Consider the following 144,179-nt stretch of genomic DNA (forward strand, 5'->3'; position numbering starts at 1 on the left):
AATTTGCAAGCGATCATAACCAATTATTTGACTTTGACATATTAAAAACAATCTTCTCTCTTTTATCAGTGACTTGGCAAGGACACTCCGGATTCACATGTGGTGTATAAATAGTTGACCCCTTGCTGACGCGTTTCTCTTTGAACCTGGAGCTTTTTCAAGACAGGGGTACTCAGTTCCAGAGTCTCCTTATAAAGGGAATCTATTGATTAATTAGCCACAGTGGTTTCAGATAAGTACATTACTATTCACATTTGTAGGGATTATGTTGCAGAGACATATGTGTGATCATGTTGCAGAAGCATATAGACAGTTACATTATGTTAGTTAATATGCTGCTCTGCATGACAATCCTACCCCCAGATTTCAGATACAGTTGAAACATCTGTTAGCCACAGTGGTTTCAGATATTTAATCACATTACTATTCACCATTGTGTGTTCCTTTTCACTTGTGAATCCCTAGTAATAAAAGTTACCATAGAGAAGCCTTGTTTGTAACAGTATTATAACTCAAAATGTTTTATACAGAAATAAAACAAATCTATATTAGTTCTAAAAGGAATTCAAGGTGTTATTTTGTTTCATATGTTATATCTATAAAAAGGAATAATATTTCAATATACTCTTTCTATGCCACACATTTTGTATTATATACTTCTGTATCCCCAATATATACTATTGGAATATTACTTTAAGCAATAGTAAATATCAGTCCTGAACAAATAATTTGTCATATCTGGACTGAAATTACACATCCATAAATATATAGATCACATATGCATTAAATAGATTATTCTCATATTAGACATATAGAAAAATATATATAAAGAAGAGAGCGCTGAAACAGCTGATTAAATTTTAATATGAATTTAATAAATCCCCTTTGATTAAATATAATTAAAAAATTTCCAGAAACCAGATAAAATTGGCAATGTTATAACCAATTAAGCAAAGACTTTAAGCAGTAAAATATATACCAGATGAAAAAAATATAAATTAAAACATGAAAACAACAACATTAATCAGACTTGGATAACATAAAACAATTGATGCACATAATAAAAGCATATAATATTGTCCGTAAATGTTACATTTATCAAAAGACTCAGCAGATTCTGTGTTTATGGATACAAATGTAGCAATTAAGTACTTCCAATCCAGATTGATGAACAATCTTTCTCTTCAACTGATGGAATTTATCTGGTTTATGGAAATGTTTTAATTATATTTAATCAAAGGGGATTTATTATTAAATTCATATTAAAATTTAATCAGCTGTTTCAGCGCTCTCTTCTTTATATATATTTTTCTATGTGTCAGATTAGGAGATTGTGAGTAGATCTCCCTCATAGAGAGCTGCAGTTTCAGCATAATTGTTTAATTAAGAAGATCAGCGCCAGGTGCATTTTCCTTTTTTGCATTCTCATATTAGACATTGTTATTTTTATTATTAGATTCTTTGTAAAGGATCTCCTTAAGTTGCATCTTAATAACCACATGGTGTTTATCTAAATCACAGAAAACAAAACTTTGAAAACAACGATCTTAATATTGGTAACAAATCTGAAAAAGAATAATTGGATTAGATTGCAACCTTCCCTCTTAATCCCTAGTCAGTCCCCCATCCTCCAAATGACCAGACTTTATAATGCTTAGCTTCCCAGAATGACCGGAAGCAGAGCTTACTAGTACTTTGGAGCTTTTGTCTGAAACCAGCATCTTGTTTGAGTCAGATAGTATCCCAATCGCTCTGAAAACCTAATCTGAAATTGGGGAATGTTCTCACCCTCCATAGGATATGAACTAGCGGTGCCCAATGACATCTATAAACAAAATAGTGCATGTGGGAACCCATGTTGCCTGCAGCGATGGACATCTACTTGCTAGCACCAGAACTCTGCACCCACTGCTCAGTATTTTAGTCCAGATCTCTAATCTAGGCAGGTAAAATCTAAGGCTATATTGAGACCTTTAGGATGCAATGTGTCCAACTTAAAAATCCAGGATGATTCATCCAGTCAAAGATGTTTGAATCTGTCCCCCCTATTAGTGCTTACAATTTGGTCAACAATTGTTCATTTTAAGTCTGCGGGGTTACCACTGTGGAACTGGGAAAAGGTCTCAATATAGCCTTAGAGTTTACCTGCCTAGATTAGAGATCTGGACTAATGGTGCCCATACACGGCTCAATGCTGTCACCGCTGGCAATCGTGCGGTCCCCGCTGACCACAAGATATGCCGGCTACCCCCTCCTCCATCTGAATGGGTTCGTACATCGCATCCCAGATCAGATGAACCTGCGGGAAGATCTGGGGATGCGATATACGATCCCGCAGCACGATATCAGGTACGATATCATGCCCATACACGACATGGTTTAGCACCTACTGTATATTGTGCCAAACCATCAGATCGGCACGTATATCATGCTGTGTATGGCCAGCATAAGATGCTGAGCAGTGGGTGCGGAGTTCTGGTGCTTGCAAGTAGATGTCAGTCGCTGCAGGCGACATGGGTTCCCACATGCACTATTTTGTTTATAGATGTCATCGGGCACAGCTAGTTCATATCCGATGGAGGGTGAGAACATTCCCCAATTTCAGATTAGGTTTTCAGAGCGATTGGGATACTATCTGACTCAACCAAGATATTGGTTTTAGACAAAAACTCCAAAGTACTAGTAAGCTCTGCTTCCGGTCATTCTGGGAAGCTAAGCATTATAAAGTCCGGTCATTTAGAGAATGGGAGACTGACTAGGGATTAAGAGGGAAGGTTACAAATCTAATCCAATTATTATTTTTCAGATTTGTTACCAATATTAAGATAGTTTTTTTCAAAGTTTTTTGTTTTCTGTGATTTAGATAAACACCATGTGGTTATTAAGATGTAACTTAAGGAGATCCTTTACAAATAATCTAATAAAAATAACAATGTCTAATATGAGAATAATGTTCTATTTAATGCATATGTGATCTATATATTTATGGATGTGTATTTTTAGTCCAGATATGACAATTTATTTGCACAGGACTGATATTTACTATTGCTTAAAGTAATATTCCATTAGTATATATTATTGGGGATACAGAAACATAATACAAAATGTGTGGCATAGAGTCTATTGAAATATTATTCCTTTCTATATATCTAACATATGAAATAGAACAACACCTTGTATTCCTTTTAGAACTAATATATATTTTTTATTTCTGTATAAAACATTTTAGATATAATATATTGTTGCAAACAAGGCTTCTCTAGGGTAATTTTTATTACTAGAAATTCAGAAGTGAAAAGGAACACACAAATGTGAATAGTAATGTGATTAATTATCTGAAATCACTGTGGCTAATTAAGCAATAAAGATTCCCTTTGTAATGAAACATTAGAACTGACCACCCCTTTCTTGCAAAAGCTCCAGGTAAGGAGCGAAATGCGTTGATGAATCCAAGGTTTACTTTCAAAGTCAGAAGTTTGTTTTTAATACAAGGACACTCAATGCCTGTGCAGGGAAAGTTCTAATGGAGAGGTGGACCCGGTAACCAAGCTTTTATTCACATTGCAACAGTTCTGATTACACTGATGCCTCAGTTTCCTACACTGCCGGTGGACCTGTACCAGGCGGAGGACCTTTACCAGGCATGAGTAGGGAGTGTGTGCTAACAGATCAGCTCGGGTCACCAAGTGCAGTATGCACCTGGCTGAATAGTGTATTAGTGTGATATGTGTTAATATTAAACATTTATTATATTTATATAATTTCACACCAGTAGCGCAGTCCACTACATATAGTATATTTGTAAGCTTTTTTCTGTTTTGGAGTCAGCTGGTACTGACCCATTGGTCTTGCAGCAACACAGGTGGTCAAACCAAGCACAAGGAAAGTAGTAGTTAGGTACTAACATACTATACTTAGGTTCAAATGGTTAACACAAATGGTCGACACAAAAATTGTCGACTTTTTGTCAACATTTCTAAGGTTAGGGGTTAGGTTTAGGCACATGGGAGAGAGTTAGGGTAAGGCTGCCAGAGGGGATTGTTAGGATTATTCAACAACAGCTGGAGAATCACAGATATCTGACACCTGATCTAAGAATAATTGGAAAAGTAAAACAAATATTTATTCTCCAGTTAGATGATGTGGATATGCTGCACCATCCTCGTCCTGTTCCTGTTTCTGGAGAGGGGTCACCAAGCTGAGAACATGGTGCCAGAAAACATTACAAGTAAGTGATGTTATACTAACTGCGCACTGTGGTAACCCTGACTTTGTCACTGGGCACCATGGTCACCCTGACTTGGGCACCCTGGTCACCCTGACTTGGTCACTGGTCACCCTGACTTGGTCACTGGTCACCCTGACTTGGTCACTGGTCACCCTGGTCGAATTATTATGAAATAATTGTTGGGCACTGCAGAGTGTTGCTAATCAGAAGCAGCTGTTTAAATAGTAGATAGTCAAGCTCCTAAATAGGACAATATATACCAATGGATAACAACACTAATAAGTCAGAGTATAGAATGTAATATTAAAAATCAAATTCAATAAAATTGAACCATAAAAACCATACAAATTGGTAATGACAATCATAAAAGTCTTATTGGACCCACGACTTTACCCCAATGATAAAACACTACCTTGCGACCAGAAGTAGACTGAAAACAAGGCTTGGAATACAAATACAGACATATACCCATCTCCACCTGCAGTATAGTGAATTAAAACTGCCAGTCACGTGTTATAGATACATCCAATGGTGTACTTGGGAGTCAGAAACATGGAAGTATACATGTGATAAATAAACTACATACAGTAAGTGTTTCTTCTACAAGACCCTATATTTTATATGCTGTTTGCCTCCTTAATGTAATGATATGAAAATGTATATTAATTTGATGTAATATTGATTGTAATTAATAAATGAATGTTAGTTAGTTGTGAGTAATTATTATCTAATGAACAACCATATATAAAGGACCTTTTAGATCATGCCAGACACTTTTGAAAAAGCTGCTTGATAGCAACGAAACGCGTCAGTGATTGGACCCAGACCCCCTCAACTTTTCTAAGGACAAAGCCTCTGTACATGACTATCCAAGCATCCATATTTGGTGACTACCAGCATAGGACTTTTCTGGACTGTGAACTAGGATCCCATTTACTTGCACTGGACTTTGCTGTGGACCACAGCTAATTTGAAGGATCTCTTTTCAACTGTTCTACAGAGCCGGTAAACAAGCAATTGTGGCTGGATTACAGTCCCATAAGGACATGTATATGTCACTGATGGCCTTGGATAGAGATAGACAGACAGATAGATTTACACATGGGGTAAAGTCGTGGGTCCAATAAGACTTTTATGATTGTCATTACCAATTTATATGTTATATATGGTTTTTATGGTTCAATTTTATTTTATTAAGTTTGATTTTTAATATTACATTATACATATATACTCTTACTTATTAGCGCTGTTATCCATTGGAATGCCCTAGTAACACTGACTGTCACTGGGCACCCTGGTAACACTGACTTTGTCACTAGGGATCCCAGGTCACACTGACTGTGATTTATTTACTAAGCCCTGGATGGAGATAAAGTGGACAGAAGTACCAACCAGCTCCTAATTATCATTTTTCAAACACAGCCTGTGACATGGCAGTTAGGAGCTGATTGGCTGGTCGTTTATCTCCATTCACTGTATCTCCATCCTAGGCTTAGAAAATAAACCCCTTTGTCACTGGTCATCCTGGTAACACTGACTTTGTGACTGGGAACACTGGTGAACTGGGGATACTAACTTTGTTACTGGACACCTGGGTAACACTGACTAAGTTCCAAATTAAAATAAAAGGGGAAAGAAACACTGCACTAGCTGTTATTACATTAATTGACCCCAATTCTATATACACAAACAGAAATGTTATTATTGAATGGGGTTGCTGCTGAGGACAATACACATATATGTATACATGGTCCTAAAGGAGAAGGAGGAGAAGAAAAGTCCTATGGTGGTACATAAGAAGAAAACATCAACCATAAAATATAACTTATTATTTTTCTTATTAAAACCTTGTTTAGTGATATATTTAAAAAAAATGCATACATTTGAGAATAGTGAAAAAATAAAGTGGGAAAAGTGGTGTAATAAAATTACACTGACTCACTATATACTGCTATCTTGTAATAAATTATATATAATTTTACAAGTATTGGTAATTATCATTCATTATACCATGTGTGCGATTTTAATAAACCGAATGGGAGTATATAATTATATAGGAGAAGGAAGAGGAAAAAAAAGACTTTGTTGGAGGCACTCTTAAAGTAGTATAGATAAAAACTTAACTTTTATTTTATAAGATTTTAGAATATAAGTGGGGAAAAGGTTATTTTTCATCCTCCAATAATATTTAAATACAGCCAATAATTAAGAGCAAATATAGAAATCAATATAGTTCACTGCCAATTTTTGTTAATATAGGCAAAAGGCGATTATTTTAAATGGTTAGATTCAACACATTATATTTATCTATTATTGACAATTCAAAAAATATCCCTTGTTATTGACAAAAAAACATACCAAAGAAACCATCCTTCTAATTTTGAAAATAATATTAGATAAACATATCTACATAGATTCTAGTATACTTGATGGAGTATTTTGTCAGATGGTTTATCCTGCATATATCTTGTTGTAGGAGATATCATTGTATCCATTTTGTACCAATATACTGTAACATGTTGCAGTGCAGTTGCTATCAGAGAGACAATTCGTGTCAATGGGGCAGATGTACGAAGCTCTGGAAAGTGATAAAGTGCAGAGTGATAAACGACCAGCCAATCAACTCTCAACTCTCATTTTTTAAACACAGTCTGTAACATGACAGTTGGGAGATGATTGGCTGGTCGTTTATCACTCTGCACTTTATCACTTTCCAGAGCTTCATACATCTGCCCCAATATGTTGCAATGCAGCAGCTTAAGAGCTGGCAGAGAGACAATTGTTATTAATGTAGCCAAAAAAACAAATCCCTTTTTTTTCACTCAGTGGATAGAACACAGTCCAGCTGAAAAAAATATATAGCATGAAATTAATCAGCAGTAGAGATATATTTTAGTCTCCAAAACTGGTAATGCAGAGTGCATTGTAGTAACCACATTTATTAGGTATATACTAATTGCTCATGGTGGAGCCTCGCCCTGCTGAGTGAGCAGGAGGGTCAATATTTTTTACTCTTAATAAATGCGCTGTAGAGAATACACATTAAGCATAATTGACACAGATTTGGGTTAACAGAGATTTTTCTCACTGCATGGAACACACCATTTAAACCTTCAGTAGGTTGACAGAATCATCGTTTCACCTAGAGGGCTTGTTCACATCATGACAAATGAAGTATTGCCAGCCAGAGCTCCTCCTTTATAGGGGGGTCAATTTCAGTAGTTAATTCAATTAATTAGATTTCATGTGCCATCGTTAGCCTCGTTTATGGCTAGTCTGGAGAAAGTTTTTCAAACACACTTTATCTGGGACATGAAAAAAACATTAAAGAGCTGGCATATTGTATATTATAGTCACTAAGCGCTATCCAAACATTTAATATCTCACATGTATGTATCAGAGAGGTAGTTCCAATTTTTAGATCAGTGTCTCACAGTATTAACCCAGTGTAAGCCATTTCTACCATCATCCCAAAGAGCTATGTGCATTTATTGAGTGGCTTAAATCAGAGTACATGGAGAACTCAAACAGTTGCAATTAGCATCTCTGTTTGCTTAATGTCTGCTAAGTGCATGTAGGCTTAATGCAAGCTATTTCTACTGTCAGCACAAAAAGCTATGTGCATTAATTAAGTGGCTTGAATCAAGATGCATGAAGAACTCAAATAGTTGCAAGTAGCATCTCAGTTTGCTTTATATCGGCTAAGTGCATGTCGGCTAAGTGCATGTCAGCTAGATATACAGTATAATTATAGCAAGGTAGATAGGCAGAAATTTGTTTAGCCCAGTATTAGGTAAAAATTAGTGTTACATAGAAATACACTGTATTACTATGGTGCTGTCAGAATATTCACCCTAGAGGTGCCCTGAGAAAAAATAAATACATATAGTGGTGTGTTTTATATCAATATATTAATCATTCATATACCAAGCGTCCACTTCAACACCAGATGCTGACCCGGCTCCGGTGTGAACGGCGCCGTCTCGGGAATATCCTGGGTTGGTACCGGCTAAATTCCAGGTCTGATCCGGATTGGGACCCTGTTCCAACTCTGGGTCAGACCCGGAATTTAGGTGTAAAAGTGGTAATACTGTCATAAGGAATTATCCTTTCCAAGGCTCATTACTACACGCTTCATGCAGCTCAGGGCTTATCATATACCTTAGAGCTCCCATTAATAGTAAATCGAATAGCAGTATTGCAATTAATGCACAAGTATCAGCAATTCTGTTGTCTTAAGATCCTCAGAGTAAGTGTTAACACTGGTCATGTCTCTTGGGATTAGGTGTTGTATGCGTCCGTCCGCATGTAGCTCCTATGTATATCTGAAAATGTATTACTTACTTCTGATAAGGAACAAAGGATAGAATTGTACTCATATATGCCTGTTTGTCAACATGGATCCCTGAAATATATTGATAGTCACCATACACTTATCATAGGTATATAAATATTGTTGATACCCTAATTCAAAGGCATTATCACCGGTTCATAAGATCTTGCACATATGACTTAAATACTGGAAGTTCTAATATCAGGTATGAGGTACAATCATTCCTTAATCACACAGAGCCCGTAACTGAGCTTAGCTTGTGGGGTCCCCACACACTGTAATTACTTCCACAGCGTTCAGAGTATTTAGTTCAGAGGCTCTGGGGCCCATTTATCATTGATCGCTTTTGCAATGCGATCAGAGCATGCCAGTAACGCCCCTGACTGCATTGCAGAAAGTGATCTCGTCGGCCGGATTTATCATCCAGGACATGCAGGGACACACACTCCGATAGGAACCAGTCCCTGCGATGTCTCCGGAGAATGGCCAGCCACTACAGGGGGTGGTGCACATACGCAGTCCTGTGGACTGCACATGTATATCTGCCATAGCCAGGGAGGGTTCTGACAGATCCCTCCGCCAGCTAATTATGCGTGGTGTAGCCCATAGGCTACAGTGGCTAACACCATGTTCAGATGGCGGAGGCTGCCGGGGCCAATATCTGGAATGCATCACATTCCAGATATTGGTACATTTGGCAGCATCACTTCTCCCATAGAAACCTATGGGGGAGGTGGCCGTGGCAATGGAGGGATCCTTATGCAGTCCCTCCTTAATACATCCAGGGGTTACGTAGTATTTGAGGCAAACCCCCCCAAAACATTTGTTTTCGGGGATTTTACCTCAAATATATTTTGATAAATGGACCCCTCTGTCTCTTGTGTAGTCCAGCACCTATGCATGGGGACTAACTAAATGACAGAGTGTATCTGAAGTGTGCTGTAGCCGCATCTTAAGTAAGTAATTGCTTCTGCTGTTCACATTGATATCACAATCACATAACACATATGTACATTAGAGCAGTAGTAGTGGTCAGAGTGTTATTCAGTGAACGTATGCGTCACACTTCATTTTTTCAAGGCTAACCAGAGTGTGTCGTCCATCTAGTTTAAATGTATTTTTGATATCCAATCATCGCAGTATTCTCAGAGAGGTGGTGTAACCTACCAATAGGAATTCATCCACTATTAAGAGTAATATTTCTGACGTGAAAAACATGATAATAACATACATCCTTTTAATAAAAAATAATTATATAATACACATCAAATTGTGAATAATTGATAGTAATAATATTAATAAGACAGTGCTATTACTGTGCATAAAATATATAAGAATGACTATAATCAGTCCTATGGATATAAAATAATATCATGGTGGTAAACAAAATTAATAAATACAAGATCTCAATGGATCATAACTATATGTGATAATTAAACGTGACTCCAGTCCATAATGATACTATTGAAATCTCAACTCACTCAGCCATAGGAATCCCAAAACACATAATCAAATAGCTTATGTGTAGGAAAATTATCAATTCCTGGCCTTACCTATAACCATTTACCTAAATGATTATCCTAATAGTGTATCTATCAGGAATTAGATTCATACAATTTTCATGTCTGAATCTATTACTAAGCTAAATAGATTCAACAGAAAAAAAAATCAAAAATGAGATAAATGTGGTATTATCTATATCTTTAATTGTTCACTTCCCAAGTGAAAATTGTACCGGATGGACTTGGATCAGTACTAAAATGTATATATTACTCAATCTCTAAACTTCAACAACTTAATATTCCCTTCCACTGCTACTTCATGCCTTGTGCTGTTATTGTCATATTGCAAACAATAATTTGTATTAAGTTCCCTATGACTATAGTTGGAAAAAGTCATCACAAACTAAAACCATTAAACTTAAGTCTTACGTCATAAAGACAGTAAAGAGCATGAAAGTAGGATTTGACCACATTCATGAGGAAACTGTTATTCATATAAATATATATATATGTATATATATATATATATATATATATATATATATACATATATACACAGTATAAATGGAGGGACGTGTGATGGGAAATCCTAATTTATAAAAAAAGAGGTGAGTAACTGTTGTTCTCATTCAGCCCCTTTGGGGATAAGCAGTTCATAAGAAAAAACATCCTTGTCTCTGCCTTTAACAGTTCTTTGTCTGCATAACCACCTCAAATTCCCATTTGGATATGTTGCATTCCAAAAGTTTTCAATCCTGTGGGGCATCCCTCAGGATAATGTAAAAAGTGACTCGCCACAGGTGTCAAGATCTTAAATCTTGCTACATATTTTCTAGCATTCCAGATACTATTCACATGTTGCAGTATCCTCACTTTCATGGGTCTGATTGTTTTGCCCACATATATCTTGCCACATGGGCATTCCAATTGATATATTACACCCATGTTAGTACAACAGATGTAGCTGATAATGGATTGCTTCTTACCAAACTTTTCAGGAAAGTGTTCTCTCGGAACCATATACTTGCACGCTTTACAGTGTCCGCAACTCAATAATCCTTTTTTCATAAATCTTGTTTTTTTCAGTGTGTCAAGAGGACTTTTGTCCAAAATATCATTTGAATTTCTGGCTTTTCTCCAACTAGATATTTCTCAGGTCTGTATCTGTTTGGAGGAGTCCCCAATGTTTCTGTAGGATATTATTGATTTGTTGCCAGTTCCAATTAATTGTGCCAACAAATCTGACTGGTTCCTTAATTTTTTGTTGCTGTTTCTTCTTTGGAATTAGTTATGAATCTCTTGGGTATGTCTTCACGTTATTTACTGCAGATTTTATCATGTTTCTACTATATCCTCTCTTTATTAAACATTCACACAATTGCCATTCCCGTACCATGTAAGTGTCCCTATATTAGCAGTTTTATAATTTATATAATAATTACCCTTTAGGGATCCCTTTTGATAGTTGCTGGCAGGTGGGAACTTGTGGAGTGTGGAATACTGTTGGTGACAGTCTTCTTCCAGAAAATATTAAGTTGTGATTCATCCATTATCCACAATAATAACAGTTAGATCCAAGACGTTGATTTGTTGTTTGCTCATTTCACCTGTGAGCCTCAAGTTGAGATAATTGTTGTTTAAAATGGATATGAATTAATCCATGAATTATATGTCTCCTTCCCAAAGGATAGGGACGTCATCTATATATTTAAGGAATAGTAGAATGTGTACAGTATATATTTCATGGTCTTCACTAAATACACATTCTCACTCCCACCAGCCCATGTATAAATTGGTGTAGGTGGGGGCACTGGCTGTTCCGGTCACCTTGCCTCTCACCTGGAGATAGAACTGGTCTTCACAAATAAAATAATTCTTATTGAGTACGAATTGAAATTAGAAATTCATTTAATTCTCTATGTGTTTCCATATTCAGGAAGTATTTTACCGCCAAAATGCCTTTCTCATGGTTGATGCTCGTGTATAGACTTTCAACATCATACGTCACTAGCCAAGTATCATGATTTACTGTCAAATCCTGCAGTTTAGTAAGCACATTCATGGAGTCTCTGGTGCAGGAAGGTAATGATGATACATGATGACGTAAGTATTGGTCAACAAAAATATTGGCTTTTTCGGACAAACTTCCCACACCAGAGACCATTGGTCTGTCTGGTGGAATGGCCTCTTCCTTATGAATTTTTGTTAACAGATACAGCATTGCTTTCTTGGGCTTATTAATTTTAAGATAAGCAAAGTCTTGTTTCTTTATGACACCATTAGTGTATGCTTTAGTAATCATTCTATTATAAAATATGAGGAAGTTATTGGTGGAATTTAATATTAAGGGTTTAGAACACTTCGGTCATTGAGTCGTTTCCGGAGTTCTTATACGTACATAAATATTGGCCACAGAATGACATTGCACCCCTTGTCTGATGGTTTAGTCTCACACCTCTGGTCAGGTTATCCAAATGGAATTGTTTTCTTTTGCTTTCTTGATGGAACAAATTATCTAGATCCCTTGAAACCTAATCAAATAATACTTTCACTGGGGGAGAGATCTTGAAATCCAGAAAGAAGGAAGATTTGTTTCTAATTTTAGAGGGATCATGTGGATCAGGAAGATCTTGTCCTTCCGCTCCTGATTCTAATTATTTCAATATATTCAAGGCCAATTGATCCCCTACATCAAGGGATATGGAAGTGGTGGTAGTGTTGATTCCTTGTATATTATCACATATTAATTCTTGATTACAAAAATAATTTTTTTAAAGTATTTTACATGAGAATAATTGCAAGTCTTTCTCACATTCAATTTTTTCTGATGGATATTGAGATGAGAACGAGAGTCCTTTACTTAATAAAGAAATTTCATCTTCAGTGAGGTTTTTATCCATTATATTAATGATTCTCAATGTGTCATCTATTATCTCCTGTTCCTTCTCTTTTCTCTCAGTTCTTCTCTCCACTCACTGATATCTGATTTTCTTCATCCCCCCTTTTCCCCCTCCTGATCTTAAATCTTCCATGTTGGTGTGGTATCTGACCCCTTTTAGAGTTTGTCCTAAAAAATCTCTGTGGCGGTCTCTTCCATTGTTAAGGGCATCTTCACCCTCTGTGGAATCTATTTCTGATGTAGAATAATTTAGATTGTTGGTATGTCTCATACTTTGCAGATAAGTACGCTATCTGTATATGTTATTTTGTGCAAAGTCATTGTTATCTCTCTGAATTTTTTTTCTATTTCCTTTTTTATGATTCCTTAATTTATTTTTGTATATATTGTACATCTGTTGAAATTTGTCTATAGATTAAAATTTCTTGAGTTTCTTCCCAAGTGAGGCAATTTCCCTTGTGTAATGATTCAATAGGATTCCATTGTGCTTCATCAGGACTTTAATAAGGTCCTTCAAACATTGTGTCAAAATTGTATCTTATTCTTTCTTAAGGTCTCCATTTGCTAACTCAAACGTTGATAAAACTTTTGGCTTAAGGCATCTCAGTGTTATATTATTCTTGATATAATTATCAAACATTGATCTGTTCCACCATGTTTTACTCTGTTTCATCATAATTTGTTTAAGTAGAAAGAGGTCATCTGACCAGTCCCTAGTTAGTGTTACAGATCCCCCCAATTCCCCTAAAAATGCTGCATAAAAGCTATTTTTTAGTCTTTCACATCTATCATTTAGATCTTTGGTTAGATTGAATGTTATCATGCTGGTATTACAACACACTCAAGATATATTTGAATATATATATATATATATATATATATATATATATATTATGTATTACATATATGCTCCCAATATCTATATTTTGACTATGCCAGTGGATATAAAAGTTGAAAGAGTATCAGCACACCAGTGAATTAGAAGGAAATCACTACACTAGCTATTAATAAATTAATTGACCTCAATTCTATATACTCAAACAGAAATTTTATTACTGAGTGGAGGTGCTGCCAAGGAATATACACAGATAAGTATACACGGTCCCAAAGGAAAAGAAGAAAAATCCTATGATGGTGCATGAGAAGACACACATTCCTGCTCCCACCAGCCCATGTATAAATTGGTGTAGGTGGGGGCACAGACTGTTCCCATCACCGTGCCCCTCACCTGGAGATAGAACTGGTCTTCACAAATAAAATTATTCTTTGTGAGTACGAATTCCAAGAGTGAAATTAGAAAATTCATTAAATTCTCTGCATGTTTCCATATTCAAGAAGTATTTTACCACCATGATGCCTTTTTCATGGTTGATGCTCGTGTATAAGCTTTCAATGTCATACGTCGCTAGCCAAGTATCATGATTTATTGTCAAATCCTGCAGTTTAGAAAGCATATACATGGTGTCTCTGGTGTAGGAATGTTTCAACTTGTCTCTGTAAATAGAAACTATGAATCTGAATAACTGTTACTCACACATCCTAAGATGGGTATAAGGAGAACAGTAAGCAATCCATTCAATATGGACTATTTCTGTAACTCAACAAATAATGACCGATGGTTACAATTAATCCAGAGGAAAATCATGCATTATTTGGGATGTGTTTGCAGCACCGATTTGGTATATAAATGATTAATATATTGATATAAAACACACCCCTATATATGTATTTAGTTTTTCCATGGGCACCTCTAGGGTAAATATGCTGACAGCACTTTAGTAATACAGTGTATTTCTATGCAACACCAATTTTTACATGATACTGGGTTAAATAAATATCTACCTATTTATCTTGCTATAGTTTTTACTAAAATTATATGGAGGCCAGTTGCATAGGACTAGATAATAAATACTTATAATAGCATAAGTCCCCTGTATATACTATTAGGTCAAAATATTTTGGGTGCTACAACTAACACATAAAATATAAGTGTCAACTGTGGTGCACTAATAGTTAAAATATAACTTTTATTAACAACATTTTAATATGTATATGTAAATAAAAAAGTGAAAATTAAAGTAAAATTTAGAAAGTGAAAGAAAGAAATATTAGATAAATTAAAATATGCTGTGTGATGCCTTTACTCAATGTCTATATAAATATGATTAAACGATCTTCAGAAAAAGTATACAGTATATATGTTATCTCGTGTCTTTCAATATTAACCCTTGTTCAATCTAAATCACATGCATTACTATATATACTGTAAAAAGATGCAGATATAATGGTGGAAATATTCATTAGTACTATATTTAAATTTACATAGTGTGGGGGTCTCCAACCTTTAAGGCAGTGTGGGCAACATTAAAATTTGATGAAACCGAGGGCCACTAAGCTATACTGCGGTATTTAGACTATGCCCCCTCCTCACACAATTATGACCCAAAAGTGCCCCCTTCTACAATTTTAATTATGTTCAATAACTGCCCCCCTCTGCAGTGCCCTCAGTAGTACCCCTTATTCAGTGCTCCCAGTAGTGGTCCCCTTATGCAGGTCCCCAGTAGGGATCCCCTAATGCAGTGCCTCTTATACAGTGCCCCCAGTTGTGGTCCCCCTATGCACTGCCCCCAGTAGTGGTCCCACCCAGTAGTGGTCCCTCCTCATGCAAGTGCCCCCAGTAATGCTTCCCCCCAGTACTGCCCCCAGTAGTAATCCCCCCTATGCAGTGCCCCAAGTAGTGGTCCCCTGATGCAGTGCCACCAGTAGTAATCCACCCCTCCAGTAGTGGTCCCCTGATGCAGTGCCCCCAGTAGTGGTCCTCCCCTGTAGTGCCCCAAGTAGTAGTCCCCCCCAATTCAGTGGCCCCAGCAGTGCAGACACAGACAAGACAAATACATTAAACAAATAAAATAAAACACTTACCTGAATTCCCACTCTGGCTCCTGCTCCAGCCACCATCCGCTCCTCTGTCCTCCCGAGTCAGCCCACTCTGCATTATTGGAAAGACATCAAGATGTCTCTCCCATCACCCACTGCAGGAGCCTGAAGATGGAGCTCATGAGTGAGCTCCAGCCCGGCTCCTGCAGTGGGCGCAGCTGCCAGTGAGAGTCTGTCTGACTCTCATTGGCTGGCTGCCAAAGACAACACACTGCCAGCGGTGGTGGTGTGCTTATTTCTGTGTGTATTGCAGTCTGCACTTACTGTGGTCTGCACTACAGTAACCATTGGCAGGCCACAGGGAACGACTCTGTGGGCCATGGATTGAAGACCCTTGTTATAGTGCAGTGTTGGCTAACCTTGACACTCCAGCTGTTATGGAACTACATAACCCAGCATGCACTGCTACAGATTTGCTATTAGGGCATGCTGAAACTGTGGCAGGGCATGCTGGGATATATAGTTCCACAACAGCTGGAGTGTCAAGGTTAGCCAACACTGTTATAGTGTAATCCCACAAGTAAGATGCCTGTTAGTCATAGTCACATGACACGGTGTTTTCTTCAGTTAAACAGCAATATCTCTTAATATTGAAATAATAATGGTATAATTCTACATATAAGGTGCTTATTACTCAAGATTTACATTATATAGTCTGTTCTTAATTTTAGATCCAATCCAGGTGAGAGACATGTACTGGCCAAATGTTAATGGATTTGTTGTATATCCAAAATAATATAATTATTTAGGAGGTTGGTATTAATTAATTAATTTCAGATGTGCTTAAGCTATAAGAAAATTTTACTGGATGTTCACGAGCAATGATAGTATCAATGATCTCAATTAGCTCACTCTTATTACTACCTGTCCAAAGAAGAAATAAATCATCTATGTACCCGATATATAGCATTAAATTCCTGGAGATGCTGGAATCCAAAAAGAAAAACTGGTGTTCCTTTTCAAACATAAAAACGTTAGTGTACAATGGGGCCACATTGGGCCCCATCGCACATCCGGTACACTGTAGAAAACATTGGTTATTTTGTAGAAAACATTTTTTGTTAAAGTAAATTCCAACAAGTTCAGGAACAAAGCTACATCCTGGTCACATAAATCGTTACTCTGCAAAAACCTACGCATAGAATTTAAACCCATGTCATGAGGAATGATGGTGTATACATTTTTTACATCAAGAGTGCAGAGGATGGTACCCAAAGGAATTTTCCCTCTTTGGGGACAGCGCTGCGGGGAGGGGATTGCAGATTTTCACAAATGACTGGGAGCGCCACCTTGTTCTTTGAAAAGGGAACTTTGGATTATTTATATATAATATATATATATATATATATATATATATATATATACATACATACAATAGCATCAGGTCTGGCTCTCCCTATGTGTACTATAAACAATGCTGGGTGCCCGCATGGCAAATACCACAAGAGTATATGCCATATATATATATATTTAATCACAACAACAACAACATGTTGTATTATTTAAACCTACTCTATTATGGTCACTTAAGATAGGATGAAAAAAATGATATATATTTTAAAGTCTGCATACACCTACCACTTGTATGGTTATTTCTACAATATAGTCCAATTGTTTAGTGGGGTGAATGGGGGATAAAAAGGATTGTCTGGAAAGCTGTATGGTATTATGAGACTTAAGGCATATTAGTAAAGCTTTCCCCAAGGGACATTTGAACTAAATGTCAAAGTCTCTATCAGATCGGAAAAGAAAACAGAATTCTGGAGGGGGGGCATGGTGTTTAATGGGCTACACCTCAAAAGATATTGGAGGTACCGAGCTGAAACTTTGCATTGATGGGTATATCTGTTGCTTGTTGCTGCATGCCAAATTTCAGGATTTATACTGACACGGAAGTAACTTTAAGTTACTTTGGTGGTTCTCACCATTAATGTTAATGGTGAGAACCGCTCAGTGGCTGAGAGGCGGAAGGCTCACCTCTCTCAGCCAATGAGAACTTAGCACCAGGATTTCTATAGTGAAATCCCATGGCTGAGCTGTGATTCTGGTAGTACTGTCCTTAGGGGACAGTGCTAATGTTCATGTGTCTGCATACTTAATTTTTTTTTGCAAAGCCTGGGGATGCCTACAAGGAATGAAGAGAACCTGATCCACGCATTGGAGGAGGTGAGTATGGATTTTTTTATTACTGGTACCCTATGGAGTATCTACTTGGACAAGTGAATGTGATTGGCTTCAGGGATACTAGGTGAGTATGTGAGATAAGGTGTACATGATCGTTTGCATGCATGTGTTAATAAATTTGTACTTTCACAGTGTGTGTGTAATGTCTTTTTTTATATTTAATTTGCAGTGGAACTACAGATATTAGTGCACCTTAAATGCCCTGTATCCAGCATAGGTTCGCCAAGTACCAGCATGCGGGGGATTCTTGCTGAGACCTGTATAAAATGCATCCACTGGCCATGAGTGCTGGGGATAGCCCTGGGCTAGCAACCTAGTCCTGGGTTGCCCTGGAGAGGGGGTCCCCTTTTATTGGGGGGCCCAAATCCCCAGGGATCCCTGGGATTGGCAGACTAGAGGTCAGGGTTGATGTTTCGGTTGGGGGACCAGGCTGGATGTGGCATTAGCACCCCCACTAGAAAAAGTCCAGTGCTTGATCTAGATAATGCAGGGAGACCCTACACTTGGCCCATATATTTCCAAAACCAGGACTGGCTCAGCTGAGCCCAGAGCTGGTTGCACTAAATACAAGTACTCCTATGTCTTTTGTCCACTGTATTTTGGCAACTAGGCCTGGCTCTAAACTGCCTTGTGCTGACCCTACACTTGGCCTATGTGTTTTCACAACCAGGATTGGCTGTGCAAATCCCGGGGCTGTTTGTTATTTAGGGAGGAGGGGGGGGACACAACATATAAAAAAATGTCACTTGTTTTAATTTTTTTTAACACAGATGCATGGAAGTATCTCACTGACCCATCCATGCATCTGTGTCTAATTTATTTTTTTTCTCAACTGCAAGCCACACGTATTGTACTGATCCATGCATGCATTTCTGAATCATTTATTTTACACAGATGCCTGCATCATGGATCTCACTGATCCCTGCAAGCAGTCAGCTATCTTTAGAACTTGCACGATAGTTCTTATATCAAAATGTGCTGTTTAAGCACCATATTGTGTCCTGGAGTGAAGAGAAATCATTTAGGATATTGCATAATGAGCACACCATTCTGCATGTAGGAGCCTTAAGAAGTAGTTCAGGGCTGGGACCATTGGTGCCAGTGATCCCCTCTGGCCCCTGGTGCTGCCCTTGTGCAATGCCCTGCTGTTGCTACTGCTCCACACCACCGCTACTGTGCACTGCCCCACTGCCCTTCAAGCCTGCGGCCTGCCACCATGGCTATCATCTCTCCCTCTGCACCCACAAAACACCTTGTGTGTGCTTTCCCCTCCACCACCAATGCTAGTGCACCATTTTGTTGCACTTCTTCTCTGCTGGTGGCCTGGTTTGCTGCTCTCATCCCTGATGGTTAATAAATTTTAAAAAAAACAATGAAATTCTATAGACATGTCCCATTAAGACTTCTTAGACATGATCTGAAATTTCACAAAACCTTCTGAATTTCTGCCACTCAAACTTAAAAAATCAATGAAATTCTGATCATTAAAGCTGACGCCTTAATGGATGTGTTCCTTATGCATTACAGATACGGTATGCCATCACACCCTGTGGTTAACTGCAGATTCATAACTTCCATATATATTTACAACCCCTTTCACAGTTGCCACAACTCCTGGATGGCAAATGGATGCAACCTGTATTTGGTGATTGGCGTGACCTATTTCTGAGGCGTGGAGTCTAATGTACTGGCGGTGTTCACCAGGGACCCTCGCAAGAGGGTTTGGGCTTGGCTGTGTCTGACACACAGGTCACGGCCCTCAGAATAGGTTCCCTTATACAGGTGCTGGTGAATTCTGGATGGAGTGGAGAAGACTTTCAGCGTAGTGAACAGACCTGGTCAGAACCAAACGGACAACAAGGTACCAGGGAGCAGATGTGTGCAGATCGTAGAGGATAGCCAAGGTCAAACCAGATTACCAAATGCAGCACCAGGGATTAGACAGAAGCAGGTCAGGAACAAAACTTGCAGGAATCCTCTAATCCGTGCAGCTGGTGATTGCACTGAGCTGGATAACAGGCTGAAACTTATGTTTGCTGAGTAAGTTCACAGGAACAGCTCGTGATTTCTGAACTGGAATACAGCAACACACAGATCAGTACACAGGAACTGTAGATAATGAGCCAGATAGCAGTGTTGGTTTTCTGCACAAAGAAGCCAAAGGTTAGAAGGAAGCAACTCTTTGCTCTGACACCAGTGGGAGTTCTCACAGGGGATATGAATCTACTGCCAGTCTCTGATAGGCTGCTGAGGCAGGAGCACTCCCACTGGAAGAATGCTAGCAGCTGACATAGTGCATGATGGTGATGTCAGTGCTTGGTTCTCGAACAAGGTCAGACAGAAATCCTGACCTGCAGCAAATGGTGATATAAGTCACACAATTTGAGTAGAGTGTGCTTCCATATCTAATTGCATCCCCTTTCACAGTCCTCACATAACCTCACACATTGTCTTTCTTTCACATCCTCCTGACATTTGGCCGACATTCCTGTGTGACTGGACCATGCAGCCCACCAAGAAACTCTGCATTCTGGCTGGACATAAATTGCAATATATATCACCTATCCTTGTGTATCAATGCCTATTTCCCTATAGATTGTAAGCTTGCAAGCAGGGCCTTCCTACCTATATATCTGTCTGTTTATTACCCAGTTTTGTTCTATTAATGTTTCTAATTGTAAAGTGCAACAGAATATGCTGCACTATATAAAAAACTGTTAATAAATAAATAAAAAAAATATTTAGCACTCTCACAGAGTGAGATTGCTGTCACTCACAATATGGTGGAGTTGCAAATTCACAGCATTGTGTGCTCATTGGAATACACACCTGCAGTCTATTCAACTGAAGTCTGGGCAGAAGAGGGCTCAAGAAGTGATCTAGTGCCCTAAACAAGGGCTAGGTTGTTTGTCAATTTCTATATTCTGATTTCCATGCTGGAAGTAAAGCACCATTTTCATTTAATTTACTGGAATGACATGTGTGGACTCTAATTCAGCACCTTATGACTGCACCACTGACACCAATCTATTGAGCTAATTACCCCAAGTTATCACAATATACAGTGATATATATATATATATATATATATATATATATATTAGACACCCCCCATAAAAATCCTGTGTTTGCCCCTGTGTAGCCAATTAGTTTTTCCTGCCTTTGATGTTGCTCCCAGATGTCATTGTGAGTAGGGTAGGTGGCAAGAAGCTACCTAGGTTTTGGGCTCTTTTAAAGATAACCCTAGTTCCTGTTTCCATTTAATTCTTCAGGGTATATATGGGACACTACTAATTTTTTGCAAATGTTACTGTCCATTAAGTGGCAAACCAGGTATTTAATGATTACTTTCGATGTGCAAGCTTTATATACTAATATCCCCCATAATTTAGGAATTGAGGTGGTACATCATTATCTTCAATTAAATTATACAATAACTGAAGGCCTCAAGAAGTTTATAATAGATAGCATAAGCTTTATACTATCCCATATTTAATTCTTATTTAACTGCCAATTTTATATATAAATCAGAGGCACAATGATGGGGACCAGGTTTGCCCTGAGCTTCACAAACCTCTATTTGGGTCTCTTGGAGGAGAGGCTCATTTGGGGTGGCAAATTTGGGTAGAACCTGGTCCTCTATGGTAAGTTTATCAATGACCTAGTTTTCATATGGGATAGTGGTGAGGAGTGAGTAAACAATTTTGTAAAGTACATTAATAAAAACCTATTTCAACTTATTTTCACCAGTAATTGTAGCAGGTCGCATGTGGATTTTATGGATATTACAGTCTCAATTAAAGAGGATTGTATTTTCACTTGCATGTATCAAAAATACACTGATACAGTACTTACAATTTCATCCCATTTAGAAGAAACCACCACAAAAAGTGGTTGCAGAATATCCCATCAGGTCAACTATGTCAAATTCATAAAAATTAATCTGATTATAATGAACTTAAGGATCATTCAAACTATTAGAAGCTTTTTGAAAAAGAAAGTATCCAGAATCATTATAGCAGGACTCCTATAATAAAATATCAGGGATGGAGAAAAAAAAAAAACTTCTCAACTGGGCCATCCATAAAGGAAAAACAACAGTCACAATCTATGGGGGCTACCAAATTTATAACTAAATATAACTCAGAAGCAGAGAATATTAGGAAAATAATTAATATCAATCAAAAAATATTATACACAGATCAGATCCTGAAGAATTAAATGGGAACAGGAACTAGGGTTATCTTTAAAAGAGCCCAAAACCTAGGTAGCTTGTTGCCACCTACCCTACTCACAATGACATCTGGGAGCAAACATCAAAGGCAGGAAAAACTAATTGGCTACCCACAGTAGTTATAGGTTGTTACAAGTGTGGTTCCACAAAATGTATTATGGATTCAATACAACTCAAAACTTTGTCTTTTACTTTCTTTATCCTATATCAACTGTAAATATATGCTATATACCTTACTAATATATGCTATATACCTTATTAACTGCTCCTAAGGGATCTAGTATATAGGCCATACCACCCACCGAATCAGGGACAGGTTTTTGGAATATTGTAGAAATGTTCTGAGAAAATCAACAGAACATCCAGGCATTTTATAGAAGAACATCAAGGAGATTATAAATGTATGAAAATCGTAGGGATAGAAACCATCACCCCCACAGCCCGAGGGGGGATAGATATTTCAGGTTGTGCCTAGGAGAAACATATTGGGTTCATAAAATGTGCACTTTGCAGCCTGATGGTCTGAATGGGTATACATATACAGACTTTGACATTTTGTTAATTTTAGCACCAGAGGTCCCATGGGCGAATCTTTACTAATATACCTTAAGTCTCATAATACCATCTAGTAATCAGATATCCCTTTATCTATACACCAGCTATGAGGAATATGTATTCCATTCCATCATTTTTATCCCTCATTCACCCCACTATACAGTTGGACTATATCATACTAAATATACATACAAGTTGCAGGTGTATGCAGAATTAAAAAATATATATATATATATATATATATCTGTGGCCGGAAGCCGGCCCCATGTGTATAGCGGTGGCCTCGGCACTGAAGGGGTTAACCCCCATGCTGCAGTGCCATTTTTAAAAGGACAGGTGCCCATTGTAAATGTTATTTGTTTCCACTCAGGCATTTTCAGGAGTCACCATGAAAACCCAAAATCCATCAAAAGCTTTCTTTTAGGCAAAATAAACTGTCATAGATCTTCTCTGCAACAAACGATGATGTCCCTTAGGTTATATCCTCACCGGGGAATATCAGAAGATATGTGAATGAAGAATAGAAAACAATAGTGCAGAGATCTCCAAACAGACAAAATGAAGTTTATTTTCATAAGTTACACTCACATTTTAAAAAGATATAACAAGCATATAGGCAGTGATCTGCTAGTGTAGTATATATCTTCCGACTAAAGCTGAGATGGATAACAGCCAGAATGAAGCCCAGTTGCGGATACTTAGCTCATCCAAAAGGGGAGAAATACAGTCACCACCAGGTCTGCTGTAGCAGGTTTACAGCCACCGCTTCACGCGTTTCGGAACCAAGTCCTTTTTCAAAAGCGGATATGGCTGCATTGCAATGTGGGGCCTTATATACCCCTCCCAATCTACACATAACACAAAATCATTGCAGGTGATTGTCCTAATTTAGACAAGGAAAAAACAATATATGTGATTAGAGTTCTGGTTTGCGTTCCATACGGCGGATCCAAGATTGCCGCCGCTATATTGCGTTCCATGTAGCGGATCCAAGATGGCCACCATTGTTTGCGTTCCACATGGCGGATCCAAGATGGCCGCTGCTATATTGCGTTCCATGCGGCGGATTGAGCAATAAACATCTTGCCTTCAGTTCGAGTACATCTGTACTCTGCGACCAACAGAATTGTGCCAAATGCTATTCCGTTCTCCTACTGTTCTGGGTTGAGTCTCCGAAACTCAAGCCCTCTGCCCGCTACCGTGCAGACCTGTTCCATTGCAAGGGATCAGGTGGGAACAGCCGACACCAAAGAGGAGGTGTGTCCGCAGCCAGTCGATGCATACGCAGCAGAGTGGTTCCAGGCGCCGGCGGCAGGAGCATGAGTGTACCTAAGGAGCGGTTCCAAATGCCAATGGTAGAATTTGGTGGTGGCAACATCATTACGCCCACGGCGCAGTGGGCAGAGTCAGTGACAGTTGGTCACTGATGGTAAGCTGGAATCGATGATACCCCAAGGTCAAGTGGGGATCAAGACCCCAATCTGTGATCAGGAGTCTGGGCTGGAAGCCATCTGGTCACATATATATATGATCATGTGAAACAATGTCCAAACACTGTAATTTTCACTTGTTGAAAGTATATACAATTTGTTTTTGCTGTGATTTCTCCATGTCCTCTCTGTAAAATCTGATCCAACTTTTGTAACTGTCACATATAAAAGTGTCTCAAATAGTGTATAAGCTTTGGGAATGTGTAGAAGATTAAGATCTGTGACTTAGGTGAATTCCTTAAAATTCACTAATCGAAATATAAATTTGCAATAACTATATTTATCAAAAGAACAATATAATATAAATGTGATAATTAAACAATGTTTGCAGCATTATATATAATATACTTTGTGGGAGTGATTTATTCATGCCAAATATATAATGAATTTTAGATGATATCATATACAATGTGATATATATGTTTTGCTTATGTGGGTCTTTTATATATGTCCTTTTCTTTTATACTTTAGGTTTAGGGTACAGTAAGGGGGTTTAGGGTTAGGCTGTAGGGAAGAGGTTACGGTTAGGCACCACTAAGGGATGGTTAGGGTGGGGGACAGGGTTTAGGGATATGGTAATTACCTGCCCTGGCGGGATCTTCTTCCTTTGGACTGCCGGTGTTGGGATATGAACTGGTGGCTGTTCATATGGGTCTCCATACCCATTCCGGATATAATTACTCCTGAAAGTAATCTATATCAAATTGGATATACTCTCTGTGACTTTTAAGATTGTTATATGTATATTTTTTTAGTTGTGGGATTGTGACAATAAATGTGTTTATTTTTTACAGTGACTTATTTTATTGGTATTTAATAGAATTGAACATCCAGTTTTAATAATTTATGTTCTTGAAAATACTACACGCTTTCACTGGCAGTTGCAACCAATTAAACCATATACACAGGTTGCAAGATGACCGCCAATGTTTTTAACAAACCTGCTAAAATCAGTAGCATGAAGCATGTTTATTATTTGTGTTCAATTTTGTGTTCAAATTCAATTCAAATATTAGCAAATCAGGGGATCCTGTGTTGGTCTATGTAACTGATGTTTAGACAATATTTGATATTGAAGGGGATTTAGTTTTACATTCGATTTCATTTTCGATTTTGACTCTAGTAAATCTCTGATGCTCAAAATCAAATGCATATTGAAAGCAAAATCACCTAAAATCCCAAATCAACCAAAATTGAACTTTTGTAAATATAACCCTAGGAGCCTTTTTAAAGGTGCATAAAAGTAAATTTGCGCCAAGCAATACACAACTTTGCGTGCCTGAGGGCTTTACGGATTTGCACTCATATGTGTTATATCCCCACTTGCAGCTAAAATGGTGTGACTAAGCGGTAACTGGGCATCTGCACTCAGGCTAAGTGTTCCGCTGATGTGCCGTGGGCATGTAGACAGAATTTTGTTCCATGATCCGCTAAAGGACCCAACTTATAATATCCTGTCGTTTATTGTTGGTGTACTGTATATTTTACACTTAACTCTTCGCTTATCTTCTAGTTCATATTGTTCAGTGCTCAGGAATCAATCACCCAATTGACTGCTCAGATCTGTTTGCCAGGGGTTGGAGAGCAGATGGCGTGTACATGATATACCCAGGTGGATGGTACACCCCTGCCATACCTGTGTACTGTGACATGACCAGTGATATTAGACCATGGACGGTAAGTGAAAGCAGTGAACCCAAAAGTGGAAGGAGAATGCTGGTCTAGACTCACATCCAAGTTCATTCCCTTCATAGTTCCTCGTACTATATGCTGGGTATAACGTTACACACAGCCACTCCACACAGTCGAATGGTGTAAACTTATATTGTATGTTACAGTAATAATTTCCATTTTGATAAATGTAACAGATGGTTTCCCCCAATCACTGAAAACTCAGGTTTATGTCATATTTGCCAACTCTCCCTGATTGTCAGAGGGACTCCCTGAAATAGTAGCAATCTCCCTGTCTCCCTGAAGACTCCAGCAATCTCCCTGATTGTACCTTACCCCCCATTATGAAACTATATTATATATACAAAAACAACAGATATATACATTCAAATATGATCATTAGTAAAATCTCCCTGCATTGGGTACAAGGCATAATGATCCCTATGGCTACATGCATTTCTGATAAGAATCAGTGTGTATTCATCAGCTGTCCATTCATTTATTGTAATTAACACATGTAAATATAAACCGTTAAGCCGTTAAGCTAGCTTAATACTAATAAAACATTACAAAGACACCACTGCAATGGTTTAAAGATCAACGGTATTTATTTAATTAATTTTATTTAATAATAATAAGGGTGGCAAAGAAGGATGCTACCACACACCAGCTCTAGCCAATTGACTACCTTAAAAAATTGGGGGACGACTAAAATGACCCCCCTCTATAACAGCATAACCTGCATTGTGCAGGACTCACCACCCCTTACTATGGCACAGTGTGGATGCTCCGTAAGGAAACACCTGCTGTCCTTGAGCAGGGGTAGGACATAGCCGCCATCTTTCAAAAGGGTAAGTGCCCCACAATGACCACTTATGCCACGTGTGGCTGCTGGCTAGTAGCACCTTCCTGCCATGGCTAGGTTCTGAAAAAACCGCAGCCCGCCACCCTAAGCTAACATAAACCCTAAATGGACCTAGTCCCTAATCAATGAAGAAATGAAAAAATATCTTGAAGCAATACTTCTAAACCAGTGTCAGAAAGATGCACCCCATCCGACCTGAAGTATTGTGGACTCTGTAAAGTGAACAACTGATGTCTAACCACTACTCCACCAGAAGCAGACACATACTTAAAAATAGCAGCATTGACCTTTATTCTACACTTGTCTATGGCCACCAGATCCCTGGAACCTCTCCAAACAAATCTAGGTATCATTTCTGACCACACTACAGTACGTGAGCCTTCACTTTCAAAATCAGGTCAATACCTTTTACCTGCTCTATGTCATTGCCTCTGAGGTGCACTACCAACCATCCTGATCTCCCCCAAAGACGTTCTTTCTTAAAAATTAAATCCAAAAACACTGCCTACCTTAAACCATGTCTTCATAGCTAATGGATGCCTTTCGGACCAAAATATGTAGGAGTGACCTACAATCCACACTTGCTCCATTGATGTATGGGATGCTGTAAAAGAAGAATCCCTAAATGACAGTATCCTTATCCAGAAACTAAGTAACTGAAACGATTAATACAAAAACTGAGTTATTAACGAACTATAAAAAACCCAAGTGAAGGAGAGAAATAAAAACGTCCCGTGGACCTTGATGTTCAGCCAATTGTAATTTAGGCCCCCTCGGAGGAAAATTAAAAATCCATTCACACCCCCATTTTTTGAATGCTAGCCATTCAAAAACTGACGGGTAAGCAACATTTTTGGGTTAGCGTAACCGTTGCAACTTCAAACCATATCAAAACGAACATAAGACTTAAAAGCTGAAGACTTCCAGTGGCCCATCTCCTGGATGGCTGAGGCTGGCAAACCTACTTCTGTGTCTACTTCTATTCCCAGATATGAAAGGCAACATGTAGGGCCCTCCGTCTTGTCGTGTGCAATCGGAACCCCCATGACCTGGAACAATGCGCGGACTGAAAACAAAAGATCCTGAGAAACGTTACTGTCTCTTGGGCCTATAAAAAGAAAATCATCCAAGTATTTTTATTTATTTATTTTATTTATTAACAGTTTCTTATATAGCGCAGCATATTCCGTTGCGCTTTACAATTGGAAAAATTGATAGAACAAAACAGGGTAATAACAGACAGACATAGAGGTAAGAGGGCCCTGCTTGCAAGCTTACAATCTATAGGGAAATAGGCATTGATACACAAGGATAGGTGCTATATATATTGCAATTTGGTCTGGCCTGAATGCAGAGTTTCTTGGTGGGCTGCATGATCCAGTCACACAGAATGTTGGCAAAATGTCAGGAGTATGTGAAAGAAAGACAATATGTGAGGTTATGTGTGGACTGTGAGAGGGGATGTAATAAGACATGGAAGCTATGAAGGTTATGTGGTCAGTTCTGGAATCTGATAAGCTTGTCTGAAGAGATGAGTTTTCAGGGAACGCCTGAAGGATTGAAGAGTAGAGGTAAGTCTTATTGTGTGTGGTAAGGCATTCCATAGAGTGGGTGCAGCCCGAAGAAAGTCCAGTAACCGTAAATGGGAGCAAGTAATGCGCGGGCATGAGAGACGCAGATCTTGTGCTGAGCGGAGAGGTCGGGTTGGGAGATATTTTGAGATGAGTGAAGAGATGTATGTTGGTATAATTTGGTTAATGGCCTTATGTGTAAATAACAGTATTTTGTATTGAATACGGTAGAAAACCGGCAACCAATGGAGGGACTGACAGAGCGGGGCAGCAGACGATGAACGTTTGGCAAGGAAGATAAGCCTTGCAGCTGCATTCATAATGGATTGTAATGGCGATAGCCTGTTTTTGGGAAGACCAGTAAGGAGACTATTGCAATAGTCAATGCGGGAAATAATGAGTGCATGGATTAGAGTTTTTGCAGTGTCTTGTGTGAGATATGGTCGAATTTTGTATATGTTTTTTAGATGTATGTAACCTGATTTTGAGACAGATTGAATGTGGGGAACAAAGGACAGTTCAGAATCAAGGATGACACCAAGGCAGCGAGCTTGTGGGGTGGGGTGGATTGTTGAGTTATCAACAGTGATAAAGAGATCAGATTGGTAACTGTTATTGGCCAGTGGAAATATAATTAATTCTGTTTTAGAAATATTAAGTTTCAGGTAGCGAGATGACATCCAAGATGAAATGGCAGAAATACATTCAGTGACACGGACCAATACAGATGGTGAGAAATCTGGAGAGGATAGGTAGATTTGAGTTTCATCCGCATACAGATGGTACTGAAATCCAAAAGAGCGGATTAGTTTGCCAAGAGAGGTGCTATAGATTGAGAATAGCAAAGGACCTAAGACAGAGCCTTGCGGTACTCCAACTGATAGAGGTAGCAAAGAGGAGGCAGAATCAGAAAAACAAACAGAAAAAGAGCGATCAGATAGGTAGGAAGAGAACCAAGAAAGAGCTGTGTCCTTAAGACCTAGGGATTGTAATGTTTGTACGAGAAGAGAGTGGTCAACAGTGTCAAAAGCAGCAGAGAGATCTAGAAGAATTATAAGTGAGTAATGGCCTTTAGCCTTGGCAGTGACCAAATCATTTACTACCTTAGTCAGTGCTGTCTCTGTGGAGTGCTGGGAACGGAAGCCAGACTGAAGTGGGTCCAATAAGTTGTGGGTGTTAAGAAAGTGTGTGAGGTGGGTGTAGAGAAGTCTCTCCAATAGCTTAGAGGGGCATGGGAGCTGGGAGATTGGACGGTAATTAGAGAGAGTGTTAGGGTCAGAATTTTGTTTTTTCAGAATGGGAGTAATCACTGCATGCTTGAACAGTGATGGAAAGATGCCAGTAGAAAGAGAGAGATTACAGATTTTAGTTAGGGTTGGGATGAGCACAGGAGACAGAGCTTCACTAATTTGTGTCGGTATAGGATCTAGAGGAGAGGTAATAGAGTAGGAGGATGAGAAGAGTGTAGATACTTCATCTTCATTTGTGGGGTCAAATGAAGAGAATGCGCCAGAGGGTTCAGGTAGGGAATTGAGTAGGTCACTAGCTGAGGAAGAGAATAACATTTCATTTTGGATTTTATCAATCTTTTCCTTGAAATAGGAAGCAAGATCTTGTGCACAGATAGTAGCAGGTGGCTTGGGTGAGGGAGGGGTAAGAAGCAATTTAAATGTATTAAAAAGTCGCTTGGGGTTAGAGGCTTGAGCAGAGATAAGAGATTGGAAATATATTTGCTTGGCAGTGTCCAGAGCAGTACGATAAGAGTTGTAGATAGACTTATATGTGAGGAAGTCACTTGGAGTGCGAGACTTTCGCCACTGACGTTCTACTTTACGTGAGAGTTTTTGTAGATGCCTTATTAAGTTAGAATGCCACGATTGACGTCTAAGTCTACGCGGAGTGTGATGGGTAGCTGGAGCTACTTCATCGAGGGCTTTTACTAGAATCTGGTTTAGGTGTGATGCAGCAGTCTCAGGAGAAGTGAGTGTAGAAATTGGTGAGAGTCGTTGCTGTAGAGAGGTAGATAGTTGTTGAAAGTTAATCACATTAATATTTTTGCGGGTTTTAGGAGGTTTGGTTGATTTCACTGACATTGAGGTTGATGTAATGGAGGAAAGTGTGCAGGTGATAAGCTTGTGATCTGAGAGAGGGAAAGGAGCATTAGTGAAATTAGAAACTGAGCATAGTCTGGTAAATACAAGATCAAGGCAGTGGCCCTCCTCATGAGTAGAGGAGTCAGTCCATTGGGAGAGGCCAAGAGAGGAGGTTAGAGAGAGTAGTTTGGAGGCATGAGGAGATTGTGGACTGTCAATGGGGATATTGAAATCACCCATAATGATGGTGGAGATGTCTGAGGATAGGAAGTGAGGGAGCCAGGCTGAAAAATGTTTCAGAAATTGTTGCGGTGGCCCAGGTGGGCGATAGATAGCAGCAACTCGCAGAGAGAAAGGGGTGAAAGTCCTGATAGAATGTACTTCAAATGATGTAAATGTGAGTGAAGGTACCTGTGGGAGAACTGTGAATGTGAAAGATTGGGAGAGTAATATTCCTACCCCACCTCCTTTACAATTGCCAGGCCTGGAGGTGTGTGAGAAGTGTAGGTTACCATGTGAAAGTGCAGCAGGGGAGACAGTGTCTGATTGAGTTAGCCATGTTTCTGTTATTGCCAGAAGGTTGAGATTAGCTGAAATAAAGAGGTCATGGATGGATGTTAGTTTGTTGCAGACAGAGCGTGCATTCCATAAGGCACATTTTAGTGACTTGGATGGTGAAGGGAGGCACACAATGTTTATGAGGTTAGCTGGATTTATAGTTCATTGTGGGTGTGGCATGTGGGTTGGGCCTGGATTTGGAGATATGTCACCAGCTAATAGAAGCAAAAGGAGCGAGATATAAATATATTTGTTGGATTTGTCTGAATGTTTGTTATGGCGAGAGGTTGTGGATGTTATTGGCAATGTGTATAGAAAAGTTAAAAGCTCATATGTGTTTGTAAGAGTAGAGGAAAGTACTGAGGCAGCAATATGTACAGAAGGATGAGCTGCAGGGAGAGTAAAGGATGTAGTAGTCTTAGAGATGATTCCATGGAGTGAGATCATTAATAGAAGTTTCTGATACATTTTTTCATTACATTCAAAAATGTACAACACACAAACTACTGGTAAGGAATGATATTGTAATTACCTTGTCGTAGATGTTGTTCAATGTTTGTTCAACTGTTTTTTTTTAACTGTTATATAATTACACTTTGTGTTATAACACACTTAGTGCTTATAATACACGGCTGCCATCGACATCCACGGCTGCTTCTATACTCATTCTAAACCTAAAGAAAGTTTGATTGAGACATGCTACAGCTGACCACAAATGCTAACTAATCAATGAAGAAATTTGGCACTGGGTTTGTGTAAACACAAGCAGTATCCTACCATAAACTAGGCATCACTGAACAACATCCCCCACCCAGGTTATACAAAATACAAACAAGTCATTACATCTAAATCTTTGCTAACAGAAATAAATTCCAATATGCAGAAATGTAAGAGCAATATGTTGCTTGCTATATGGAAATGGGTAACATACTTTTTAAAATCCAAACAGCTGATCTGAGTGATTGCAAAGCACTAGTTAGACTATGCAGCTTGTAGAATGGGTAACATAGCTGCAGGGATGAAAAGAAATAGAAGATGTTCAGTCCAGTTGTAAATTTATGCAGATTATTGTTGTTGTTTTTTTTTTTTTTTAACTGTTATATAATTACACTTTGTGTTATAACACACTTAGTGCTTATAATACACGGCTGCCATCGACATCCACGGCTGCCTCTATACTGATTCTAAAGAAAGTCTGATTGAGACATGCTACAGCTGAGCACAAATGCTAACTAATCAATCAAGTAGTGTGCTATGCCGGTGTGGCCGGTGCCTGCTTGGATGCACCAATGCAAAAACATGCTGAACCTCTCTAAATATGCACAAGTGACAGATCAACCCATGGGTAAACACATATCTAAGTAAAAAAGGCCATCCAACTTAAAACCCATGAACCTCAAGGAATTGGGGTGAAGAGGAAGAAGACGAAAAGTGGACTCAATGTCCAATTTCGCCAACAATGCTCCGGGGCCAAAAGCCCGAATCAAATCAAGGGCTTCCTCAAATAACTGGTAGCAAACTCTACAATACTGGTCAGGAATTGCGTCATTAATAGAGGCCCCCTGCGGGTAAGACAAATGTTGGATTAAGCGGAACTTCCCCGGAACTTTCTTGGGCACCACCCCCAAAGGAGAAATGCAGAAACCGGGTAATGGTCCAGATAAGAAAGGACCGCACATCTGGCCCAAATTGATTTCCACTTCCACCTTCTGACTCACCACCTCAGGAAACTCCGTTTCCGACCTTAAATTCCTGCGTGCCACCACCTGTACAGAGTCGACAATGGGCAAACTGAAACCTGAACTAAAACCTGCCCGCATAAATTTAGCATCTTCATACTTGGGATATCTTGCCTGCCATTTATTCAATTCTGAAAGAACCACTGGGGATGACGCCTTACTTATTACCTCCACTGCCTGTAATGCGCTCGGACTGACCTTCCCTTGCTGATGACTTACACTCTCTTGCTGGGTGACCTGCTCCACAAATTCTACATGAGCATCGAAAACGACAACTCGTGCCCCTATGACATTTAGAGTCATTGTATGCAAAACATTTTCCCCTAGCTACATACACAGGCCCTGCCTTAGCCGTGTGTGTGTATTTTTTATCCTGGCCCTCAAACGTGTTTTTGCTCTGCTACGTAACCTCCAACCAAACCTCGACATCTTTAAAGCCTAAAGGCATGGTCGTGTTTCCATCTTATTTTTTACAAAATTTTTCGTCGTATTCCCTCCAAACATAACCCCTCAACTTTATGAACATTTCGTGGACAAAAAATAGATATTTCAAAATGTTGGGATGTTCGTTGGGCCTTGTTTCCAGATAAGATACTGAAAAAACTAAAAAAAACTTAACATCTCATCCATAAGTGTAAACACGTCTACATACTTCCCCTTTTTAATCTTCTCCTTCATTCTTTTTCGTAACCCCCTAGTTACCGCTGTATTTGTGCAATGTACCAGCTACTAGTTGAAGATGCAGATAAAGAACTGACAGATGACATATTGGAAACCGCATGCTCACCAGATCCAGATGGTCCAGGAATCTCCAATGCGTCCGCGTTGGCTGCTGTCGCCGAACTGGGTGATCCATGGTTAAAACCCTTTGCTCACTCACTGCTTGTCTCTTCCTCCGCACTACTTCTACTGGTGCTACGTCCATAGCTGAAGTGCTAGCTACCTCAGAACCAGAAACAGGGTTCGTTAAAATATCAGATATTACGAATTCTGAAGTGGGAGTGGTGGGGAGGGGGTGGGGTTCTGTACCGGCAGGAACTGGGGGGGATGGAGGTAAAGGGGGCGCAATGCTGGTTACAATTGCATGGTGTGAGGGTGGGGCGGCAGGTGAAGGGTTAGCCACTGACATGTTATTCGCCGGTATGTAACCAGGTAACCACTGGCCCGGCATCATGTGGCCTGCTTGCCAGGGGTACGTGAATTTACTTGGGGGTTGTTGTATGGAGGTAAAGGCTGGCTGCCAATATGGTGTTTGTCCAAACACTGATAAAGGTGGGCAGTTTACTTGTAATGGGGCAGTAAATTGCATGAAATTGTCACTGGGAATAAAATTCTGCTGATTACCCAACGACCAAGTGGACTGCACAGCAGCAGGGGAGGATACTACTGCAGGTAGGTATGAGGTGACATCCGGGGATGCTGGCAAATGGAAATATTGCAGATGTGCGTCATTGGCTGGACGAACCTGACACCCAGGAAAACCTAAAGGGAATGTGCTGGCAGCCGCGGACCTATGTGTCCCTAATGCTAAAGGCTGGGCTTGCATATTAACTGTAGCAAGTGACCTATGAGAGCTCACAACTTGAATTAATCCTGTGTGGACAGCAGGTGGCGCTACAGCTACATCTAAAATGGAGCCTGCCACTTGCTGTGCAGCCTGGGACACTACACCCATATCTAAAATGGTGGCAGCTGTATTTAAAACTGCAGTACCTGCAGCAGGGGCTGCTATATAAGCCCTACTGTGGGGTGGTAATGCGACCTCCGAATGGAGGCCTGAGGATCCTAATATTTGTATCCCCCTGGGAAATACTGAAGACATGGCTGGGATGCCCAGTCCCCAGCGCTCACATCTTCAAGACCAGCCTGCCCTTCGTTAATCACCCATGATTGGGGGAAGTCAGGGGGAGGCTGATAAGTGGGGACAGCGGTCGGCATGGGAGATGTAGCCGTGTGCTGGTAAGGGGTGCCCCCACCTTGTTCCCCAGTGATGGGTAAACTCTCACCCACGCTGGGGGGGGCAGGAGCCGGAGGTTGCCGACGAGCTGGCCACGTCCTCAAGGCACTGGGGTGGCGGTGCTGGCTACAAGCCCTCGCTCACACTGGGTGGGCGGAAGCCGGCTGATGTCAGCGGGTGGGCCGTGTCTGCAAGGCGCTGGAGTGGGGGAGCAGACCTCTTAGGATGGGGCATAACTAAATAGGTGAGGGGCGCTGGGCAGTGCAAGGAGCGGGGAAAGCTGGGGGGGGGGACAATATACTATACAGGTGGGCTTGAACTGGGTAAAATTTAACCAATAAGAAAAGTAGAATGGGTGAAAAGAGGCTGCAGGGGGGTAGGAAGTAAGATGAGCTAAGAGAAATAAGGGAATGAAAGATGATTCAAGTGATAAAGAGAGTGGGGAAGGAATAAAGAATTTAATAAGGTGAAAAATGGATTTGAAGAAAGAAATAACAGTTTTATGATACAGTAAAATTCCTGAGGTAACAGACATCTGACACATATTCTACTCAGCCTGACTTCCAAACTACAAAGAGGCTGAACCCTATTCAAATTCCTCCTTAAATAGTTTCTTAAGCCATTCATAGGCTAAATCCCATGTCCATCACTATCCACAAAACCAATTAATCTACCTAGCAACAGGTTCCTAACCTTTTAACCAATTACAAAAAATTAGGTCACTTATATGCTTTGTGCCTATGCAGCCCTCAGCTTATTTTAACTAGTACAGTACATCTTACTATCTGCTTGGAGGCTAATTTATGACATGCCTCTCAGATGTACAGTAGCAGTGCACATCCACTTTACCACCGCGCTCATAGATGTTGCTTTCACAATCTCCCTGAAATGCTTTTTCAAAAGTAGACAAGTATGGTTTATGTTGAACGTGAAACAACCTGCCCCTGCCCAACATTACCTGTTGCCCCCTAGTGATGCCTGCTGGACACTTTAGGTTCCTGTATGCCCGGTATGATCCTTACATGTGTTGTGACAACTCCCTACCTCAGGGAATGTGCAGGAGCCAGCAAATGGGAGGAATGTCTACCTGAGATCAGGAACCCGGGACCCAAAGAAAAATAAACTCTGAGAATTGGGAGGTAGTTCAGCATTCTAACTAAATCTGAATGTTCATCATGAAGTCATGTTTTAATTAGAGATGAGCCGTTTTCTACCGTGTTCAATACAAAATACTTTTACTTACACATAAGGCTATTAACCAAATGACACCAACATACATATCTTCACTCATCTCAAAATATCTCCTAACCCGACCTCTCCATTCAGCACAAGATCTGCATCTCTCATCCCCATGCATGACTGGCTCCCATTCACAGTTACAGAACTTTTTTTGGGTTGCACCCACTCTATGGAATGCCTTACCATGCACAATAAGACTTTCCTCTAGACTCAAATCCTTCAAGCGTTCCCTTAAATCTCACCTCTCCAGGCAAGCTTATCAGATTCCAGAAGCATCTACATAACCTTCATAGCTTCCATATCTAATTGCATCCCCTTTCACAGTCCACACATAACCTTGCACATTCTTTAACAACCTCCTGACATTTTGCCGACATTCCTGTGTGACTGGATCATGCAGCCCACCAAGAAACTCTGGGCCTGATTCAGACCAACTCGCAATTAGCGGACGCTCGCTATCAAAAAGGGGCCTTACTTCCCGCAATCACTGCGAGCAGTTCAGGCTAAAAGACAACCAAGTGATGTGGTCGATGATGCTCCTTTGCTAATTATGCACTCCCATTAAACTCCGTTCTGACAGTCGGGCACGCCTGTGTTCGCACATCCACTCCCCCGTTCTCAAGCACCTTCCCCTGTTACCATCCACAAACGCCCCATTCTGTCACTCAAAATAGCAGCCCCTCTGTGTATTATGAGCACACAATTTCCGAACGCAATGACTGGTTTGCGCACGCACATTGCGAACCATACGCATGCGCAGTTGTGCGACCATCGCTCTGAGCGAGCGAATGGCCGCTTGCGTGCAGGTCTGAATCAGGCCCTCTGTATTCTGGCTGGGCCAAAGTGCGATATATAACACCTATCCTTCTGTATCAATGCCTATTTCCTTATAAATTGTAAGCTTGTAAGCAGGGCCTTCCTACTTATATACAGTATCCGTCTGTTATTACCCTGTTTTGTTCTATTAATGTTTCCAATTGTAAAGTGCAACTGAATGTGCTGTGATATATAAGAAACTGTTAAGTAAATAAAATAATAAATATGGTCACCATTCAAAGAATGGTTGAGGACTATGTTAATGATAGCGTCCAAATAGGTATGTCATACATTCCGTTTCACTACTGGTAGAAAAAAGACAATTTGGAGGCCCTTGCTCAAACTGGCTTTTATTTTCTTGAGCTACCCACCCTACATTAAGAGTTTTTAGCACAGTCAGGAACTTTGTCAGTGATCGACGTAGGAGCCTACTTCCTCAAAATGTGGAAAAGACAATGTTCATCAATTCAAAATTAACTATAAATTTCATGAGGAAAACCTTTTCTGCCAATTACATCTAAAAATTGCAGAGGCACTTGAGGCTGTAATGGTGGATTCCAGCGGCGATGAATTAATATTGTGTGAAGATGATGTACACACTGATGAGAATGAGGAATTGGATGATGATGGTGACAACATCTTGCCTCCTTAAAGCCAGTTTGTGCATGGAGAAATCATTTCCAGCAATGTCAGCCCATTGGTAGCTTGTTTTGTGGGGGCCCAAACAAACTAGGGATGTGTACCGACCTCTGTGTTTTGGTTTTGGATATGTATCACCTCATGTTTTGGATCGGGATTTGGTTTTGCCAAAACTTCCCCTTGCGTGTTTTGGTTTTGGTATTGGATCTATATTTTTTTCAAACAATTATAAAAACTGCTAAAATAACATAATTTGAGTTTTTTTGTTCCTACAGTAGTATTAACCTCAATAACATTCATTTCCACTAATTTCCAGTAAATTTTGACCACCTCACAGCTCACAATATAGTTTTCATTCAATTTAAGACCAAAATTTGCACCAAGTTAGCTGGCTGACTAAGCTAAGCGGCAGCAGTGGGCAGCACAAACACATGGCATTTCAACTTCCAACATGGCATATACTGTAAGTAAACATATGTTTTCATGAATCAGGAGGACTGAGGGAGAGAGTATGTATAAAGGTGAAGGCCAGGACAGGAAAGGTTAATTGTTAAAAAATTGATATTCATTTTTTTATTCTGCAGCAAATTTATGAGGGAGGAGGTGAGAGCATGGGTGAGCAAAGGTTCACCTATGGTTTGCCCACAAAATCAACCTGGTGGTTCAGAATATTTTATTAAAATTAAAGGGTCATGCAGGAGATGCTGTCTGTGGCCATAAACATTTTTGAAATTTTTGGCATTGAGCAACCGCATGTCAAAGACTGCAGCTGCAGTGGCAGTTCAACTTCCAGCATAGCATATCAGGAAATATGTTTTTTTATTCAAGAGGCATGAGGGAGTTGAATTATGTATGTAGTTGAAGGCAGGGAAAGAAAATTTGATTAGTAGTAAATTTAATTTACTTTTTTATTGAATAGCAAATTTAAGAGGGAGAAGGGGAAGGAAGAAGGGACGGCATTTACAAAAAATATTTAAATCATTCATATCAGTCCTTGCCCCAGAAGAATCCTTGAGCGCTATGCCTGCTGCTGCTGTGAGTGTTTTTTTCCCAAAAGGGGACCAGGAAGACTAATAGTACTTTAAAAATCAATTGACTGTTAAATAATAAGGGGAGCAAGTATGACAGCAGTCATCTAGTTTCACAGCAGATCACTGACACCATAACATCTATGCTGGTATTAGATGTGCATCCAATATCTGCCAATAATGCAGTGGGTTTTAGACAGCTAATTGAAGTCCTGTGTCCCTGCTACCAAATGCCATCAAGATTCCACTTCACTAGAAAAACATACCTATACAGGGACATTAAAAAAAATAATTAGTGGCCTCCAAAATATCATTGTACCCACTGTTCACTTAACCAGATATGTGGACAAGCACAGAGAAATTGCAATATTCACGATATATGGTTTAAGTCATACTTCCAAATGGACACAGAGCTGTTGGAAACAAATTGTCTGCTCAAGTGGCACATAATGCAGTGATGGCTTCTCCTTCAGTTTCTCCAGCAAGTGCAAAAGACCCACTGGTGATGCAGATGAGTCAACATAAAACACAAAAACTTTTTGGATGTATGCACTACAGATGATTTACTAGGGAGTAGATATCTAGATGGTTGAGGTTCCTACCTATATTTACTCTGGCTTTACAAAGGGTACAGATGACTTGACAATTGTTGTCTGGATTTGGGTAGAAATACTTCCACACATAAGAATCTGATTTTTTTGTGTTGTGCCCAGGCATGACAATGGTCTCTTCCTTATCATAAGAAATAACTGTTTCTTCCATTGATGCCTGATTTACACAAACATTTATTAGCATCAGCTACACAAATATCCTGCTCATCATGGTGCACTTCATCAGAAGCATCCTAAATTTATATGTCAGAATGTTCACATGTGCATACATCATCATAAGAGGCAGAACTACCAGACATAAATAAAGGTCAATGCCTTAGCCTTTCTTTCCCACTTCATGTGGTGAAAGGCATATTGCCAATTGTATGTCTTTCTGCAGCTAACTTTCCCTTTGATGATTGGTTCTTGATTTTAGATGTCCAGAATTAAACCCTGTATGCCCTTGGGCATCGGATTTAGTATCATCATGACTGGTGGCACAGGCAGCAACTCCAGCACCAGTATGTGGTTCCTGCTCTCCTTTCAACTGATTGTTCTTCATATTAACAAACACAAATGACTTGGGGTACAGCACACACATTAATTTGTACCAATTTTAAATAATACACTGCTGTATCAATGACTTATAGTGTCACAATATGTGGACAATAATCTGTGGTCTGGCTGGCAGTGTCACCAAACAATAATAGCGCCGCTAAGTTGCTAATGCACATACAAACAAAAAAAAACACTTTTATATTTTTTGACACTGAGCACCCCTGAATGAGGCAGCAGCCCCTTGATGAGCAACACAGACAGCACCCCTTCTTTATGGACAACAAAGCTCCCCTGCCGATTGAGGACCGACCACCTGCATGAATACATGGATGATAAACTGCAGCAATGTCACCATACAACAGTAGCACAGCTAAGTTGCTAACACACACACACAAAAAAAGCAAAAAAAAGGGACTTTTTATTATACTGGGGAAAAGTACCCCTAATTGACAATGCACCCCACCTTGGACAACACAGCACCTCTTTATGGGCTGCAGCCCTAGCCTACTGGACAGGACAATAATACAGCAGCAGCCACAGTTACTTGACAGAACATGACACAGCAGCTGCAGCACCCACTGAAGGAAGCCCCCTTTATATACTGCAGCCTAAGCCCCTTTATGGACAACACAGCAGCAGCCACAGGTAATTGACAGGACAAGTGACACAGCAGCTGCAGCACTCACTGAAGGAAGCCCCCTTTATATACTGCAGCCTAAGCCCTGTTATGGACAACACAGCAGCAGCCTTCAGCCCAAGAACCTGACTGGACACACGCACACGGAGTGACTGACAGTGACTGACTACATGTCTGCTAGCTTCTCTCTCCACAGTGAAAATGGAGTCGATCGCGGGGACCTTTTTATAAAATACAAAACCAGCGAGAATCCAAATGCAGAAGGATTATGCATTTTGCTTTGTTTATGGATCTGAGTCAGGTGGGAAAACCTGTTCTGGACTCGGATCTCGCCTCAGAACACGACGTTCGAGTATGTCCGGTTCTTGGAGAACCGGACCCACTCATCTCTAAAACAGACCAATCACTTCTGCCACAATTGGCAGTCCCTGTCGCTCAAGTGATTGGTTAGTTAAACTGTGCATATCCTGTTTAATATATACAACATAAGGGTGGGTGGAAAGGTCCAAGGACAATTCCATCTTGCACCTCTTTTCTTTGCATTATGTGCTGTTTGGGGTATTGCTCTCTGACATTTTAATTTTACAGTTTATTAAACTGCCATCCTGTCTGCCACTGCAGTGCCACTCTGTCCCATGTTGGAAACTGAACTGCAACATGTTAGTGCCATCCACTGCTGTCAATGAACCTAGGCCCTCATTCAGAGCCGCTCGCTAGCGGCCGTACGCTCGTTCCGAGCGATGTTCGCACATCTGTGCATGCGTACGGTATTTAGTACGCATGCGCGAACCAGTCAGTGCGGTCGAAAATCGTTAGTTCGCTATATAGCGAGTGCCTGCTATTTTGAGTGACAGAATGAGGCGTATGTGGGTGGTAACAGGGGAAGGTGCTTGTAAACGGGGAGTGGAGATCAGAACGCAGGCGTGCTTAAAGGTCAAAACGGGCGTTTTAAGGGTGTGCATAATTAATACAGCAGCGTCATTGACCACGTCACTTGGTTTTTTTTAACTCAGAACTGCTCGCAAAATAGCGGTTGAAAAAACCAACCACAAGAATAGCGAGCAGTTCATACGCTGTACGATGTACTCGATTAATCTAATAAATAGCGGACATGACGTATGGTGCGAGCGACCAGGGGGCGTTTTTAACAAATAAACGAGCGTATGTTTTGCTCGCTCGTTCAGACTTAGAGGTGTGAACAGACTGCAATTTGCGAACGGATCATTTGAATAGCCACCCCTTGTTTTAGAACGAACGACCGCAAATAGCGAGTGGCTCTGAATGAGGGCCCTAGTCAGCCAGCTAGTTGGATCTAACCTTTTGTCCTAAACTGGATGAAATTAATTTTGTGAGCTGTGAGGTAGTCACAATTAACTGGAAATGACTGAAAATAAATGTTATTGAGGTCCATAATACTGTAGGAACAAAAGCAGGCCCAAATTATGTGTTTTCAGGTGTTTTTATGATTTTTTTTGAAAAAATACAGGACCAAAACCAATACCAAAACTAAAACACGCAAGGGTGGTTTTGTAAAACCAAATCTAGATCCAAAACCTTGAAGGAGATACAGATCCAAAACCGTCGACGCACATCCCTAGTTTTAATATAGCTGTATAAGTGTTTATCACATTATTAAATTGATATATTGTAATTAGAGTATAAATTAAAAAAAAACAGTGCTGTATGTAATATGTGACTACGAATCAATGGGGGAGATGTAAGAAGCCCTGAAGTGGTATCAGCACACGTTATGTGCGCTGATACCGCTTATCCCCCATGTATGATCGAGGGGTTTGGCGGTACATGACAGGACCGCTATGCGCCCCTGTCATTATTGGCACTGCTTTCTACAAGATAGCAGCGCCAATAGCCTGGGCCAAGTACAGTATGAACGGTCAGATCACCTAACCACTCCTCCCACTGTAGCTGTCGCTATTGACAGCTACAGCCTGGCGATGACCTATCCCCATAGCAGGGACAGCGCTGTCCCTGCTGTGGGGGCTGCCGGCTGTAGGGCTGCACGTGGGTTCTCGCAATACATGTGAGATCCCGCGCATGCTCACTGCAGCCGTCCGGGACTGAGACACAGCGCATAAGCACTAGGCTGATGCGCTCTGGCCTCTAGCGGGGATTGCTGGAGGGGGGAATTAATACTCTCCCGCTCCGGCCGATGAGATGTTCATACATATCATCGGTAGTGCTTCCTGTTCTCGGTAAAGAGGCGAAGCAGGAAGCATTATAGCGGCACATTAAGTGTCTCTATAATACATCCCCCCCAATACTTCATATGTGGCACCTGTAAAGAAAACTGGTTACTCAGCTGTATGTTTTTAGCTCCTTCATGGGTCCCGTTACATAGTCACTATGCCCACAATGTTAAAAATTGCCCTAACTTTCCCTGCGTTCATATCATTTATAGAAGAGCCATGAATATGAAAAAGGAGTTAGTAAAGAGCTTCATTCCTGTAGAATATAAACCCTTATCCTTGAAACCACTGCAGGAGTTTAAGTCCAACATCATTGGCAAAACATATGGAATTAAAGAATTCAAATCCTATGAAAATGAAGAAGTCATATATATTTTAGAATGCCCCTGTGGGCTCTAACATGTAGGCCAAACCAAGAGAAGAATGAAAACAAGGTTGGCAGAACACAGTTCTAATATTAAAAGGGGTCTGTCAACAAACAGCCGGAGAAGATACCAAGGAAGGGCAAGATAGGGAAAGTTAGGGCAATTTTTAACATCGTGGGCATAGTGACTATGTATACGGCCCCACAACTTTCTCCATGAAATAGCTATAAACATACACCTGAATAACCACTTTTTCTTTGTAGGTATCACATATTATGTATTCATTTCTAGTAACATATTTCATATAGCGCTATTTTGTTGTTTATATTTGAATTACCATTTTCATTGAGCTGCTTTAAAAACATATGACGGTGCGGTGCTGCATTATATATTCTACCAATGTGATAGAGTATATATACTGCGCGCCTGTTCTGCAGCCAAATAAGTTAATGTATATTGTAACTTTAAAACACCAAGTGATAAATGATAACAACAAAAGGGTAAATCAATTGTGTCTGTGTGTCTGTGTGTATATTGTGTATATTGTAATGAGGTCAGGGGGGACCGTTTTGCTTCATTTCTCCCCACCTGAGAGGAATTTTGGCCCAGTTGTTGCTATGCAGTGCCAGGACACTTTACAACTGGAAACACATAAGACATTAACAGACAAAACTAAAGAGATAAGGCGATCTGTGACCATGCTCCAATCTATAGGGGAATAAGGCCCTCATTCAGAGGCAGTCGGAGGATGCAAGCGGTCGCTCAGAAACTGGGCGGCCGCCTGCATCCTGACCGGCCACCTCTGTTTCGGTCGTTAGGCTGTGGGTTTACACCCACAGCTCTAGTGACCGCTAGGGTGATGGTCGTGATGGTCATAGACCATCGCGACCATCAGGGCTTACGATGAGACCCTAGGGTAGGGTCTCACTTGTCTTAAGCCCCGGAGAGCTTCTGGCTCTGTCAGAGCTTGAAGCTCTCCACTGACATCACTAGTGATGTCAGTGGGGCCTCCCCCAAACAGCAAGCGTTCCCATGGGAACGCCTCCGTTTGGGCTGCCACCCCCCCAGCCCACCTTCCAAACGGAGTGAGCTGTCAATCAACATCGACAGCTCGCCCCCTTTGGAAAGAGACCCGCTATGACCGGCGCTGTCGGTCTTAGAGGGTCTCACGCAATTGCACGAAAGAGCCGACTCCCTCGTGCGCATGTGCACTGTATAAAACATCGAGGTGGCCATGCGGTCGTAGACCGTACAGCCGCCTCTGAATGAAGCCCTAAATGTGGTCCAGCCAGATTGCTGTGGGGAAAAGAGCTTAGTGGCGCTATAGGAGCCTTTCACACAGCAACGTTGGTTTGGGATTTGGCAGCCAAAATAGTGGGAAACACAATTTATAGAGCTTCATACAACCCCTAGATGCCCCCTCAGGTCTGAAGAACATACTGTACTGTCATCCTCTGCCTGTTGGTGCTTTGTGGACAATACAATGTGTTTGTGCTGAAATCCTACATGTTCGCCCTGAGTGTCTTTATCTTCTTATCTAGGTGTTCCAGAAGAGGTTTGATGGAAGTGTGAGTTTTTACCGTGGTTGGAAGGAGTATGAAGATGGATTTGGACAGGCAAATGGAGAGTACTGGCTGGGTAATTCCTTCATTTCACACATTCCTGAGACACTGGAACTTCCTCCCACACACACAAAGGTTCATCATTATTCCTTTTAAATAAAAGGTTATGTAAAACTCTCCTTCCCATTCTGTCCAGGTCTGAAGAACATTCACCTTCTCACCCAAAAGAAGTCATATCAGCTATGGATTAACCTGGAGGATTTTGACAATGACGCACGTTATGTGACTTATGAATTCTTCTCCATCTCTAAGCACGCAGTCTCTGCTAAGGAGGACGGCTATAATCTGCGCATTACTGGATTTATGGAGGGGGATAAATACAGGCCTGCTGGTAAGTGACAAAAACTCCCAAATCCATGTTATTTATTTTTACAGTATGTCCCTGTAATAAAGGTGGGCTACTGTGGGGATTAGCCAACATACCCAGGTACTTTTCATACCTCTGGGGTGGTTGTTGGTGTAATTTTCACTGTGATAGCTCATTCCTGCCCACCTTGCAGACAGGTAAATGCCCTTGCAAGAAAATATCCAAATCTATTGGTAATCTTGGTGATAACCCACTAATTCAGGGGTCTCTCTGATATTCAATAGTATAATTGTAACCCCCCTTTACTCTCTAAAGGGACAGCAGGTTACTAACTCCCATCTAGTCTTATATTTACCCAGCCTAAATGGTGTACTGTACATCCTTTATACAGATCAGTGCCTCCATCCAAGTATCAGTAGTCAGTATGGGCCTACTTGAGAAAACCTAAATGCTATTAGCGATTAAGTAATGTGGTGTAGATAACACAATATATATGTTATACCCGTATTCCTGATCACATCTTGTCCTTCTTGGATTTGTGTGTTCTCCAATGACTCTCACCACTCCTCCCAGTGAGCAGACACCATCCCATATAGTTTAGTTTTAATGCAATGTATACAGACAAGATATTAATGCATATAAGAACATGAACTTATCTTTTTTGCATTACATAACTTATCACATACAGGTTGATACCTAGCATTACAGTACATAGAATTTAACTGAACAATACTATTATACTACATCATACACATATATTTATATATATGTATATATATATATGTAATAGCAGCCTAAGGGGTGAGCGTTGATGAGTGGTGTATGCGTCGTACCTACTTCCTTCTGTATTTGTAATTGGTCCCGACCTTCCGCCAGCTTTTGGACCCAGCTCCACTCCTGGAATCCCTTAGTCGGTGTGCAGAGAGACAAGGACCCCCCAGAGAACCCCCAGCAAAGTCACTACTCATTTGGACAGTGACTATGAATTTTATTTAACTGGTACTTTGGTGAATAAAAGGTCAGTTAAGCAAATCAACATACAGTATTGGAATTACTGTTGGCTCTAACTGCATTTCAGAGTAAAACAGAATTCACAAATGCAACTACAATCTCAGGATCACATTACATACATTACATATTCAGATAGCCCTTCAAGACAGTACTCTTAGCTAACTGTGAAACAGATATAGCAGTCCTCCATGCTAGTATTGGTAGCAGACAACACAGTTCTCAAAGTATGTGATGGCAATTATTGCTGTTTTCCTTGTAGCACTAGAATAGAAAGTTATGCTAATCTCCTTGTAGAATTAGGGTAGCAGTTATGGCAATCTCCCAGTAGCATTACTGAAGCAGGTTATACAGATCTCCCAGTAGATTAGGGTAGTGAGTATGAGTTCAGTTTTCACTTCCTTACAGTGGGTAGGGCTGAATACTGCAGCTAGGTTATACTGGCTGCCTAGATACTGAAAGTCATTTCCTTGGTTGCAGGGTTGGCTGGATCACTCCTCAGTGAGGAACAAACTAGTGGGCTGACAATTGGGGATGAGCACTGAGGGCTCTTGACCTGTCCATTTGTGCTATCTGTATTTTATCTGGCCACCCCCTTCAGCTGGTCTCCCCTGTGGATTACCCGGAGGATCAGCTGTCTCGAATGTCTGCGGCTCCTGGTTAAAACTGGTGTCCTGGCCCTGCCATTAGTCCCAGACCTGTGGCAGTATCACAGGCGTGGCTCCTGCCCATCGCGTGTTCATTCGCTGCCCGCTCTCCTTATCTGAGTGACTGACACCTGCAACGTGGCTCTCACTCAGTAGCCCCTGCTCCCTCTGCTCTTCGCTGATTCTTGCAGCTCACACTGGATCCTGACAAGCTCCGTGCCTGCTCCTGTCAGCCCAGCTCTCCTCACAGCTCTGTTATCCCTCCTAACAGGCTCCGCCTCCTCAGTTCACAGGTCAGGCTGCTCTTTTCTCTCAGGGCTCTTCCTGCTCCTCACTGACTCTGTTTGAGTCCCCTGGGTCCTAAAGCCCTCCTGCTACACACTGATGTCACAATGTGAGGATAATTATTAACCTCCTCAATGCCAGTGTTCTTTTACATAAACAAAACCTTCCACTAGGGCCAGACAGTCTGTGTTTGGACATCACATACTCCCCCGCTAGAACTTTGCATGTCCTCATGCAATCTCATTAGTAACACAAAAAGTCCTTATCAACACTTCTTCACACTCCAGGCAGATAATAATTTGTCATTTAGCTTTACAACAAAAAGTAAGTATAGTCATATATCTATATGTGTCCTTTGACCACTTATAATCGGTATCTCAAAGGTCGAACCCCTTTCGTGCCACGCTCTGACCTCCTGACCTCTGTGGCAGGCCTATTATTCTCAACCTGGTCAATGACAGGAAAGGAATCAGTGTCACTTTCTATGGGCTGAATTGCCAATGGCTCTGGGGTTACACCCCCTACGGTATTTAGCAATACCGGACCACACATAAACAGGGGCGTAACTAGAACTTTTTGGGCCCCATAGCAACATTTTTAAGGGGCCCCCCTAACTTAGGTCTTACACAATAACCACAGTAGTTCCCCTAAAACATTAAATGCCCACTGTAATAGTGCCCCTTATGCAATGCCCACTGTAATGGTGCCCCTTACGCAGTGCCCCCAGTAGTGAGCCCCCTGTAGTTGCCCCCAGTAATGAGCCCCCTGTAATGCCCCCAGTAGTGAGCCCCTTGTAATTACCCCCTTTAGCGAGCCCCCTGTAATGCCCCCAATAGTAAGCCCCTTGTAGCTGCCCCCAGTAGTGAGCCCCCTGTAGCTGCCCCCAGTAGTGAGCCCCCTGTAGCTGCCCCCAGTAGTGACCTCCTGTAGCTGCCCCCAGTAGTGACCCCCTGTAGCTGCCCTCAGTAGTGACCCCCTGTAGCTGTCCCCAGTAGTGAGACCCCAGTAGTGAGACCCCAGTAGCTGCCCCAGTAGTTGCCCCCAGTAGTGACCCCCTTTAGCTTCCCCCAGTAGTGAGCCCCCTGTAGTGAGCCCTTGTAGCTGCCCCCAGTAGTGAGCCCCCAGTAGCAACCCCCTGTAGTAAGCCCCCAGTAGCTGCCCCCAGTAGTGAGCCAGTAGTAATCCCCCAGTAGCGACCCCCTGTAGTGAGCCCTCTGTAGTGTCCCCAGTAGTGAGATCCCAGTAACTTCCCCCCACGGGCGCGGGCGCACGCACACACAATACAAAAAAAAAAAAAACTTACCTTATCCCCGCTCCTGTGAAGCCGCCGACCGCCCCGGCGTCCGCTCCTCGGCACTATGGGAGTGACGTCATGACGTCACTCCCATAGTGCATTGCGGGACCCGGAAGACGGAGTGAGCTCAGTCCTCCGGCTGCTGTCGGGGGTTTGAGTAGGAGTCGGGCGTCCGCTGGTACCACAATCTCAGTGGGCGCCCGGCATATGGAAGGTGCAGGGGGTGCGATCGCTGGGCCGGCGGGCCCCCTAAGCCGCCGGCCCCATAGCAACCGCACCCCCTGCACCCTCCATAGTTACGCCACTGCACATAAACATTAGCAATTCTATGGGATCTTTGAAAAGAGGGCCCCCAGGAGATCCCCGTCTCTCTGCCCTGAACACATCCTCTGGTGGTAATGCTGGAACTTCCGCAGTGCACAACTTCAGCTGCTCTCTAGACACTGTGATTACATGTCCATCTCTCTCCGTTTTGATCTGGTAGGCATATAGGTCATCTCCTGGAATGCCAGCCACTGTGTAGGGGACACTTTCCTACATGGCATCCAACTTGCTGGTACGGTGATTTTTCTTCTTCCAGACATTATTCTCTATTTGTAAGGGTGTAGCTCTGGCATCAGAATTATAATTACTCTCTTGACGGTGTTGTGCAGTCCCCATTTTCTTCATCACAATTTCTCTGGCTGTCTCTATCCGGTGCTTGTGTTCGCAAACCCACTCATTTTTGGTAGCCGCAGGTTCAGCCACATCAGGAGTCAGCTCTAAGTCCATGGGCAGCTTGCCCTGCCTTCCAAACATCAGGTAGAAAGGTGTGAAACCTGTGGAGCAGTGGTCAGTGTTATTATACTAGTATGTAAGCTCTGGTAAGAGGATAGGCCACTGGGATCGTTTTTCCACTGAGAGACTTCTTAATATTCCAATGATAGGTTGGCCCTTTCACACAGACCATTACACTGAGGATGATAGGCAGTTGTCCGCACCTTCTTACATCCATACAAGGTACAGAGCTCTTGAAACAACTGTGATTCAAATGCCGGGTCTTGGTCTGTCAGGATCTGATCGGGGTACCCATATGGCCGGGCAAAGTGCTTGAGGAAAAGTTCGGCGGTAGTCTTTGCGGTCAGATCATGTATTGGGGAAACTACCAGGAACTTGCTGTAGTGGTCGGTGATGGTCAATGCATATTGAAACCCGCTTGGACTGGGCTCAAGTTTAACGTGGTCGAGGGCGACGATTTCTAGTGGACGCTGGCTCTTTATCGGATGTAGTGGGTCTTTCTGACTAGCCACAGGGGTCCTCTTGAGGCAACAGGCTATGCAGCTTCGACACCACTTTTCAACGTCTTCTCTCATTCCTACCCAAAAGAATCTCTTTCTTAGCACAGCTTCTGTCTTCTGAGTTCCAAAATGTCCAGATTGGTCGTGATAAGCCTTGAGCAGGAACTCTGCCTGTTGTCTGGGCACAACTATTTGAACAATGTTTGATGTGTTCCGGGGTCAAGGCTGGCTCGAATGATTAGCCCCTGTTTGGGCTTGATGCAATCTCTGTGTCTAAGCAGTTTCATCAACTCTGGGTCAGCATCAGCTCTCTGTAGCTTAGTTAGATGGCTCTTCCGACAAATGATATCCATTAATTCTCGTAGCACAGGGCTCTCTTTCTGAATCTTTTCCCAGTCAAATCCAAGGGTGTCTGCATGAGGGTTATCTGGCCTCGGATCTGTTGTGGCAGACACAGGATAGGAGGTTACGATGCATTGCTTAGTTTTTGGAGGCTTGAATAATGGCGTCTCCACATCTTCAGCCCAGTCTCTATCTTCCTCTGTGACATCTGCAGTAGGCAGGCGGGACAGAGCATCGGCATTGCCGTTAGATTTCCCGCTTCAGTAGGTCACGGTATAATGAAAGTTGGCTAGGCGTGACATCCACCTTTGCTCTAGGGCTCCAAGGCGGGCGGTAGACAGGTGTGCCAGCGGGTTGTTGTCGGTCACAATGACAAATGGAGTGGCAGCCAGGTAGTTTTTAAACTTTTCAGTGATGGCCCAGATGAAGGCAAGGAGTTCTAGTTTGAAGGTGCTATAATTCTTGCTGTTTCTTTCGGTCTTTCGCAGGCCTCGGCTGGCATAAGCGATGACTCTTTCACGTCCACCCTGCATCTGGGACAACACGGCTCCCAACCCGCGGTGACTAGCATCTGTGTAGACTAGGAAGGGCTTCTCATAGTCTGGGTATGCCAGTAGAGGGGCCTCGATCAGGGACAACTTTAGTTGCTCAAAGGAGTTTTGTTGGTCTTCGATCCATGCAACCGGGGAAGTGCTTCGCCTCTCTTGACCAGACTTGCCTCGTAGAAGCTCATGTAATGGTGTGGCCACCCTTGCAAAGTTCTCAATAAATTGCCTGTAGTAGCCGACAAAACCTAGGAAGCTACAGACATCCTTCACCGTTCTGGGTATAGGCCAGTCTCGCACCACTTGAATCTTCTCAGGATCTGGCTTCACCCCTTCAGCACTGATGATGTGTCCAAGGTACTGTACTTTCAGTTTCAGCAAGTGCACTTCGATGGCTTTAGCTTCAAACCACACTTGATCAGCTGTTTAAATACCTCGTCCAGGTGTTTCAGGTGCTCTTTATAAGTTTTGGAGAAAATGATGATGTCGTCTAAATACAAAAGGATCATATCGAAATTGCGATGTCCAAGGCAATGTTCCATGACTCTTTGGAAGGTGGCTGGGGCATTGCAGAGTCCAAACGGCATCCGTTCAAATGCGAAGAGACCCATTGGTGTGGTGAAGGCTGTCTTCTCCCGGTCCTCCGGGGCTATAGGGATCTGCCAATACCCGCTCATTAAGTCTAGAGTGGAGAACTATGTCGTGGTCTTCAGCGCTGTTAAAGATTCCTCGATTCTAGGCAGCGGATAGGCATCCTTGTGCGTCACTGCATTCAGCTTCCGGTAATCTACGCAGAATCAAAGACTGCCATCCTTCTTCCTCACAATCACAAGAGGTGCTGCCCATGGGCTGTGGCTCTCCCGGATTATGCCAGCTACTTTCATCTCATCGAGCATACTCTGCACTGGTTGATACATGGCCGGTGGTAGGGGCCTATGCCTTTCCTTGATCGGTGGGTTAGTCCCTGTGGAGCTGTGATGATGGACACCTTCTGCTTTCCCAAAGTCAGAGGGATGTTGACTAAATGCCTCCACATTTTCCTGTACCACTTGGAGCGCTCCCTCACGCCTCTTTTCTGGGGTGTCTGAATCCCCGATTTGTATCTCGCTCCACCAGGGAGTCTCACTGTCAGCAGCTGTCAGTTGTCCAGTCACTATTCTCTGGTGGGCCACTGGTACACTCTCCCCAAACACATCTTGAAAGTCAACCTGGATAAGCCGTGCCACCGGGCAATTTTTAAAAAGCCTTATTGGATAGCTGTGTGGATTCATTATCCGGACTGGTACTCTTCCATCTTCTACTTTCGCCAAGGTCCTAGCTATGGCAAAGGGGTATTGTCCATCAGAGTTGCAGGATTCAAGTATGACCTTGTAATTTTGACCACCTGGTCCAATCCTGGCCTTGCATCAAACAGCATGTTCCGAATAGGGTCTCAAGAGAATAGGCCGAAGGTCAGCAATTCTGGCTTTTCCCACTTCTCCCCAAGCATTGGCAAATTTCTTTTGCCCCTCAAGCAGTCGCACAGTCTGCTGCATTGTCTTTCGCTCCTTTGGGGTGGCGGAACGCATCTCCATCTTGAGAGCCTCCACCAATTCGTCGGGACAATTTTTGAGGACATCCCGAGAACGACAGGGGGTAGGTGTTCACTCTGTACTGTGGTGACCAAACACCCTTGTCTCGTGAGCTCAGCCTTGCTGATATTCAAGTCAGCTTCCCAATAGCCACGATAATTGATTTGTTGCCCGTTGCTAGCAGATAGCTGCAGCCAAGTAGTCGGTGGGGTCACTATTTCTTGTTCATCCCAAAACCGTAGGAACTCTGTGAATCTGATAGTGGTCACTTGTGAGCCGGTATCCAGTAGAGCCGGGACCTCTATGCTGTTAATCCTGATCTTCAAGTGGAGGAACTCTCCAACATACCGAAGCCACCACTCCTTTGACGATGGACCTACTGACGTGATTCCTCCTAAGGTTCGGTCCCTCGCCTCGGGATCTCATCATTTAAAGCTTCACTGATGCAATTTCTTTCAATGTGGCCACTCTGTTTACACCGCCTACATATAGATCTTCCCTGGGAATCAAATTGATCCGTGTCAACCTGAATCTCGTGGGATGTGCCAGTTTACTCGGTTTCTCCTGCCAAGTTCTTAGTGCCATTTTCTGTGCCTGGCTCCAGTTTGTTCCTGTCAGATCTCTTTCACCTCTCGACCAAGCTCTGACATATTTTGCATTAATTCTGTGATTTTACTTGTAAGGACTCCGATCGGATCGTGACCGGACTGTACTTGTTGTGTGGCCGTCCCCTTATGCGTTAAGAGCTCAGGTCTCATGATTTGACTGACCTCATCCAAGTTCTCATTTTATAAATGTTCTAAAGATTCGTGATCTTCAGGGTCGGCATTCTGGTTTAGACCAAGGATCTGTAACACCTCCTCCTTAAACTCAGAGAATGAGCATTCCGGATTCTGACATCTCCACATTCTCAATAGGGAACATGTCACTTCTCCTTGCGACCCTTCAATAAATAAGTTGATGAGGGTTTCATCTTCTTGTCCTGCCTCTCATGGTTCTAAGGCTTGAATAGTACGCATGGCTTCCTGTAGGCCCAGGGCAAACTCCTTTAATAACACCAGAGGTTTTTGTTTTCTAGCATAAAGACGGCCCTTAAGTTCTGACAGGGAGTGTGAGTCAAAGATGCTGGCTAATTTTTTAAATATGGCTTCCACTGTTTCACGTTGTGCATCAGACCACGCTTTGACCTCACTTCGTGCAGGCCCTTTCAGTTGTACAAGCAAGATCTCTACTTTTTGCGTGTCGCTGAGTAGATATAGCCGAAACATAGACTGCATTTTGTCTTTAAATTCTTTTAAAGTACTCGTACCTGGTGTACGTGCATCTCCTGAGTATGTCGGTAGCCATGGGGCCCCAAAATAATATGGCATGGTAATAGGTGAAGTCTATGTCGTTGGTAACCTCCTTCTGTTGGGTGAGGCATTTATTGCAGGTAAAAATCTTCGGCCTGATGTTGATATATAAGATTGGGGTTCTGACATCTGGTCGAGTGTAGTTTGCTTCAATCTTCGGCCTGACGTTGATGTAGGAGATTGGGGTTCTGACATCTTGTCTATTGTAGTATGCTTCGATCCTCCTTGCGGACGCCAAGTTGTAATAGCAGCCTAAGGGGTGAGCGTTGATGAGCGGTGTATGTGTCATACCTACTTCCTTCTGTATTTGTAATTGGTCCCGACCTTCCATCAGCTTTTGGACCCCACTCCACTCCTCGAATCCCTTAGTTGGTGTGCAGAGAGACAAGGACCCCCCAGAGAACCCCCCAGCAAAGTCACTATTTCTTTTGGACAGTGACTATGAATTTTATTTAACTGGAACACGGTGTCATGGTACTTTGGTGAATAAAAGGTCATTTATGCAAATCAACATACAGTATTGGAATTACTGTTGGCTATAACTGCATTTCAGAGTAAAACAGAATTCACAAATGCAACAACAATCTCAGGATCACATTACATACATTACATATTCAGATAGCCCTTCAAGACAGTACTCTTAGCTAACTGTGAAACAGATATAGCAGTCCTCCATGCTAGTATTGGTAGCAGACAACACAGTTCTCAAAGTATGTGGTAGCAATTATTGCTGTTTTCCTTGTAGCACTAGAATAGCAAGTTATGCAAATCTCCTTGTCGAATTAGGGTAGCAGTTATGGCAATCTCCCAGTAGCATTAGTGCAGCAGGTTATACAGATCTCCCTGTAGATTAGGGTAGTGAGTATGAGATCAGTTTTCACTTCCTTACAGTGGGTAGGCTGAATACTGCAGCTAGCTTATACTGGCTGCCTAGTTACTGAAAGTACTTTCCTTGGGTGCAGGGTTGGCTGGATCACTCCTCAGTGAGGAACAAACTAGTAGGCTAACAATTGGGGATGAGCACTGAGGGCTCTTGATCTGTCCATTTGTGCTATCTCTGTTTTATCTGGCCACCCCCTTCAGCTGGTCTCCCCTGTGGCTTACCCGGAGGATCAGCTGTCTCAGATATCTGAAGTTCCTGGTTAAAACTGGTGTCCTGGCCCCTGCCTTCAATCCCAGACCTGTGGTAGTATCACAGGCACAGCTCCTGCCCGTCATATGTTCGCTCGCTGTCCACTCTCCTTATCTGAGCAACTGACACCTGCAGTGTGGCTCTCACTCAGCTGCCCGTGCAGCCTCTGCTCTTTGCTGATTCTTGCAGCTCACACTGGATCCTGACAAGCTCCGTTCCTGCTCCTGTCAGTTCAGCTCTCCTCCTCACAGCTCTGTTTTCCCTCCTAACAGGCTCCGCCCCCTCAGTTCACAGGTCAGGCTGCTCTTTCCTCTCAGGGCTCTTCCTGCTCCTCACTCACTCTGTTTGAGTCCCCTGGTTCCTAAAGCCCTCCTGCTACCCACTGATGTCACAATGTCAGAATGTGAATGATTAACCCCCTCAATGCCAGTGTTCTTTCACATAAACAAAACCTTCCATTAAGGCCAGACAGTCTGTGTTGGGGCATCACATATATATGGATCCATATAATAAAATTAAGTAGAGCATACAGCATATCCTTTAATATGAGGGTTCTCAATTGCAAATTGCACGATTGCTGCAATCAATTGCTGATGTATGGGGGCCTTTAATCTTTTACTTTACCAGTTGCATTATCCTTTGATGGCTTATATGTCAGGAAGACAGTACTGTGACTGGCTGCTAGAGGATGAATACAGCCTCCAGATCATATAGCCTTTGACTATAAGTAGTGCCCACTTATTCTCAATAAGTGAGCATGTAAATACTACCCAGCTCTCTCCTTAGTATAGCAACTATAATAGTAAATATAACCAATTAGCTTGGTAGGGAGCGCTGGTAGTATGTGTCTTTTCCCCACAGTGTTATGTACCAGAGATGCAGCTCCACTACTGATAGCTGCTGCTTTCCTTGTTTCCTAAGCAGTGCTGACCACCTCCATGACTGTGCTGTGTATCTGTTACCTGTCCCTGATGCCTGGCTACTACTGATAGCTGCTGCTGTCTTTGTCTCCTATGCAGTGCATATCACCTCCATCACTGTCCCTGTTACCTGTCCTTGCTGCCTGGCTACTACTGATAGCTGCTGCTGTCCTTGTCCCCTGAGCATGTGCTGACCACCTCCATCACTGTGCTGTGTCTCTGTGACCTGTCCTTGCTGCCTGGCTACTACTGAGCTGCTGCTGTCCTTGTCTCCTAAGCACTACTTACCACCTCCATCACTCTACTGTGTATGTGTGACCTGTTCCTGCTGCCTGGCCACTACTGATAGCTGCTGTTGTCCTTGTCTGCTTAGCACTGCTTACCACCTCCATCACTCTACTGTCTCTCTGTGACCTGTTCCTGCTGCCTGGCCACTACTGATAGCTGCTGTTGTTCTTGTCTGCTTAGCACTGCTTACCACCTCCATTACTCTACTATGGATTCCTAATAAACCTCTATAACTTAAATGTCGCTATTTAGCGTTGTGAACTGTCGCACAATAAATAAACACTTTCCAAACCTTGAGTGTGGTTCCAAAGCAGAAAAAGTTGTTATTCACATAAAAGATATTACGCACTTCAATCTAGACAATGAGCGCAAAGGGTTATTACAATCAATAAGGTACAGTCATTACATACACATGCGTTCTGGATCCAGATCCCGGCATCAAAGATGAAACCTCTGTCACAAAGGAAGAAGAAGATAACTCTCCACCAGATTCAGAGAGCTTGCATATATACCCTTACAGAGATAGGCAATACAATAGACAGGAGCTGGCATAATCCCATTGGTTCTTCCTCGTGGATCTTCTGTTATGATACAGTTCATAGGTTCATTTGTATAGCAGCAGTCCAGCCTTCCAACATTCCATTGTGTGTGTTTTCCCACCAAGGAACAAGTCTAAACTGGCTAGTTACATTACAAAACATAAAACATTTCAATGCCTAACTCTCTATGATCTATAATTTGTTGCGATCATCCTGCCAATGGAACCGGAGATCTGCATATACACAGTGGTTTAGAATGGCACCAAACACGGTCTGCTTATCATGTGCTAAACCTTAGATATCAAACAACATGCATTACACAACATTCCTGATAATAAATAAAACCTTGAATATTAACCTAAAATGCTACGGAACCTTTTAGTATAACTGTGTATTGTGTAAGTATAGGGATATTAAGAAAAGACGCTAGTTAGCATTGAGCGTCTACATGTTTGTGGAGTACACCATGGTACATGTTTTGCAGGATTGTTCTTATTATGGGTCTTAACAAATGTGAGCATGGTTTCAGTAAGGACTTTTAATAGTGTTGTATTGCGTAGGAGTCACACGATGCTAAATAATAGCATCACCGTATGTACTTATATTGTGTGAGATTTAGTTAAAATGGCGTGTGACCAGTCTCAAAATGGTGTCTCGTTGACATTCGCAAGATGGCGCCATGCAGATTTTGATTCTAACAGATTCTATCTTAGCCAACTATCCGGCTTCGACAGTCCACCCTTTGATAGCCAATCAAACGCTGACAACCTGTCTTGAATCTGTTTAGCCATGCATGATAATATACTGTTTAATGTTATTATGGTATGACACAGTTTGGTCATTTGAACCATTAAATAATGCGCCTCTGGAAGGGACATAAAACTGCCCTTATAAGCACACCATGGATGCACCTAACCTATTTGGGAAGTCTTGAAGGGGAATTGTGACTGCATTACCAAACCACACCAACATACATCTCTCCACTCATTTCTAAATATCTCCCTACCCGACCTCTCCACTCAGCATAAGATCTGCATCTCTCATCCCCATGCATTACTTGCTCCCATTCATGGTTACAGGACTTTCTTCGGGCTGCACCCACTCTATGGAATGCCTTACCATGCACAATATGACTTTCCTCTAGTCTCCAATCCTTCAAGCGATCCCTGAAAACTCACCTCTTCAGGCAAGCTTATCATATCCCAGAACCACCCACATAACCTTCATAGCCTCCATATGTAATTACATCCCCTTTCACAGTCCACACACAACCTCACACATTGTCTTTCTCTCACATCCTCATGACATTTGGCTGACATTCCGGTGTAAATGGGTCATGCAACTGTGCATTCTGGCTGGACCAAAATGCAATATATAGCACCTATCCTTGTGTATCAATGCCTATTTCCCTACAGATTGTAAGCTTGCGAGGAGGGCCTTCCTACCTATATATCTGTCTATTATTACCCAGTTTTGTTATATTAATGTTTCCAATTGTAAAGCGCAACGGAATATGCTGCGCTATATAAGAAACTGTTAATAAATAAATAAAATAATTACCTAAGATGTTTTAAAATAACATCAACAATATATTCATGCACAACCAAAAAAATCTGGATTACATCATCATATGGTACATTCTAACTCAGGGTTGTAATACAGTTCTTCCTCGACCTTGGTATCCATGTTATCATTGCTTACCACCACCATCTTGAATTCTCTGTTTGCCCAAGTACATTTTCCGCACTTCAACACATTAGGAACACATCTGGCACATAAACCAATTGCTAAGATGACAATCAATATAAGGATCAGGAGCTTACCCACAATAGCAACCAATTCCTGGACCCACTCTCCTAGACTGGAGAACCATTTCAACGGGTTCAACCAAGTTGACCAGTCCTCTACCTTTTCCTCTACTCCAATCAGTGAAACATTACGGTTCTTTCAGAATTCCCATTTTAACTGCAGAATTTCATCCATCTTCCAGTCTATCACCTCCTTGGGGTCACTAGTGTTATTAGTAATATACATGCAACATTTTATATCGAACAGCGTAGCCAATGTCACACAATATCCTCCTGTGACAGCTGTCAAATAATTTAATACTAGTCTATGTTGCACAAGTTCTTTCTTATAAGCTTGTAACTTTTTACATGTATAAATAAATGTGTCATCATACATCTTGGTGATATCATCTATTAATTAAGCAAGGTCTTGGATGTATCTAAAATTTAAAGTACCCCGAGCGATCCGGGTGTGATCTCGGAACTTGGAAACCAGTTGTCTCACTAATCAACTGTGTAGCTTTATGTATATCATCAGGTATCATGTTTCTTTTGTCACGGTTTTCATAATGCGTATAAAGATATGGAGATGGTGTGTTTTTATGGATATCAAGCATTTCATCATGTGTATGGGTCATAACCTCTGGAAGTATTCTTCCCAGGTAACATAAACCTTCTGACCTCGGAGAGAGCAACTTATATGCTTTTCTTCCACATATAAAATATACATTGTCAGGAAGAACATAAGGGATAGAAAACATCATAGTCATTAAACACATTTCTCTAGCAAATAATCCTATTTCAGGTTCTCCCATCTGGTCAATACATGTCTCTGGTTGTATTACCTTGGCACAGTACCCTTCTGGTACACTACCAACCATTTCTTTAGTATCACTAAGTGTATACCGATACCTAAAGTGTCTCCCATTTTAACCTAAAAGTGCGTACCAGTTCAAAATTTATAGGCTCATTATCAGCTGAGAAGGTCATTGTCTGATTATTCTCTGTTACCTCACAACTTCATGGTTTGTTGGAGTTGGTGATGTTCAAACATAAAAGTGATTTTTCTACTTGATACCGGTGGAGTTTAAAATGAGGTGGTTTGGACAGGAAGAATTTTCCATCCAGTGCTTTCTCTTTTTGTAATTCTAAAACCTCAAAGACATTTAATGGAAATGGCACTAACCCTACATTATGCTGTCCTTGAGGCACGTGAGAGCACACTCAACAGTCAGTTTGATTTAAAACTTTGACCACCATGTTATTATAATCCTCTAAAGGATACCCTCCCCAATATGGGTTATACTTAGGCTGGCACTGTTGGAATCATCTCTCATTGACTAGGGACCCACAAAATTCACAAATACAAAACTCTTCAGATGATAGACCTTCGCACTTTCTCTGAGTTTCAGGCATAACAGATCTTTTAGCAATTACTGTACTGAGATTGGTCAAGTACAGCCCTTGTGACTGTATTACTCCTCCAGACTCCACTCCATTGACAGCAACCTTAGCTTCACTCTCCACCATCTGTCCTCCGTCACAGAAACCAGAAATCCCCAAACAAACTAGGATGATGAGGACTCTGGAAGAAAACACAGAGATAACCACAGCAGGCCACTCCATTGCTAGAACAATGATCTACAAATTTCTCTAGTTCATCTATCTCACTGCAACCTTTAACCCTCCTGGAACAGGCTCGCAATTGACAGTTCCACGTCATCTGCCTCGACCCTGCCCTGTATCTCCACTGGTTGGTTGACCATCCTGCAGTCAGTAGAATGGACCCAGATATCTCTCTCGGCCATCATCAAGGATGTAGTACTCGTCAGCAACACCTGATATGGACCTTCCCACCGATGTATCAGACAACCTGAATGTAAGAAATTTCTGATCATAACAAATTCTCCAGGTTTGACATCATGACAGTTTGTTTCTGGCATATCGGGTGACAACAATTTCAGTTTCTGCTGTTGCTGTTTCAACTGTTTACTCATTGTTATAAGATACTTTACAGTAACCTCGTTGTTACTCTTCAGATCTTCCTGTGGACTTACAATCAAATGAGGTTGTCTACCAAACAGTATTTCAAAGGGGGACAGAATAAGAGGAGGTCTAGGAGTTGTCCTGATACTATGAAGGACTAATGGTAATGCTTCTGGCCATCCCAGTCGAGTCTCTGCCATAATTTTACTCAATTTATTTTTAATAGTACCGCTCACTCTCTCCAACTTGGCACTGGCTTGCGGTTGGTAGGGGATGTGAAGTCTACTACTAATACCCATTAACTTACTCATGTTCTGGATGACATCACCTGTGAAATGAGTAACCCTATCACTTTCAATAATTCTAGGGATATTGTATCTGCATACAAACTCCTGTACAATCTTTTTAGCAGTGAACACAGCAGTATTAGTGGCATATGCCTTTACCCAATTAGAAAATACATCGGTCCAAACTAATAGATACTTGAGGATCCTGCAGGGTGGTAATTGGATGAAATCAATTTGTATTACCTGAAAAGGTCCGTCTGTCGGAGGGATGTGCGATGTCTCAGTTGGTATTGTTTTGCCAACATTCTTCCTCAAGCATGTCAAGCAGAACATTGCCCTCTTTTCAGCTTGGGAAGAGAAGCCCGGTGCACACCAATATGCCCTGACCAACTTGCACATACCTTGCTTTCCCAGGTGAGTCAGACCGTGGGCTGCCTCTGCCAAGCTCATGGAATTTTTGCCTTGGGTGCCACCGGTTTACCTTGTCCATCTCTCCAGAGTCCAGAGGACTACATCCTTTAGATCTCCAGACTGCCTTTTCCTGGATGGAACACAAATTTTGCATCTCAATTAATTTCTGCATATCAATAGTTTGGAACATCATTTGTTCAATAGGGACATTCATGTTCAACCCTGCTGCCCATTTGGCAGCTTCATCTGCTCTGTTATTTCCTAGTGACACTGGATCATCCTCACATGTATGGGCTTTACATTTAATGATGGCCATGGCCCTAGGCATTTGGATTGCTGTCAATAGTCCTTTTATATGTTTTGAATGTGCAACAGGTGTGCCTGCTGCTGTCATAAAATTTTGCAGATGCCATAGAGCACCGAAATCATGTTCTACCCTGAAGGCGTACCTAGAGTCATTGTAGATATTAGCAGATTTACCTTCTGCTAATTCACATGCTCTTCTTAGTGCCACCAGCTCCGCCACTTGGGCCGAGTGAGGTGGACCAAGGGGTTTGGCTTCTATGATGTCCTTCTCATTTACAACAGCATAACCTGTACATAACTCTCCTGTGTCAGTTTGTCTATGACAACTCCCATCCGTGTAAAATGTCAAATCTGCATTTTCCAAAGGTGTATCACATATGCCAGGCCTAGCTGTAAAAGTTTGATGCAAATAATCCATAAAATCATGTTTATCAGTACCCCTGCAAAACTCACCTTCTGCCAGAGACATACCTTCCACCATTTGTGCATTCTGATGCACATATGCTAAGTACATTGCTGGATTTAATGTATTGCACCATTTAATGGTGATGTTTGCAGGTGCTATCAGAGCTAGTTCCCATTTTGTGAATCTAGCTGAGGAGACATGTCTGGTATGGGCTGAATTCAACAATGCAGATACTGCATGGGGTGTATAGACAATTGTGTCATGCCCTAACACTATGTCTTCACTTTTATTTACCAAAGAGAGGTGGCAGCAACATTTCTTAAACACGTTTGGAGTGATCTTTTCACAGTGTCCAATTGGGCACAATAGTATGCTACAGGTCTGCTAGTGTCACCATATTTTTGGGTGAGGACACCATCGGCTTCCGTACAATATAACTCAAAGGGTTTTTCATAGTCAGGTATTCCCAATGCAGGTGCTCTTGTCAGACTATCCTTAAGATTAAGGAAAGCCTGCTCTTTTTCCTCTGTGTGTATGACACGATCGGACTTTGAGGAAGAGACTATTGACCTTATTCAGAGGCGGCCGTACGGTCTGCGACCGCATGGCCGCCTCAATGTTTTGCCAGTGAGCATGTGCACGAGGGAGCTGGTGTGTGCATGCGTGAGACCCGCTACGACCGACAGCACTGGTTGAAGCACGTCTCTTTCCAAAGCGGGTGAGCTGTCGATGTTGATTGACAGCTTGCCCCGTTTGGAAGGCGGGCCGGGGGGGGTGGCAGCCCAAACGGAGGTGTTCCCATGGGAACGCCTGCCGTTTGGGGGAGGCCCCCCTGACATCACTAGTGATGTCAGTGGATAGCTTCCAGCTCTGACAGAGCCAGAAGCTCTCTGGGGCTTACGACAAGTGAGAACCTACCCTAGGGTCTCGTCGTAAGCCCCGATGGTCGCGATGGTCAATGACCATCGCGACCATCACCCGAGCGGTTGTTAGAGCTGTGGGTGTTAACCCACAGCATAACGACCACAACAGAGGCGGGCGGTCAGGATGCATGTGGCCGCCCAGTTTCTGAGCGACCGCTTGCATCCTCCGACCGCCTCTGAATGAGGCCCCAAGGCCCTCATTCAGAGGTGGTCGCAATAAGTGATCGCTCTCTCTGAATGAGGGTGGGCACTTCTTTTTTTTCTGTGTGGCCTCCTGGTCCCTAGCTAAGCTGTGGGTTAACACCCACAGCTTAGCGACCGACCAGGGTGATGGTCACGATGGTCAAGGCCATCGTGACCATTGGGGCTTGTGATGAGATCCTAAGGTTGGGACTCGGCAACTGCAAGCCCCAGGGAGCTTCCTGCTCTGATCGAGCAGGAAACTCCCCACTGACATCAATGCTGATGTCAGTGCAGCCGCCCACAAAATGGCAAGCATTATGTCAGGAATGCCTCCGTTTGTGTAACCACCCCACCTACAAAATGGGGTGAGTTGTCAATCAACATCAACAGCCGCCCCTTTTGTAGAGAGCTCCAGAGCGAGAGAGTTTCTCTCTCGCTCCGGGGCATGCGCACGCGCAGTGCGGCCACTGTGTGTGCGCCGGACCAAAACATCGAGTCGGTTGCGAGTGCTCAGCGCTTGCAACTGACTCTGAATGAGGTCCTAAATCCTGTAATGGCAAGGCCAAAATAGAAAAATATGGGATCCACATTCTGCAGCATCCACACATTCCCAAGATGGTACGGATTTGCTGTTGGTTACGTGGCAGTGTCATGGTCTGTATGGCTTGAATTCGATCAGTAGTCAGATGTCGTAATCCCTGGGTTAGGCAGTGTCCTAAATATTTAACCTTAGCCTGGCATGGCTGTAATTTGTCCTTAGCAACCTTGTGCCCTGTTTGTGTGAGATGAAGCAACAAAAGTTTAGTATCTTTTAAACCTGACATAAATGAATCAGAACACAACAATAAATCATCCACATATTGTATTAGAACAGATCCATTGGCAGGTTGAACAGATTGCAAACAGTTGTGTAAGGCCTGGGAGAAGATACTGGGGCTGTCTATGAAACCCTGGGGCAATCGTGTCCATGTGTATTGTACTCCCCTGTATGTGAAGGTGAATAGGTATTGACAGTCAGGATGAAGAGGGACAGAGAAAAAAGCAGAACAGAGGTCAATGACAGTGAAATGAGTGGCAGTTTGTGGGATCTGCATAAGGTTGACAGCTGGATTTGGCACTCAACTACCTTATTAACCCCTCTAAGGTCTTGAACTAATCTATAGCCTCTCCCCCCAGCCTTCTTTACAGGAAAAATGGGACTATTGGCTACACTTGCTGTATGGACCAAAATTCCCTGCTGCAATAAGCGTTCAATTATGGGACTAACCCCTAATTCTACCTCTGGTTTTAATGGGTACTGGGGAATTTTTGGAGCTAGCCTACCACTTTTTAGATTTACCATTATGGGAACTACATTTGCCATCAATCCAGTGTCCTGTTCATCTTTGGTCCAAAGGGAACTTGGTATTTGAGATAACATCTGTTCTACCTGAGATGGATTTTTATCTGAAACAGTAGAGTGGAACATTAACCAACATATCCCTCAACTCATGCACAACTCTCTCTGGCATATCTAAAAATATATCATTAGGGGTACAATAAATGAAACATCTCATTTTACACAACAAATCCCTTCCCAGTAGGTTAGTAGGGGCCGCTGCTGCCAGGAGAAAAGAGTGCCTGGTATGCAATGGACCAATAGTAACCTCTGCAGATTTGGTTAAAGGATAATGTTTCACTTTACCCGTTACACCCATTGCTGGTACGGTCTTGCTGGTTACCTGTAAATTGGATGAAGAATTTAACACTGATCTGGTTGCCCCTTTGTCTACAAAAAAAGAATGTTTGGTACCAGCTACGCCAATTATCATTTCAGGTTCTTCCCTGGTATCCCTAGTTAACCTGACTGGCTGTAGACTACAGGTGTGACCTGACCCCTAGAGCTGACTGTCCTCCTCCAATACAGTGTTCATGGCCATGATGTGAGCAGGTGATAGCTGAGACTGTTCTGACTGTTGTGGGTACCCCTCCCATTGGTACTAGGGATTCCCTGGGTTGCTGGTTCCATAGCTTTGCAAAACTTACTTATGTGGCCCTCCTTGTTACATCTAAAACACCTTTGTAAGTGACATGTGTTGAAAGCTTGTTGTTGTGTAGGTGGGAAAGTATGGAAATATTGAAGTTGTCTATGGGGATATGAGTTTGGAGGTTGTGTAGGGTGAGTGTATTTTGGCCATGTGTGATAAGAGCATTGCGGTGGTATTTGCATTACTTCTAGAGCTTGAATACTAATAGCCATTAGTTTTTAACTCTGCATTTTTCTCTTCCTAAGGATGTTTTTATCATGTTCTATTGCAAATTCCCTGATTACGTCTACAGTAATTCCCCTCCACCCAGGAAATGAGGTCTGAACCCTGGTCTTCAGGATGTCTTTAAGACCATCCATGAGCACTGTTACAGTCATTTCCCTGTGATTGGTATTGTCTTTAATACCTTCTATACCCATGTATTGGGTAATAGTCTGCAGAGCTTGGTTAAAATAGTCTGCTGCAGACTCACTCTCCTGTTTAACTTTAAAAATTTTACTCCAATTAACTACTACTGGGAAATATATGGCTAATTGGGTGACAATATGGGTTATGTTATTTTGATTGCCTTCATCAGTTATGGGAATATCTCCATCCAATACACAGGATGTGATAAACTTTTTCACATTGGTATTGTGTGGAAGACATGCCCATAATACCACTCGCCAATCCTTGTTGGTTGGCTCATGAGCATTACCTAAATCCCTTACAAATTTTGGGCATTTTGCTAACTCCTTCCTAGGGTCTGGGAAATCTGTCATTATGGAATGTAGCTCCGCTCTTGTCCATGGACAATGCATTGCTACATCCCTTGTGGCTACTGCACCCTGTGCATCCGGATTCCCATTGGGGACAGTTATTGTCCGGATGGGGTGGATGCCTACTGCACCACTACCTATAGCCTTGTTACCTGGTGGAGGTTTCAGCCTACTACTGCTACGTAGGGGATTAACAACTATCTTTACTGGTACAATGGGTGTAAATACCTCCTGCACCATCAATGGCGGGGCTACCTCTACTAATGGTACTAGTGGGGCAGCTACCTGTGCTTGCTGTGAGGATGCATTTAACATTTGGGCAACATGGGAAAGAGCGGACAATACAACAGGTTCATCATCTGCATTATAAACATGTTCCTTATAGTTACTTAGGAGAGGGTACAAGTTACTTGTTACATTTTTATGATTTTTGAGAATGACTGTACCTTCACCTCCATTCGCATAGGGTGAAGGTGGTGCGCATGCGCTAACAATACCTTCGGCAACGCTACACTGCTGTGCGTGCTCGTTCCCTTGTGTCACATGTGCAACGCTATTTTGTGTTGCGTGCGTGCTCCCTTTCGCCGTGCTTGCGCCACTAATTTGCGTTGCATGACATTGTTCAGAACCTCCAAATCAAAACTACCAACCTTGAGAAAAGGCTTTTTACATTTCTTGGTCATCTTGACCCATATGATACAATACGCCATAGCGTAAGCACCATACTTTTTAAACATTACATACCTTGCCGACCCAAGCGGCCCTTCCGACAGCAGCACATCATCAACCATAATTAGAGATTGCTTAGTCCCCATCTGAGTAAACGCTTAGCAACTTCCAGAAAATTTAGATTGGTGAATGATTTTTTTATCTAGAGCTAACATTCACGCACTCCTTTCCCGCTATACATTGGTTTCCCGCCCTTAGGGACCGTTTGCATAAACGAGGAGTAAAATAACCACTTTGTAAGTTATTTTACTCGTGGTAAATCAACTCAAGCTTTACCACTCCGCTTCCTGCTTCGAGTTTACTCCCAGCCCGGCAGCATTTAGAAGTTACTTCAACTAAACTTACCAGTGGTTTCACTCCCACGACAACCCACTTCACAATCACAGTTTATATAAACTATGCAGTCCATTCACGCTGCCCCAAGAACCTAACTGATCAATAGACTTTGCAATTAATGGGTGTTCGGACCAAGAAAACCCTTGTTTCTTGATAATACCACAATGTACCTGCTATGTACACTGGCCAAGTAGTTTGTGTGGCCTCATCAGACCCCTACCAAGTTTCACTGAGGTTTAATAGACAGTAACCTCCTGCAGGCTTAACCAGACAGTAGCCTCCACTTTTCGGGCTTAACAGACAGTAGCCCTCACACACGCTTCAATCACATACACTTTTTCTGTACAGAAAAAATAAACCCTTTCCTTCAATATAGCAGTATGATTCGGAGGTTTAACAAGTAATCACACTATGAACACAATGGCCTTTAAACATGAAGCAGCAATACAGAAAACATGCGGACGCTATTGTGTGACTTACCCCCTAACACAATACTTTAACAACAAAGTAAAGCACACTTTTCCTTCCTCGTCCCTGGTTCTAATCAGCGCTCCTTGAACTCACACAGTAACGGATAGCGGTCTCTCAGCAACCAAGTGGTAGCAGGTATTCGAAGGCAAAGCGTTCTTTCCTGCTTATGGTGCCTTCCACCCTTTTGGTGAGAGACCGATAACCAAGTGTTACCATGTAAGTAGTAGCGTGATGTCACTCTATGAGCCCCAACTATGGATTCCTAATAAACCTCTATACCTTAAATGTCGCTATTTAGCATTGTGAACTGTCGCACAATAAATAAACACTTTTAAAACCTTGAGTGTGGTTCCAAAGCACAAAAAGTTGTTATTCACATAAAAGATATTACGCACTTCAATATATACAATGAACACAATCAATAAGGTAAAGTTGCACTCTGGATCCAGATCCCGGCATCAAAGATGAAACCTCCATCACAAAGAAAGAAGAAGATGACTCCTTGCCAGATTCAGAGAGCTTGCATATATATATACCCTTACAGAGATAGGCAATATAATAGACATGAGCAGGCATAATACCATTGGTTCTTTCTTGTGGATCTTCTGTTACAATACATTTCATAGGTTCATTTGTATAGCAGCAGTCCAGCCTTCCAACAGTCCTTTGTGTGTGTTTTCCTGCCTAGGAACAAGTCTAAACTGGCTAGTTACATTACATAACATAAAACATTTCAATGCCTAACTCTCTATGATCCATAATTTGCAGATACATGTTGAGATTTTCGTGCCAATGGAACTGGAGATCTGCAAATACACAGTGGTTTAGAATGGCACCAAACACGGTCTGCTTATCACATGCTAAACCTTAGATATTAAATAACATGTATTACACAACATTCCTGATAATAAATAAAACCTTGAATATTAACCTCAAATGCTACAGAACCTTTTAGTGTAATTGTGTAATGTTTAAGTATAGGGATATTAAGAAAAGACGCTAGTTAGCATTGAGCGTCTACATGTTTGTGGAGTACACCATGGTACATGTTTTGCAGGATTGTTCTTATTATGGGTCTTAATAAATGTGGGTATGGTTTTAGTAAGGATTTTTAATGGTGTTCTATTGCGTAGGAGTTGCACAACGCTAAATAGTAGCATCGCTGTATGTACTTATATTGTGTGAGATTTAGTTAAAATGGCGTTGTACGACCAGTCTCAAAATGGCATCTTGTTGCCATTCGCAAGATGGCGTCGTGCAGATTTTGATTCTAACAGATTCTGTCTTAGCCAACTATCCGGCTTCAACACTACTGTGTCTCTGTGACCTGTCCCTGCTGCCTGGCCACTACTGTGAAGTTAGGTGCTGGTGTGATACAGCTTACCCAACACTTCTGTCCATTGGACAGGGAGACTAGCCTCTGGTCATCACAGCACCTCCTTTAGCCTGTATGGCCCTTCAGCTGGCTATTCGGCCTACCACCTGCTGTCAGTCACTGCCACTGCATAATCTGCCACTGACAGACTCCCTCCCCGTTGACAGGAATCAAATCACTCCCAGCCATACCACTCCGCCCCTTCTTCTACAGTCCACGTGCATCTAACACAATGGGGCATATTTTTACCCCATTTAGAGCCCATAAGGTTTACATACACAATGCAATATACTTCTCATACATTACATACATCTATATCAGTGGCATAACTAGGGTCTTTGGAGACCAGGGCAAGTTGAAGAACTGCATCCCCCCCTCCACACACACAAATGCATAGCAAAATATATTCGACCACCAAAGGTGTGTGGCAAAAAAAGGGCATGGTCACATACAGAAGGGGCATGGTCACATACCAAAGGGGCATGGTCACATACAGAAGGGCATGGTCACGTACAGAATGGGCATGGTCACATACCGAACGGGCATGCTAGCATGACACACCACCCATTTCTCATCACTCTGGGAACATTCCTTTCCATTCCATATGCACCTTACCTATACAGTGGTTTCTCCCAATGTGGTACCTCTGAAGAAATACATTCTCCCTGGGAAGACTTTTTTCAGTCGGTATTCACTATTCATGTAGATGCATGTCTGTGTAGGAATATTATCAAGGTCATCATCATACAACAGCGGTTCAACTAGACTCATTCCCCCTGTGTAACTTCCTTCCCCCTGCATCTTTCAGCCACACAATCTCCCCCTGCAACATCTCTCAGCACACCATCATCTCCCCCCTGCGTCCTCTCTCAGCCACCCCCCCTGTGTCATCTCTAAGGCACACCATCGCCTCCCCATTGCTTTGTCTCTCAGCCACACCATCACCTCCCCACCATGTCATCTCTTAGCAACACCATCATCTCCGCCCCTGTGTTGTATTTCAGCACACCATCATCTCCTTTCTGCATCATCTCTCAGCACACCATCACCTCCCCCTCTGCATTGTCTCTAAGCACACCATCATCTCCCCCCACATCATCTCTCAGCACACCATTGCCAATCTCCCTGCGTCATCTCTCAACACACCATCACCTCCCCCCATATTGTCTCTCAGCAAATCATCGCCAACCCCCCTATGTCATCTTTCAGCCACACCATCATCTCCCCCATATCATCTCTCAGCCACACCATCACCTCCCCACCTAGTCATCCCTTAGCACACCATCACCTCCCCCTGCATAGTCTCTCAGCCACCCCCCTGTGGCATCTCTCAGGCACACCATAGCCTCCCCTCTACATTGTCTCTCAGCCACACCATCATCTCCCCACCGTTTCATCTCTTAGCAACACTATCATCTCCACCCCTGGGTTGTCTCTCAACACACCATCATCTCCTTGCTGCATCATCTCTCAGCACACCATCATCCCTCCTGTCATCTCTCAGCACACCATCACAATCTCCCCCTTGCATCATCTCTCAGCACACATTCATATACCCCTGCATTGTCTCTCAGCAAATCATCGCCAATCCCCTTGTGTCATCTTCCAGCCACACCATCATCTCCCCCCTGTGTTATCTCTCAGCACACAATCACAGATACTCACACACACTGACACAGATACACACACTGACACAGATACATGCATATACACACAGATACACAAACACACACTGACACAGATACATGCGCTGACACACACTAACACAAATACTGAAACACATGCACTGATACACACACACTAACACAGATACACACCCACTGACAGAGATACACAGACACATACACTGACACATATATACACTGACACAGATACACACACACTGACACAGATACACACACACTGACACATACACACACTGACACAAATACTGACACACACGCACTGATACACACAAACTAACACAGATACACACCCACTGACACAGATACACAGACATACACTGACACATATACACACTGACAAATATACACACTGATGCAGATACACACACACACTGACACAGATACACACACAGTGACACAGACACACACACTGACACAGATATGCACACACAATGACACAGAGATACACACACACACTGAAGACAAACACTCTGACACAAACACACACACCTCTTTCACACAAATGCAGCCAGCCAAGTAATTACATTGCTGGCATCAATTGTTTAAAAGTCTCAACCCTCTGTGGCTGTCCGCCCCCCCCTCCCCCCATGGCAGTTAATCCCCTTCCACAAAAAAATGAATACACACCTGGCTGGGGAAGGAAGAATCACTCAGTCACCTGGCGGCTCTCAGGACAGAGAATGAGAAAACTGCCTGGGAGGGGCGGCATGTTTCTGCTGAAGCTCCCCCTACACTTGCCTGCTCATTAGTCAAATCAAAGCGTTCAGTCTGGGTGCAATGGTGGCATGGGGGCAGGTGGGCATGATGTCCTGGCAGGTGGCACACCCCTCTGCTGAGCCTGCCACAGCACCCAGGCACGTGCCTCGCTCACCACCCCCCACCACCCTGTAGTTACACCACTGATCTATATAGTTTTACCTCACAAATGTTACAATTATTAGTATTGCATACAGTTATGAGTACAGTGCTTCTTTTTACCCATAACCAGTTTTACATAATAAATAGGGAGTATTGTCAACCAGACCATTGGAGATCTACAGGAATCTTATGGAAATGTCTGGTAAAATTTGGCAAATTAGTTTCATCTTTTTTTTCCTTATTCATTAATATATTTACATACAGTGTTTTTTATTATGGATGTGCGCCGACCCCCGTGTTTTGGTTTTGGATCTAGATTCACCTTCGTGTTTTGGATCTGTGTTTTGTTTTAAAAAAAAATAGAAAAAAACAGCTAAAATGACATCATTGTGTCCTGTTAGAATACAATCCAAACCCAGAGTTTGTTTTTTAAATCCAAGTTCCGAACCATGGGAAGATCTGAACCGGGACTCTGTTTGACTCTGTACCCTAAAGTGATTCAGAACTCAGATTCGGTTCAACTCAGAGCCCCTAAATTCAGTTGTTGTCAGTTCTCTAAGAACCAGGACCTGCACTTCTCTCATTTTTATATATGTATTTAGAAAAGTAAATTCATCACCTAAGTCTGAATTAAACAACCAAATTTATGTTCTCCCTTTCCAGGAGACTCTCTACAATGTCATAATGGGATGAATTTCTCCACCTATGATAATGACAGAGACGAATATAATGGAAACTGTGCGGTGGAATATGAAGGAGCCTTTAGGTACAAAGATTGCCACAGTGCGAACCTCAACGGCTTATATCTGGAAGGCAACACCGCCCCGTATGCCATCGGCATGACGTGGTCCACCTGGAGAGGGCAATCCTACTCGCTGAAGAAGAGTGAGATGAAGATCACAGAGGTTTTATATTGAGTAGCACAATAAGCATTACCAGACTACTAGATGAAAGACAGAGAAGCCCCACCTTTCTGTTCTTCTCTTCCCCCTCCCCTCTTTTACCTCTTCCTTTGCAGTCTGAATGGCCTCTTCCCACAGGGTCCGCTTACTGCTTCCTTCTCTGGGCTCACACAATATCTTTATGTTTAATAGCAATAGAAGCACTGTATAAATAAATACTATGCACAAATAAAGCAAACTGTTTTCCTGTTAGCTCTCATACAATTATAAAGTTCTGGAAAGATATGGAAAATGCTGACTGTGGTGCTCTGTGGTCGTGATGTGCCGTAATCTGGGTAATTTCAGGTGTAAGAAAACTCAACCGCGTGATCTTTTGTGTACGATGACAGTGTACGTAGTGTATCTCACATTCGCAGAAAGAGAACCACCCATATACACCTATGTCGACACAGGTCCGGGGTTCCCCTAATTACCTAGAAGGAGTTTTGTGAAGAATCATTTGTTGCTAAAATGTAATTTCCATGTCCATTCCCTTTAAAAAATAAAATAAACTGATATACATATGTGAACATGCTAGCCAAAGAAAGACAGGACAAAAAATAATAAATCATTTAATTAGCTAGACTAAATTTTTTTTAGTGAAAATGTAAAATCTGTTCTAGTCATGAAGGGGTCAATTGTGTAGGGAATTACACAGCAAACAGCTGAGTGTGAGGAGGTCTCGTCACCCGGGGACAAATTTCATCAGATGACTAATAATACATGAAGCAATAAGGCAGAACCAGTGTTATGGTGGAACAAGGTATCTCATACACGGCCGGATTAACAATGGGGCGGATGGAGCTACAGCTCCAGGCCTCCCATTGAAAATAGGCCCACAGGATACACTGACTGCAGTGCAGACAGGAAAGAAAAAAAGTTTTTTCTTCCTGTCACCACCGACAGCCCAGCTGACTCACTTATCGGCTCACTCACCTCCCAGCTCACTCACTTACCGGACGCCCGAAGCTGAGCCCATTGTCATCCCACCCCCTCCTCTCGGCTGCTCGAACTAAGCCCCGCCCACCACTGCCCGCTGAAGCTCCGCCCCTATGGGCCTTAAGCGCTGCCTCCTGTACATCCTACTGCAAAGCTGTCTGTGTCCTGTAGCTGTGCACCAAACCAATCGCCTAGTTCAGGAGGGAAGGCTATGCATCCCAGCATGTAACATTCCACAGGTCAGGGTAAAGTTTGGCCCCTGTGTATTATTTATGTATGTTTTGTAAGTATATTTATTTACATAGCTATATATATGTGTGTGTTAAATTGGGTGGGTACAGGAGCATATAATATATATTAGGGGTGTGCACCGGCCACTTTTCGTGTTTTGTGTTTTGGTTTTGGATCTGGAACTTTCTTCGTGTTTTGGATCTGGATTGGTTTTGCCAAAACCACCCTTCCTTGTTTTGGGTTCTGGGTTTTGTGTTTTGGATCTGTATTTTTTTGAAAAAAAAAGCATAAAAACAGCTAAAATCACAGAATTTGTGGGTTTTTCTGCTCCTATTCAATTATTAACCTCAATAACCTTCATTTCCACTAATTTCCAGTCTATTCTGAACACCTCACACCTCACAATAGTGTTTTTATGGCCAAAAGGTTGCACTGAGGTAGCTGGATGACTATGCTAAGCGACACGAGTGGGCGGCACAAACACGTGACCCATCTAGGTGTGATACTGCAGTGGCAGACAGGATGGCAGTTTGAAAAACTAGGCCCCAAACAGTACATACTGCAAAGGAAAAAAAGAGGTGCCAAATGGAATTGTCCTTGGGCCCTCCCACCCATTCTTATGTTGTATAAACAGGACATGCGCACTTTAACAAACCAATCATTTCAGCGCCAGGGTCTGCCACATGACTGTGGCTGAAATGATTGGTTCGTTTGGGCCCCCACAAAACAAGCTAGCAATTAATCTGTCCCTGCATAAACTATTACTATGGAGGCTAAATTTCCGCCTCATCCTCCTCATCCACCGATTCCTTGGATAAAAAAGGAAAAAGGGATTTAGGTGTCCCTGGACTGCTTACGGTCTTAGCCAAAGTTTCTGAACTTGACAGTAACTTTTTTTGAACGTGCTGCAGGTGCCGTATAATGGAGGATGTTCCTAGGTGGTTAACGTCCCTACCCCTACTTATTTCACCTTTACATATGGTACATATGGCAAGACAGTTGTTGTCCGGATTTGGATAGAAATATTGCCAGACCAAAGAGGTGGAATGTTTGGTCATCTGCCCAGGCATGACCGTGATGGGCTTTTTCATCCCACGGACAACAACTGTCTCCCCCGGAGCCTGATTTAAACAAACCACATCACCATCAGAATCCTCCTCGCCAACTTCCTCCTCAGCGCCAGCTACACCAGTATCCTCATCCTGTTGTACTTCAACAGTGACATCTTCAATTTGCATATCAGCAAGTGGACTGTGGGTGCTCCTTTCAGCACATGCAGGGGGCGTGCAAATGGTGGAAAGAGCAACCTCTTCCCGTCCAGTGCTGGGAAGGTCAGGCATCGCAACCGCCACCACACTTGGACTCTCCTTGGGGATTTGTGATATCTTCTTAGAACGCACAGTTCTTCGCTGTGCTTTTGCCAGCTTAACTCATTTGATTTTTTTAGCGGGAGGGGGGCTTCCATCGTCATGTGAAGCTGAACCACTAGTCATGAACATAGAGAAAGACCTTAGCCGTTCCGTGCCACTCCGTGTCATAAATGGCATATTGGCAAGTTAACGTTTCTCTTCAGATGATTTATATGTTTTTTTTAAGGTCATTTTCCTGAACTTTGTCATTTGGGATTGTATGTGCCCTCTACTATGACATTGGGCATCGGCCTTGGCAGACGACGTTGATGGCATGTTATCGTCTATGTCATGACTAGTAGCAGCAGCTTCAGCACTAGGAGGAAGTGGTTCTTGATCTTTCCCTATTTTATTTTTATCGGAGAAAGTTTGGTCCTCCATTTATGTTATATTGATTTGATATATACGTGCGGCTAAGGCGCGCACAAACACAGAAAATATTTTTTTATTTTTGCTGGAGAGTAGTGCACTTTGTGGGTTACAACACCCTTTAAGAAATGAGCCAGCTGGCCCTTTACTTATGGGACACAGATGCATGCTTGGCGCTGCTCCTTTGTTGATGCACGTGCAGCTACAGCCCACACAATTCACAAACACAGAAAATATTTCTTTATTTTGTTTGGAGTGCCCTTTGGGGGTTACAGCACCCTTTAGCGGTCAATCCAGCCCGCCCTTTATTTATGGGACACAGGCGCACGCTTGACACTACTTTGTAGATGAACGTGCGGCTACTGCGCACACAATTCACAAACACAAAAAAATATATTTTTTTTATTTTGTTTGGAGTGCCCTTTGGGGGTTACAGCACCCTTTAATGGACAAGCCAGCCTGCCTTTTACTTATGGGACACAGGCGCATGCTTGGCGCTGCTCCTTTGTTGATGTACTTGCAGCCACAGTGCACACAATTCACAAACACAGAAAAAATATTTTTTTTTTGCACTTGGGGGGAGCACCCCTGATGGACAGAGCACCCCCTGGATAACACTACAGCACCCCTTTAGGACTGGGACACTGCACAGGACTTTGTAGTGGACACAGCCCCTTTGGACAACTGACTGCACAACACAACACAGCCAGCCCCTATGGACTTTGAAGTAGTGGACACAGCCCCTATGGACAACAGCAGCACAGCGCAGCACAGCACAGCACAGCACAACACTACACTGCACTGCACTACACTACACTACACAGCCCAGCAAGCCCTAACTCCCATCCTCCCTCTTCACTGTCCACAGCCGATGCGGGTACCTTATATAGGATCCAAAACCTGCGAGAACCGGAAGGTGGGATGATGACGTTTTGACTCGATTTCAGATCTGAGTCAGGCGGGAAAAGTCGAGCCTGACTCGGATCGGCCTCGGATCGGGGGGGCTCGGGGGAGTTCGGATTTCAGAAATCCGAACTCGCTCACCCCTAATTATATATAAATATATATATGTATATATAGTGTGTCAATTCCACATGAAGTAAATGTGTAATATCCAGATCTCCCCGGTTTGGCAGAGCAAAGGCATTAGGAATGTGTGATATCCACTTCAGCTGTTGAATCATTCAGAGTCTGGAAAGGCAGCTGAGTGCAGACACCTGTGTGAGGCTGGGTTAAGAGCTGCAGACACACTTGGGAAACTGATCCTGACGGTGAGATAGTCGCCCAGGTTGTAGGCCCCGGGGTGACTAGTGTTGGGGTCCTGGACCTGCGTGTCCACTGAAGAAATATATTGATGTTTGTATCATCTTGCCTTTGAAAACTGCCATACCTGCCTGTGGTGAGAAATAAAGCTGCTGATGGATTTACCCGGTCTATGTGATTCTTGTCACATTATATATATATGTGTGTGTGTGTGTGTGTGTGTGTGTGTGAGAATAGGGATTGCCTAAGGCCCTGATTCAGAGCCGCTCGCTCTGACCAGAGCGCTCGCTCTGAATCAGGGCCCTCCTCCATTAAAATGGAGCGTCCTCCTGGACGCTCGTATAGCTGTGGGTGACCACCCACAGCATATGCGAGCGGCCAAAAAGATGGTCGCGATGGTCTTGACCATCGCGACCATCAGACTTGTGACGGAGACCCTGCGGTCGGGTTTCCCAGCCACAAGCCGTGGAGTGATTTTGGCTCTATCAGAGCCAAAATCACTTCCACTGACATCACGAGTGATGTCAGTGGGGCCGGCTTCAGACAGTAGACGTTCCCATGGGAACGCCTCCGTCTGGCAGGCACGCCCCTGGCACACCCACCAAAAGGGGCGTGCTGTCTGTCACCATTGACAGCACGCCCCCTTTGGTGCGAGACCCGGAGCGACAACTTGGCTGTCGCTGTCCGGGTCTCGCGCATGCGCACGACGGATCTCCCTCCGTCGTGCGCATGCGCAGTGGGGAACATCGACCCACTTGCGAGCGTACTGCCGCTTGCGAGTGGGTCTGAATGATCCCCTAAGTGCAATGATGCACTGACACTTACATATTTCGGTTTTGTGTCCTGACTCCTGAAGATATATTTGTCCCGTTTCTTGTGGCACACAGAGATATCATCTAAGGAGATATGGCAGCCACAATAAATGTTTTATGTTTCTTTTATGTGGCTGGAATAGTAGAAATAGTTGCAGCATTATTGGGTGTATCCTCTGCAGATTTTTTTTTGTCTTTAATACATTTGTTTAAGGTATTGATCACCTTTTTTATGTATTATTGATTATTATGTTTCTCCTGGTCACAAGTTACACGATCTGCATGCTGACCAATGCTAGTATTAAGTTTAGGGGCCTGGAGCTTTAGGTACATTTCCACATTACTTTCATTTTGTTCAGCTGACACAAGCTATAGAGCAACAGTGTAATCAACAAGTAAAAGCTCATTGTCTGTTTCTGTATGTGACCAGTTGTACCCAAAGGATGCAGTCACAATGTCAACGGTCATAATGTTGGCTCCACAATGTTGACATCTGAAATATCGACCTTTTCAGTATGTCCACATTAGGGTTAGTGGTGCTCAGGGCTGTAACTAGGGTAGTGTGACCAGTGCCATGGCACAGGGCACGGCAGGGGGCGCTGTTCAGGCCAGTCACTTTTCTATTTATTATCATTCTCACTTGTATTCTTACTTATTGTACTTATTTCATCCACAGCATCTCCTGGCCTCCCCTATCTCTTCCCTGGCCCTTCCCCATGAGGACATGGCCCTCTCTCAGGTGCAGTATATTATGTCCCTATTTATCCCCAGCATCTCCTGGCCTCTCCTATCTCTTCCCTGGCCCTTCCCCATGAGGCCATGGCCCTCTCTCAGGTGCACTATATTATGTCCCTATTTATCCCCAGCATCTCCTGGCCTCCCCTATATCTTCCCTGGCCCTTCCCCATGAGGCCATGGCCCTCTCTCAGGTGCACTATATTATGTCCCTATTTATCCCCAGCATCTCCTGGCCTCCCCTATCTCTTCCCTGGCCCTTCCCCATGAGGCCATGGCCCTATTACAGGTGCACTATATTATGTCCCTATTTATCCCCAGCATCTCCTGGCCTCTCCTATCTCTTCCCTGGCCCTTCCCCCATGAGGCCATGGCCCTCTCTCAGGTGCACTATATTATGTCCCTATTTATCCCCAGCATCTCCTGGCCTCCCCTATCTCTTCCCTGGACCTTCCCCATGAGGCCATGGCCCTCACTCAGGTGCACTATAGCATGTCCCTATTTATCCCCAGCATCTCCTGGCCTCCCCTATCTCTTCCCTGGACCTTCCCCATGAGGCCATGGCACTTTTTCATGTGCGTTATGTCCCTATTTGAAGTATAGGAGGGGCGCCAATACTCTTTCTGGCACAGGGCACCAAAAAGTTTAGTTATGGCTCTGGTGGTGCTAAAAGATCAAGTATCCAAAATAAAAGGAAATAGGGGTCTATTCAGTAAGATATGCGGTGAAGAATTGTTACTTATCACTGTAGATCACATCACTACGAAGCGATCTATAGTTTTGATAAGTAGCATTTCATGTACACTTACCTGTCTTGCGGTCCGCTCTTCTCTATTCTTCTCTGTGTCTTCTGAGTTTTTTTTCTCCTCTGTGGCTCTGCGCATGCACATGGTCCAGGCGGCAGCAGCAGCGGTGGGGGGGATGGCGCGTGGGCAGCGGGCAGCTTGGATGGTGGTGACATGGGATATGCATATGCCGGGTCACTTTAAAATAGCGGCATTTGTAGGAATGGGGAACACTGGGTCAGCGGGGGCAGCCACCAGCCAACAGTAAGCAGGAGGTGACCCGGGATATGCAAATAGAATGGGCACCTCGGATTGGCTGCTGGCAGAGAAGGGGGCAGAGACAACAGGGAGAAGGCTGCTCTTCTCCCCTAACAGCACTGCTTACGCCATCCCGAGACGGTGAATGTGGTGCTAGCAGAGGTGTAGAAAGCTGAGCTTTCCGTTCCTTTATGAAGGAACAGATGTATGGTGATACGATACATACAGAAGCAGGTGCCCCACTGGAGAAGTAATAAGCTTCTCCAACGGTACCCTGCTCTATGAATAGCACAAAGCAGGGAAGTGCCCTGTTTTCAGATAAACAGGACACTTCACTGCTTCATGCATAGACCCCATAGTCTCATAACTTAGAGGTTGAATCCCCTCTATGAGGGTCCACTCCCTGTTTATTCAGACGGCATCCTACGAGCAATAGCCTATAGTACAAATAGATGATAATTCTGAAAAAGATGAAGACAAACAGCGCCACCTAGTGTAATAATAGTAAACTGAGACTTTTAAAACTTGTAACTTCAAATGCACACGTATTGTTCCATATAAATAATGTGAGAAAAGCCTGGAGTGTGTCCGTTTGTTAACCACAGTGATTCATCTCAAACATGCAAAGTAACTTTAAACAGCCTGGTGACATAGACATTCATTTTCTCTTTAAATCTTCATCTTGTTTCTGTGCAGGTAAGTCATTGCTCCATTGGGGCCCATTAATGACTATCACAGGCCACCTATTTCATTTGTTACATATTCAGTATACTGTAGTCAGTTGCTACATTTGCTTTGAGACGGCTTCACCGTATCAGAAAGTCGCGCGCCTTTCAGCCTGTGCTACGTTCAGGTCAGATATCAGCTACACAATATACGGCAGTATACACATTGCCTAATGGTTTTCTGTTCCCACTCAGAATAGGTCAGAGAAGGTGGTTGATCTTTTTATTCATCGGTAAGAAAAAGGAAAGGGTTAATCTCATAATTATAGCTTATGTTCCTGCTGTTCCTGTATTTGATACTTTGGCCCCACACAGGTACTCAAAGTGCTGAGAGAAGCCCCTTTCTTATATAGCAGATCTTGAAGTTTATTTATGAAGCATCGGGCTCTAAAATCCGGCACTTCTGATTGTGTTTATGCCCAGTATGTAGAAGGCCAATGCTTTTACTAGTAAGACACGACAAGTAACACTGCCCATTGTAAGTATTGGACATCAACACGATCAGAATGTCGAGTTTTACAATCCGACGCTTCATAAATAAACTCCTTTTTGTGGAATTAGAGATATGATACAGATGTGTCCAGGGGCAGAGCTTTAGGAGACACTGGGGTAGATGTATGAAGCCCAGAAGCGGTATCAGCGCACGCTATGTGCGCTGATACCGCTTCTCCCCGATGTATGATCGGGGGTCTGGGCGGTAAATGAGAGGGGCGCTATGCACCCCTGTCATTATTGGCACTTCTATCTACAAGATAGGAGCGCCGAGCGGCAGGGCCATGTATGAACGGTCATAACGCATGACCGTTCGGCTGGCTGTAGCTGTCGTTATCGACAGCTACAGCCTGGCGCTAGCCTATACCCACAGCAGAGACAGCGCTGTCCCTGCTGCCGGCTCCAGGCTGCACACGGGGATCTCGCAATATTTGCGAGCCGGCCGGGACAGAGACACAGGGCATCAGCACTAGGCTGATGCGCTGCTGTCTCTAGCAGGCAGCGCCGGAGGGGGGAGTTATCGCTCCCCCTCTCCGGCTGATGAAATGTTCTTACATCTCATCGGTAGTGCTTCCTGCTGCGCCTCGGTAAAGAGGAGAAGCAGGAAGCGTTATAGCGGCACTTAACGTGCCGCTTTCATACATCTACCCCAATGGAGGCTCCAGCACTAAAGGGGCACCTCCTCCATTACCCACAATATAGTCACCACTCTTAGGGCTATAAATATGTACCCGGAGTGTACCGTCACGGCCACCCAATACATGGCACCTCTTCCTGGCACCTGAGAAACCACCAGAACCATATACTAGTGTAAGGCTATGTGTCAGACCATCAGATGCTGCTTCCGTCTACCTATAGCCTGTCCCCGCTCATTGATGTCACTGCTCCTCTGCAGCTTCTCATGCCAGTGTGACTCTGGCGCCCCCCTCACCCACAACTTCCCTGTCCCACTCCTCCCTGGTGGCAGCTCTAGCCGCAGACCTGTGCAGTGGGCCCCGGCATAAGTGCGGCTTCCGATCTTCTAGGAGCTGGATGCTAACAAAGATGCACCAGACGGAGCTGCGGGTAAGAGGGCATGGGTGGCGGGGGCCTGAGGCACCAGCGACTGAGTCTGGGGGCAGATCTTTGATGGAGCAACTTCCCGGCATGTGACTGGGCATTTTTTGATTTGTAGTTCCACCACAGTAGCAGTCTCACAGTATCTGGACTCAAACTCAGTTCTCAAAGCCCCCACATCAGGTGGTTTTCCCCTCTATCTGGGGTAGATAGAGGGGAAAACCACATCACACCACATCAGATGGCTTTCACCTCCATCAGAGGGACTCTGAGCCTCATGCTAATTGCATTATACAGGTTACTATCTTATCTGTGATTAATGCTGGGTATGGGTGTTCAGCAATCGATATCGCTGAACGATCTCCCTTCAATTTCCCAGTGTGTTGGATGAACGTTATAGTTCACCCACACACCAACAATATCACCCATGACCAACGACCATTCCCTCCTGCAGGCACTGATAGATATCGTCCAGGTTGGCCTGCATGCATGGACGATTAATGATATCGTTATCGTCCATGCGGGAACGTGCATCGTTGGTCGATCGTTGGCAGCATGAAAATGAATGATATGAACGATTTAACGATGAACTATATCGTTGTCGATCATATCGTTCATTTAAATCATACCGTTGTGTACAAAGAACCATAATGCATATCTGTATATACTCGAAAAAGAGGGGGGGGATGTCCTGCAAATTTACTTTAGTAAATAGGCCTAATAGAAACAGATTCACATATTTTAACATATTCTATATTAGCGTTTTTGTCTGTACTGATAGATAGATAGATAGATAGATAGATAGATAGATAGACTTACAACACTGTATACCTGTATAGCACACCTACACTGACATTCACACAACAACAAATGGGACTAGAATACCAATCCTTTTATATCACATTCATGCAGTTAACTTAAGAACTATTTATGAAATCCTTATTATTCAATTACACTATTCTTTAGTTTAAATCAGCCACACATCCAGTCCATTGCAACCACAAACAAAATAAATCTGCTCAGCTGCAATGGTTTATACCGGCAACTAGTGACCCATTCCAGATTCGCAAATGAGTGGTTTCATCTCATCAATGCCCCCCTACACTTACTGTAGCTCCATGTGTAAGGTGTCTGACTGCAATGTGTGAGGATCCTGGGTTCAAGTCCCGTGTATAACAATATTGAGAAATGTGCTAGGTACACATATGCTCCTCTACCAGGAGCGTAAGTTCATCCCAGATGCCCAGAGGCAAATTATTATTTCCCCCCCCCCCTAAAAAAGGGGCAGGCTCCTGCATTGTCTCCCATTGTTCTGCCCCTGCGTGTATGGGTGATTGAGATATTATATTTATAAAGTCATATGGAAGGGGGCATGTGCTTGCTCTAGGCACCAGGGCTCATTGGACATCTTTGTTCAACAGGTTGAAAGTCGGGGGGTGGGGGAGAAAGCCTCAGGTTCAAACACTAATTTCTGCTCCTCCACTAAAAGCGTTGCCCATTTGTGCAAAAACTCCCCCTACAAAACACCATTAACAAATAACAATGTCAGGCCAAATCTCTTGGAAACAATTCTCCCTTAACATTTACTGTATAGCAAATAAACTAAAATTCCTATGAATAAACAGAGTTTACCCTCACTTCGCTGTGGTACTAATGCTTTGTGTATCCTTTATTTTTTGAGTGGAAATTTTCATACAAATTCTGGGGCTACAAAAACCTTTATGTGACAGAAATAATAGCTGGACATTGGGGGGCTGAAGCGACGAGGTCATGCAGAGGGACGTCCGAGGCTAAAGGTTACAGGTCAGAGCCATATGGACGGTTATAATGTGTTAAGCACCAAGAAGCACTGAGACTCTGGTTTAAGAATTCTCAGGAGTTTTGAGGGGGCAACAGGAGAAGAAATGTTAGTTCTATAGGCTATTAATGCCACAGGTCGGTAAACCGGGCGATCACACGCGGCGTATCTTCATTTCAGTGGTCTTCAGAGAATAATAGGGACCTCTCCACTGAGTCCAGATGACCCCTGCACCATAGGAGAGGTGGGGCCCACCTAGGTATAGTCCATTCAAGTTTGCCAGGTGACACCCTCTATACCAGAAGCCTCCAGATGTGAGTGAGGCACAGTTCTGTGGGTAGATATCACGGTCGCTGTTGGGTGTGGAGAACTTCATTCCGTTGTGGTAGGACAGAGCGTCACCTGCAATACAGAAACATGAGGGTTTGTCGGGCGGTATATATGCATATATCTATATATTCCTCCAATAGTTCCAATTCTGGTAGGACTGTTGCTATTTTAAGACAACTGAATGGGTTATAGTCTATCAGGGTGGATGCATGGCTTTGGAAAAATGCTGGCATGGAGGAACTCAGCATGGGTGTGACCGGACAGACGGATCGTGGTTGGGAGAATAGTGGATGGTCGTATTTTGTCTAAATGGTTTCCATTAAAATGTTGGGAAGTATGTACAGGGGGTAAGGAGAGCAATCATACTGAGATGTACACACTTCCCAGCATATTAAAGGAAACCATCTAGACAAAATACAACATATATCAGGGGATATTTTTCTAGTGCCAGAGAAGCATTTTTTTCTGCTATTTCTCAATCAGACAACTCGATAAAAACGGTATAAGAAGAATATATGCTAATGCTTTTTACAATCCAATTTCTCCAGCGTCTGTCACACCAGTGTTAGAGAGAAGGGTTTTATACTGGCCAACGCCAACTACTTTGCCACACTTAGGAGACAAATTGTCAATAAATACGAGGGTTGTTCAAAAAGTAATGCCTAAATGCTTATAACTCTGAAATAATATGCAACATTTATTTGAAACTTTGTCAGTTTGTAGTTTAATATATCTGCTAACTATATATGTATTTTTGTTTAGGTTGTCCAAGAAATACCATGGAATCCAAAATGAAATAAAGAGCCGTCATTGAATTTCTAGAAAAATAAAACTGCAGTGCTACAGAAATCCACAGAAGACTGCAAAAAGTGTATGGTGAGCGTACAATTCACTATAGCAATGTCAGAAGGTGGATGAAGTGTTTTCAGTTGGGAGAATTGTCCATGTGCGACAAACCTCGTGGTGGCAGACCATCAACTGCAGTGACAGCAGAGAACCGACACAAAGTCGATGCTATGATTCAGAAAGACCATCGTGTGACCATCAGAAATATCAGTGATGAATTTGAATGTAGCCATGGCACTGTAGAAACACTAATCAATGATTTGGGATATCGTAAAGACTGTGCTAAATGGGTTCCAAAGCAATTAACCAGGGATCATAAGGCCCAGAGGGTGGAAGTGTGCAATGACCTTTTGACCAACTTTGAAGCGAACCCTGAGACGTTTTTGGAAAATGCAATTACAGGAAATGAGACCTGGGTATTCCTTTATGACCCAGAAACAAAGGCCCAATCAAAGCAATGGAAACACCCAAGTTCACCTAGGCCAAAAATGTTAAATCACAGCGATCCGTAAACAAAGTCATGGCCACATTCTTCTGGGAATGACGAGGTGTTATTCTCATCGATTACTTGGAACCAAACCAATCAATCAACAGTGATCGATACATTATTACACTTAAGAAGCTGAAAGAAGCCATCCACAAAAAAATGTCAACAATTTGACTGTCAAATGTTATCTTACACCTCAACAATGCCAGACCTCACACTTCGATGGCAACATCTGTGGCCATTGCCAAAATGAAATAATGCCACATACACCACACAGTCCTGATTTGGCCCCTTCTGACTTTCTTCTGTTTGGCCCTCTCAAATACTTTCTCCTGGGTCAACATTTTGAAGACATAGAGGTTGTTAAAAACGCCATACGTTCCTGGGTCAAACACCAACCACTGGAATTTTTCCAAAGTGGTTACACAGCTTGAGTTGAAAGGTGGAGAAAATGTTTGAGGGCAGATGGTGAATTTTTTGAGAAGAGTCATTCTGTTACTAAGACTTCAAAGTATATTACTGCAAATTTTTAAATCTGTATCTATAATATAATTTGAGTTGTGAGCATTTAGGCATTACTTTTTGAGCAACCCTCATATCTAGAAGGTAAATCTATATATGCCGCTGGTTGGGAAATGAGGAACCGCTCAAATTAGATTCAAATTACAACCAAGAGAGATCGTGAGGTGTCCAGTGGTGCTGAAAAGAATTCAATAAAAGAGTATTGATAACTTCTGTACTATGTATAATCTGGCATTGCCTAACATTTAAATAGTTTTGGTTCTAATTCTGGTAACAACTGTGGCTTAAACTAGGAATTAACTAATTTACTCACTGGCTTGTGAGCAACAGGGGTGCCGAGAAAGTGGGGAGCGGCTTTTTGGACGGGTCCGTTAGGGACCAAGGTCCAACGTTACCCCAGCACACGCAGCTGCATGCTGGGCTGCAGTAGGAGCAGCAGTGTTCTCTGCCTGTGGGGGGGTAGTGATCACATTGATTGCACCCCTTTCCCTGGATTTGCACTGGGCTGAGGGTCTGACAGCACCCCCATTCCCAGCGCCATGGTTTTTCTAAGGTGGTCACACCTCCCTGGTTAGGCCACGCCCCCTTTCCCAGGGGCGGCTCTCTAGCGGCCCTAGTGAGCAATATGTTACAGACAAAAATTCATACAATGGGATTTCAACCCAACATTCTTTAATAAATGTTTATCAAAACCTACTGTACGGAGGGAGGGCTGACACCACAATTAAGGCCTTTGGGGCTCATTAGGAAATGGAAGAAAAGCAAAAAAATGTTGCGTCTATAAGAACTCCTAAATGTGATCGATACGTTTTTGGTATGGACATGGGTAAGCCACTGAGCACCCCATATAGAAAAATAACAACATTCCTTTATTCAAATATTCTCATAAAGATGCAGTTTAAATGTTACATTAAAAACAATGGCCAGCCAATCAATCTAATAGTTAATATAATTAGAACACATCACGCTGGATGCATTTTTCGCTGCGAATGAACGTTTTAAAAAGTGCATTGTATAAGACATCCAATAAAAAACAGCAGTATCCCTGCATCTGACAAATGCATATACTGATGTCCCCGAATGTAGCAGAGATGCAGATGTACAGTCTAAGTAATGTCTAGGTAGTGCATAGGTTCCATAGAGCCACAACATGCCAGGTCCCCTAGTCAGGGCCAGGTAACATCCTTACACCCATATGATTTCAAGGGTCCATGTAATCACAGTGCAGGAGCCTACTTATTACAGTAGGGGGCAGTGTTACCCTATCCACAGGCTTCACTGGAGCCTAACAAGCAATGACTATGGACAGAGAGGCAGCTGTGTCTAGGTCCCACTGTAGCTCATGGTAGGTGCGGCACTGCTTTACGTCACACATCTCTTAATAAATGACGCAATTTTTGCAAAATGTTGCTGCAACTGAGCTAATCTCCAATAACAAAATCATATTCACTCTTATATTCATACCACATATAATAACTAACCCTTACAGCTAGTCTATGGGCCTGATTCAGCAAGGATCGCTACTGCAAATGCAATAGCGATTATGCACTCACTGCGATAATATGCTAATACACTGCGATCGCTATGCCCTCGCAACACTACATAAGGACGCCCACTTTACCTTACACACATCCGTAATCCTGAGCAAATCTGCAAAACCATCGGTACCATAGAGTACCATCGCAGCGTCACACACACTGGCACAAGCCCTGACCTTACTCAGGAATTGCCAACTTCCTCGCACGCTATAAGTATGGCATTAAATTAATTGCGCTATGTTGGACTAATCAACCTTAAATAGAGAAGAAAGTTTGGTTTACATATAGAACATTTGAATCAGAAAAAATTTAGACAGCATTGCCACCATCGATTGCTGATGTATGGGGGCCTTAACGGAGCAAGTGTATCTTTTCTCCTCCTCCCAGAGACGCCACTGGCCATAGCAGGGGGACACACAGTGGGGGTCCCCCTGCCAAAGCAATAACAAACCCCAAACTGGTCAGCCCAGGAGGCAATACTTGGAAAGTGGGGACCCCACTATTAGTCAATCAGAGGGTGCTGGGACCTGTAGTCCCACTGTAAAAATACATTATTATTTCTATCTTTAACCCATTATTCCCGCAACCACTGTCAGCCCAGGGCTAGTTGATCTTTGGAAGGGGGGACCCCATTTAATTTTTTGGGTCCCCACTTTCCGAGGATTGCCAGCCCTGGGCTGACCAGTTTGGGGTTGTTTAATGCTTTGGCAGGGGGATCCCATGCTGTGTCCCCCCCAGCTATGACATTACCACCCCAGCTTGTTATAGGAAAGTAGGAGGAACACATCCTTCCTATTTCCTGTACCAGAACGGGCCCAGAGTTCCTGGGCTGGTTATGGGCATGGGTACCCCGCGTCGGTCTTATCCTTAATTTTAACTGCTTATTTCACCTATAAACACACAGAAGCCCTGCACAGATCACAACAAATCTGTGCAGTGCTTTGGCAGAACATGCAGCTCCCAGGCAGATCTATTCTTCTATCCTGCTCTGTATTCTATCGTGTTTATAAACATGAATCTTAGTACAGTAAATATTCCCCTAGGACTTTTATGTCTATTACTATTGTTAGTTTATGTGAAACTGCAGAAACTTTTTCGGCAGGTGGCGAGCAAAATTTATAGTTACGCCACCGGGCAGCTGCATTCCAACTTTGATTAGTTAGGCACGGTATCTCTGTCTAAACATGACCTCTGTAGCTGCGGCTCTGCGACTTAGAATGCAGCAGCTGTCACTGATGACCCCACAACACTCCAATAACATGCCCGTGAGACGCTCTGCACTGCGTTCACTTCAGGTCACCGCCCAGGAACACCCATCACTCTGCCGCTCCATTTTCCACACCATCTGATCCGGTCGCAACAGCATTATTGTGTGGATACTCAGGGTGACACATCTGCCGTACTGGCTTTCTGAGGTTCTCGCGCATGCGCAGTTGCTAAAAATCCCTCCACTGGGCCCGACATTGGCAATGCATACGACTCAGAATCTGGCCCTTATTGTTCAGATGCAGCATTTTTTTATTTTATTTTTCTTATTATTGTTTTAATACATTTTTTCTTAAATTTATCATCCAGTTTTTCTTTCTAACAAAATCGAAAAACATACACCCAAGCAATGTTTTATTGATAAATGTTGATGGTAAGGGATTTCTTTTTTATTTCCACAATACTGTAATTGGCAATATGATAAATCACCTTTTTTGTATGGGCTGCTGCTCATGGGCCAGTGCTGTGGGCTTAGCCCCCCAGTATTAAGTTTGTCAGCCAGCCCCTGTCTATGATCCTACCCAGGGGCATATTAATAGCTGAGGGGACCCGTGGTGCAGCAGACCCCCTCACCTGAGTAGCACCTCACCTTCAATTAGGCATCTTACCTTGCTTCGGCAAGCAGGTCCCTCCTCCTCCATGGCACCAACTTCCATAACATTTTAGGAAGATGGCACATGTGCACTAGAGGGCAAATACTCTGGCACAGCGCTGGAGTCTTTGCAGTCTCTATGTAGCGCCATTATCCCAAAGATGTAACTGGGAGGAGGGACCCACTTGCCAGAGTGAGGTAAGAATACTTTGGGTGCAAGGTGTGTGGTACTGCTGGGCCTGTGTAGTGTTTGCTGAATACTGAGCAACCTCATGGAAGGGAAACATTAGAGCGAGGCAGCACAGGGCCTGCTGGGCCTGTGTAACATTTGCTGAATGCTGAGGAACCTCATGGGAGGGATTGATCAGAGCAAGGCAGCACAGGGCATGCTGGGCCTGTGTAACATATGCTGAATGCTGAGCAGCCTCATCATGGGAGGGACTGATCAGAGCGATGCAGCACCTGCAGGACCTTTGTAACCTTTGCTGAATGCTTTAGAAGAATGGAGCACCCACCATAATAAACAGAAGCAGTGAGGTATTTACTATGTTGGATTTCACATATACAGCTGTATGTGACATGTCTTACTTATTAGGGCATAACGTTTAGGAAAAATTAGTTTGCATATTTGTTTATTTTTTACTATATTTGCCACCTCAAAATACATGCTGTTGACACCTCCTTTAGTTTTCAGAAAAAAACAAGTTAATTGCACAGCTATTTATATACTTCTGATTTTTTTTGTATAAGAAAGTTTTTGGTTGTTGGTTACTGGTCAATATAAGGTGAAGACTGAACATATTTTCCTCTTCTGGAATAATATGTGTAGTGATGTCTGATAATAAATGTGGGGCATGAATACAATGTGTACAGCACCTTTTGTGCTAAACTTACTGCTTTATTAGTTGTTGCTTGAACTGCTGGATTGGAGGGATTGGGAGTCCATATGTCTGTATTTGGGTGGAGTCTGACGTTGTAGTCACTATATGTGCGCGTTCATGTCTGTACATAGGGCGGCCAGATGGTGCAAAGTTTGTGATGTTTGATATATATATTTGTTTTCATTCTTGAATTTTTTCTTGGTTAATACCAACAGAATATTTGCAGTGGTGTGTGTATAGTACAGGGGATAGCGGGGTGCATACACTGGGCTCCATCCTATTAGGTGTAAGTAGGGTCCTCATGGCGAACACGCATTGCATGATAGTCTCAGTACTAGTAGAGCGAGTTTTAGTGCGCTGTAGAGATAAGCTCCTAAGCCTACGCCAAGCTACAACTCCCGGGAGCACATGGGTAACAGTCCTTCTCCTTTCCTGATGCTGGTTTGATAACTTGTCTGTACAGGGACGCGCTATTGGCTGCATGTGTTCCCGGAGCTGTGCGGCAGCGCTGTTAGTGTTATGTCTGTGAGTGAGGAGACTGGGGGGCCTATTCATCATCGGAGGCCATATGGCCCCCGTTGATTAAGGAATGGTCTCGCTACGAGGGATTCAACTCACAGTGGGGGAAACTTGACACCGGAGCAATTCATCATTGCTCCGGTGTGGGGACAGCTGCTCTGATAAGCAGCTGCCCCCTCAGTTTGTATCGCAACTACAGAAGTAAAGCAAAGTCACCAGGGAGGTAGTGAGGAGGCGGTGGAGGGATCCACTCGGATCCCTCTTCACATCCCCGGAACGTCTTCCCATAGGGAGGAGCAGGGATACGGGAACAAGTGCCGTCTGAAAATGGAGCTTGTTCTCGAAGACAAACTACGAAAACTTTCAGTTTTCAGAGTTTGATGAATATCAGGTCGTCCTACAGGACCCCTGATGGCGAATAGCCTGGTAAGCAAAAATATGTAGAAACTAGCATTTCCACATGATTACCAGACCATTTATCATTTGATGAATAGGCCCCTGGGAGAGAGCAATGATGCCAATATACAGAGGTCAAATCAGCAAAAGCAAAGATCCCTCAGGTTTATTGATCCCTGTCATCACGTAGGTGGTGCCAGGCTTACTGATCCCTGTCATCAAGTAGGTGATGCCAGGCTTACTGATCACTCTCATCAGGTAGGTGGTGCCAGGCTTACTGATCTCTGTCATCAGGTACGTGGTGCCAGGCTTACTGATCTGTCATCAGGTAGGCGGTGCCAGGCTTACTGATCCCTGTCATCAGGTAGGTGGTGCCAGACTTACTGATCTCTGTCATCAGGTAGGTGGTGCCAGGCTTACTGATCTCTATCAGGTAGGTGGTGCCAGGCTTACCGATCTCTGTCATCAGGTAGGTGGTGCCAGGCTTACCGATCTCTGTCATTAGGTAGGCGGTGCCAGGCTTACTGATCTCTATCATCAGGTAGGTGGTGCCAGGCTTACTGATCTGTCATCATGTAGGTGGTGCCAGGCTTACTGATCTCTGTCATCAGGTAGGTGGTGCCAGGCTTACTGATCCCTGTCATCAGGTAGGTGGTGCCAGGCTTACTGATCCCTGTCATCGGGTAGGTGGTGCCAGGCTTACTGATCTCTGTCATCAGGTAGGTGGTGCCAGGCTTACTGATCTCTGTCATCAGGTAGGTGGTACCAGGCTTACTGATCCCTGTCATCAGGTAGGTGGTGCCAGGCTTACTGATCCCTTTCATCAGGTAGGTGGTGCCAGGCTTACTGATCTCTGTCATCAGGTAGGTGGCGCCAGGCTTACTGATCTCTGTCATCAGGTAGGTGGTGCCAGGCTTACTGATCCCTGAGTTCAGGTAGGTGGTGCCAGACTTACTGATCTCTGTCATCAGGTAGGTGGTGCCAGGCTTACTGATCCCTGTCTTCAGGTAGGTGGTGCCAGGCTTACTGATCTCTGTCATCAGGTAGGTGGTGCCAGGCTTACTGATCCCTGTCATCAGGTAGGTGGTGCCAGGCTTATTGATCTCTGTCATCATGTAGGTGGTGCCAGGCTTACTGATCTCTGTCATCAGGTAGGTGGTGCCAGGCTTACTGTTCCCTGTCATCAGGTAGGTGGTGCCAGGCTTACTGATCCCTGTCATCAGGTAGGTGGTGCCAGGCTTACTGATCTCTGTCATCAGGTAGGTGGTGCCAGGCTTACTGATCTCTGTCATCAGGTAGGTGGTGCTAGGCTTACTGATCTGTCATCAGGTAGGTGGTGCCAGGCTTCCTGATCTCTGTCATCAGGTAGGTGGTGCCAGGCTTCCTGATCTCTGTCATCAGGTAGGTGGTGCCAGGCTTACTGATCTCTGTCATTAGGTAGGTGGTGCCAGGCTTACTGATCTCTGTCATCAGGTCGGTGGTGCCAGGCTTACTGATCCCTGTCTTCAAGTAGGTGGTGCCAGACTTACTGATCTCTGTCTTCAGGTAGGTGGTGCCAGGCTTACTGATCCCTGTCTTCAGGTAGGTGGTGCCAGACTTACTGATCTCTGTCATCAGGTAGGTGGTGCCAGGCTTACTGATCTCTGTCATCAGGTACGTGGTGCCAGGCTTACTGATCTGTCATCAGGTAGGTGGTGCCAGGCTTACTGATCTCTGTCATCAGGTAGGTGGTGCCAGGCTTACTGATCTCTGTCATCAGGTAGGTGGTGCCAGGCTTGCTGATCTCTGTCATCAGGTACGTGGTGCCAGGCTTACTGATCTCTGTCATCAGGTAGGTGGTGCCAGGCTTACTGATCCCTGTCTTCAGGTAGGTGGTGCCAGGCTTACTGATCTCTGTCATCAGGTAGGTGGTACCAGGCTTACTGATCCCTGTCTTCAGGTAGGTGGTGCCAGGCTTACTGATCTCTGTCATCAGGTAGGTGGTGTCAGGCTTACTGATCTCTGTCATCAGGTAGGTGGTGCCATGCTTACTGATCCCTGTCTTCAGGTAGGTGGTGCCAGGCTTACTGATCTCTGTCATCAGGTACGTGGTGCCAGGCTTACTGATCTCTGTCATCAGGTAGGTGGTGCCAGGCTTACTGATCCCTGTCTTCAGGTAGGTGGTGCCAGGCTTACTGATCCCTGTCATCAGGTAGGTGGTGTCAGGCTTACTGATCCCTGTCATCAGGTAGGTGGTGTGGCTGGTTACAAATTAGAGATGGGACTCTATTATACTGTATATAATAATAATTATCTATTATACTATATTATTTTCAAAAAGTGGCAGGCTGTGTATGAATACTAAGCTGTGATATACTCACGTAGACAATGGGTAACTAAGTTACATCTGCAACACTAAATTTTGGATATAACCCACTGATTTTTAAAATATGGAAGTATCCCACAATCCTGGTGGGCAATTAAAGAATCTGGCATATAGGGAGTGGCACGTGATTTTCTGGAGGCTCCTGGCCGTTCCAGGAGAATAGGTAAGTATGCCTATCACACAGAATGCTGTTAAAAACTATTATTTTGAAGTCACATCTTAATAAAAAGATACAGGATCGCAGATTACTTAGGTTATCAAGCTATAAGTTATATTAGTAACTCATGGTCTCTGGCTTTTTAACCACATATTTTCCCTATCTTAGTCATCACATCCATGATTACACATCTCCGATTTTAATGTTTTGTTCTGTTTATCTGTGTATTAAATTGTAATATCTATGAATAAAGATTTATATTTACTTCAAAGTGCAGCATCAGAAGTAGCCTACTTTCTTTTTCTGACTTATACAGCTATATATATATAGGGAGGGAGAGGGAGAGGAGAGAGGGACAGAGAGAGAGGGGAGAGCGAGGAATAGAGTGAGATAGAGACAGGGGAGAGGGAGAGGGACAGGGGGTGAGAGAGGGGGTGAGAGAGAGAGCGGAGAGTGAAGGAGAGAGAGAGATGGGGGAGAGGGAGACACAGAGAGATGAGAGGGAGAGAGAGAGGGACAGAGAGAGAGGGGAGAGCGAGGAATAGAGTGAGAGAGAGACAGGGGAGAGGGAGAGGGACAGAGAGACGGAGAGAGAGAGAGGGACAGAGAGAGAGAGACAGGGGGAGAGAGAGAGAGCGGAGAGCGAGGGAGAGAGAGAGACGGGGGAGAGGGAGACACAGAGAGAAGAGAGAGAGAGAGAGAAAGGGAGAGAGAGAGAGAGAGGGAGCCAGAGAGCGAAAGAGACAGAGAGAGAAAGGGAGAGAGAGACAGAGAGAGAAAGAGACAGAGAGAGAAAGGGAGAGAGAGGGAAAGGGGTTAGAGAGAGAGGACACACACTCATGTGCACGCACACACAGATTTCTTAGTACATTACCTGCTCCTCCATCGGAAAAGCCCTCCACATATAAGGTGTACCCGTCCTCCTCTGGGTTTATAGCTTTAGGAGAGAGAGAGAAGTCTGCGTACTTGGCATAAGTATTGTTATTATCGAAGTCTCCCAGGTCAACCCTCAGCTCGTACTTTTTCCGTAGAGTCAGCAGATAAATGTTGTGTAACCCTGAAGGTGAAGAGAGAAATGTATGAGCGATGCTCTGCAGAGGTGCAATGTGAGTTTCCCTTCTTCCTGGTAGTAACACGACCTGATATACTGGAGAGTGTATAACAGCAATAAAACACTGGCAAGAAAGACACAAACCAAATCAGCGCATATCCCTGTCATATAAAACGCTATATTAAAATAAAATGTTCAGCACAGTTTGTTCTTTTGGCTGTAATGTTCTGCTGCTACTTGTAAATCTGTTTCACATTCTGCTGTTCCATTTGCACTTTGCTACACCCCATTAACATTTTGCTGAAAGATTTGGAGGAATACATTTTTGTTTTATTTTTAGAATTGTCGAATTTTCATGACCATTTTTAAAATGTACCAATTATTTATTGTAAGAAGCTCTACACAGTTACAGGGATCTGCTTCACTTACCCAACCAGTACTCTCCGTCCGCTCTGCCAAAGCCTAATTTATAGTCAACCCAACCACGAAAGAAGCTGAGGGTCCCATTGAACCTCTTCTGGATCACCTTCAGTAATAAAAGCAGAGACAGCGATGTGGGCCGTGCTCAGTACACAGGGGTCATCAGTGTCACAGTTTTATGATATATGTTTAAATTTCACCAACCGTCCACTTTCCATCATCAGTGGTCATATCGCAGTATACTGGGACCGCGCTTTGTAATCCTGCGGGGTAAATAACGTATACTCCATTGGCCTCAGCCCCCAGATCAAACACATCCTCACAATCGGCAGGGTACTGGTCACACTCAGATCCTGGGAAAGAGAACGACACCCGGATGGCATCAGGCACGGCCAGTGAACCTCTACCACGTACAAGTCAACAGCAAGATGCATTGTGGAACATGTCTAGAAATACAGTGCCAGATGCAATGGGGATGTCTCTGGCAACCAGATTTACTATCTTATACTAATTTTTATATCAGTCCGCCTATGCGAGTGTGTGGCCGTCTTCATGCGTAAGCATCACTATGCCCACTCCATGCTGGCAAAAAGAAAGATCCGCCTGAAACAAGCGTCACATCACTATCATATGCCTCAACAAGCAAGCGTGGAAATCATAAGCACTCCTACAAGACGCATATGTTCAGTGCATCCACGCGGTAACCGCCAAGTGCGTACAATAACGTGGAACATGAGTAGAAAAACATACCTGTCCCACATCATTTACACCTCACATACCTGTCCCCCATCATATACACCTCCACATACCTGTCCCACATCATTTACACCTCACATACCTGTCCTACATCATTTACACCTACACATACCTGGCACACATCATTTACACCTCCACATGCATGGACCACATCATTTACACCTCACCATACCTGTCCCCTATCATTTACACCTCCACATACCTGTACCACATCATGTACACATTCACATACCTGTCAAACATCATTTACACCTCCACATACCTGCCCAACATCATTTACAACTCCACATACCTGTACCACTTAATTTACACCTCCACATACCTGTCCCCAATCATTTACAACTCCACATACATGTACCACTTAATTTACACCTACACATACCTGGCACACATCATTTACACCTACACATGCACGGACCACATCATTTACACCTCACCATACCTGTCCCCTATCATTTACACCCCCACATACCTGTACCACATCATGTACACATTCACATACCTGTACCACATCAATTACACCTCAGCATACCTGTCCCACATCATTTACACCTCCACATACCTGTACCACATAATTGAATCCTCCACATACCTGTACCACATAATTTACACCTCCACATACCTGTACCACAGTATTTACACGTCCACATACCTGTACCACATCATTTACACCCCTCACATACCTGTCCCATATACTTAACAGCTCACCATACCTGTCCCTCATCAATTACAACATCATATACCTGTCCCACATCATTTACACCTCCACATGCCTGTCCCACATCATTTACACCTCCACATGCCTGTCCCACATCATTTACACTTTCACATTCATGTCCCACATCAGTTACACCTCATCATTCCTGTCCCACATCAGTTACACCTCATCATTCCTGTCCCACATCACTTACACCTCATCATTCCTGTCCCACATCACTTACACGTCCACATGCCTGTCCCTCATCATTTACACCTCGCCATACCTGTCCCACATCATTTACACCTTGCCATACCTGTCCCACATCAATTACATCTCACCATACCTGTCACACATATTACTCCTCCACATACCTGTCCCACATTATTTACACCTCCACATACCTGTCCCACATCACTTACACCTCCACATACCTGACCCTCATCATGTAAACCTCGCCATACCTGTCCCACATCATTTACACCTCACCATACCTGTCCCACACATTACTCCTCCACATAACTGTCCCACATCATTTACACCTCCACATGCCTGTCCCTCATTTACACATCGCCATACCTGTCCCACATCATTTACACCTCGCCATACCTGTCCCACATCAATTACACCTCACCATACCTGTCCCACATATTACTCCTCCACATACCTGTCCCACATCATTTACACCTCCACATACCTGTCCCACATCATTTACACCTCCACATACCTGTCCTAAATCATTTACACCTCCACATACCTGTACCACATCATTTACACCTCCACATACCTGTCCTAAATCATTTACACCTCCACATACCTGTACCACATCATTTACACCTCCACATACCTGTCCTAAATCATTTACATCTCCACATACCTGTCCCATATAATTTTTACCTCCACATACTTATCTCACATCACCACACACCTGTACCACATAATTGAATCCTCCACATACCTGTCCCACATCACTTACATACCTGTCCCACATAATTTACACTTTGCCATACCTGTCCCACATCAGTTGCACCTCCACATGCCAGGTCCACAAATTTTACACCCATACATCACTTACACCTTTAAATACCTGTCCCACAATATTTACAACTCCACATACATGTACCACTTAATTTACATCCCCATATACCTGACCCACATCATTTACACCTCCACATACCTGTCCCACATCAGTTGCACCTCCACACACCTGTCCCACATCATTTACACCTCCACATACCTGTCCCACATCATTTACACCTCACCATACCTGTCCCACATCATTTACACCTCCACATACCTGTACCACATCATTTACACCTCCACATACCTGTCCTAAATCATTTACACCTCCACATACCTGTCCTAAATCATTTACATCTCCACATACCTGTCCCATATCATTTTTACCTCCACATACTTATCCCACATCACCACACACCTGTACCACATAATTGAATCCTCCACATACCTGTCCCACATCACTTACATACCTGTCCCACATAATTTTCACTTTGCCATACCGGTCCCACATCAGTTACACCTCCACATGCCAGGTCCACAAATTTTACACCCATACATCACTTACACCTTTAAATACCTGTCCCACAATATTTACAACTCCACATACATGTACCACTTAATTTACATCCCCATATACCTGACCCACATCATTTACACCTCCACATACCTGTACCACATCATTTACACTCCAACATACCTGTCCCATATAATTTTTACCTCCACATACTTGTCCCACATCACCACATACCTGACCCACATAATTTACACCTCACCATACCTGTCCCACACATTACTCCTCCACATAACTGTCCCACATCATTTACACCTCCACATGCCTGTCCCTCATTTACACATCGGCATACCTGTCCCACATCATTTACACCTCGCCATACCTGTCCCACATCAATTACACCTCACCATACCTGTCCCACATATTACTCCTCCACATACCTGTCCCACATCATTTACACCTCCACATACCTGTCCCACATCATTTACACCTCCACATACCTGTCCTAAATCATTTACACCTCCACATACCTGTACCACATAATTTACACCTCCACATACCTGTCCTAAATCATTTACACCTCCACATACCTGTACCACATCATTTACACCTCCACATACCTGTCCTAAATCATTTACATCTCCACATACCTGTCCCATATAATTTTTACCTCCACATACTTATCTCACATCACCACACACCTGTACCGCATAATTGAATCCTCCACATACCTGTCCCACATCACTTACATACCTGTCCCACATAATTTACACTTTGCCATACCTGTCCCACATCAGTTGCACCTCCACATGCCAGGTCCACAAATTTTGCACCCATACATCACTTACACCTTTAAATACCTGTCCCACAATATTTACAACTCCACATACATGTACCACTTAATTTACATCCCCATATACCTGACCCACATCATTTACACCTCCACATACCTGTCCCACATCAGTTGCACCTCCACACACCTGTCCCACATCATTTACACCTCCACATACCTGTCCCACATCATTTACACCTCACCATACCTGTCCCACATCATTTACACCTCCACATACCTGTCCCACATCATTTACACCTCCACATACCTGTCCTAAATCATTTACACCTCCACATACCTGTACCACATCATTTACACCTCCACATACCTGTCCTAAATCATTTACACCTCCACATACCTGTCCTAAATCATTTACATCTCCACATACCTGTCCCATATCATTTTTACCTCCACATACTTATCCCACATCACCACACACCTGTACCACATAATTGAATCCTCCACATACCTGTCCCACATCACTTACATACCTGTCCCACATAATTTTCACTTTGTCATACCGGTCCCACATCAGTTACACCTCCACATGCCAGGTCCACAAATTTTACACCCATACATCACTTACACATTTAAATACCTGTCCCACAATATTTACAACTCCACATACATGTACCACTTAATTTACATCCCCATATACCTGACCCACATCATTTACACCTCCACATACCTGTACCACATCATTTACACTCCTACATACCTGTCCCATATAATTTTTACCTCCACATACTTGTCCCACATCACCACATACCTGACCCACATAATTTACACCTCCACATACCTGTACCACATCATTTACAACCCCACATACCTGTCCCCTATCATCTACAACTCCACATACCTGTACCACTTAATTTACACCTCCACATACCTGTCCCCTAACATTTACAACTCCACATACATGTACCACTTAATTTACACCTACACATACCTGGCACACATAATTTACACCTCCACATGCATGGACCACATCATTTACACCTCACCATACCCGTCCCCTATCATTTACACCCCCACATACCTGTAACACATCATGTACACATTCACATACCTGTACCACATCAAGTACACCTCAGCATACCTTTCCCACATCATATACACCTCCACATACCTGTGCCACATAATTTAATCCTCCACATACCTGTACCACATCATTTACACCGCCACATACCTGTACCACAGTATTTACACCTCCACATACCTGTACCACATCATTTACACCCCCCCACATACCTGTCCCATATACTTTACAGCTCACCATACCTGTCCCTCATCAATTACAACTTCATATATCTGTCCCACATCATTTACACCTCCACATACCTGTCCCACATCACTTACCTGTCCCACATCATTTACACTTTCACATTCCTGTCCCACATCAGTTACACCTCATCATTCCTGTCCCACATCAGTTACACCTCATCATTCCTGTCCCACATCACTTACACCTCCACATGCCTGTCCCTCATCATTTACACCTCGCCTTACCTGTCACACATCATTTACACCTTGCCATACCTGTCACACATCGATTACACCTCACCATAGCTGTCCCACATATTACTCCTCCACATACCTATCCCACATCATTTACACCTCCACATACCTGTCCCTCATCATTTACACCTCGCTATACCTGTCCCACATCATTTACACCTCACCATACCTGTCCCACATCAATTACACCTCACCATACCTGTCCCACATATTACTCCTCCACATACCTGTCCCACATCATTTACACCTCCACATGCCTGTCCCACATCATTTACACCTCACCATACCTGTCCCACATCAATTACACCTCACCATACCTGTCCCACATATTACTCCTCCACATACCTGTCCCACATCATTTACACCTCCACATACCTGTCCTACATCATTTGCACCTCCACATACCTGTCCTACATCATTTACACCTCCCCATACCTGTACTACATCATTTACACCTCCACATACCTGTAACACATAATTTACACCTCCACATACCTGTCCCACATCATTTACACCTCCACATACCTGTCCATCATGTACACTTCTACATACCTGTCCTACATCATTTACACCTCCACACACCTGTCCCACATCATTTACACCTCCACATACCTGTCCCCCCATTATTTACACCTCCACATACCTGTCCTATATCATGTACACCTCCACATACGGGTCCTATATCATTTACACCTCCACACACATGTCCCACATCATGTACACCTCCACATACCTGTCCTACATCATTTACACCCCCACATACCTGTCCCACATCATTTACACCTCCACATACCTGTCCCACATCATTTACACCTCCAAATACCTGTACCACATCATTTGCACCCCCACATACCTGTCCTACATCATTTACACCCATACTTGCCTGTACCACATCAATTACACATCTACATACCTGTCCTACATCATTACACCTCCACATACCTGTCCATCATGTACACCTCCAGATACCTGTCCTACATCATTTACACATCCACATTCTTGTCCCACATCATTTACAAATCCCCATACCTGTCCCACATCATTTACTCTTCTACATACCTGTCCCACATCATTTACACCTCCACATACCTGTCCTACATCATTTACACCCCCACATACCTGTACTACATCATTTCCACCTCCACATACCTGTCCCACATCATTTACACCTCCCCATACCTGTCCCACATCATTTACACATCCCCATACCTGTCTCACATCATTTACACTTCCACATACCTGTCCCACATCATTTACACCTCCACACACCTGTCCAAAATCATTTACATCTCCACACACCTGTCCCACATCATTTACACCTCCGCATACCTGTCCTACATCATTTTCACCTCCACATACCTGTCCAACATCATTTACACCTCAGCATACCTGTCCTACATCATTTACACCTCCCCATACCTGTCCTACATCATTTACACCTCCACATACCTGTACCACATCATTTACACCTCCACATACTTGTCGTACATCATTTTCACCTCCGCATACCTGTCCAGCATCATTTACACCTCCGCATACCTGTCCTACTTCATTTACACCTCCGCATACCTGTCCTACTTCATCTACACCTCCCCATACCTGTCCTACATCATTTACACCTCCACATACCTGTCCCACATCATTTACACCTCCACATACCTGTCCCACGTCATATACACCTCCACATACCTGTCCAACATCATTTACACCTCCACATACCTGTCTAACATCATTTACACCTCCGCATACCTGTCCCACATCATTTACACCTCCGCATACCTGTACTACATCATTTACACCTCCGCATACCTGTCCCACATCATTTACACCTCCGCATTCCTGTCCTACATCATTTACACCTCCCCATACCTGTCCCACATCATTTACACCTTTACAAACTTATCCCACATCACCACACCTCCACATGCCTATGCCGCGTGTTACACCTCCACATACCTGTCCCACATCATCACACCTTTACATACCTGTGCCAGATCATCAGCACATCATTTGCACCTCAAATAAATTACACCCCAACATGCCTCTCCTACATCAGGTTGGGGCACATTGTGTCACTGTTCGTTCAGCAACATAGAGAACATCTGGACACTCAGCACGTCAGGTCCACTGCTCTGCAGGAACTTGGCTGGGACATGGATTTTTGAGTCATAGTGATATCACATTACTACACATTCCCTTCACATTCATGTCTACACTCTGTGTGCTTACATGCTGCAGAGTCAGACGGGATTACACCCTGCTCCCTGCAAGCCAAGTGTCACAGCTGCGGGAACAATTACTAACTTTGCATCTAGACCTGATGACAGCGATTGGGGAGGCGAGGGTTAAAAGTCAGCATACTATAGACCCCCCAATCCTTTATCATTTCTCGGTGCAGGGAAGATAATGATGGGGGTATATGGCTCAGCAGCAGCTGAGCTCTTGCCAATCACCCATGGACCTAAAGCCATATATGGTTCCACGATTGTCCCTCTGGAGATAGATTCTGGAGATGTCACCACACAGCTGCAGTCTCCCATGGGAATGTTGGGCACACTTACCATTCTCCTGGATCTGCTTAGATTGCTGGCTCCTCACAGTGCCAAGGACCACCAACAAAATGATGAAAAGGCCGGGGCGTCCTGGAACCTGGAACATAACATAGCACAAAGTTCTGTACTGGTGGACCCCATCAAACATATCCCTTAAAAAACGACATCCCAAAAGTCTTTGGATGATCACCTTCCCAACTGAAATGCCTTGATAGAGCCCCCATCCCCATTATCAAACTCATTGCCCCCCTCCTATAGAGGTATATCAGGTGGGGGGGGGGATATTGAAATGCAAAAAGAGATTTGGCAAACATGAGGCTCTGAACTCCTTACCTCCATGTCTGTGTTCTGCGTAGTGTGAGGTTGCTATTTAAGGTCTTGTATTTATATGGAGCGTCTGGTCCTGGGCCCCCCTCCTTCCACAGCCTCCCCTGCTCCAGGGATGTGATGTGAGGGGAGGAATGAGACAGGGGGATGTGAGGAATATGTGCACAGGATACAGGGTTAGGTGTCACCTTCCAGGACACCATACACATGTCCTGAGCACACAGCAGAAGCTGCCAGTAAGGGAAAGGTGGGGATGGGAAAACAAGGCTTGAGAACAAGGGAGAAAGGAAAGAGAGAGAGAAAGGAAAGAGACGAGAGAGAGAAAGGAAAGAGAGAGAAAGGAAAGAGAGAGAAAGGAAAGAGAGAGAGAGAAAGGAAAGAGAGAGAGAGAAAGGAAAGAGAGAGAGAGAGAGAGAGAGAGAGAGATGGGGGGGACGGGAGGAGAGGCAGATGGAACTGGAAACAGAGGGGTGTATTTATTAAAGGGCGTAAAAATTTATTTGGCGTTTATGTTACTTCGACCAATAAAATAAATGTTTACTGTCAGCAGTAGCGCCACACTTTTGCTTTTTTAGCTATTTTACGCTACATTTATTATTCCTGTTTCTGTTTTATTCGCTGCGTGTGCGCGCTTTAGCTAGCAAAGTATCGCATGCGCATACTTCCAGTATATATTTTGTAATATTTTCTTGTTTCGTTGTATCAATAATACCCCTTTTAGACCGATGCCCCGAGAAATACACAGGATTATCAATTTCCCGGATCTCAGTCCCGACCCGGATACAGAGCAGGAACTGCGACGCGAGTCGTTTACATTTACACATAGCAATAACCCGGGTTTTTGCACTATACGGTCTATGTGAAAGAGGTGTGTAAGTGATTTCATTGCAGCTATTCACCAACATGATGATTGATCGCTGCAATAAGCAGAAATAAAAAAAAGACTCATCGCACAAAGTTACCGCTGCAGGTGAAATAGCGAATGTAAGAAATCTGGGGCTTTATGGTGTCGTCTGTAGAGAACGCTGTAGAGAAAGGGATAGATGATAGAGGGGAAGACGGCATTTGCAATAAAAGTCATATATAGTCATAGGCGTGCGCAAAATCCGCACAGGGGGTGGTCAAGGACTACACCCCCCTTCCTACTGGGACATACTCTACACGCCTGAGTGGCCAGGTGAGTAGTGTGTGTCTCTGAGCGAGGGGGGCAGGGTAGTCCATGACCCAGCGGAGGGGGATAGTGCCAAAGCTGCACCCCCTGTGCCAGCTTCTGCACACCCCTATTTATACAGTATGCAGCTTTCTAACTGCATCCCCCTCCCTGCCTGCGTCAGCTGCACCTGGAATATGACTATAGATGTGGTTTCAGCAAGAGTTTGGAAGATTCAAATACACAATGGAAAGACATTAGTGGTGACTGCAGTGTAAATTGACTTATATTACACAGCTGCCGCAGTTTCAGTGCATTTGCACAAATGGGTGTAAGTTAACCTTTACGAGCAATCGGATGGAGTTATCATCAGGGTTACACTGACAATAGAGTTATAATAACTCCCGCAGCCCAGGCCCCTTCAGCCGGCTACGTTTGCAACTCTTCATCTACTATTTTAGTTGTACAAAGAGACCATAGGCAAATGCAGGGGGGGGTTTCCGATTGCCTGTAAACCCCCCCTCCGCAGCCCACACCATGATGCCCACAATAGAAATGCATACAATACTAAAGTTGCATGTTTTCAAGATCCCCTCAGTGTCACAAATGAAATAATTAGCATTATAAAATATGTGAGACAATAATGAATAAACTTGTGCACCAACTGAGAGATCTGGAAAACATGCACTGTTAGGGGTGCACCATACTTGCCTACTCTCCCAGGACTGTCGGGAGCCTCCCGAAAATCGGGTGCTGCTCCCGGCACCCCCCAAGAGTAGGCAAATACCCCTCATTGTCCTCCGATCCCCCGCGCTTGCATGTGAAAGTGGGCGGTTCGGGGGGAGTGGCGATGGCACGATTTGTGCTGAATCGTGTCATCGTAGCTCCGCCCCCTGCTTTGTAATGCCGGAAATATTGGTATTATAAAGCTGGGCCACGATCGCGCGGCACGCCCCTACAGCCACTACAACCGACCTGGCAGCCCCCTCCCGGAGTGGACCTTTGGAAAGTCGGTAAGTATGGGGTGCACTGATATAGAGTCAATTATTAATACTGTATAATAATACACTATCCAATGTATACAGAGATCTATGTGTACATGTGTGTCCAGGGCAGTGCTAGGTTCTTCTGCTCCATCAGACTCACAAACTTGCTCGAATGATTTGGAGTGGAGCCCACATCTGCAATAAAAACATTGGGCTCAGGCAGAATGACTCTACTGCAGCATATAATGGCTTACGGTGATCGCTGGTCCTTTATATGTCAGAATTACTACATACACTATACTTCATATGACATATATTATAGCTGGATAACTGCTAATTATTCCCTCTTCATGGACTGGCCACACTTGCTCTAACAAGCATTTGGAAACCCCCCTCTAGAAATCCTGCGTTTGCCCATGGAGACTAAACACTCACCCGCCGTTACTCTACTGTGACTGTGTCTACACTCCTGCTGCCCTTGTCTGCCTGCCTTCCAAAGCTGGTCCTAGTCTCCTAGCTGTACGCAGTCTCAGGTTGGCAGTATGCATGAAACATAAAGTGCAGTGTGAAGACTCACACGTGCGTAGCAAAAAAAACCCTGAATCATGCAGCCAAAACCAGCCACAAATCACATTTATGTCTCACTCTGTATAAGGCCCATGAAGTTTCCATACAGTAAAATAATTGATTAAAACAGTTAAGGACTTAGGGGCCTATTTGCCAATAAATGCGATTGACCAGCACAAACTAACAGTTAAATTTGACACAATTTGCGGCGGCAAGCCGAAATCTACCTGAGCAATTCGTCATTGCAAAGCTAAACATCCGCACTTTCATGTTCAGTCATGTCAGTGTTACTGTGCACATAATGCCCGTAACAGGTGGAGGATACCTCTTTGCAATTTGCACCCTCTATATCAGGGGTAGGGAACCTTTTTTTCGGCCGAGGGCCATTTTGATATATATAACATTATTTGCGGGCATGGTGCAGACCACACCCCCTCCATGTGACTTCACACGGGGCGGGGCAATAATCGCCGTTGATTACAGCAATGCCCATAGCATCCTGAGGATGCCACGGGGAGCTGTAAGGGCAGCGGTGTGACCATCTGAAGTGTCCTAAGGATGCCCCAGGTGGCACTGCTACATAGATTCTGGCTGCAGGGTGCCATTCTAGACCAAATGATTCTGCAGGCCTGCGGTTCGCCATACCTGCTCTATTGGAAGAAAATGGGCGCAGTGTGATAATGTCTTTTAAGATTTCATAGCATCGGGGATGAGCAGAATTACTAGGATGTGGGCACAGCGTGAAACATAACACTTTTACTGTATGCAGGAAGTACATTAAAAATGGCTACAAAAAACAATACATGCCGAAACTTTAGCGATATACTGTAGATATTTGGAAAGGGCGACATTTCAGCTTCTGGCTCAGTATCAAAACGTTTCCCCCTCCAAAACACAACACCATAAATCATTAGTGACAGACCTGGCACAAACCCAGACATGTCCAGATAGGGAACCTCCGGAGACAAGTGAGACTGACGTGGCTCTGATAGATGCAGGATCTCTGGTACACGCTACACGTTCAATCCCATTTAGGCTTTATGAAGAGGACACAAAGTAACCCTTCCCAATAACCAATTTCTCTCAGCACTAAAGTCTGAATGGATATTTGAAATGTTGGGAGATGCATCTTTTTTTCTTAATAATACCCCTCTCACAGTGCCGAAATAACCCGGGTTATTACTAGAGATGAGCGGGTTCGGATCTCAGAGATCCAAACCCACCCGAACTTAGAGATCAGGGGCGAGAACCGAAAGGTGCTGTCTGCTGTGTCCATCTGGGCTGGTGCTGTCTGCTGTGTCCATCTGGGCTGGTGCTGTGCTGTGTCCATCAAAGCTGGTGCTGTCTACTGTGTCCATCTGGGCTGGTGCTGTCTGCTGTGTCCATCTGGGCTGGTGCTGTCTGCTGTGTCCATCTGGGCTGGTGCTGTCTGCTGTGCCCATCTGGGCTGGCTGTCTGCAGTGTCCATCTGGGCTGGTGCTGTCTGCAGTGTCCATCTGGGCTGGTGCTGTCTGCAGTGTCCATCTGGGCTGGTGCTGTCTGCTGTGTCCATCTGGGCTGGTGCTGTCTGCTGTGTCCATCTGGGCTGCTGTGCTGTGTCCATCTGGGCTGGTGGTGTCTGCTGTGTCCATCTGGTCTGGTGGTGTCTGCTGTGTCCATCTGGTCTGGTGGTGTCTGCTGTGTCCATCTGGTCTGGTGGTGTCTGCTGTGTCCATCTGGGTTGGTGCTGTCTGCTGTGTCCATCTGGGTTGGTGCTGTCTGCTGTGTCCATCTGGGTTGGTGCTGTCTGCTGTGTCCATCTGGGCTGGTGCTGCCTGCTGTGTCCATCTGGGCTGGTGCTGTCTGCTGTGTCCATCTGGGCTGGTGCTGTCTGCTGTGGCCATCTGGGCTGGTGCTGTGCTGTGTCCATCTGGGCCGGTGGTGTCTGCTGTGCCCATCTGGGCAGGTGCTGTCTGCTGTGCCCATCTAGGCTGGTGCTGTCTGCGGTGTCCATCTGGGCCGGTGCTGTCTCCTGTGTCCATCTGGGCTTTTGCTGTCTGCTGTATCCATCTGGGCTGGTGCTGTCTGCTGTGTCCATCTGGGCTGGTGCTGTCTGCAGTGTCCATCTGGGCTGGTGCTGTCTGTTGTGTCCATCTGGGCTGGTGGTGTCTGCTGTGCCCATCTGGGCTAGTGCTGTCTGCTGTGTCCATCTGGGCTGGTGCTGTATGCTGTGTCCATCTGGGCTGCTATGCTGTGTCCATCTGGACTGGTAGCGTGCTGCCTGTGTCGTCATTCGCTGCTGCCTCGGTCAGGGGTGCTCCGGGTCCCAAGTTGTGGGCAAAAAAAATAGAAATCTATATAATGAAAATTGTATTTTGTTTTTGTGTGTGCGTGTGCGCTAGCTGCACTTTTTCAGACAGCAACCTAGTGCTGCCTGTGTCGTTAATTGCTTCTGCCTCGATTGTATTGTAATGTCCACACTCAGCATCTCCTGTATGCCCCTTTAATTTTTTTAAAATGGCCACATGTAACTGCCGCCTAATTCTGTCACTTAGTTTAGTCAGCCAGCTAGCTGGATGCAACAGTTTGGTCCTAGGCCTAACCTAGATGAAAAGAATCAATATTGTGAGCTGTGAGGTGGTCAAAATTCACTGCAAATGACTGGGAATAAATGTTATTACGGTTATGATACTGTAGGAACAAAAGCAGGCCCAAATTATGTGGTTTTACCTGTTTTTATCATTTTTTTTAAAAAAGATCCAGATCCAAAACCAAAAACACACAAGGGTGGTCGGAGGAGATACAGATCCAAAACCGAAAACAAAAACAAAACACGGGGGTCGGCGCACAACCCTAGTTATTGCCAGGTCAACCCGGGTCGCGGCTCGGTGTGAAAGGGTCCCTGAAAAATAAATTGAGTGACCCGGTAATCCAACCTGGTTAGCGAGCAGGGTCGGACACTTTTTACGACTTCACAAGTTTAGCAGGGCAGATCCGGGTTCAATGTGAGCGGGGCCAACCAGGGAAGTAATCCAGGTCCAAGGTGCAGTGTAAATGGGGTCTGACCAGGGCCTCGTCTGGGACTGACCCATTCACCTACGGTAGCTATGCCGATGTGCTTACTTATCAATATCCCCCTTTCTCGGGCAATAATTCAAAGGGGCCCATTTATCAGCCAATATTTGAGGTAAAATCCACCAAAAACACACGTTTTCGGGGGTTTACCTCAAATACTAAGTATCCCCCGGATGTATGAAGGAGGGCGTATCCCTCCATTGCCGCTGGCGAACCCTCCATTGCCGCCGGCAGCCTGTAAGTTTCTACGGGGGATGCGATGCTGCCAAATGTATCAATACAGGGAATGCGAAGGGGGCGTGGGCAATTATAGATTGGCCACACACACACACACACACACACACCCACCCACCCAGTACCGGGTCCCTTGTGAGCTCTCCATGGCCCTGCTTATGCGAAATATCCATAAGGGACTATAACCCTGAAAGGAATTAGGCTCTGAAGAAAGCCCCAGGAAGATGGTGCAGATGACTGCAAGGTAAGTAAATACAATGGGTGCAAGGTCAGCAATGATTTATAAGAAAAATTAGGAAAACAGAACTGAAAAAAAACAAATCAACACATTTTCAAATTATTTTCGTCTGCTCTCATAATTCTGAGATAGTGATAACAGAATATGAAGACGGAGGGCACCCCTGTGTGCAGGACGGACTTTAAACCCCTAGGGTTATAGGGTAGTGGTACATTATAGCTGCATAGATAGTAGACTGTTTCAGTATGTAGCGAATGGTAGAGTTATTAATGCATGGTGTGGGAGGAGCTACAGGTTACTGCAGATATGAGACCGCCTCTTTTCAGCTTTTTCCCCTCCCTCTCCTCCCAATTTTTATATTTTGTATGTTTTGCCTATTTTTTATGTCGCCTTTTTTCTTTTTCTTTTTCTTTAGCGTTGGGTGGGAAAGAGCTGCAGCCAGGAGGTCAGTGAGCTGATTAATAGGTCACCCACCTTTGATATACATTTTGGCTGATTGTCCCTGCTGGGGTCAGCAGCCTTGGTTGGCTAACCGTGCATGGGAAGGTATGGGAGAGTCTCATGGACTTGCTGAATGGGCAATTGGCCCTGCAAGTTTTTCTAATCATCTGATTTGGTAATCACTGACCTCTGATGGCTGCAGTTTCTTTTGGCCGCCACCATAGTTAACTTATTGATTGATAATTAATAAAAAGGGCGACCAGCTTAAACGCCACATATGTCTCTGTGTCATTATTATTAGAATAAGTTAATGTTTGGAATTTTTTATATATATATGCATTAAGTTACTAGTGTCAATTGCCGATAGGGCGTTTAAGCATTGCGGAGGTGTATGTATAGCCCTTACACAAGGAAATAGCAGTTGTTCACCCACTGATACATCATGACCCCCAGGATAATAAAGTAGCAACAAAAGCCAATAGTGAGGCCTCTCCTGAGAGCTCTGGAGCCCCCTCAAAAGTCTCTGATCCAGGACGGCCTCTGGGGAAGGTTTGTGTTTCCCTAAAGAAAGTGCAGATCCCAATGTTATCTTTTGCACCAGATAGGGTGCGGAGGAGGCAGGCGGATCTGGGTTTGCTGTGTTATGTAGTGGATAGTGGTGAAACAAATATAGGGTCTTTGCCACCCAGGGAGGGTTCATCTTTGGGTGCTAAAAAAGCAGGTTCCTCTGTCTTTGGGTACTAAAAAAGAAGGTTCCTCTGTCAGGAGATCTTTTTGACAAGTAAAGAAGAATTAAGTGCAGGTCTTTAACTATTCTTAATGATGATTCCTCAACCAATACGATTTGCCACCATTAATGTGGCCTCTATCCTTTCTAAACCAGTACGTTACTTTGCTTTCAATTTTATCAACAGTTTGAGATATCAATTTTGAAACAGACTTGGGAATGTCGGCTTGCAGATCTCCACAAGGCCAAATGTGAGAGGGAGGTCCCGCTTACTGGTCTCTTGTGGACGATACGTACGGTAGGTTGGCAGTACTTTTTTACCAATATGGTATCTGTAGAACTTGAAATACATGGATGCGGGGCCGCTATCAGGGAGGTACAGCCAGTACTAATGTCCCGGGCCAGGTCTCAGATGGGGGCCCGCAGAGTGCAGATGATCCTGGCTATGAAGTGAACTGTTTCTCATTCACAGGCAGATGTCTGCCTGCAAGTACAAAGCAGTTTGCTGTCGGGGTCATTAGCTCGCTGTGGGCCCCCTTGTCTGTGTCAGTCAGGGGCAGGCTGGGACGGGGGTAGGTTACCATCTGGGCCCCAGGCCAGTAAAATGCTGTGGTTTCGGGCTGCAAGTGACCTGTATATGCGGCTCGCTCTACATTTGCATGCCTGTCAGCCGGGATGTACTATGCAGACAGAGTATACTCCCGGCCGCACCAATTCATCCTATTCACTATCCACTTAGGGAGCATCTGGCTGCACAACTAGAATGTTGATTGGTGAATGGCCAGTGCTATTCAACAATCACAGCAATGAGCGGGCTCTGTATACTGATTGGTGGATGGCTGGTGGTATTCACCAATCATTGCAGTAAGATGAAGAGCACAAGGCAGGCCGCAGGACTCAAAAGAGGCAGAGACCCCGCAGCAAGGCAGCAGGGTGAGTCGCCCCATAGATCGGAGGTCTGAATCACATTAATTAAAATACAGATGTATTTATTTTATGCAGAGTTTAGTGGGAGAGAGGCATATAAACGGAGAAGGGCAGATTGCATTTGAGCATTGCTCTTATTTTACCATGTTTAGTGAAGCTCCACAAACATTGGGGAGGGGGGAAATCAGATATGTGATATGGTTTGTAATGGGGTTTGGATTCAGATTCGTGATAAAAAAAATGTAGTGGGAATTAAGGGACCTAGGGGCCTATTCATCATTACTAAAAAAAAAAATCGATGGATGTAATTAGGTTTAGAACTTGCATGGAGTTCTGCTTGATTACCGGAGAAATTTATTAGATATGAGCGGGTTCAGGTCTCAGAGATCCGAACCCGCCCGAACATCGGGGATCTGAGCCAGCTCGGGTTTTTTCCTGCCTGGCTCGGATCTGAAAACGAGGCAAAATGTCATCATCATCACGCTGTCAGATTCTCGAAGGTTTTGGATTCTATAAAAGGTCCCACGATCGCAGCCATTTTTAATTCCGGCTGTATAGCGTGCACAGGGAGGGAGCTGGGATCTGTTGCTGACACGGACAATAGGGTCTGGCTGCCTACTGTTGTCCATATAGAGTCTGGCTGGCTACTGTTGTCCATATAGGGGTCTGGCTTGCTACTGTTGTCCACTCCATATAGAGGCTGGCTGACTACTGTTGTCCATATAGGGGCTGGCTGGCTACTGTTGTCCATATAGATAGGGGCTGGCTACTGTTGTCCATATAGGGGCTGGCTGTTGTCCTGTCCATAAAGGCTGGCTGTTGTCTAGAGGGGCTAGCTGTTGTCCTGTCCATAAGGGCTGTTGTCGATAGAGGGACTGGCTGGCTGCTGTCATATCCATAGGGGCTGGCTGGCTGCTGTCCTGTACATAGGGGCTGGCTGCTGTCCTGTCCATAGGGGCTGGCTGTAGTGCTGTGTTGTCCAGGGGGTTCTCTGTCCTTCAGGAGTGCTCGTCTTCACCCACCCCCAGTGTGAAAATATATATATTTTTTTTGTGTGCGTGCTAGCCACACCTGTCACTGTCATTTGTGTGTGGTTGTGTGCGTAGTGAGTATGGAGGTGGAGGACAGTCACATGACCGGAGAGCAGGAGCCACACACCAGTCTTGTAGCTGCTGGCAGCAGTCATGATGACGATGCAAGGCCGTCAACGTCCTCTATGAAGGCTGATGTACCAGGGCTTAAGTCAGGCCAAAAAGTTAGGCTAAAAGAGAAACAACTTTTACACTGTTAAAGCAAAAATAATTTAAAGCTAATTCAGCTTTAGAGAAACAAAAAATTGCCAATATGCCATTCACTACACGAAGTGGCAAGGAAAGGATAAGGCCTTGGCCTTTATTATTTATGACTGGTGGTTCTAGTGATGATAATTTAAGCCCCTCTGCTTGTAGGAGAGTTACAAAAAAAATAAAAAAATTGTTAAGATGAGTAATACACCGGTTCCTAATTGTGTGCTCTGAAAAATCACAAATCCCAGAGGAGAGTCCAAGTGTGTCCGCTGTTGCCATGTGTGAGCCTGACCTTTCTAGTAATACTGTACTTGAAGAGGATCCTCCTTCCACCATTTGTGTGCCTTCTCCTGACGTAGAAATCGAGGATGCTTCTGTGGAATTGCACAAGGAGGATGAGGAGGATATTTATCTAGTTGGCTGTTCCCTTCTATCTGGATCCAAGCGCCTGCAATCTCCACCACCAACACCTGCATCATCAACAACATCCTCAATCATGATTGGAAATAGTCCTGCATCCAATTTCATAAGAATACCTGACTACTCTCCTATCCCTGATTCCTCTGAAGGATCCTTGAGTGCTATGCTTGCTGCTGCTTCTGTTGCTGCAGCATCCTCAATCGTGATTGGAAGTAGTCCTGCATCCAATTTCAAAAGCATGACTGACTCCTCCCCTATCTGGGATTCCTTAGAACGATCCTTGAGTGCTACGTCTGTTGCTGCTGCTGGGGGTGGATCTTCATCCCAGAAAAGGACCAAAAAGTCTACTACTAGTAGTAATTTAAAAAAACAATTGACTATTAAACAGTCCTTTGATAGAGGAAGTAAGTATGTATAACAGCTGTCACCCAGTTTCACAGCAGATCACTGATGCCATGACGGTTGTGCTAGTATTAGATGGTGAAATAATAGCAAATGAGGATGATAGTGTGGAGGACGTGCAAAAGGAGTATGAGGGGGAAATTTGTGTCCTATCTGATGCTAATGAGGATGTTGATGATGAGGATGTTTGCATAAATCAGCCACCAGCGGCAGCAGTTCTTGCTCATGATAAAAAGAAAGGCAGAAAAGCCACTTCTTGGGTGTGGAATTATTTTAATTTAAATCCTGACAACAGTTGTGAATGCATCTGTTCCATTTGTAACGCCAAAGTTAGCAGAGGAAGGATCGTTAACCATCTAGGCACCTCCTCTGTTACGTCATTTGCAGAGAGTTCATTCAATTTGACAAAATTATAATAATTTGTAAATTAATAACAAGCAGTCCAGTATCAGCTACCAGCAGTTTGGACCAGCACATGCAATCTCCACCACCAACACCCTCATCATCAACCTCCTTCTTAATAATTGAAGGTAGTCCTTCCAAAAAATGTTTTGTGGGGCCCAAACAAACCAAGGAGTTCAGCCACGAAAGTGTCAGTCCTAGTGGCTAAAGTGCTTGGTTTGTTAAACTATGCATGTCCTTTATAATATCCCACATAAGAGTGGGTGGGATGGACAATTCCGTCTTGCACCTCTTTCCTTTACATTTGGCACAATTTGGGGCATTGCTGACTGACATTATTATAGTTTATTAAACTGCCATCCTGTCTGCCACTGCTGTGTGGCAATGTTTCATAGATGTCCTATCTTTTATTAAACTGCCGTGCATTTGTGCCGCTGCTCTGGTGCTTACTTTAGCCATCCAGCTCGCTGCAGCCTTTGGCCTATATTGGTGAAAAATAGTGAAATCAATATTGTGAGCTGTGAGGTGGTTAAAAATGCCTAGAAATGCCTGAAAATGATTGTTATTAAGGTTAATAATACTGTAGGAACAAAAACAGGCCCAAATTATGTGGTTTTAACGGTTTATATAATTTTTGGAAAAAAATACAGATCCAAAACACCAAGGAAAAAGATCCAAAACCAGATTCAGATCCCAAACCAGGGGAGATCCAGATCCAAAACACGGGGGTCGGCGCACATCTCTAGAATTTATCATTCCTCCTCTCCATCAGTAATTATTCTGAAAAACTGTCATTTTTGCGATGACAGGGAAAAGTATCTAGTTTCCTAAAAGCTATCTACTCTAACTTACCGCAGCTATAATCAGTGCTGCGCATGCGTCGTTACATTCACAAAAGTGGCGCACACACAACACTGCCTACAGCTGCGGTAATTATATGTCCCCCCCAACCCCCCTCCTCTCACCTCCCTGTCCACCCCACCTGCCTGGTCACTGTAGCCGCCTCTGGCTGCTGCTCTGACACAGTGTTCTCCCAGCAGAACACAGTAAAGATAAAAAAAAAAAAAAAAAAATTTAAACTTTACTGTGTTCTGCCGGGAGTACACAGTATCAGAGCAGCAGCCAGAGCCAGAGGAGGGACCAGGGAGCAATGGCGGGAACTGAGGAGGACCCACCCACGCTGACATCAGGTTAGTGTAACCCGCTGCACACCACCTGAGTGTGGCATGTAGTAACACCTTCAAATTCCGAAAATACATAATTTTCGGAATTTGATGAATAGCATAATTTCCATACCCCCATAACGCAGATGGACTTAACCAGGGGTCACCTTTTATAGAGGTAGCTCTAGATCTAGAGTTATAGGAGAATTCTGTGACTTTGTCCCCTATGCTGAAGCCTGTGGTGTTCTCCGATCATATTTCTCTGTCTGCTGATTTGAACGTCTCTGAAATCCTTAGAAAGGAGCTCTGAGCTCCTAAAAGAGGATGACATTAGATTGTCCTTTACAGATTTCTTTAAATCCCAGGAGTCACTTTTAGACGCTGGTTGGAGTATATCAGAGTGGTGGGTGATATTTAAGGAGCAAACTCATAACTTCCACTGCCCCCTCATAGGGCCAAGCTCTGGAAGTAAGAGCAAAGATGTCTACGTATTTGCCTTTATTGATCTTTTCATGCAGACGTGGACGTAAACAGCAAAGAACCGCCGTATTAGCACAGCGGACAATGCCCCCCGGGCTAATGCTCGATTCATCGCTAGAGCTAGAGGACCGGTGACGTGATTGTCTGGAAACGCGGCCGCTTAGGTTTTTTGCGATGCTGGCGCCTATGTTCGGAACTAGATGAGGATGTAGAACTAGATTCAGAACTCAATGCCCACTTACCATCCGACTCACCAGAAGTTGTCACATCATCCTCCCGTGGAGTCCTACTGACCTGTGACCCTCTGCTTCCATGCCCACCACGGACACACCGGACGGACCAGCAACGGCTGAATTATCTGCCTGTGTATCCCTATGAGACTCATGAGTCGCGGTCGCCATACCTGACATGGATTCGCCGGACAGACTTGCAACAAAAAAGGAAGAGGCCGGAGACAACATGCGGACATTCCTGTCGGCTACACCCCGCGCAAAGCGACCAGAGGTTGAGGGCCTAGGGGCTGCAGCAGGTGGAGAGAGAACCGACTGCTGAGAAGCAGAGGGGGATGGCACAGGTGTCGGGAGGCTACACATCATGGTCAATTGCACATCTAGGGGTGCCAAGTGCTGGAACGCGGGACCCTGGTCCCTCCCTGAGGAAGCCCCCCCTCTGCAATTCAGGGATCAAAGCTCTTACCAGCAAAACCAATACTCCTGCCAGCTCCCCGGAATCAGGGGACACAACTGGCACCGGAGCAGGGGTCCCACTGTGATGAGGTACACTCTTGCGACGCCTGTTACGGGGATGGGAAGATCCCCAATACCCAAAGCTACATGTGCGCATATCACCTACATGCCTGCGCTACCCTACTACTCCCTGTCCCTAGGAGGATCGGGAGATCTTCCAGAGCCAGCCACTGATATGTCACCACTGGAATCAAAATGGCCACGTCTCTGCTGAACCCCGGGGCCTTATTATAAACCCGGTGGTGACATCCAGATGTGGGCCGCCGGGTTCCCCTTCCTAACAACCGGCTACCGCCACTGCCGGGAGAGGAGGCCGGAGCGTGCTGGCGTCTCCCCCGACCGCGGACCACAGCACAAACACTCTCGCTACTGTCAGGGATGGAGACCAGAGTGCGCCAGTGCCTCCCCTGTCCCCGAACCACGGCATCAGATCCCAACACCAAGTCCGAAGACATAGCGCTCAGCGGGGGGGCGGGGGGGGGAGATGATAACTGCGGCTGGGGAGAGGCCAAAAGACACTCTCTGAGCTCTCTCCCCGGCCGGGCAAGAGGAGGCACACCTGCGGGGAAAGACCCCCAGGGACTCAATGTAGGACGCCGGCACTGGGGCTGACAGCTGGGGCCTGGACATGACAAAAGGGAGGAAGACACAAAAGCAGAGAAAGTAAGAAATAAAGGGTGAGAAACGAGGAAAATAGGACTAAGCGGAAAAAGAAAGGGAGAAAACAAATGAACAGCACTTAAATTAATCTTGTACTTGCCTGAGAAAGTCCAAGAAATAAAAAAAAAAAAGAGGCAGAACCCTGCCTGACACTGTACTAAATAAAATAATACTCCTCCCACCAGCTATGACCCCACTGATTCTAATAGGCTGACAAAAAACTCCAAATTTAACCCTATCAATCAATACCACTACACTGAAACCTATTTGTGCTCCCAAATACCTAGGTGTTTAACCTTGTTCCTGTACATAAAGTACACTCTCTCCTCATGAACTGCCAACCAGCAGGGCCAATTTTAAAATTCACTGTTAGTAAATAAGGGTTTGGCATATAACTCTATGTTAAAGTCCCAATATTTTGGTCGATGTTCTATTTCAGTCTAAAGTCTATTTTCAGTCAACTTTGAGTCGACTATGCCTTTAGTAAATACCCAGTTTTTAAAAATCGATTGGAAATCGACTGAATATCAAAATGGACTCTTAAGGCCATATTTACTAAACTGAGAGATTTTAGAAGAGGAGATGTTGCCCACAGCAACCAATCGGATCCTACATAACATTTAACTAGCACGTTCTAGAAGATAATAGCTAGAATCTGATTGGTTGCTCTGGACAACATCTCCACCTCTAAAACCACCCAGTAGCAACAAGCCTGTGTGCCCCCTACATCCTCAGGCAGAGGGTCCGCACATTGCAGGGTGTAATAACGAAGAGACATATCTTTACCACAGACACTGACAAGCTCTGATCAACATTACTGTCCCAGTCCACACAAAAATCAGCTACCACTGCCAGTACCACGGACCACCATCTCCCACTGCGACAGTGTGGCATCAACATGCTGGTTGGGGCCTCAGTGCCATACGAGCCATAGGGGCTTTGCTTTATAATAATGCCAAGGTGGTGCTAAAAACTCTCTGGGATAAACAGGGCCCCCCCACACAAACTAGACCCTGAGACGAGCCCACCTATGGGCAGGACCATACAGAGCAGGGATAAGCCTGAATTGAAATGATGGATTATGCTGAGCAGACATAGGACATGTACAGTTATTAGTGACACTGCTCGGCACACGTACAGTTACATGGATTATGCTGAGCAGACATAGGACATGTACAGTAATTAGTGACACTGCCAGGCACACGCACAGTTACACGGATTATGCTGAGCAGACATAGGACATGTACAGTTATTAGTGACACTGCCCGGCACACGTACAGTTCCATGGATTATGTTGAGCAGACATAGGACATGTACAGTAATTAGTGACACTGCCCGGCACACACACAGTTACATGGATTACGCTGAGCAGACATAGGACATATACAGTAATTAGTGACACTGCCCGGCACACGTACAGTTACATGGATTACGCTGAGCAGACATAGGACATGTACAGTAATTAATGACACTGCCCGGCACACGCACAGTTACATGGATTACGCTGAGCAGACATAGGACATGTACAGTAATTAATGACACTGCCCGGCACACGTACAGTTACATGGATTACGCTGAGCAGACATAGGACATGTACAGTAATTAGTGACACTGCCCGGCACACACACAGTTACATGGATTATGCTGAGCAGACATAGGACATGCATGTACAGTAATTAGTGACACTGCCCGGCACACACACAGTTACATGGAATATGCTGAGCAGATATAGGACATGTACAGTAATTAGTGACACTGCCCGGCACATGTACAGTTACATGGATTACGCTGAGCAGACATAGGACATATACAGAAATTAGTGACACTGCCCGGCACACGTACAGTTACATGGATTACGCTGAGCAGCCATAGGACATGTACAGTAATTAGTGACACTGCCCGGCACACACACACAGTTACATGGATTACGATGAGCAGACATAGGACATGTACAGTAATTAGTGACACTGCCCGGCACACACACAGTTACATGGATTACGCTGAGCAGACATAGGATATGTACAGTAATTAGTGACACTGCCCGGCACACACACACAGTTACATGGATTACGATGAGCAGACATAGGACATGTACAGTAATTAGTGACACTGCCCGGCACAAACACAGTTACATGGATTACGATGAGCAGACATAGGACATGTACAGTAATTAGTGACACTGCCCGGCACACGCACAGTTACATGGATTACGCTGAGCAGACATAGGACATGTACAGTAATTAGTGACACTGCCCAGCACACGCACACTTACATGGATTACGCTGAGCAGACATAGGACATGTACAGCAATTAGTGACACTGCCCGGCACACGCACAGTTACATGGATTACGCTGAGCAGACATAGGACATGTACAGCAATTAGTGACACTGCCCGGCACAAGCACACTTACATGGATTACGCTGAGCAGACATAGGACATGTACAGTAATTAGCGACACTGCCCGGCACACGCACAGTTACATGGATTACGCTGAGCAGACATAGGAAATGTACAGTAATTAGTGACACTGCCCGGCACACACACAGTTACATGGATTACGCTGAGCAGACATAGGACATGTACAGTAATTAATGACACTGCCCGGCACACGTACAGTTACATGGATTATGCTGAGCAGACATAGGACATGTACAGTAATTAGTGACACTGCCGGCACACACACAGTTACATGGATTATGCTGAGCAGACATAGGACATGTACAGTAATTAGTGACACTGCCCGACACACACAGTTACATGGAATATGCTGAGCAGACATAGGACATGTACAGTAATTAGTGACACTGCCCGGCACACGTACAGTTACATGGATTACACTGAGCAGCCATAGGACATGTACAGTAATTAGTGAGACTGCCCGGCACACACACAGTTACATGGATTACGCTGAGCAGACATAGGACATGTACAGTAATTAGTGACACTGCCCGGCACAAGTACAGTTACATGGATTACGCTGAGCAGACATAGGACATGTACAGTAATTAGTGACACTGCCCGGCACACGTACAGTTACATGGATTACGCTGAGCAGACATAGGACATATACAGTAATTAGTGACACTGCACGGCACACGCACAGTTACATGGATTACGCTGAGCAGACATAGGACATGTACAGTAATTAGTGACACTGCCCGGCACACGCACAGTTACATGGATTACGCTGAGCAGACATAGGACATGTACAGTAATTAGTGACACTGCCCGGCACACGCACAGTTACATGGATTACTCTGAGCAGACATAGGATATGTACAGTAATTAGTGACACTGCCCGGCATACGTACAGTTACATGGATTACGCTGAGCAGACCTAGGACATGTACAGTAATTAATGACACTGCCCGGCACACACACAGTTACATGGATTACGCTGAGCAGCCATAGGACATGTACAGTAATTAGTGACACTGCCCGGCACACACACAGTTACATGGATTACGCTGAGCAGACATAGGACATGTACAGTAATTAGTGACACTTTCCCAGCACACACACAGTTACATGGATTACTGGAGCAGACATAGGACATGTACAGCAATTAGTGACACTGCCCGGCACACGCACACTTACGTGGATTACGCTGAGCAGACATAGGACATGTACAGTAATTAGCGACACTGCCCGGCACACGCACAGTTACATGGATTACGCTGAGCAGACATAGGACATGTACAGTAATTAGTGACACTGCCCGGCACACACACAGTTACATGGATTACGCTGAGCAGACATAGGACATGTACAGTAATTAGTGACACTGCCCGGCACACACACAGTTACATGGATTACGCTGAGCAGACATAGGACATGTACAGTAATTAGTGACACTGCCCGGCACACACACAGTTACATGGATTACGCTGAGCAGACATAGGACATGTACAGTAATTAGTGACACTGCCCGGCACTCGCACAGTTACATGGATTACGCTGAGCAGACATAGGACATGTACAGCAATTAGCGACACTGCCAGGCACACGCACAGTTACATGGATTACGCTGAGCAGACATAGGACATGTACAGTAATTTGTGACACTGCCCGATACACGCACAGTTACATGGATTACGCTGAGCAGACATAGGACATGTACAGTAATTAGTGACACTGTCCGGCACACGCACAGTTACATGGATTACGCTGAGCAGACATAGGACATGTACAGTAATTAGTGACACTGCCCGGCACACGCAGAGTTACATGGATTACGCTGAGCACACATTGGACATGTACAGTAATTAGTGACACTGCCCGGCACACACACAGTTACATGGATTACGCTGAGCAGACCTAGGACATGTACAGTAATTAGTGACACTGCCCAGCACACACACAGTTACATGGATTACGCTGAGAAGACATAGGACATGTACAGTAATTAGTGACACTGCCCAGCACACGCACAGTTACATGGATTACGCTGAGCAGACATAGGACATGTACAGCAATTAGTGACACTGCCCGGCACACACACAGTTACAGACATAGGACATGTACAGTAATTAGTGAGACTGCCCGGCACACGCACAGTTACATGGATTACGCTGAGCAGACATAGGACATGTACAGCAATTAGTGACACTGCCCGGCACACGCACAGTTACATGGAATACGCTGAGCAGACATAGGACATGTACAGTAATTAGTGATACTGCCCGGCACACGCACAGTTACATGGATTACGCTGAGCAGACATAGGACATGTACAGTAATTAGTGACACTGCCCAGCACACACACAGTTACATGGATTACACTGAGCAGACATAGGACATGTACAGCAATTAGTGACACTGCCCGGCACACACACAGTTACAGACATAGGACATGTACAGTAATTAGTGAGACTGCCCGGCACACGCACAGTTACATGGATTACGCTGAGCAGACATAGGACATGTACAGTAATTAGTGACACTGCCCGGCACACGCACAGTTACATGGATTACGCTGAGCACACATAGGACATATACAGTAATTAGTGACACTGCCCGGCACACGTACAGTTACATGGATTTCGCTGAGCACACATAGGACATGTACAGTAATTAGTGACACTGCCCGGCACACGTACTGTTACATGGATTATGCTGAGCAGACATAGGACATGTACAGTAATTAGTGACACTGCCCGGCACACGCACAGTTACATGGATTACGCTGAGCAGACATAGGACATGTACAGCAATTGGTGACACTGCCCGGCACACGCACAGTTACATGGAATATGCTGAGCAGACATAGGACATGTACAGTAATTAGTGACACTGCCCGGCACACGCACAGTTACATGGATTACGCTGAGCAGACATAGGACATGTACAGTAATTAGTGACACTGCCCGGCACAAGTTCAGTTACGTGGATTACGCTGAGCAGACATAGGACATGTACAGTAATTAGTGACACTGCCCGGCACACGCACAGTTACATGGATTACGCTGAGCAGACTTAGGACATGTACAGTAATTAATGACACTGCCCGGCACACGCACAGTTACACGGATTACGCTGAGCAGACATAGGACATGTACAGTAATTAGTGACACTACCCGGCACACGCACAGTTACATGGATTACGCTGAGCAGACATAGGACATGTACAGTAATTAGTGACACTGCCCTGCACACCCACAGTTACATGAATTACGCTGAGCAGACATAGGACATGTACAGTAATTAGTGACACTGCCTGGCACACGCACAGTTACATGGATTACGCTGAGCAGACATAGGACATGTACAGTAATTTGTGACACTGCCCGGCACACGCACAGTTACATGAATTATGCTGAGCAGACATAGTACATGTACAGTAACTAGTGACACTGCCCGACACACGCACAGTAACATGGATTATGCTGAGCAGACATAGGACATGTACAGTAATTAGTGACACTGCCCGGCACACGCACAGTTAAGTGTATAATGCAGAGCAGCCATGGGACATGTACAGTAATTAGTGACACTGCCCTGCACACACACAGTTACATGGATTATGCTGAGCAGACATAGGACATGTACAGTAATTAGTGACACTGCCCGGCACACGCACACTTACATGGAATACGTTGAGCAGACATAGGACATGTACAGTAATTAGTGACACTGCCTGGCACACGCACAGTTAAGTGTATAATGCAGAGCAGCCCTTGGAGTGCACAATATGAGTAATGAGGGATTAGTATCCAAGTGTCTGGGAACCCGTCCCAGGCTCCCAGCATCTACAAACTAAACATTGGGGCCGTCTAGCTTGAGCACAAAGCGACACAGGCACACAATAATTTCACGTTGTGACACTGATACACAATGATCCCACACCATGACATCATACCTCCCAGTTTTCTGAATAGCGTAGTTGGGACTTATACCAAAGGCACGCATGTGCTAATAGAGGGCATGACCTCATATCTTCTTAGGCAACGCCCCCTGATTTTCTGTTTCTGGGGTTTGACCAAGTGTTACGCCACCATTTTTTGTCATTATCTGCTGGGCTGCCATTGGCACTAAATGGTTGCAAACCATCAATGGATAACATCCGATGTTAGGCGGTAATACCATCGATGACGGAGATCCAGTAGTTCACCATCGATGGAACAGAGGTCCCCCAATGTTTTTCTTTTACTTGGTGTTGGGACACTGAGCATAACTCCACCCCCTCTTCTAATTGGCACGCAGGTCAGTGAGTAAAATAGACTGGAAGACCATCGTGGGTGAAACTACTGATGATAGTCCACCATTACATGGTTTACTACTGATAGTTCCTTAAGGGGCCTATCCATTAGCAGATGTTTTTCTGAACGATGATAAACAAAAGATGATATCTACTGAAAATTCTGGTGGCTGTGCTGAAAGATATCTGTCAAGTACATGACAGATTTTTGCAAAAGACGAACGATGAACGATATCGCATGACATAATTCAGGGAGTGGATTTTTTTCTCTCCAGTGCTTTGTAGCTGCTAATATCATTCGTCGTTTACCGCATATAAACTGCCAGATATTTCTAATATCTGGCAACGATATGCGATAATTGACCAATATGTTATAGAGACAAAAGATAACATTTATCGGCCGTGGGAGTGCGCATCTCTCATTGTTCAATTTATCTGCTAATGGAAAGGCCCCTTTACAGTTTCACCATCGATGGCAACCATCTTTAGTGAACATACCGATGTCCATCCCTACCATGATACACAGAGTATATTAGCATACCTCCCAATTATTTTAGCTGCACAGTCCCGCTATTCATGGTCTGTCCCACAGTACCACCAGCAGGCGGCAGTGTCCCGCTGTGGGGGAAAGTTGGAGGAGATCACTCTCACCATAATTGAATAGATGCTATGCACATGCGCACGCATCCCTTCAATGTAGTGGGAGAACCTGGGGCAGCCCTCAGGCCCGGTGAGAGGTGGGGACTAAGGGTATACCCATACCGGGCCCTGAGGTTAAGAGTGGTAGAACAGGCCATGGGCTCACTGCTCCAGCTGGCAACTAGGTAAAAAAAAAAAAATGAAGCCCGCCCCCATCACCTGGCCACAGGGCTGGCTGGAGGCTCAAGAAACCACCCCATAGTGGGCACATTGCGGCTGTTGATTGGACCAATACCCACTGCACAGCTACCTTGTAGCTTTGCTCTGGCAGCACTAGGCTCTTTCAGGTGGTTCAGACGCACCCCGTGCATGACCTTGCAGTTGGCGGCATGATGTCACAGGTCAAGTCGATGCACATCATTCCCGGCAGTGCTGACTCAGCAGGCTGTGATGAGGACTCCTCAAAGAACCGTGAAGTTCCCCAGTTCTCCATTAATGTGACACTGGTCCTGGGAAAGTTCTCTGAAGTCATCAGGGCTTTCCTGTACTCAGGTGCCGATGGCAACTTCATTACGTCTGCAGAAGGTGATTTGGCTGTTGTTAAGCATAATGTTGGGGGACTGAGAAAGGTTATAAGAGGCTGGAGGGTGAGGATGTGATGAGTGACTAAATATGTGGGGGGCTGAAGAAGATGACGAGGTTGAGGAAGGTGCTGACAGCTGAGGATGGTGATGGGGGGCTGAGGAAGATGATGGAGTTGAGGAAGGTGATGGGGCTGTCATTGAGGATGATGATGGGGGCTGAGGAAGGTGATGGGGTTGAGGAAGGTGCTGGTGGCTAATGAAGGTGATGGCGCTATCATTGAGGATGATGATGAGGCAGGTCAGAAGGGGCTAAATGCTGAGGATGGTAATGAGTGACTGGTGAATGAGGATGGTGATGAGGATTGAGAATTATGCGGAGAATAATAATGAGGGCATGAGGGGCTTTTGGGCTGAGGATGGTGATGAGAGGCTGAGGGCTGTCACAGCATCACCAAATCCAGGTCTTACTTACCTGGTCCGGTGGCGCTGGGGTCTGGGCCGGCATGGGACAGTGGACGGGAGATCCCCAGGGCCGCTGTCAGCTGTTCCCTTCCTCCAGCGGCTGTGTGCAGGTGGCCGTGGCTCCCATAGGAGCACTCGCGCCGCTCTGCATAAGATTTAAAGAAACAGGCACATAGTTGGGGAGCTGCTGATTGGGACTTGGTTTGAACTCTGACCTATATAAGGAAGTACCTGGGAGCACGCCAGTGCCAGAGTATAGGTTCCATTACCATACTCAAGCGTTCCTGTGCATTTCCTGATAATTGGTTCTGACCTTGGCTTATTCATGACTCTGATTCTGCCTGATCCCTGGTTCTCCATTGATGTCTGGTTCTGATCTCGGCTATCCCCTGTGACCTGTTTACGTCTGCTCCCTGGTACCGTCTCATCTGTTTGATTCTGACCCGGCTAGTTGACTACGCTCAAGTCTTCTGCATACCGACCAAGTTTGCCAGCACCTGTATAGAGAAACCTAACATGAGGGCCGCGACCTGTGTGTCGGACGCAGCCAAGTCCATACCTTCTTGCGAGGGTCCCTGGTGAAAACCGCCGGCACATTAGACTCTGTGCCTTAGGAATAGGTCTAGCCAATTCCCTGAATACGGGTAGCATCCACAATCCATCCGAGAGATTGTGACAGAATACTCTGGCCCAAAAACATGGATGCTGCTGGTAACCCATCGCCCCGAGACTTACTCGAGAACCTACTTGCTAGAGTCGAGAAGCAGGGACAAGATCAAGTTCAGATTATGCAGTGTCTGAAGACCTTAATGCAACAAGACAGTACCGCTCAGCCAACACCGGCACAATCAGCCCCACCTCATACGTTGCCTGCACAGTCTGCATGTGCTTCTGCACCATTATGCATTCCGAATCCCATGAAGTACGATGGAGACCCAAAGGACTGTCAGGAGTTCCTGAACCAGTGCTCAATTCAATTCAAGGTTCAAGCAGCAAATTTCCCGTCAGAAAAGACGGAAGTGGCTTACGTGATCTCGTTGCTGTCCGGTCAGGCTTTGGCTTGGGCTTCACCATTATGGGAGAGAAATGATCCTCTGGTTAACAATAGCGCAGAGTTCCAGAAGGTTTTCCGGAGGGTCTTCGATGAGCCCGGTCGAGTAACCTCTGCGGGATCGGCTATTCTACAGCTGAGGCAAGGCAATCAATCTGCAGGACAGTATGCTGTGCAGTTCTGAACCCTTGCTTCAGAATTGGGATGGAACAACGAAGCCTTAGTTGCCACATTAACGCAGGATTTGTCTGATCAGATCAAAGATGTACTCGCATCCAGGGAACTGACAACTTCTTTGGATGACTTGATCTCCCTGTGTATCCGGGTGGATCTTTGCCATAGGGAGAGAATAAGAGAAAAGGAGCAGTCTCGTCGGTTTACCTTTAAGCTCACTCCACGTTTCACGGCACCAGTGGAACCTCCAGAAGAGCCCATGCTGGTTGGGAAATCTCGCCTTGCAGTCACAGAGAGAGAAAGGAGATTTCAAAACAGACTTTGCTTATATTGTGATGAACCAGGTCATCTTCTCTCCAAAGCGTCCGGGAAACGGGAAGGCCTAACTGATCGATGGGTGGTCAGATTGGGTACATTTCAACACACCTCAAAGAACCGTGTAGTTCCCCAGTTCTCCATTGATGCGACACTGGTCCTGGGAAAGTTCTCTGAAGTCATCAGGGCTTTCCTGGACTCAGGTGCCGATGGCAACTTCATTACGTCTAAAAAAGTTCAAGAGCTGAGAATTCCTATTATGCCACTCCAAACACCTCTCAGTGTCATCGGGGTGGATGGGAATAAACTTCCTACAGCGACCATCCACTCTCGGACAGTAGAGATTACCATGCAAGTTGGGGGCTCTCCATCGAGAATCAATAGCATTCTACATACTTCCGTCAACCGAGTGTCGTGTCATCTTGGGTCTTCCTTGGCTTCTGTAAGCATTCTCCTGTGCTAATTTGGGAGGAACCTCAAATTCTGTTGTGGGGCCCTCGATGCCATGGTTTCTGTTTGTCATCTGTCAAACCTCCCCAGCGAGCCATTCGGAGTTCAGTCATCTCTCCAGAAGCTCAGCTCCCAGCTTCATACTGGTCCTTCCGAGATTTGTTTAGTAAGAAAGCCGCTGAGACACTTCCTGCTCATAGAGACTGGGATTGCACTATTGATCTATTACCTGGGAAAGAGCCACCTCGGGCTCACTTCCCAAGTCGCAATCAGTGACTGAGTATATTCAGGAGAATCTGGAACGTGGGTTCTTCAGGGAGTCCAAATCATCCACGGGTGCCGGTCTATTCTTTGTCAAAAAGAAGGATGGAGGCCTGAGACCATGCATTGATTCCTGGGGCCTGAATGCTTTTACCATCAAAGACTGGTTTCCATTAGCTCTGATATCCGAACTTTTCGATCGAATTAAAGGAGCCAAGATTTTTACCAAGCTAGATCTTTGCTGGGCCTATAATTTGATCAAGATTCGGGCTGGAGATGAGTGGAAGACCACCTTCAATACTCATGATGGTCACTTCGAGTACCTAGTCATGCCTTTTGGGTTGCGCAATGCTCCAGCTGTCCTCCAAAAATATATGAATCACATCTTCAGGGACTTGCTCTATGAATACGTTGTGGTATATTTAGATGACATCCTAATATTCTCAGAGGATGTACCAAGTCATCGCCTGCATGTGTGTGAAGTGCTGACACGACTTCGGGCCAACCAGTTGTTTTGCAAACTTGAAAAATGTTCATTCGAGCAAAAAGAGCTAATGTTTCTGGGATACATTATTTCTGGTTCCTGCCTGCAGATGGATCTGGCAAAACTAGCTGCTATTGCTAACAGGCCTCGTCCTGTTGGGTTGAAAGCCATACAATGCTTCTTGGGATTTTGCAATTTATATCGCCAGTTCATCAAGAACTACTCCATCATAGCAGCCCCAATCACTGCGCTTACCTAGAGAGCACAAGATACTCGGAGATGGTCCCCTGCAGCCGAAGATGCCTTTATTCTTTTAAAACAGTGTTTTATGTCAGCTCCTATTCTAAGACAACCTGACTGCGATCTGCCTTTCTTCTTGGAGGTGGATGCCTCCACGGTGGGAGTTGGAGCGGTACTGTCACAGAATGAATGAGGCAAGTGGTACTCCTGTGGGTTCTTTTCCCGTAAGTGTTCTGCTCCAGAAAAGAATTATGCAGTTGGGGATAAGGAGTTACTAGCCATTAAGCTGGCGTTACAAGAGTGGAGATATCTGCTGGAGGGGGCAAAATTTCCGGTGACAGTTTACACGGATCATGAGAACTTCACTTATCTCAAAACTGCTCATTGCCTGAATTATCACCAGTCCAGGTGGTCGCTGTTTTTTGACCGTTTTAACCTGGTTATTACCTATCGTCCAAGTTGCAAGAATGTTAAAGCTGATGCCCTGTCTCGAGCATTCAATTCTGCCCAGGAAGATGAAGTAAAGGAAGACAAACTAATTTTAAATCCGGGGTGCTTTGTTGCAGTTACCAAGGTCAAGATCCCGCCAGGGAAAACATTTGTAGCACCCAAACTCCAATCTAAGTTACTTCAATGGGCCCATTCTTCATGTTTTTCAGGTCATGCGGGAGTGGGGAGAACTTTGGAACTGATCCTCAGGAGTTATTGGTGGACAAATTTATGTGGCGATGTCAAGGACTTTGCGGCAGCTTGTACCATCTGTGTTCAGCATAAGGTGCCTCCAACTTCCTGCGGGGTCTTTATGTCCACTTTCAGTACCTGATAGTCCTTTATCTCATATATCCATGGACTTTATAACAGATCTACCCTCCTGCCAGGGGTTCAATACAATCTGGGTAGTGGTGGACATGTTCTCCAAGGGCGCTCACTTTGTCCCATTAAAAGGGTTTCCATTGGCTCTGAGGTTGGCTGCAGCATTTATAAAGGATATCTTCAAGCTGCATGGGTTTCCCAAAGACATGGTTTCAGACCATGGTGTACAATTTACTTCCAGGTTCTGGAGAGCATTATGTAAATGCTTTAACATCAACTTAAGTATTTCATCTGCATACCATCCTCAGAGTAATGGTCAAACAGAGTGCATAAATCAAGATTTGGATATATATTTCAGCTAATCAAGACGATTGGGTTTCCTTGCTGCTATGGGCCGAATTTCCTCACAATAATTTGTACCATGAGTCATCGGGGTACTCCCCATTCTTCATCCAGTATGGGCTACATCCCATGATACCAGAAGTACCAGCTCTTCAGTCAGTATCTTTCCCAGCTGTTGGTGGCACAGCGAGTCGGTTCTTCAGGATTTGAAGGGAGGTGAAAAAGAACTTGTGTAAAGCCTCTTCCAGGTATAAGCTTGTAGCAGATAGGAAAAGAAGGAAGGGTCCTGTGCTGAACCCCGGTGATAAAGTCTGGTTATCCACTAAGCACTTGCGATTGAAGGTCCCCACCATGAAGTTTGCTCCAAGATTCATTGTCCCCTTCCAGATTCTTCAGGTCATCAATCCGGTAGCTGTTCGCTTAAAACTTCAAGGTACTCTCAGGGTTCCCAACATATTCCATACCTCTCTTCTGAAAGCATTGGTGCTAAATCGATATTTGAGACAATGCAACCCTCCCACTGCAATTCCAGTGGACCATCAAGAGGAGTATGAGGTTAGACAAATTTTAGATTCCAGAATGTTTCAAGGTTCATTTCTGGTGGACTGGAAGGGATACGGCCGGAGGAACGTTGTTGGGTTAAGGTATCGGATATTCATGCACCTCAACTCCTTCGAACGTTCCATCAGAAGTTTCCTAACAAGCCATTTGTGGCATGTTCGGTGCCCACCCCTAGAAGGGGGGGTAATGTCACAGCGTCGCCGAATCCAGGTCTTGCTTACCTGGTCCGGTAGCGCTGGGGTCCGGGCTGGCGTGGTACAGTGGGCGGGAGAACCCTGGCGCCCGATGTCAGCTGTTCCTTTCCTCTGGTGGCTGTGTGCAGGCAGCCGCGGCTCCCATAGGAGCACACACTCCGCTCTGCATAAGAATTAAAGAGACAGGCACATAGTTGGGGAGCTGCTGATTGGAGACTGTGTGAACTCTGACCTATATAAGGAAGTTCCTGGAAGCACGCCAGTGCCAGAGTATAGGCTCCATTACCATACTCCAGCATTCCTGTGCATTTCCTGATAATTGGTTCTGACCTTGGCTTGTTCGTGACTCTGATTCTGCCTGACCCCTGGTTCTACGTTGATATCTGGTTCTGACTTCAGCTATTCCGTAACCCGTTTACGTCTGCTCCCTGGTATCGTCTCACCTGTTTGGCTCTGACCCGGCTCGTCGACTACGCTCAAGTCTCCTGCATACTGACCAAGTTTGCCAACACCTGTATAGGGAAACTTAACCTGAGGGCCGCGACCTGTGTGTCGGAGCAGCCAAGTCCATACGTTCTTGCGAGGGTCCCTGGTGAAAACCACCGGCACATTAGACTCCGCGCCTCAGGAATAGGTCTAGCCAATTCCCTTAATATGGGAAGCATCCACAATCCATCCGAGAGTTTGTGACAAGGGCTAAGGAAGGTGATGAGGGGCAGAGGACTGGAGATGACTGGCTACAGACACCCAGCTAGCCCTGAGGCATCCACAGCACTGTCAACAAGAAGACTTTGGAAGAGATGCAGACAAGAACTACAGCCAGCATCATCAGTGACAGAGAGACCGTGTGGCAAGTACTACAACCGGCATCATCAGTGACAGAGAGACCGTGTGGTAAGTACTACAGCCTGCATCATCAGTGACAGAGAGACCGTGTGGTAAGTACTACAGCCTGCATCATCAGTGACAGAGAGACCGTGTGGTAAGTTCTACAGCCTGCATCATCAGTGACAGAGAGACCGTGTGGTAAGTACTACAGCCTGCATCATCAGTGACAGAGAGACAGTATGGTAATAACTACTGCCTGCATCATCAGTGACAGAGAGACAGTGTGGTAAGTACTACAGCCTGCATCATCAGTGACAGAGAGACCGTGTGGTAAGTTCTACAGCCTGCATCATCAGTGACAGAGAGACCGTGTGGTAATAACTACAGCCTGCATCATCAGTGACAGAGAGACAGTGTGGTAAGTACTACAGCCTGCATAATCAGTGACAGAGAGACCATGTGGTAAGTACTACAGCCTGCATCATCAGTGACAGAGAGACAGTATGGTAATAACTACTGCCTGCATCATCAGTGACAGAGAGACAGTGTGATAAGTACTACAGCCTGTATCATCAGTGACAGAGAGACAGTGTGGTAATAACTACAGCCTGCATCATCAGTGACAGAGAGACCGTGTGGTAAGTACTACAGCCTGCATCATCAGTGACAGAGAGATCGTGTGGTAAGAACTACAGCCTGCATCTCCAGTGACAGAGAGACCGTGTGGTAAGTACTACAGCCTGCATCATCAGTGACAGAGAGACCGTGTGGTAAGGCATAGTGTGTTTTTACTTTAAGAGGCTGGCATATATTTCAATTAACATCATGCATCACATATCACATGCAGGGGGGGATGTTAGGGTGCAGGGTCGAGGGTGGTGGTAAGGAAAACGGGGCGGACACTCCCCGTTTCCGGCAACGCCGGATGCCCCCGCACCGCCCCTTAAATGCCTCTGCCTGTCAAACAGGCAGAGGCATTCAAGGGCTTGCGTGCATCTTAGCAGGACCCATTCTGCACACTCACAGAATGGGTCATGCGCATGCACAGATTACTGATAATCCGGAATTTGAAATGTGGATTGTAGTAAATAAGGGCCTGATTCACTATGGATCGCAACTGCGATTGCAATAGCCATTACGCATCACAGTGAATCATTTATGCCCCTGTAATGGCGTTCGAATGCACTGGCACGCCTGCGCTTTGCTGACCACCCCCCCAGTCACCATCCACAAACGGCACATCCGGTCAATCTCTCTGCGATGGGTCTGTGTAGTCACCGCGATCGCAGTGGCCGGTTTACGCATGCGCACTGCGATGCATGTGCACAAGGCAATAATCGCCCCATTGCGTGCGTAATCACAGTTGCGATCGGTGGTGAATCAGGCCTTGTATGTGTGTTAATAAGATAGAGGGTACAGGACAATTTTCTATTAACATCTATAAATGTTATTAATCTATGAATGTAATCTCTTCCTGTATTCTATAGAAGTTACTAATACTGTGCACTGATCTCTTATACAATAACTTACGTTACACAGGTATAATAACGAGAGGACAACAGGTGAATACATAAATATTTATATAAATTACTTACACAGAAAACAATCCAATAACTGCATTTTATTATCCATTATTAAGTGCTTGGGGCAGAGCGCCTTTCACAGGTATGAAATAAACCTGTATTGCATTAAGTAGAGCGAATGACAATAGGTCTAACACCGCAGCTGGGCAGGTGTGTTACTGTACTATACTGTATATATGTATGTACTGTCATTGTGAGCTCAGCTAGCACTCCTATTATTTCCATACAATCAATTTATGTTATACTGTATGAACCAGATTAACCAGACAAACCAGCTCCATCCACACCTATTATCTGAGGTTTCCTATGTCATGAAAAGGGACATGAAACCCACAAACCTGACTCACAAGGACATTTAGTATTTACTAAGTACAGTAATATAAGAACCTCACATGGATAATTAAAGACACAGAATCAGTGCTGAATTGTAAACTCCAACCAAAACTTTAAGCTTCAGGTTACAGTAAGAGGAGTTAGATGTGCCCTCAGTATAGAGTTACCACCATCTATAGAAAATATATTCCAGGATTCCGTTTGGTCCATTTAATTTGCTGGGCGTCCTCGGTTTATCTATTCGTGTCAGCGATAACCGGAGCTGTAAACATTTTCTGGACTCAAATGAAAATGCGCACTTTAATATTGTGACACAGTTATGTAATATGCCAGGAGGCGTTCCGTCCGCGGATATCACCGGAGACTTCCCATTAAAAATGGAAGCGTTTTACATTCCAATTCTCATCAATTACAAAATATAAATCTAATTATGTCAAAAATATATATAAAAATGTCTCAAGAAGGAAGCACTTGTCAATATAGTAACCAGCTAAGCCGTCATCCAATCAATGGTTTTTCTATTTTTGGGATCCTTTGTCCACCAGATGCTCAGTGTCTGCGTAGGGCCCTCTGTCACCTTCATGCTCAGCCGCCTGCTCTCTTTTGTTTTCCTTATGTCCTATGACCTTGCCCACACCGGCTCCTACCCCGGTTCCAATGGCCCCCAGCGTGACTGAGCCTCCGACTGCCCCGGTGACCACTGCCGCAGTTGTGCTGCCCAACAAAGCTGCTGCCTCGACGGCGAGTATGGTTCCAGCCACAGCAGCTCCTACGATGCCTCCAGCCAAGCTCAGGACTCCACCCCCCACTGCGCAGCCGATCCCTACTGCACACTTTGTGAAGCGCTTGGAATACGCGGTGCAGAATTTCTCCTCTTCTTGTGCTACAATCAATGTAAGTTCATCCGTAAGCCCCTTCCTCTCATTAGGATTGTCACCTTTGAGGAGGTTCTCGTACTCATCGACAAAGCGAGTGGCCTCAACGCTGACTATGGTCCTCATCTGAGATGGTCTAACCCCCAGGATCTTAAATGGAGAGGATGTCATTGGGGCCTAATAAAGAGAGAGTGAGAAGTGGGTTAAGCACAAATAAACAGTAATTTTTGTATATATACTGTATTTTGATAGCACTAATCTGGTTGCACAGTAACTGGTCTGCGCAATGTAAATACAATAGTTTCAGTGGCGGTTCCATGCCAAATAATGACCCCACATATGGGTAAAGAAAATTACCGCTCAGCCTGAATTGGGGGAAATGCAATTCTCGGTGAAGTCCGGGTGTGCAGATTGCTGCTGATTATGCTAAAGAATTTTAACTAGTTTCCCTGTGCAACTCTATGGAGTGAATAGAAAAATTACACACCGGGCTATACAGGGACTGGCACACCGGGCTATACGGGCACTGGCACACCGTGCATATGGGGACTGGCACACCCTGCTATATGGGGACTGGCACACCCTGCTATATGGGGACTGGCACACCCTGCTATACGGGGACTGGCACACCCTGCTATACGGGGACTGGCACACCCTGCTATATGGGGACTGGCACACCCTGCTATATGGGGACTGGCACACCCTGCTATATGGGGACTGGCACACCATGCTATATGGGGACTGGCACACAGTGCTATAAGAACTAGAGATGTGAGGTTCGGTTTTCCTGATAAATGAACGCACCCGAACTACAGGTTCCGAGTAGAATCTAGTTAATTCTCGTGTCTGCTGTAAGTTTGGATCTCGGATGGGCTTACCCAGTGCCAGATTAAGGTCCTCATGGGTCTGGAGCTGACATTTAGAAGGGCCATGTGTTTGCTGCCGCAGGGGGTGTGACTAGTGATGTGAGGGGGTGTAAACAAAGAATGTGATCTGGATCCTGCTCCACCAATTTTGGCCCAGTGTGGGTTCGCTTGTTAATTATTATGACTTAAAAATGGGGGATGTGACACCTCTGGAGGACTGCCAAAACAATACAGAAACAATGACATGGTGGGCAATATTCAGTTAGCACTCGGCACTAAAGCGATGGTATATCAGAAAACACACAGAAGCAAGTGATGTACAAAATTCAGAAGTAACAAACGGGATGAATAGACGAATAACATTTTCAATGGCGAATACTTCTTTAAATGTCTATTATATACACATTATATATAAGTACATCATACATATCTATATATTTATAAACACATTTTTTATTACATATGCATACATATACACACACACACACCGCATGTGTATATATATATTGTGACACAGTTAGGTTAGGGGGTCCGTCTCCTGGGTAGAGGACTCCTTCCTTACACACACACACAGCAGCAGGGAAGCAGCACACCAGTCTGGATGCAAGTACAAGCTGGTCGGCGCCAGTCTTTATTGTACTATGTCAGAAATAACACAAAGAAAACATAAACGTAAATCCTAGCCCTGTCGGGGCACTAACTTCACAGGTAGTTCCCTCACTACCAGAACCTGGCAGGGCCTAATGCCCTCGCCAGCAACAACGCACAGCACAGTACTCACAAATAGGTTTTCCAGTGTCTCTGAGCAAACTCCCTGTCTGCTCTCCCAGGTGAGACACTCAGCCCTAAACACACTATGCTTATATTGGCCACTCTCAGGTGGAAACCCTAACAAGCCTGTTACCAGGCTAAGAGAACCAAAACCTGGAGTGGCCGTGGGTGGAGCCCTCCCTCTCCTCTCACCCACAACCCCCAGGTCCCAAACCGGCTTTTCAAAAAGCCGAAACTCAAGCCTGCTACACTGCAGACTTTCTCCTGGGGGTTTAGAACACATAAGACAGGAATCTGGGACCAATGTACCTGCCACAGACCACTTTACCAGTGATCCTATCACAATATATATATATATATATATATATATATATATACATACATACACACATACACACACATACAGGGGCGGAACTAGCGGCGGTGCAGCCGCTACTTTGCACCGAGGCCCGCAGTGGTGCAGGGGCCCATGGCATGCGTGCATCCGACAGCGCCGCTGCCCGCCGACCAGGTCCCCATTAACTAAATGGTTGGAGCTGGAGCGGGCCCGCTTCGGCTGCTCCGGCTCCAACATGAGAGACACCCACCGCGGCCCGACCCCTTGCTCCGGCAGCCCGACACCTTGTTATGACACGGCGCACGTGACGTCACGTGCGCTGTGTCATAACAGGGTGCCGGGCTGCTGGAGCAAGAGGATCGAGAGGAACATAAGAGGAAGAAATAAGGTAAGTGGCGGTGGTATGGAGGGGGGAAGAGGTTGAGACACACCCTGGGGCTGGGGGGGGGGGAGAGGCTGACACACACGCTGGGGGGGAGGAGAGGCTGAGACACATGCTGGGGGGGGGGAAGAGATTGAGACACACCCTGGGGCTGGTGGGGGAAGGGGCTGACACACGCTGGGGGGGAAAGAGGCTGAGACATGCTGGTGCTGGGTGGGTGGAGAGCCTGAGACACACGCTGGGGGGGAGAGACTGAGACATGCTGGTGCTGGGGGGGAGGAGAGGCTGAGACACACCCTGGGGCTGGTGGGGGAAGAGGCTGACATACGCTGGGGGGGAAAGAGGCTGACATGCTGGGGGTGGGGGGAAGGAGAGGCTGAGACACATGCTGGGGCTGGGGGGGAGGAGAGGCTGAGACACACGCTGGGGGTGGGGGGGGGGGAGAAGAGGCTGAGACACACCCTGGGGCTGGTGGTCCTGCCACCAACAGAAGGTCGTCCAAGTACGGTAACATGCGCACTCCCTACAGCTGCAGGGAAGCCGCCATGATCGCCATCACCTTGGTGAATACACGTGGTGCTGTCGCCAGCCCAAAAGGTAACGCCCGGAACTGGAAGTGATGATTGCAAACCTGAGGAACTGTTGATGGCGTAAAAGAATAGGGACATGCAGGTAAGCGTCCTGTATGTCCAACGACACCATGTAATACCCTGGTTCCAGTGCCAGAATGATGGGCCGTATGGGGTCTCCATCCGAAACCTCGGCACCCGCAAAGACTTGTTGAGTGCTTTGAGGTTGAGGATCGGACGATACAACCCATTGGGTTTCTGCACCAAAAACAGATAGGAATAGAAACCCTGGTCCCTCTGGGAGAATGGAACAGGCACTATAACTCCAGCCTAGAGCATAGTGTGCAAAACCTTCCGCAGTTCCATGGCTTTGTTCCGGTCTGATGGAAGACCCATGGTGAAGAATCGGGACGGGGGCCTGTGCCGAAAGGAGAGGGTGTACCCGTGAGAAACCACCTCGTGAACCCAAGTGTCTGTCGTGGTAACTGACCCACACTGGGCGAACTGCAGCAGACGGCCTCCCACTTTGGGATCCCCCAAAGGGAGGCCCGGACCGGCAGGCCGCAGGCTTGTCATCTGGCTGAGGGGCCGGACGTCTGGTACTCCAGGCCTGTTTCCGGGGCTTGGCCGATTTTTTGGGGCCAGCCTGTCTGGGAAAAGACTGTGTCTTAGGCCTACCCTGGGCCCTGTAAGGCCGAAAGGACGACGTACCAGAACTGGAAGGAACCGCAGCAGACGGAAGACATGCCCATTTGGCTGCTGCCAGCGTGGCTACGATTTTGTCCAGATCCAGACCAAATAGGACTTCTCCATTAAAAGGCAAAGCTTCCAAGCCCTTCTTGGAATCAGCGTCCACCTTCCAAGATCACAACCATAAGGTGCGACGAGCAGCGACAGCTGCCGAAGAAATCCGAGACGCCAGGGTACTGATATCCAAGGCTGCTTCATTGATATAAGTGGCCGAATCCCGGAGATTGCCTATCAACTCGGTCTGTTAAGCCAAACAGTCGGAATCGAAAGACGCCTCCAAACTATCAGCCCAGCGCTCCATAGCTCTGGCTACCCAACAAATGGCCTTAGCCGGCCTAGCTGCCCCCCCCCCCCGCAAGGGAATAAACGGACTTTAGCAGATCTCCACCTTACGGTCCGTAGCATCCTTCAAGGAAGTCATGGAGGACATGGGCAATGTGGCACTTCGAACTAGGCGTGTCACATGAGAATCCACCTGTGGAGGGGATTCCCGCAAACGGATAAGCCACAGCCAAGCGTCTCTGAGGCTGATACCGTTTGCCCGGGATGTTTCCACGCCTCCTCTAAATGGTCCGCTAACTGACCCGAAAGAGGAAACACTGTGGCGTCACCCTTAATATCCTTAAAAAAGGCATATTAAGATTTGGACACCGGAGGATTTTCATCCTCAATCACTAAAGCTGTGCGGACTGTCCGAATAAGTCCAGGAATATAAACCTTGGACCTAGCGTCAGAAAGATCCAGAATCTCCCCATCATCAGACGTCACGTCGTCATCCTCATAAGGAGCGGACAGAGACGCCACCGGCCGCTTATGTGGCCTCAACACAGACTCCCCTTGTAACACGTCTGACAAGTGCTGTACAGAACTTGTCAGAGAATTAACCCACGCAGGCTCCTGAGAGACCTGGGGAGGGGAAATAGGGAGACTGTGGGGTACCATCAATTGCCTTGGGAAACTCTGCATGAGTGACGACACCACTGACTGCTGGGATAATCCCATCTGTGAGAACGCAGGCTGCGGAGCTAACTGGCCCACCAGGGTTGTAAGCGCTTTGGCGAAACAAGCCCAGGGCAGCTCCTGTACCGGGGCCGTGACAGTATTTGGCCACGCCAATAAAGAACACTGCCGACAGCGCCCCTCCACGCTACCCTCCCCCTCTGCTATTGGTACCTTACACGTAGTACACATAAGCTGGAGAGGAAAGTCACTCTCAGACATGATGGTAAGTATGTGACCCCTCTCACTGATACTTGTTAATATAGTGTGAGACCACCATGCAATCACCGCACCGCAAGGGCTTTAGCAGAAAGATCAGGGACAGTGAAATGGCTGACAGTAGAAAATAAAAGTACAGGCAGCTAGCAGAAGTCACATACAATGCAAAGAAATTAATTCCTGCACTATCAGCTCTGATCCTCAACTACGCAGACTCAGAGCCTGTTAGGATACAGCGCTGCATACACAGACCTGAACCAACGTAGGAGAGGTATGCCGGGGGACCCAGACCGCGATGCCACCGATCAAAAGCTTCCAGCAGCGTTCACCATGCTTCTATGTAAAGATGGCCACCGAGGAGCATAGATGAGGCCGGCCTGGGGTAGGAGCGCTGCCACAGGGCCAGTCAGCATAGAGCAGAGAGGGCTGTGTGCAGCAGGGGAGGCGCCGGCTGTGTACAGGGAAGGCACGCTCCCCTGGCATGCAATTAATGAGCTACCGCTCAGCCGCAGTCCGCTGTCCCAGGGGGGTAGTGGAAGCGCAGGTTAGGTACCTGGCTCCACGCTGCAGCCAGTCCCCAGGGAGCCCCCTGCCTGGGGACTCTGGACCATGTCTCAGCAGGTTCCCACCACGGGACCCCGCTGCTGCCCCCTTGGATCCGGCCATGGTCCTAAACATCTGGGGTCACCGCTAGCTGTGACCCCAGATGCTTACCAGCATCCCTGGATCAGTACCGGCGTTCTGGTACCGGCGGGGGTGTAGGGAAGACAGCATGGACGTCAGGACTGACTGTCCATGCTGTACTTCCAGATGTGCAGCCACAGCTGCATAGAAGAAAACTTCAGGGGTTATTCTTAGCCCTCCTCTAACAGGTGCATCCGACTCCGGCCGGGCACCAAACGAAACTGAGATGCCTTGGCTCGGGGGCGGGGTATAGGAGGGGGACCCTAGTGCATCCTGGGAGGCCGAAAACTTAACTCTATGGTGCCCGATGCCTGACGTCATCACCTATACCCCAAGGTATCCTGTGGATACCCTATGGACCCTGATGTAGAAATATTATATATACACACCGCATGTATATATTATATATATTTATATATACACACACACCACATGTATATATTATTTATATTTATACACACACACACACACGTTTATATTATATATATTTATATATACACACACATACACACTGCATGTATATATTATAAATATTTGGAGTATATATAATATCTATCTAGAATTATTAAACTTTCATAAGCAACTAACTAAGGGGTCTATTCACTAAGCAGTGTTAGGAGATAAAGTGAAAAGTGATAAAGTACCAGCCAATCAGCTCCCAACTGCCATCTCACAGGCTGTGTTTGAAAAATGACAGATGGGAGCTGATTGGCTGGTACCTTATCACTTTTCACTCTGTCTCCTAACCAGTGGCGTCCCTCCCCACGGTGACACCCGGGGTGGGGAGGGGCGCCATGCGCGCGGCACCTGCCGGAATGGGGGCGTGGTCTTCGGAGGGGGTGTGTCGGGGGCGTGGTCTCACATATCGACCCTTCGGAAGGGGCGTGGCCTCGCGGCGCGAACCTGGGCCGTGGCCGTGGTTAACAAAATGATACATTAGGTATCAATGGGGTGGTGCCGGCGGGGGGTGCAGGAGGTGCGGGCATGGGCAGTGCCAGCTCCCTCACTGACAGGAGCCAAGTGCTGCACTTAATGCTATAGTGCAGCACCCGGCTTCTATCACTGAGGGGGATCCTGCACCTTGGTGTCACCCCTCGGCGGGTGACACCCGGATGCGGGCCGCACCCCCCGCACCCGCCTTGTGACGCCACTGCTCCTAACACTGCTTAGTAAATAGACCCCTAAGCCTGTTGCCTGCCCTGTATTATGTGTACAATGTATACTACTATAAAGCAGCAACCAGGCAGCCTGGCTAGCAGGACTGACAAGCACCTCACCTAAGGACGGCCGCTGCCAGGCCGCCTACAAGGACCTGCTGTGCTGGTGGATAACTGGACATAGCCGGGGCCGGCACTTCTTGGCACCGGTGGTGGTGCTCGGCAACTGTGTGACGTCACACATGTTATGTGGTGCGGAGGCAGCCTTGGCGCCGCTACCGAGTCGGTGTCACTGGGCATAAACAGCGCTGGGAGAGCTAATAAAGCTCTCCCAGCGCTGCTCTAATGAGTATTCATTTCGGCTTTTGATCCGGACGCGAGAGAGGGCCGGCGGGGGAAGTTGCGCAGCCGGGGGGGCGGGGCCTCTGGCAGGCTGCTGTCTAATGCAGTGCAGACGCCACACAACTCCATCAGCCCCATTATTAATTCGGCCCTGGGCTTACAAGTTTGGGGCTGGTTTTAGGTTATGGCAGGCTGTGTGTGTCACTGATAGTGTAAGCCCCCCAGCTTGGTCAGCCTAGTGCTGGTTATTGGAAAGTTCGGGGGTAGAGGGAGGGGGGGGTTATGATTCGTAGCTCCTTTACCTGATTGTCCATGAAATCCTGAAATCTCTTGATAATGTTTTTCATGTTCTTGCGGTTTTCAAGTGAATAGAACATCTGGTGAGAGAATATATTGTACAGGTGACCAGGCGATACAGCAGCAAGACAATTAGACGTGTGGAATAATGCGACGTGCGCTTGTGTGTAGTGTAATATGACATGTACTGTGTGAGACGTTATAACACTACAATGTGTTTCATCATCAGTGACATTATCCGTGCACAGCGCTACAGGTATATTCACTTCATGCTACTATTAAGCTAATTTTATATATATATTACCATACTGTATGACATTCTGATCTGCATCTATGTGTACACACGAATAAGCCCCAACCATATCAGTACCTTACTAGTGCAACAATTTACTGTACCCAGACTGTAGTGAAAGAGCGCCCCCAGTGGTCAAACCATGAACATGAAGAACAGCGATATATAACTTTATTACCTCTAGAGGGGAAGCAAAGCTGTAATGTTGTTGCTGTATCGCACTGACAAACTCCTGGAATTCAACAAAAAAAACAGGATTATACATGACTCGATATACTGGTGTAATAATCCTACAATGTTTCTCCAAACTAAACCCCCTGCATTATATTCCCTTCCTGGACAGGTATGGTCTAGAACAGTGGTTCTCAAACTCGGTCCTCAGGACCCCACACAGTTCACGTATTCCAGGTCACCCAGCAGGTGAACAGGTGTAGTCATTACTCACTGACAGATTTTAAAAGAACCAAAGGAGGAACTAATTATCTCACTTTTGATCCTGCGAGGAGACCTGGAAAACATGCACTGTTTGGGGTCCTGAGGTCAGAGTTTGAGAACCTGTGGTCTAGAACACTTACACCAAGGATAAAAATACATCTGGACCAACGAATTTGGAAATAATCCTAGGCCCATAAAAGACCTGCTATAATTCACAATAATTCCACTCATCAATTAGGAACTGACCTTCAGTGTTCTCCCCACATGGGCGCCTGTAATCTCCACTCCATTAATGTCAGTCTTACGGTGTTGCCAAAGTCCTCCCACAAGGTCTGATATGTATCTTCTCAGGTGACTCCTGAAATCTTCATCCATATCTGCGAATAAAGGATGATTGGTTGGAGAGACAGAAGACTGACACCTCTTATACACATTACCTAAATATTAACTGTTGCGTGCTACACACATCCTATAGATTGTAACCTCACTGGACTCAAGGGGAGATGTGTCCAACCTTTCTAGAGAGATTAATAGCTGAAGTTCCCCATAGTGCTACCAATCAGCTTCTAGCGATCATTTATCTAGCACACACTCAATATGCTCTGATGAAGACAAAGCAGTCAAAACGTGTAAGCAAGCAGGTGTATGTAACAGTGAGGACCAGACTAAGATGCTGTACCTGGAATTTTACCAAGCATTGGGACCCTCCTGTGTTTAACCCCTTAGAAATATCCAGAATTCCTGGGAACCGGTGGTCTAGGGGTCCCAGTGCCCATTTTCTGGGTACAATTACAAGTCCTTTATCCCACTACCCCTCTTTTTATAACCAGTATTCTCGGGCCTTTGAGGTGATAGGACCTGGATAAACCACTAGCTGCTGTATTTTGGGAGCTCCCCAAAGTGTCACCAATCATTTAAATAGACTATAAAATGACAATAGCTGATAGGTAGCAACTTTATTTGCCTCGAAGGTTTATTACACCTCCCCCTCAGTCTTCTTTTATTCCTAGATTTGGTTTAAATTGTATTGTATGCTGAGGCTAAATAATGATCATCTCTTTAAGCAATAATGGTTGTCCCATTAAGGTAGCGAGGTCACCATTAGATCCTTTACATTGCTCGGCCAAATGAAGCTGCTGCCTCAGCCAGCCCTGGTGGCGATAGACAAAGGACACTTGTATGTAAAATAAGTGTCTATGTTTTTGGAATTTACAGGCCATCATCATAACTTCTATATGATGCACCTCAGATACTCTGTATAGTAAAAAGTAGAAGAGTACTGTTCTTCCATTACTTCAGCACCTGACTCTCCTCCCTTATTTTGGCGACTATAACACCCCCTGGATCCCATGGATACTGAAGTCTCCAACCTCTCTCCCTCACCCCCTCTTTAGCAGCGAGATGTAGCAAACACATAAATGTGGTAAAGCCTCAGAAAATCAACGGTTTCCAAGGTTTACTACCACACATTATAACTCACCATTTATATTAAAAAGATCCCCATCACAGCAGTCCCATAGACTTCTATGGGGCTGCGATGATATGCAACAAGCTCCGGAAAGTGTAACTCTATTTAGCTTCTGCTCGATAGGCAACACTATCTATAGAAGGCACTGCCAAAAGCCCCCTATAGGCTTCTTTCCACAAGAAGTTCCCGAGGAGAGATCAGAAGAATCCCTCTCTGGTGTTCGCGGCTTGTGCACGCACTGGCCGATGGCTGTGCATGCTCATTAGGAGTTCCCGGTCATAAACCTGGAAGCCGCTACTTCACCAGGATAGCTCTATATCGGTAGAGCTGTTACGGCATGCATACTGGGGTTAAAAAACACTGGTATACCAGCGAACAGGGGCGGGATGTATCTCAATTAAATTACAATCAGTGGAATATCCCTTGATTTTGTTGAGAATGGAGAGCGCTATTGCGCAGAATCCATGTTGACTCTCCAGGGAGTCCTATCTCCCTATTCCAAGATGGGCACCGCCCTAAGTACTGCGCATGAATGGCGCCATCTTGGTACTGTGTTGAGTATCACAGTGGAAGACAGTTGTCTCCAACTTAGCTCCAGTGAGACCCGACATTACTGCTGACTACCCACATCCGCTCACCTGCTGGTGCTCTGTATGTATTTAAGTTTGAAAGGCAAAAATTTAAACTCAGCTTATTGCCCCCACCACTCCCCAGGACCACCTCTCCTCCAGTCCTCTCTGTATTGATAACTTCAACCCAGGATCTGTCCTCCAAGTCCTCTGCCTATTTTATTACAGCACATTACCTGACAGGCTCCCCTGAGTGGATCTGAGGAATTGCTTTCCAGGGTGAGGTAAGAGGAATCCGCTTACAGAGGGGCTTCTCAGGGTCATCAACACCCGATGGTTTTTTGAACTCTTGCGCAGTCTCTGAAAGAAACCCCCCAAAAAATCATATTAGGTTAGAGATATATGTATTTGCTATAATATCCCTGATCAATATAATTATAATAGACTAGAGAGGAGTGGATTTGGTTTCCTGGAACTTAGGAGTTCTGAGCGAACACCAGTCCCGGATCGGGTCTTCCTGCTGGGCTCGGATCCAAAAACGAGCCAAAATGTCCTCTTCCTTGTGTGGGATCTTAGCGTTTTGGTCCGGAAAGTGGTCTTTTGCTGAATCCAATCAGCGGCCGCTACCATGGTAACAGGCCGATAGTTGACTGAGAATGGCTGTCTCTCAGCCAGGGCGGCCATGCTGAAGTGCACCCCCCTGTGGCGCTGTAACCAGCAGACCATGCCCAAGGAGGAGTACCATCAAGAAGGCCGCAGCCTGTAGGAGCTGCTCCTGGACTCCAACCAGCTGCGAGAGCTGCCCAAGGTGGGGGGGCACCAAGGAGAGGGCATATGGGAGGATGGTGGAATGCCACAGGGGGCAAAAGTGATGGTGGGCAGCAGGAGCCACCAGGTGGGTGAGAGAGAAGTGATTGGCACTATATATGTGGACAGTATATATGCTAAAGAGCAGCGTCCGACTCCGAATCAAGCCCTAAGTGTACTTACGTATTAGGCAGCATATACTAAACACATACATAACAAAATGCAGAAGTCAGCTAACCCCACTGCACCCTCTGCAGGATTATACGTCTACACTGAGGAGGCTTCTTCATGGTCTGCTAGACCCCCGCTGTCTCCTCACATGACCCAGAGACCTTACAGGAGTCATCTGAGAGCTCTGGGGTACATGAAGCGCAGCTAGCGGAGTCCAGTTATCAGCTGACAGAAAATGGCCGATTCTTACTGCATACAGCGGGGAGTCACATGACCAGTAACCGTGGCTACAGAGACCAGCTGGGGAGGCAAGGATAGAGCAGGACATTCCAACCGCACCATGTC

General features: G+C 44.6%; 3 protein-coding genes across 11 annotated transcripts in view; 1 reads left to right on the top strand and 2 right to left on the bottom strand.

Annotated features, from left to right (window-relative positions):
- Positions 1–4,140: 4,140 nt before the first annotated feature.
- LOC148517796 (microfibril-associated glycoprotein 4-like) lies at positions 4,141–71,469 on the top strand. The gene is made up of 6 exons (XM_088478173.1): positions 4,141–4,209; positions 19,945–19,960; positions 25,876–26,039; positions 44,437–44,533; positions 44,654–44,848; positions 71,216–71,469. The coding sequence occupies exons 1-6, from the start codon at positions 4,141–4,143 to the stop codon at positions 71,467–71,469; spliced, it is 795 nt and encodes a 264-aa protein (XP_088334299.1).
- Positions 71,470–82,205: 10,736 nt separating this feature from the next.
- On the bottom strand, positions 82,206–102,102 carry LOC148517797 (microfibril-associated glycoprotein 4-like). Its single transcript, XM_088478178.1, has 6 exons — positions 101,955–102,102; positions 101,631–101,718; positions 93,940–94,088; positions 93,745–93,841; positions 93,139–93,321; positions 82,206–82,767 (listed from the first exon to the last, which is right to left on the bottom strand). Exons 1-6 carry the CDS (start codon positions 101,958–101,960, stop codon positions 82,520–82,522), a joined length of 771 nt encoding a protein of 256 aa, XP_088334304.1. The 5' UTR covers positions 101,961–102,102; the 3' UTR covers positions 82,206–82,519.
- A 29,389-nt stretch (positions 102,103–131,491) lies between these two features.
- Positions 131,492–144,179, bottom strand: part of LOC148517798 (RING finger protein 112-like) — a 74,346-nt gene continuing 61,658 nt past the window's right edge. For all 9 annotated transcript variants that reach the window (XM_088478156.1, XM_088478161.1, XM_088478164.1 and 6 more), the window contains 5 exons: positions 143,093–143,216; positions 141,066–141,196; positions 140,563–140,616; positions 140,098–140,172; positions 131,492–132,896 (listed from right to left, as the gene is read on the bottom strand). In XM_088478156.1, coding sequence (XP_088334282.1) covers positions 132,363–132,896; positions 140,098–140,172; positions 140,563–140,616; positions 141,066–141,196; positions 143,093–143,216 — 918 coding nt within the window. In that variant the 3' untranslated portion in view covers positions 131,492–132,362. The remainder of the gene's footprint in view (positions 132,897–140,097; positions 140,173–140,562; positions 140,617–141,065; positions 141,197–143,092; positions 143,217–144,179) is intronic.

The sequence above is a fragment of the Taudactylus pleione genome, unplaced genomic scaffold (genome assembly GCF_031769625.1).
Source record: "Taudactylus pleione unplaced genomic scaffold, aTauple2 ptg000209l, whole genome shotgun sequence".
Lineage (NCBI taxonomy): Eukaryota > Metazoa > Chordata > Amphibia > Anura > Myobatrachidae > Taudactylus > Taudactylus pleione.

Coding starts and splice junctions, on each gene's coding strand:
- LOC148517796 (XM_088478173.1), top strand. CDS start 4,141: ATGTGGATATGCTGCACCATCCTCGTCCTGTTCCTGTTTCTGGAGAGG. Junction 26,040..44,436: donor GTGATATTAGACCATGGACG/GTAAGTGAAAGC, acceptor CTTCTTATCTAG/GTGTTCCAGAAGAGGTTTGA. Junction 44,534..44,653: donor AAATGGAGAGTACTGGCTGG/GTAATTCCTTCA, acceptor CATTCTGTCCAG/GTCTGAAGAACATTCACCTT.
- LOC148517797 (XM_088478178.1), bottom strand. Junction 94,089..101,630: donor TAAGCAGATCCAGGAGAATG/GTAAGTGTGCCC, acceptor TCTCTTTCCCAG/GATCTGAGTGTGACCAGTAC. Junction 93,322..93,744: donor GGACGGAGAGTACTGGTTGG/GTAAGTGAAGCA, acceptor CTTCACCTTCAG/GGTTACACAACATTTATCTG.